Source organism: Rhineura floridana, chromosome 13 (genome assembly GCF_030035675.1).
Source record: "Rhineura floridana isolate rRhiFlo1 chromosome 13, rRhiFlo1.hap2, whole genome shotgun sequence".
Taxonomy (NCBI): Eukaryota; Metazoa; Chordata; class Lepidosauria; order Squamata; family Rhineuridae; genus Rhineura; species Rhineura floridana.
This window is the reverse complement of record NC_084492.1, coordinates 27,474,446-27,596,341: the sequence shown is the minus strand read 5'-3', so window position 1 is coordinate 27,596,341 and position 121,896 is coordinate 27,474,446. Positions and strand designations below refer to the sequence as shown.

General features: G+C 43.2%; 1 protein-coding gene across 1 annotated transcript; it reads left to right on the top strand.

Moving 5' to 3' along the window:
* Positions 1-1,280: 1,280 nt before the first annotated feature.
* On the top strand, positions 1,281-82,971 carry LOC133369397 (ATP-binding cassette sub-family C member 12-like). The gene is made up of 30 exons (XM_061594671.1): positions 1,281-1,367; positions 7,209-7,375; positions 8,617-8,772; positions 10,061-10,208; positions 12,228-12,461; positions 13,496-13,669; positions 14,293-14,440; positions 15,687-15,835; positions 17,137-17,244; positions 19,657-19,929; positions 21,862-21,933; positions 24,258-24,382; positions 28,175-28,247; positions 32,558-32,761; positions 36,468-36,602; positions 38,100-38,202; positions 38,281-38,346; positions 40,214-40,303; positions 41,305-41,408; positions 43,632-43,826; positions 47,680-47,906; positions 49,855-49,992; positions 52,465-52,651; positions 59,810-59,899; positions 63,395-63,584; positions 65,302-65,461; positions 70,954-71,032; positions 73,126-73,239; positions 81,279-81,443; positions 82,879-82,971. Exons 1-30 carry the CDS (start codon positions 1,281-1,283, stop codon positions 82,969-82,971), a joined length of 4,254 nt encoding a protein of 1,417 aa, XP_061450655.1.
* Positions 82,972-121,896: the final 38,925 nt, after the last annotated feature.

The following is a 121,896-nucleotide window of genomic DNA, read 5'->3' as shown; positions in this document are numbered from 1 at the left end:
GACCTGCAGGGGCCTTGGAGTTGCTCAGCACCTGGACAGCACACTGTGCTGGCAGGCACACAGCTCACCTGGTCACAGTCTTCCCCATTAGAGTGAGAATGATTTTTTCCCCTGTTTAAACCAAGTTTAGCCAATATGGCAGCCTTCCAAATGTTGGTGAACTGCAACGTCCATCATCCTTATTGGCCACTCTAGCTAATGGGAGTTGTAGTGCAACAACATTTGGAGGGCACCACAGTGGCTACTCCTGATTTAAATTATAGTAATTATTGCTTAATTTGAACCTGTGTGCATGAATTAGCATATGCAAATTTTATGCAAATCTGCACCAACTTTTGACCTTTTTTGTGATGCAGTCATTGGCTCCCTTAGCATTGATGGATAACACTGAGAGTATCTCTTCTGGCTTTTCATCCATCCCATGAAGGGAATGTTTGGGGTGGTATTTCTTTAGTCAGTGTGGGAAGGAAGAGCATTGGTCTTGGAATGTTCTCTTACAGGCTCAGAGTGACCGTTGAACCAGGCAGTTGGAGAGGGAGAAGCTGACCCGATTGGAATGACAGAGACAAAGCTTCATTCCAAGTGTAAGGGAGCTGATGGAGCAGCCAAGGGGAGAGAGGTGGGGCATCATATTTTTTTAGAGTGTCAAGGGTCACCTGTGGGAGAGATGGCAGAGCAAGGAAAAAGATAAGTGCTGAATCCACTGTATCTAAGGGCCAAGCTAGACATCACAAGGGGGAAAACTGGGTTTCCAATGGGTCTCCCTGCTAATACATGGGCTTGAAGCATTTGTGGGAGGGGTGCTTAACCTTTCTGCTGCCCACCAGCTTCAAGGCCCACCAAGTCATTGTATCACCTTTATACAATTTCCCCTGGATGGACTCATTTTTAATTCAGAGCCCACCTGGAGGGGAAATCATTTCAGAGATGGGAGACATTTACAGGGGAGAATTGACTGCTGATTGCCTCTCTCTCTTTCTTTCTCTCTGTCTCACTCACTCACTCACTCACACGTGCCCCTTCTGCCCCATGATGGAGGCAGTTCACATGTTCAGCTGCAAGGCATCTTTTATTCATTCATTCATTCATTCATTCATTCATTCAATCAATCAATCAATCAATCAATCAATCAATCGGTCTTCTGCCCTTCCTCCCAGAAGGAGCCCAGGGCAGCAATGAACAGATATTAAGGTACAAGCCCTAAGAATATTCAGTTTTTCATTTATCCATACCTATTATTAGTGATACCAGTGGTCACTACAAGCTATGTGCAAGGTGCCATGACTCCAGAGTCCAGCAGCCATCAAGAGTCAGAGTCTGAGGCTTCAGAGTCTCCAGCTAACGAGCTGGACAAGGAGCCAGAGCAGGTTTGGGGCTCCAAGCCTGCTGCTGGAGACTGGGAGACCATGGAGTCTGAAGGTGACTGATAGGAGCCCCTAGAAGAACCTCCCGTACCACTAGGACCTACCTGTAGGGCCAGAGTTAGGACCCTCATGGGCACCTTTCACCTGAGCCTCTGGAACCAAATGCCTCCCATGGTACCTCACTGTTCCAGTGGTGCAGGGAGTGCGCAAGGCTATGGAACAGAAGAGGAGTGCCCATCTTCAGGCCAGAGGATTGTCCCTTTAAGAACCTAAAGTTAACCACAAGGGGGTGGAGCCTGGGGGAGAGAGACAGGCTGCACTCACATTGTACATTTATTCCACTATCATTCCACTTTAAACAGTCATTGCTTTCCCCAAGGAATCCTGGGAAGTGTAGTTTGTGAAGGGCGCTGAGAGTTGTTAGGAGACCCCAATTCCTCTTGTGGACCTGCAGTTCCCAAAGTTCCCTGGAAAGAGGGAGTGATAGTTAAACCACTCAAGGAATTGTAACTATCTGAGGAGAATAGAGGCTTCCAAACAATTGTCAGCACCCTTCACAAACTACACTTCCCAGGATTCTTTGGGGGAAGCCATGACTGTTTAAAGTGGAATAATAGTGGAATAAATGTATGGTGTGAATGTGGCCAGAGTCTGGGGGGGGCAGAGGGTTAAAAGGGCTCAGCCTGCTCTTGACCTTTATCAGAGCAAGCAACTCACTTGGAGCTATCCATAGTCCTGCAGCTCCTGAGCTGCCTTGCTGTGTGACATCAAACCAGAGCACCACGCAAGGCTGGCTCTAGGTTTGCGAGGGCCCACAGCAGAGGCACCCTTCCATGCCCCTCCCCTGCCATGTCAACAAGTCCCCTGTTGCCATGGGCAGCCTCTCCCATATTTCCACCTTCCATCTTATAAACATCCCCTATTGGTGGATGGGAAAGTAGGCGGGGCTTCCCCTGCACACAGCAAGCAGAGAAGGAGCGGAGGAAATAGGAACTCTGACAGAGTGGATGGGGGAACGGGAAGCAGCTTTGTAGCTGGGCAGGGCAGCACTGAGGAGGCATCCAGGGCTGGTCCCAAGACATTATTGCTGCCTGAGGAGAAGGAGAAGATGGCACTCCCTTCTGTCCTGGTTTTGCAGAGGAGCCCACGGGGTGGTGCAGAAGCACAGAGTGAGCAACTAGAGGAGGACTGAGACCTTTGGGCCTCCTCCTCCTCCTCCAGTCTGCCTTTCCTAGGCTTCATCCCCTTTGTGGGAATTACAGCTCTTAAAGGGCCAATGGGCACTCCTGCACTCCCTGGCTTCTCATTTGGTGCACTCCCTGTACTGTTGGACTGGCGAGGTAGGTTAGGAGCAGAGCTTGGAAAAGTTACTTTTTTGAACTACAACTCCCATCAGCCCAATCCAGTGGCCATGCTGGCTGGGGCTGATGGGAGTTGTAGTTCAAAAAAGTAACTTTTCCAAGCTCTGGTTAGGAGACACTCTGTTCCTAGGGGAAGTCACCCATGGGCTTCTTAGCTCTGGCTCTGGAGGGCCTGCGTCTGTAGGATCTGGTCCCTGACTCGGTCTCTTGGTTGCTGCTGGATTCTAGGATCATGAGACCCATCCAGTTCTATGTACAGAGGCCTACTGGGCTAGCAGGTGAATCTTGCTTCAGCACTGGGGATGGGCTATGTGTAAGGCTGTGCATGTCTTCATAAGCAATTTATATAGCCTTTGAATGTCACGATTTGAGTGATTTTGAAAGTACCTGATGCTTCAGAATTAATTTTGTGGGGAAATAACACATAAAGGACAGATTAAGTTTTTTACAAGAGAAAAATCGAAAAACATTGCATTTCAGTTTTTTGTATTCTTGAGCATTGTTATTTTCTCCCATTTTTCTTTTCCTTTTCCTGGTCCTTTCTGTGTAGTCCTGGATTGCATAAGGATGCTAACAGTGGTTTTTGTTTATATTTAAGTATTAATTTTGTTGCCATTGGAACCTCAATAAAAATTAATTAATTAAAAAGAAAACACTGGTGACAGGATGGCATTCTGTCTACCACACCTGAGGCCAGATTAGGGGATCCAGGAGAGACCATGTGGAGGGGAATGGCTGGGGGCTCAGAAGAAATAGACAGGGGCTGCTCCTGCTGCTTCAGAGCATCCACTGCCTGAGTCAGACGCTTCACTGATGGTAGGGCCAGCCCCAGGGCCGGATTATCCATTAGGCTTAGTAGACTGAAGCCTAGGGGCCCGGAGCTCTTGGGGGCCTGTGCATAAGCTAAAAAAAATTATAATATAGAGCTTCCGAACCACCCGCCACCCCCCCGCTTCACTTACCTTTTCTCTGCTGTTTTTTGCGGTTTGCCATCAATCAAGATGGCGGCTGAGGTTTCCCTAAGGGGCTGAAGCCTCTGCTGCCATCTTGATTGATGGCAAACCTGAAAAGCAGGAAGGTAGGTGAAGTGGGGGGGATGGGATGGGATGGCAGGTGGCTCAGAAGCTCCTGTCCTGCAATCCCTCCTGTGGCTGTTTTCGCGGATCATGGAGAGGCCCAGAAGAGAAGGGGGCCCCAAACACCAATCAGCCTAGGGGCCCTCCTCAGCTTAATCCGGCCCTGGCCAGCCCCCTAGATGCTAGCAGCTGCCCAGTCATCTGGCTAGGTGCACTGACACATTACATGTGAAGTCCAGTACAAAGAATGACTTCAAAGGCGTCTGGCAACTCCTCCTTACCAATGAAACTTGTAAAGAGATCCAACTCCCACATCGCTTATAAGAACATAAGAACATAAGAAGAGCCTGCTGGATCAGGCCAGTGGCCCATCTAGTCCAGCATCCTGTTCTCACAGTGGCCAACCAGGTGCCTGGGGGAAGCCCGCAAGCAGGACCCGAGTGCAAGAACACTCTCCCCTCCTGAGGCTTCCAGCAACTGGTTTTCAGAAGCATGCTGCCCCTGACTAGGGTGGCAGAGCACAGCCATCATGGCTAGTAGCCATTGATAGCCCTGTCCTCCATGAATTTGTCTAATCTTCTTTTAAAGCCGTCCAAGCTGGTGCCCATTACTGCATCTTGTGGGAGCAAATTCCATAGTTTAACTATGCGCTGAGTAAAGAAGTACTTCCTTTTGTCTGTCCTGAATCTTCCAACATTCAGCTTCTTTGAATGTCCACGAGTTCTAGTATTATGAGAGAGGGAGAAGAACTTTTCTCTATCCACTTTCTCAATGCCATGCATAATTTTATACACTTCTATCATGTCTCCTCTGACCCGCCTTTTCTCTAAACTAAAAAGCCCCAAATGCTGCAACCTTTCCTCGTAAGGGAGTCGCTCCATCCCCTTGATCCTTCTGGTTGCCCTCTTCTGAACCTTTTCCAACTCTATAATATCCTTTTTGAGATGAGGCGACCAGAACTGTACACAGTATTCCAAATGCGGCCGCACCATAGATTTATACAACAGCATTATGATATCGGCTGTTTTATTTTCAATACCTTTCCTAATTATTGCTAGCATGGAATTTGCCTTTTTCACAGCTGCCGCACACTGGGTCGACATTTTCATCGTGCTGTCCACTACAACCCCGAGGTCTCTCTTCTGGTCGGTCACCGCCAGTTCAGACCCCATGAGTGTATATGTGAAATTAAGATTTTTTGCTCCATAATTTTTTGCTCTATAATCTTTCTTCAAACCCTCCCTCCATGAATCTCTCTCACTAGCCAAATGGATCCTTGACTCTTTGGCACTTCTGTGCTAAAGCTGTTATCGGATGCACTGTTTGTTCTGCTAACACAGCATTTCAAATGGTAGCATTTGAGCTGACTCCCATACTAAGGTCTGGCTGTCTGTGGAACAGGAACAACACGCATCTCACAAACGGAGATAATTGTTGTTGTTGTTGTTGTTATTTATACCCCGCCTTTCGGCTGAAGGCCCTCAAGATGGCTTACAGAAAACACAAATATCAAAATACAATATAAGAATACATCAATAAAACAATAAAGCAATACAATAAAGCAATACAATTTTCAAACACAGTTGACAAGAGTTAAATAACAATGGGAGAGATGGGGAAAACAAGGGCCACCCAAGGGGCCACTGGTGGCCCTGCAGTGCAGCATCCCAAGGAGTGGCTTGCCAGGTGGGATGGAGCTGCATTGCTAGTGGCAGGTGGCTCACTATTGCTTACTAGGAGGGATGAGGCAATGGGGGGTGTCGGTACAGTGCAAATGCAGCAGCTGACCCAATCCTGGGCTCCTGCTAATGTGTTTGCACCATGCTGACCTCCCCACAGCCCCGCCTCTCCAAGTAAGCATTAGTGACCCACTGGCTGGGAAGCTAGCATTTTTTAAAATTGATTGTTTTATTATTATTTACAAATTTAACAATGGGGAGGAGAAAAGAAAAATATTACTGAAATTAATGTAAATAAATAAAAATATTACAAGTATAAAAATAAACTAAAGGAAAAGAAATAATATATGAATACAACTAATAATAACAATAAACAACCATCAGTTCCCATTAACCATCAGTACATGCATCTTGAGTTAAGCATGTAGATTGATATAGGCCAAGAAGCTAGCGCAGTGGATCCGTCCCACCTCGTAAGCGGCCTCTGCCTAGGGATGGAAGGATTTGTCCATTTCTCTCTCTCTCTCTGCTTCTCATTTTTCCATTCTTAAATTCAGCTCTCCATATTTCTGCAGCAATTTGCTTTTTTAAAAAAATCCTCATGGAAATTAATTAGCATTTTCGTGCCAATTTCTCCTAATAAACGCATTTTTGAGTGCACATTGCTTGTACATTGACCAATGTACACACTTGTTTTGCAAGGAATATCCTCCAGCATAATGCATGTTTGAATGTTATGTTTCACCAATATATTAATTTTTAAGCACGCTTTTCCCCACTGTATGCATTTTTGTAAATACTGCTTGAAGAACTGCATTGCAAAATTCAGAAAAGTGTAAATTTCAAAAGATGGTTGTGTTTTGATTCTCATATTGTTTTGGAAAGTGCAAACTTAATTGATCCACCTTTAAATGTGAACTGAATCAAATTGCTCCCCCATCCCCAATTCTGCCAAGAACCTTTGGGCCCCATCCAGTCTATGAACATCAGGGCAATCCCACATCTGCCTTCCACTTCCTTTTGAAGGAAAGGATTGTGGCCTAGCAGTTAGCTGTGCCCTGTTGGCCACATAGGATCCTGCCTTACTTGCTGAAAACCAACTCTTTCTATGACCAACATTAAAATGCCTTCGTATGAATGGGCTATCAGCATTGGTAGTTGGGGACATATTTCACCATGCCCATAGCTGCAGTTTTAATTGTTGCCAAAAGGTTTTTAATTACTTGTTTTTAACTGTTGTTATTGATATTGTAAACTACTTAGATTTATTTTACAATCAGGCAGTATATACATTTTGTTAAATAAATAAATGCATACATAAATACCAGAAACCTGTGTTGTTCCTGCGATAGGAAAACCAAGTTTTTGAAAAATAATATAAAATAAAAAATAAAGTTGGAAACAACCTCAAAGACTATCTAGTCTGAACACTGAAAATGCAGGGAACCCACTACTGTAACATCCCTGAAAGGTGGTCATCCAGCCTTTACTTAATAGTAATGGAGAGTCCACCATCTTCTTTATTGTTGTTGTTATATGCCTTCAAGTCGATTATGACTTATGGTGACCCTATGAATCAGTGACCTCCAGTAGCATCTGTCATAAACCACCCTGTTCAGATCTTATAAGTCACCATCTTCTAAGACAGTCTATTTCACTGTTAAACAGTTTGTACTTTTTTAAAAAAAGTCATTAAAGTAATAGTCTCTCTCTTTCTCTCCTTCCAAGAGAAATCTGGCCAAGAGCAATGAGCCTTGGTGCCTGCAAGCAGACAGGATGTTTACGACAGAGCATTTCCTGCATCCCAACTTCGACCCAAGAGATGGAGAAAAGACCTTCTACCAGAAATATTCCTCAAGCTTAAACACCATGATTCCCATACGCTTAAAAGCAAGGTAAGTTGTGTGAACTTGGAACTGTAATACAAACTGTGCAGCAAAGATTGTCCTGAAAAGCATTTGCGTCTTTCCATGTCAAGTCTGTAGGTCAGCATAAAACTCTGCTCCTTTACCCCTTTTCCTTCCTTGTGAAAGGTGCATCCTTTTGCGAATTGCTGAGCTATAAAAATACTCCAGCCTTTGAAATGTTAAGGCATCTCCTTAATACTAATTGATGAGATGCAGACCCTTTTAAAGGATTCTGCAAACAGCTCTCTCTGCACAAGGCAAAATCCTTAAGAGTTGTCCAGCGTGGGACAGACTGTCTCAGGAGTGGGTGAGCTCTCTCTTGCTGGAGATGTTTAAGCAGAGGTGAAACAAGTCAGGGGAATGCCAGAGTTGCATACTGCATGGCAGATTGTGCATTGAACAGGGCGAGGCTGTAGCTCAGTGCTAGAGCATGCAAAGCAGAGCATGCAAAGAAGGCCCCAGGTTTATAGTATCAAGCATTCATTGATACTTCTCGCACCAAACAATAAGGGCAGGGATGGCCATAGCTCAGTGGTAGAGCATCTACTTTGTATTCAGAAGGTCCCAAGTTCAATCCCTGGCATCTCCAGATAGGGCTGGGAGATACTCCTGTCTGAAACCCTAGAGAGTCACTGCCAGTCAGTGCAGATAATACTGAACTATATGGACCAATGATCTGACTTGGTAGATGTTAGCTTCCTGTGTTGGTTACCTCCTCTGTGCCTTCCAGTTCTGAGATTCTAATACATTCTCTGCATGCAGAAGCTTTTTGGTTCAATTCCGAAACCAGAAAGACCAGAAGCAGGCAAGGGTTTAAAAAATATCTTACCGAGATCCTGAGGTGAGCTCCTCTGCCAGTCAGAATGGGCTGGATGGAACATAATAAGAACATAAGAAGATCCTGCTGGATCAGGCCAGTGGCCCATCTAGTCCAGCATCCTGTTCTCACAGTGACCAATCAGATGCCTCACTTGGGAAGCCCACAAGCAGAACCTGAGTGCAAGAGCGCTCTCCCCTCCTGCAGCTTCTGGCAACTGGTATTCAGAAGCCAAAGCTAGTAGCCTTATCCTCTATTAATCTGTTTAATCCTCTTTTAAATCCATCTTAGTTGGTGGCCATTACTGCCTCTTGTGGGGGTGAATTCCGTGGACAAATAGTCTGACCTGGGGTAAGGCAGCTTTCTACTGTTGTAATGACTTCTTATTTTATTTTATTCCCTTTCCCTGCAGATCTTCTGTGAATCCAATGGATGATGCTGGGCTGCTCTCATTTGCTACGTTTTCTTGGCTGTCATACCTAATGCTCAGGGGATTCAGGCACAACATTGACGTGAACACCTTGCCTCCTCTGTCTTATTATGATAGCTCAGAAACAAATGCCAAAAGGTAGCATTGTTCCAACACAACTGTTTATGTAAGAGCTTTTCTGCATGCAGGAACCTTACGAAATGATACTTTTCATTCCCCCATTTGCACTATACATGCCAAGCATTCTGATGCCACTTTAAATCAGTAACTGCTTCCCCTAAAGAATCCTGGCAACTGTAGTTTGTTAAGGGTGCTGAGAGTTGTTAAGAGACCCCTAATCCTCTCACAGAGTGAGAATTCCCAGGGTTCCTGGGGAGAGAGAACAATTGTTAAACCACCTGGGGAATAATGCTATGATGCTGCTTTAAATGTATAGCCCTTGAGTGTAATAGGCAGTCCTCAGCTAGAAAATAACACTGTAGGTAGCTTCCCACCATGTTACTCCTGCAAGGTGCAGGGAAGCCGAAAGGAAAGCACAGCAAAGGACCATTGTCATTAGTACAATTTTTTTGTTGCACATGCAATGCTTATAATCCTGATTTCATCCAGATTTCCAGTATTTATGGGGAGAAGCTCCTTATTAGTAGGGCTGGTGCCAGCACCTGCAATCCTTGGGCATCCAGGACCCAGCACCCCAACTGGGTCCAGTACCGATTTCCTGGTTCAGAAAGTCTTAATAGAGGAACATAAGAAGAGCCCTTCTGGATCAAGCCAGTACCCCATCTAACCCAGCATCCCGTTCTCACAGTGGCCATCCAGATACTTCTGGGAAGCTCACAAGCAGACCCTGAGTACAGCAGCACTATCCTGACTTGTGATTCCAATCAACTGGTATTCAGAAGCATACTGCCTCTGACAGTGGAGGGAGAACATAACCATCATGGCTAGCAGCCACTGATTGCTTTATGCTCCATGAATCATCCTCTTTTAAAGCCATCTGAGTTGGTGGCCATCACTACACCTTGTGCCTTTGCACCAGAGATTGGAACTCTAATGGAGCATTTGCTTCAGTGGTGATATAAGTCAGAATCAGGGCTTATATGGGAGCTGGAGGCTCTATCTGGGCTCCCAGTTCAGACTCTGATCCTGGCAGATGCTTAAGCATGCCTCCCCCTCCTCCTGAGTAGCATCACTTATGCTTGAAGTTCCTCTCTGGCTTGCCATCTCTTCTGCTCCGGTGGCCAGGGTGGGGTCCAAGAGCCAGCCAGGAACCCTGGCTTATGAGTGGCTCACCACAAGAAACTTCTGTAGAAATGTTAAGGCTATCTGTTCAGCACTGACTTTATAATTTGCCAGCAGAAGTTGGTCTCTTCTAACAAGCTTGTGAATGGAGGATATCTGCAATGTGATAGTTTGCTCTTGACAGATTACAGCACCTTTGGGAAGAAGAGCTGGCCAAAGTTGGACCTGAGGAAGCTTCTTTAGGTAGAGTGGTGTTTAAATTTCAAAGGACCCGAATTTTGGTGGACATGATGGCAAACATCACTTGCGTTATTTTGGGTGGTTTAGGACCGGTAAGTAGCATGGAAAGATATAATATATAAATGCACTTGAAACATCTGTTTTGCAGTGTGTGTGTGGGGTGTGTGTGTGTTGTTGTTCAGTAGCAGAGCAAATGCTTTGCATACACAGAGGCAAAGTTCTGTCTTAGAGACGTCCAATGTTGAACTAGATGAGCCAATGATCTGTTCCTGTCTAAGACAGCCTTTACTTGCAACCTTCAGTTCACATTTTTAAAAACTGATAAGGATAAATCTACAGAGGCCATTCCATCAGCCTAGTCTTTGACAACCTGTTTTGGCTACAGATCCTATTAGCCCCAGCCAGAGCTTGGAAAAGTTACTTTTTTTGAACTACAACTCCCATCAGCCCCAGCCAGCATGGCCACTGGATTGGGCTGATGGGAGCTGTAGTTCAAAAAAGTAACTTTTCCAAGCTCTGGCCCCAGCCAGCATATCTTCTATTAAGCAAACTGAGGCTACTGCCTCAGGTAGCAGGTGCAGGGGAGCAACAAATTTGTGTCCCCCCAGACCCAACACTTGCCTTTGCTGACTGGTCCTGCTGCCACCTGCCCAGCGGCGAGGCCCTCTACTTCCGTCTTCTCCCTGCCTGCCTCACTGTAGGAAGGACCAAGGGTATCATCTGAGCAAGGCATTCTGGACAGGATGGCTCTGAAAGTGCCTGTGCCACTACTGTGGTTTTCTGTAGCAGTAAATAATGCCTAAAATTAAGGAGAGGGGGAGTTCAAAGCAGGGATGTAAGAAGGCATTTGTTTTCCATCCCACCCTGTATTCGTCGCATGCAGCATTTTTTCTGTTCCGCTGCAGTTTGTTTCCCCCAAAGCCTTCTTTATTCAGCTCACTGCCTACTGTGATCAAATTACGTAATTAATTATTTAAATGTTGTAAGTTACGTTGTCATTATTCCACCCCACTCATTTCAATGAAGAAAAATGCAATGCAAATGGGGGTGGAGTTTAGGAAGGTAATCAATTACATATTGTTTGTGGACTGAAAGCAACAGCAGTGGCGAATGCTGATTGTATTTGCTGGCCTGATTTTTGTTCTGGACATGGGACCAAAAGGGAACATCAACAATTTCCACTCATATTTCTGTTTTCATTGGAATTCTCTGGCATCTCTCAATCAAAGTTTAACATGTTGTAAAGCTCTTTGCCGTTTTTAATGAAATAGCCGTATACAAATATTTTCATAAATAAACCTTATAAATAAATAAATCAAGTGAAGTTTAAAGTTAAGATTTGAAGCATCAACAAAGGAAAGAAAAACCCAGAAAAGTAAGCTGTGAGAGGAGGAGGCACCACTGCTGCCTGTCGCCACGAAAAGGTGAAGCATCCAAGGCCAGGGGAGGGGAAGAGGAAGAAATGTGGAGGTGGGGGGGCAACTCAGGTGATGTAGGCTGTTGCACCAACTCTGGGGCTACAGAACTCCTTGTATTCCAGCATCAGGCAGGAATTGGAATAGATGACCTACAAGTAGGGAAGGGACAGATATGTCAGTTTCAGTTCTTCTAGTTTCTTGTTTGTCCAATCTTAAATTCAGCTCCCCACATTTCTGCAGCAATTTGCATTTTTTTAAAAAAAAATTCTAATGAAAATTCTTCAGCATTTTAGTGCGAATTTCTCCTAATAAGCACATTTTTGTAGGCAGTTTTGATTAATGAACACATTTTACAAGCAATTTCTGCAAATATAATGCATTTTTGTATGCTATTTTCAGTCATATTCATTTTTAAGCACATTTCCCCCAATATATGCATTTTTGTAAGCAATTGTTTGATTAGAGAAGTGCATCACAAAATGCGGATAAGTGTGAATTTCGAAGGATGGCTGTTTCAGTTCACATACAGTTTCAGAAAGTGTGAATTTGATAGATTTGGCTTTAGTTCAAATTTCTCACATATCCTTATCTCCAAGTTCATCAAAAAAGTAGTCCAGGTCTCTACTGAATATTGCAAGTTCTAGAGATTTCTTATTTCCTCTCCTAAAAAATAACTAAGAAATTCTTTCGCAGACAGTCATCATCCATAACATTCTGTGGCACAGTGAAAGTGGCTCCAGGGATGTGGTCAAGGGGATTGGCCTCTGTGTGGCCCTTTTCCTCACAGAAGTGTCCAAAGTCCTCTTCTGGTCATTGACGTGGGCTGTCAACTACCGCACTGCTATCAGATTAAAAGTTGCCGTAACAACCATCACTTTTGAGAAACTGCTGTCATTTAAGACTTTGGCACACATCTCTGTTGGTGAGGTCAGTTTACAAAACCACATCCTCTAATTCAGGGGTGGGGAACCTCAGCCTAAGAGCTGAATGTGGCCCTCCACACCTCTCCATCTTGCGGCTCTCCTCAAGCCACACCCCTCATTGACCCTGCTCTATGCCCTCCTGAAGTGCTTTTTCCAGTCTGCAATGTGTGATAATGCCCCTTGATTGCCTGGATGGAGATGTGTATGTATGTACAGTACATAGAAGCCTGAAGATTTTGCGTGGCTGGAATGTAGCTTACTGTCCATTCCATTGCCCTACTTACTTTTGCCTCTGGCCTCACCCACCACTGCCATGTGGTCCTTGAAAGATTGCTCAAGAGTGAATGTGGCCCTTGGGCTGACAATTTCCCCACCCCTACTGTATATAAAAGTGATTAAGCAGTTTCAGTCCCTTGTTTAGGTTCCAGATAGGGCATTAAAGGGGCAATTGCTGGATTCCACATATCTCAATGAGGCCCAATCCATTTGGTATTACAGTTTGTAAAATTTATTTGGTGAAATGTTTTTAAAAGGTCATTCTGATCAATAGATAAGGCTATCAGTGGCTGCTAGACATGATGGCTATATGCTCCCTCCAGGTTCAGAGGCAGTTATGCCCATGAATACCAGTTGATGGGGGACAACAGTGGAAGAGAGCTATTGCCCTCATGTCCTGCTTGTCAGCTTCCCCGAGGCATCTGTTTGGCCATGGTGGACCATAGAATGCCGGACTAGGTATGCCTTTGGCCAGATCCAGCAGAACATCCTGTTATTTTAAACCAGGTGATCCCAGGCTATGGTCTGAAGACACATAAGGCTACCACCTTGCTGAAGATAAGAAGATCTGGGCCTGGTCAGTGCCTGGATGGGTAACTGCCGCCTTGGATTCTATGATGAAAGAAAGGTGGGGTATAAATGTAATTAATTAAGTAATTAAATATAAAGCACCTGAGCCTGGTGTTATAAATTGCTTGATGATTAATTGAAAATCTTTTCAGTACAAGATCACTGCACTCCTGTTTCCTTTGTTTCTTTCAGATGATCAATTTGTTAACCACTGATGGCTATCGAATGTTTGACGCTGCCTTATTTTCTCCCATGCCGCTTGCTGTGCCTCTGCTGATGATTGTGTGCACCATCTACTCTTGTCTTATCCTTGGTCCCACGGCACTCATAGGAATGGTTGTTTATATTATATTCATACCAGTACAGGTAAAAACAATCATATGCTGCATAATTATGGTATATTTTTATTCCAGTACACCTTTTTATTAAAGATATTGCCCCCACCCCAGTGGTTTAAGGGAGTTAAATGATAAGTCTGGCCACATCTGCTCCACATATTTAAAGCAGTATCATACCACTTTAAACATTAATGACTTCCCCCAAAGAATCCTGCAGTTTGTGAAGGATGCTGAGAATTGTTAGGAGACTTCTATTTCCTCTCAGAGCTAGATTTCCCAGAGTTCCCTGGGAAGAGGGATTATTAGAGGATGCCAAATATCAGTTGATGGGGAACAGCTAGAGGAGAGGACTATTGCCCTCAAGTCCTGGTTGTGGGCTCCCCAAGAGTCATTTGGCTGGTCACTGTAGGGAACAGGATGCTGGTGTAGAGAGGCAATTGGTGTGATCTAGCAGGGCATTTTTAATTTTTGCTGTACCTGGAGTTGCCAAGGATTCAGCCTGGGATCTTTTGCATGTGCTTCACCACTGAGCTGCAGCCCTTCCCCCACACTTAACAGACACTAAAAGGGGCTGTTTTCTTACTTGCACATTAGTATTTGTCTCTTCTGTTAACAGTTTGCTTTCCTGACATTTTGCCTTCTTCACTGTAGATGCTCATAGCCAAGTTAACCTCCGTATTCCGAAGAGCTGCCATTTCAAGGACTGATAAGCGTGTGCAAATAATGACTGAGATTTTAAGCTGCATTAAGTTGATCAAAATGTATGCTTGGGAGAAATCCTTTGCGAAAACCATCGGAGGTATTGTGGGTGGGGGCGAAGAGCTCTTTTACATTTCAACAGAGTGCCGTAACTGGATTGTTACTTACAATTTTCTTTGTTTCATTGGTAATTCAAGATGATACTTTGCAAAATTACATCCCGTTGTCTAGAACCGGAGTGGCTAAACTTTTGTTTTTTTTGTCTCAAGGCCTCTGGTGATTCACCCTTGGACAATGCTCTGGGGGGCCCATGTCATTGGTGGATGTGGCCATCCCACACCTTGCACGTGCATACCCATGACACACCCAGACACAAAGCCCTCCTTCTCAGATGGTCTATGCAGATCTGCAGAGGAGGGGTGTTAATGCTCCTCCCTGCTCATCAAATTATCGATCTACCAGTCCCTTTGCTAGCATTACTAGGGATATGGGATGGGCCAAATGAAGATGAATTGGATAAAAAACTGATTCTATATGTATTGCTAACTGCTGCAGTGATTATTGCAAGAAACTGGAAACACTTAGAAGAGTTAACTAAGGATTTATGGGACAGTCAAATATGATCTATAGCAGTTGCTGAGAAATTCACTCAAAATTAAACTATGGTAGCAGACAAACAAACAACTCATCGTCAACTACATGGCAAAAAATTATTCAAATGTCTCTGGTGAAATATGCCAGTATTTGGAATTCTTAGTAATTCTTCAGCTTCAAGTGAGAATATAATAAGACCCCCAAAACAACATCCTGGTACTTATGAACAAAACAAATATTTAAAAAGGACCTGTTACTGCTCTTCACTACCAACAATTGTTTTTCTTCCCAAGAATTGTGAATGCAATGACCCAGATTTGTCCTTTTTTTGTGAAAAAAGTCATTTTCATTCAGTTGTACTTCCCCCTGTTTATTTCCTCATTTCTTAAACATTACTGAATTATGTGTGTTTGATTAAATAAATAAAAAGAAATATATATTTAAAAATTGAATTATCAATCTGATGGCTGGGGAGGGGGCAATCTACTTCCTCATCAGTGTACCTGGGCTTGACAAAAAAGTTTAAAATCCCCACTACCCCAGTTAAGTGTCTACTTTATTTATTTTTCACTCTTCCACTGTTTAAAAATCAGTGAGGTCCTGGTGTGTGTGTGTGTGAGGGGAGAGATATTTGGCTGGGGAGTTGCTCATCTAGCCCTTGGACTGGGAGTTAACCACCCATAGTTTAGAAGGATGTGTGATTTATCCCTTTGCTCACATCATAATAGGTTGATGTCTTTTACCATCCACAGACATCAGGAAAGAGGAAAGGAAAATCCTGGAAAAAGCGGGCTATGTACAGAGTGTGAACTCTGTCCTTACGCCAATTGTGTCCACCCTGGCGATTGTCATGACATTTGCCTTCCACACTCTTTTGAAGCAAGAGCTAACAGCCTCTGTTGTAAGATGTAGCCATTGCAATATATCAATGATCATTTTGCCTGTTTTGTATTTTGACATTGTTTTTTATAGTGCTTTATAGCACCCTAAACCTTAAGGGTGAAACTACATGTTACATTACTCCGGCTTTCTTTATAGCATACTCCCCTGCTCGCCACGGGCAATCAAACATTTTGTGAAGGTGACGGCATAGAGTTCCATGCAGGTGAGCTAGCAGGCTGGTGGAGGAAGAATGATCTCTCCATTCCTCCTCCACCAGTCTGGTTGGTTTCCACGCTAGTCATGGAAGGAGGAGAGTCCCTTCCTCCACAACCAGCACAGAAAAACAAACAGGCTGGTAGAAGTGGGAAAGATCATCCCTCCTCAACTAGATCAAAGTTTGTTTGTTTTTAATGAGCCTTCTAAAAAGCTAGCAGCCAATACTTCTTCTGCAGCCAGCATGGAGATGGGGGATAGGGGAAACTGTGGCTGTCAAGTCTCCATCAGAGAAATTCAAAGCATAGCATCAAAATCCATATTGCAACCTGGCAACTTTAGTCTATACCAGCCTTTTCCAACTAGTGGGCCACCAGATGTTGTTGGACCACAACTCCCATCTTTCCTAACCATTGGCAATGCTGGCTGAGGCTGATGGGAGTTGTGCTCCAACAACATCTGGTGGCCCACTAGTTGGGAAAGGCTGGTCTATACTGACATTATTGAGGTAGCGTAATGGTTGGAGTATTGGGCCAGCACTGGGGAGAGAGAGGTTCACATCCCCAGTCATCCACAAAGCTCACTGCCCTTGGCCGGTGACCAACTCTCAGCCTAACCTACCTCGCATGGTTGTCTTGAGGATAAAATGCGGGAAAGGCTCTGAGAGCCATTATATGCTGCCTTGAAATCATTGGAGGAAATTTATTAGGAAATAAATAAATAAGGCCAAATACATAGGCGGGCACTGTGTGACAGAGACCATGGTCCAGTGGTTCTGGATTGCTGGTGCTGCTTTAAACGTACAGTGCAGATGGGGGTCTTACTTTTGTACAGTAGGTTATATTCCAGCCATGCAAAAGCCACGGCACACATACACACCACACATCCTCCATCACTGTTCCAGGCAAGAAGAGGACACATCCCAGCCAGGCAAAAAGCACTCCAGAAGGGTGTGGCGTGGGGAGAGTTCCAAATACAGGTCTGCCACCCCTGCCATACAGGGTAAAGCTAAATAGTCAACCATTGTTTCGGAGACCCCTCCAAGACGTTACAAGGAAACAAACTTACAAGAGACTAACTGCCTTTCAACTCCTTTCCCTTCTGCAGGCCTTCAGTGTGATTGCTATGTTTAATGCCATGAAGGTTTCAATTGCCATTTTGCCATTCGCCGTAAAAGGGCTGGCGGAAGCCAATGTTTCTCTAAAAAGGCTGAAGGTAAGAAGAGCAACAATGCAGATGTGTTTTGGATTTGTTTAGTAGGCGTATGAACAGCAATAGCCACCCCCTCATTCATGCTGAGGTTCTTGTACTAGATGATGCTTTCGCTCTTGCAATATGCATTGTAACATATATTGTTATACCGGGGGGTTGCTTGCTAAAGGAATTAAAGGATTCTGTTCAAGAAGCCATTCCCCCTTAACTCTGCTGTTACATTGTTTTTTTGGAAGGGGTTGCTGCTTCTTTAGCCGCATCTGCATGATACGTTTAAAGCAGTATCATACCACTTTAAACATTTGTGGTTTCCTGCAGAGAATCCTGGGAACTGTAGTTTGTTAAGAGTGCTGAGAGTTGTCAGGAGACCCGCCCCAGAGCTACAATTCTCAGAGTTCCCTGAGAAGAGGGATGGATTGTTAAACCACTCTGCGAATGGTAACTCCATGCAGATCATGCACTTTACTGGCTGCTCAGCTGTGGCTATGGTCCTCTCTGCTCAGCCTTAAAACTCCCTGTTCACCCATCTATATTGATGTATTCGTGTGATCCACTGATCTGTGGTGCATTTTGTCTTTGTTTTATGAATGTGATTTTATGCTGTTCACTGCCATGGTTCCTCTTAATGTTGGCAAGGTTTATTTTTGCAAGCAAATACAAACAAACAAGCAAACAACAGACAGAGCTCATCACTGGTCCCAAAGTGTTCGACATCATCCATCAATGTATTTATTTATTTATTTCCAACAAAATTTCATAACACAATTGCATGCATAGATTTTAAAAAATAGTACATAAAAATACAATGTGTTTCTATCAGATCACATAATTAATGGATAATTATAGCACTGTTCAATAAAGCTGTTAATTTTCATTGATTTCTGACTTCCCATTACTTAATCTTTTTACATCCATTTAAATAACCAATATTTAAATTATTATTACAAACACCTTTTGATTGTATATTCCTTAGAACCACATCTAACCCATACCAAGCATTAGGTGGAGGAAGATTCTCCTGGCTATATATTATATATATTAAGGTTGCCATGTTTGTACTTTGTTAATTTCTCTTGATCTTATATAATATGCTAATTTCAACATTAAAGCTATTTCCCAGAGTTTATTCACCTAGGCTGATATCCAGCTAGATATATCTGCTCGTGAAAGGACTTTTGATTGTGGAAAGGAATTTTGCCTCTGTCTCCTCTCCCTGCCCCCCTTGCCCCCCCCAGATCTGAGGATTCCTCCAACCTGTTGAAGCAGATTTGGGTAGGTCACAGGGGCGATATGCGGGAAGTAGAGAGGGCGAGGAAGTTCCACTGCACAAACTGAAATCCTTGCACTAGCTGTAATAGATTTAGAGGTAGTCAATAGCTAAACAAGATACCACTGAATCTAGCTTTGGGAGTCTGGTTGATGAGTATAGTAAGAATATTTATTAAGAATATTAATTATCAGGATCACTTCCAAGTCATAAACCAGCAAAGTATAATAATAACAGGAGAGGTTGCTTGAGAGGATACAGCCACTAAAAAACAACAAAGCTAAGATAAACCTGACTAAACATTTAAGAACTTTAACTCAGGTCCCCCAGCAAAATAATAACAGGTTCTTAGTACAGTCAACTACCAGATGGTCAGAGTCAGATGGAAGGGTACCAACATAGGTCTAACGTAGAATCCTCTAGGCCAGCGTTTCCCAACTAGTGGGCCACCAGATGTTGTTGGAACACAATTCCCATCTTTCCTGACCATTGGCAATGCTGGCTGAGGCTGATGGGAGTTGTGGTCCAACGACATCTGTTGGCCCACTAGTTGGGAAAGGCTGCTCTAGGCTCTTAGTAGGGTGTCCCAAAGCTTAGAACCCCCTGAGGCTTAAAACCCCTTTCTCCCAAATCACCCAGCAACCAATCACAGGCCAGGAAGGGCATAACCTTTCAAGGCCCTAGTGGCACAGCTGATTTTATTACTACCTTAAGCACAGATGCATCTGCTTAGGTTAATCAGGTCTGTAAACCCTTCCAATATGCTGACAGGCAAAGTCAAAAGTCAATAACAAAGGCCACATTTTACAATGGATGTCAGCAACAAAATGGATCCCATTCATTCTACTGGTGAATCCATTTGTTGAGGTACTGCCCCCAGTCACTAGACAGGTTGCTTTTTCCATTTATGAGCATACTGCCACATCAATATGAGACAGGTGTAGGGAACATTTTACCCTCCAGATGTTGCTGAACTGCAGCTCCCACCATCGCTGGCCATTGGCCATGTTTGTTGGGGCTGATGGGAGTTGTAGTTCAGCAACATCTGGAGGGCCAAAGGTTCCCCATACCCAGTATAAGGGGATTAATTCTGCATGTCCCTTTGTTGGACATCGTCCTTGACTCTTCTTCTTTCTTTTTCCTTTTAGACAATTCTTCTCACTAAAATTCCTCCTCCATATGTGATGGCGTTGAAGGACCCCCAAAATGCTGTGGTACTGGAAAATGCCACATTGTCATGGGCAAATTCTTCTAGTGAATGCAATAACAAAAGTAATAAGGAGGTTGTCCTGAACGGGAAAAGTGCCTGCAAATACCAGTCAGTGACAGGACCTGTAGTTTCTCACTCTCAGATATCAAGTGCTGGGAAAGAGTGCTCCAACAGCGTTGCCCTGTCCAACATAAGTTTTACGGTACAGAAAGTAGGTATACTGAACAATAATTTCCAGAGGAGTATCCTTATTCTTCTTCTGCAGCAATAACCACAAACAGCCTTGTGGCACCTTAAGGACTGACAGTTGTTTATGGCATAAGTATTTGTGGACTACAGTCCATTTCATCAGATGCACAAAGTGTAATCCTGAGCTACAGATGTTATCCTAAGTTGCAGATATATACACATAGGGATGGGCGAGAATTTCAATTCAGCTTGCATTTAAAGGCAAACCTGCCTAATCCACATTTTCCAAAATAATGAACAAATTGAAACACAGGATCCTTCAAAATGTCGCTTCTCCAGATTTTGCAGGATAGTTCTCCAAGTAATGGGCACAAAAATACAAATACCTGGGCCACATATGCATAAAATGTGAATAAAAACACATATATTGGTGAAAATAATATTAAAATTCATTATATTTGGGAAAACTGCTTTGCAAAATGTGTATACTAGGCAAAATTGCCTATACAAATATGTATTTTAGGAGCAGGGTCAGCAATGGACTCCAGCGGCCCTTGAAGATGTCATTGCGGCAGCACTACTACCACTGCTGGGGGCTCAAATAGGTCTGGCCACATTAGTAATTCAGAGCACGGTATTCCTGATCTCTATGTATGGATGTGAAAGTTGGAGAGCGAAAAAAGAGGATAAGAGAAAAATCAACTCATCTAAAATGTGGTGTTGGAGGAGAGCTCTGCGGATACCATGGACTGCAAAAAAAGACAAATAACTGGGTGTCAGAACAAATTAAACCAGAACTGTCACTAGAAGCTAAAATGATGAAACTGAGGTTATCATACTTTGGACACATCATGAGAAGACATGATTCACTAGAAAAGACAATAACGCTGGGAAAAATAGAAGGGAGTAGAAAAAGAGGAAGACCAAACAAGAGATGGATTGATTCCATAAAGGAAGTCACAGACCTGAACTTACAAGATCTGAACGGGGCGGTTCATGACAGATGCTCTTGGAGGTCACTGATTCATAGGGTCGCCATAAGTCATAATCAACTTGAAGGCACATAACAACAACAACAACAACGAGATCCCTTCTGAGGAGCTAGATGTGGGGCAGGAAACCTCAAGCCTGGCGGCCAAATACTGCCCTCCAAGCTGCTGTATCTGGCCCTTTGAACTCACCCCAGGCCATACCCCCTACTGGCCCTGCTTCACATGCTCCTTCAGGCCACTGATTCATAGGGTTGCCATAAGTTGTAATTGACTTGAAGGCATATAACAACAACCACCATTAGTGTGCTGTGCACACATGCCTACCATCACTCTACATGGTGATGCAGGAAGTGGTGCGGGTAGCCCATGCTGGCAGCAGGGGTGTGTGTGCTGTCTGGGAGGGTGGCTCCCGCTTCACAATCCACACCAGCATTGGGTCTTGGGGTACATGCTCTGCAACCCAACGCTAGCACAGAGCGGAAGCTCCACCCACCCAGCCCCACCCTCAGCGAGTGCCCAACCTGGCTGTCTGCTGGCATCAGGCCTGATCAGGAGAAAGTCGAACTAAAACGCTGATGAATTTTCATGAGGATTAAAAAACAGCCACAAACTGATGTGGAAATACAGAGAACTGAATTTAAGACTGGAAAAATGAGAAACTGAAATTGACAGATTTGCCCATCCTTATACACACGGTTGGTTTGCAGGGTAGGGGATTGTAAAAAGTGACACGAGAGAGAAATTAAATGCAGAAAAGTAGACAGTGATAACTATGTACTTAAGCGGTAATGCACTGTTTTTCTAGTAAGTCTTTTTCTAACATATGATATTTCTTCATATTTCTTCCATGTGCTATGGTTAAGATTTATGAAATTACTCTGTGCATGTTCATGTAGCATACAGTTGGGGAAAACACATTATCACTGTGGATAAACCAGTTTCAAAATCAATTTTCTTGGCAGGGCAAGGTTTTAGGGATTTGCGGACATGTTGGAAGTGGAAAGAGCTCAATCATAACAGCGATTTTGGGACAGGTATGAACCTTTGAAAACTTTTTGCAGAAGGGATGTATGTAAAATAAGAAAATTAAGAAATGCATGCCACTGAATTAAGAGCAAGAGCTCATCATAAGAAAGGAAAGTAGGCAGCTAATCTGTTATTGAAGCTTCTTTCCACTACTGAGTATTATAAAATCTGTGTCATTCACTTAGCAGTCCATTTCAATTAGATGTAATCAGGGCACCTCTCCATGCATTTGACTTTGTGTAATGGAGTGATCAGAAGAATCCTGACTAACTACTAGCAATGCAACAATGTTCTCTGAAGCTGTATTTTTGTTGCTGCTGCTGGGGATGTTGCATGTGCTGTACACATCTAGCTGTTATCACAAGACATTCTTAAATTTACAATCAAATTTGCAAGTGAATGCCATTCAACTCAGTCAGTACTATGCATAAGATAACACTGTAAACTGATGTGTGTGCATATGCACACACACACACACACACACATGCATAATATCCCACACTTGTGTCATGATTTCACATTGACACATTAGTTTTCAAGTTGGAAGAAAAACAGAACCTGGAGGTTATTTCTCCATTGCAAAATTTGTGTGTGTGTGTGTGTGTGTGTATGTGATGGGGAGAAATTTGATTCAGTTTGATTGAATGGCGAACCTCCCTAATTCACAACTTCTGAAACAATGTGCAAACGGAAACACAACGGACTTGCCCTGCTTCTGGGCCCCCTGCTGGAGCGCAACCAGAGCTGTCGCACAGCGCCTCTCTGGACACTGTTCTGTTAGATACATCCCCCACAACCCTCGGAGGGAGAAGAGAGCCAGCCCCTTTGCCCCCCGTGCACCGGTGGCAGAAGAGAGGGATTCAAATAACATTAAGGCGGAGCCAACGGCTTCACGGGAAAACCCAGACTTCTTAAGGGGATGCAGGGGAGGGGTTTCCTTGCTGATTCAATGATGTAGTGTTCCAAAGACATGCTTAGTCAGAGTTAGTCAGGGGAAAATTCCTAGAAAGCATAGTTAGGTTAATGAGGTGAACTGCTTTTGATGTAACTGTAACTTTAATAAAAAGAGAAAAAAATCCCAACCGCATGACTAGATTCAGCCTGACGAACGTGCTGCTGATAATCAACAATCTTTTGAATAGAATCTGAATCATCATTACTTTGAATGAAGAATTTAAAATAAGCATCCCCTGATGAAGGCTATATAAGATTAGCCGAAACGCGTTGGGCTTTTTTTATACAATTTTAATTTACACAAAGGGGATAAAACTGTGACTTTTTACTTACGCTTTTTCATCATTCTGGGTTACCCCCCTCCATTCAACTGTTTCATTGAATGACATCCACTCTCTACCTACCTCAATTATTTTCTTAGGCCAACGTTTTTCCCGGCATAAGTTTTGCCTGGATTGGGACCAGCAGGAGCATTCAAAAAATGAGCTGGATGTGGCCTAAGTCCCCTCACGTCTGCCCCTGTCCCCACATGCCCCTTTTCTGAGCCTTATGCCAGCTTTGCTTACACCAGTCTTGGCTGAGCTGACTCAGTCCGGTGTAAATGTGAGTTGGATTGTGCCCTAAGTAACTAATTAGTCTCATCAGCTAATTATTTAAATTCAAATCTTTAATTTAGATTCGGCTAAAAAGATTAAAGGGAGGAGCATTATCACTGAGGATTTTTTTTAATGCAAAGTTATGTGGAGGTGTGGAGAACTGAACTTAAGAGAATATAAGAAACTGAAATGATCTGATCCAATGTTCAAGTTCACCTAGCTCAGTATTGTCTACAGCACTGCTCTTCAGCCCTGGGTCCCCAGCTGGTGTTTGACTACAATGTCCATAATCCTCAGCCAGTTTAGCCAATGGTCAGGGATGATGGGAGTTGTAGTCCAACATCTGGGGACCGAAAGTTGAGGAACACTGGTCTACAGTACACTGAATGGAAGTAGCTCTCCACATTTTCAGACAGGAGTCCTTCCTTGCCCTGTCTGGAGATGTGGGACCTTCGGCATACAATTTGAGCAATTGAGTGTGGCCTCAGGAGAGTTAAGAGTGGCTGGAGTGAGACTCAATGCCTTTCAGGTAGAAAGGCCTGGAGGGCCACATTCAGGTCCCAGTCCTGAAGTTCCCCACCCCTGATTTAATGTATGAAATTGGTTTCCGTAGTCTGAGATTTTTTAATCATAATTTGAACTATTTTGTTTGAATTTGTTTTTTGTGTTATGTTTTTTAGGATTGTCTGTATGTGTGTAAGCTGCTTTGAGTTTCTTTTGTAAAGAAAGTGAGGGATAAAATTTTAAATTGATAAAGTAAACATTATATTTCCTTGTTCCAGATGTATCTCCATAAGGGGACTGTTGCTGTGAATGGCACTTTGGCTTATGTGTCTCAGCAGGCATGGATATTTCATGGGAATATCAGAGAAAACATCCTTTTTGGAGAAGCATATGATGAGCAAAGGTAAATATTTAATTAAACACATGGAACCTGAGGTTGTAGCTGTTCCACTTCTCTCTACCATTCTGCAAGCTTCTTTTATGTTGCTGCAAATGGTGCCTTTATTTTCTTTCCCCCCTAACTTGTGCACAAAAGCATAACACTGCTCAAACAAAGATTTGTATTTCATCTGTATTGTACCAGTGCAAATACAAATAATTGCACTTCCGGGTTGTTGTTTTAAATGAAACTTACTGGTAGAATAAACTGAGCATGCTCGGTTGCCATGTAAACAGAGGGAGTGGAAATGTTAAATTAGAGGGTATGGTCTTTAAGAGAATACGTTCATAAACATAGGAAGCTCACCTTGTGGTGTAATTCACCACTGATCTGTCTAGTCCAGGGGCAGGCAACCTTTTATTTTCCTTTCAAGGGCCACATTTCTGTCAGGGGAGGTCACATAGTGGGTGTGGAATTTGGACAACACCAACAGTAGCGGGCAGAGCACATCCATCTCTATCTCTTTCTCTCTCTCTCCCATCCCCTTTTCCATCTCTCTCAAGCCATATATGCACCTTACATTTAAAACGCTATCATACTACTTTAAACAGTTGTGGCTTCCCCCAAAGCACCTTGGAAACTTGCAGTGCGTTCAGGTTTGTTAGTAGACACAGAGCTACAATTCCTAGAGTTCCCTGGGAAGAAGGATCGATTGTTAAAACCTCTGTGGGTACTGTTGCTATGTGAAAACAACAAGGGTCTCCTTAACAACTCTCAGCCCCTTAACAAACTACACTTCCCAGGATTCTTTGGGGAAACCATGATGGTTTAAAGTGGTATAATAGTGTTGCACATGGGGCCTCATTCTCTCTCCCCCCCGACACCCCCCCTTCACTGCCTCTTCCTCCCCAGAGACAGGTCACTCTTCCCTGACATTTGAACTGCTCACTTGCAGGGGAATTTTGAAACTAGTCTGAGGGGTGCAAGCCACTTGATGGCCAGAGGTTGCTCATCCCTTGTATATCTCAACATTGTGACTGGTAGGTCTCTCCATAGTCTTGTGGACAGAAAGGGCTACAGAAGTCTTCCTCTTCAGACCGGGTCTTTGTCTAAGTGATGATGGGCTTCCAGGTGTGCGTCTCAGCTCAACCTCCTGGCTTTGTCCCTTGGCACTGTTTCCCTGTGTCAGTCCCCAACAGCGGCCCACATCTCAGCATCGACAGTGTTGCTAAATAATATCCATTCTGTGATATTCCAAAATTGCATTACGACAGCAGAAAGGGGAGCAAATTTGCTTGTGTATAGTATGAAGGGTTTATTTATTCCCCAGCAAGTCTTTTGGATTTAATGAAGCTAAGAAGCAACTATTTCTTATTAGTTCACTAGAGGTTTTATTCACAACAATTTACTTAGCCATGAATGCAAATGGTCGCTAAATATCATGTTTCATCAGATCCTCAAATTATATTATAATAACTATTGTGGCAAAGATCCCATGTTTTCCAGCCTGACTTAGCAAAACAGCAACAAAAAACAAGCCTCCCAACAGCTCCATTTACTGCTTCCTGCAAATGGCACTGGAGAATATTTGTCACGGGTTCTGAGCAGGATGCTGCAGGAAGTCAGTAAGCATAGGAGGAAAAAATATGAAATGGAAGATGAACCTGCAGTCCTAAATATTGCATACAGATTGATAGATATTGGCTTGTGTCCATTGCCCCAACTGCACTATACATTTAAAGCACTGTTTTAAAAAGCCCCAAAGAATCCTGGGAGCTGTAGTCTGTGAGTGGTACTGTGAGTTGTTAGAAAACCCCTGTTCCCCCTCACAGAGCTGCAGTTCCCTGAGTGGTTTAACACTCAATCCCTCTTTCCAGGGAGCTCTCAGAATTGGAGCTCTGTGAGGGGGATCGGGGTCTCATAACAACTCTCAGCACCCCTCACAAATGACATTTCCCAGGATTGTTTGGGGGAAGCCATGATTGTTTTCGGTGATATAATAGTGCTTTAAGTGTATGGTGTGGATGTGGCCTTTGTTGGGGCATATATCTTTCTTCTGGTGTAGTAAAGTAGCATTCCTCAATCTGGTACCCTCCAGAAGTTGTTGGACTCCAGCTTTCATGAGTCACAGCCTGTCCTGTTCCAGTACTTGGAAAGTTAATTTCAAAAAGGAGCTAGTTCCAGCTCACCCCTCCAAAAAGGAATTAGTTCCAGTTCCAGTTCACACGCTCGAAAAAGACATTCGTTCCAGTTCCAGCTTTCCCCCTCCAAAAAGGAATTAGTTCCAATTCTAGTTCATGCTCTCAAAAAAAGCATTAGTTCCAGTTTTCCTCCTCCAAAAAAGAGCTAATTCTATTCCAGTTCAATTCATACTTCAATTCACAATTTGCTTGGATGTTTGTATCTCCCCCCCAGCCTTCAGAATTTTTACAAGCTGCTCTGCTAAATTATATACTTCAGAAGACTAATAAAACATCAACACACACATACACAGAGAGAATAATGTGAACAATTGTTTTATTATTTCCCCCAACAATTATTATTTTTAAGTTTAAACAACAGCATCACTTTCTAGATAAGTAAAAATAATAAGTGCTATGGCCACGTTCAAACACAGAGTTTAGTGCAATAAATATAAATTATTGGATTAAAATTAAAATTGAATTAAATTAAAAAATCGCCTAGAATTTTACCTCACAAAAACCCTAATTGACATTCAGTTCACCTGGAAATTAAAATAATTACTTTCAGGTGTAATTCAGAAGTTTTTGAATTAATTCAGTAAATTAGTTTATTTCAAGCACTGTCTTGTTCTACAAGCTTGAGGCTCACAGGAGAAACCCATCATTGTCCCATCAGGAGTTCATGGTACTCAGAGTACCTGCAGGACCTTGGAGAGCTCCAAGGTTCCTGCTGAGGTAGCTTTGCAAGCCTTTTTCTCAGCAAGTGTCTAACTCCAATTGAAGCATTATACGCATTGGCTGGTCAGTAGTACAATAAACCCAACCTTCTGCTGCAATCCTAACCCCAGTGATCTGTGAATAAGGCCCAGTGAATTCAATGGGACTTACTTCTGATTAGACTGGTTTAGAACTATAGCCCTAATCTATATTACACAATAAAATCAGGAGCAGAATAAACCAATCTAAGCACAAATTACAAGGGAGACAGACTTCAAACCAAGCTAAAAGCTAGATGAAGGAAAGTCTTAACAGCCCATCTAAGCCTTAAGAGAAGTAGCCAGCCAAACATCTCTGGTTCCACAATCCAGGTGCCACAACAGAAAAGGCTCTGTCTCTCATCCTGACCATTTGGGCCTTTGAAAGGGGTAGGACACTTGCCAGGGCTTCTATTTCTGAGGGAAATGGCTGAGCAGAGCTGTTTGAGAGGAAGTGGTCCTTCAGCTATCCTGGTCCCATATCACTGAGAGCATTGCAACAACAAACAAGGGGAAGGGCTCCAGGTCAGTGGTAAAGCATCTGCCTTTTATACAGAAGGTCTCAAGCCTGTTCTGTGTCGTCTCCAGGCAGATCTGGGAATGTCACCTCTCTGAAATTCTGTGTAGACAGTACTGAGATAGGTGGACCTGTGGTCTGATTTTGTATATGGCAGCTTCCTATGTGATGCATGTTCCACTTCGAATTGCACCCAGAAATAAATGGGAAGCCAGTGTGCTATTCACGATTTTTATATATTAGTATATGCTCACTTCATAATGACCTATGCACAAAACGTGCAGAGCCTCTTTTGCTTGGAAGGAAATAATGCCCCATGAGAAGATTTTTCCATTTTTAATTTTAATTCCCCCCCCCAAAGGTACAATTATGCTATCAAAGTCTGCAGCCTGACATCAGATCTGGACCTTCTTCCACACGGAGATATGACTGAAGTAAGTGTCTTAATACAAGCTGCATGTAGCTTAGACTTTCAGCACATGCTGTGGAGCACTGTTTTCTGACAAATGCATCCTGTAAGGGCTTTTAATTCATAGTGAAACAGCAAGTGAATCTCAAGGGATTGTCAGATTAATCTGCCAAGTCCCCATTGATTTCACTGGGGACAAAGTGGAGGGATGAAAGCACATGAAAGTGCATAAGGACAACAGTCAATCTAGCCTCAATGTACCCTTCCAGTATAGATGAATATACAATAAATTAGATGTCCCTTATGGAGGTCACCAATAAGGATGTGCTAGAATTCTGCCCAATTCAGATTTGGTACCAAATTTTCCATTAATTCACTTACCCTCTATCGTTGCAGATTGGATTTTTATGTAGCAATTTTCTGCAGCTATTTTTGAAAACAGATTTTAAAAAACCTGTCTCTAAAATATTGATATTAAGAACAATAATTTTATTGATATTTCCTTTAAAAATTATCAATATTAATATTGTTTGCAAGAAAGAAAAAATGGATCGGTAAAAGCAGAGGTTAGCAGACAAAGAACAAACACGAATTGATACCGGCCTGTCAGGTTGACAGAATGTTTTCGAACCAGCACCGGCCAACGGATCCCATCCCTAGTCACCAATATGACAACCACAGGCATACATGTGCCCACAGAGAACTTCACTCATGCCCATAGGGTACCTCGCACCAATACAATTAGGCTTGAAAGAAGCATTCTCTTGTAGCCAATAGAAGATGTTGTGGGGTGATGATGGTGCCCATGACAGTTTCTCTGGTTGCAAATGTGTCCACAGGACCCCAAAATGTTAGTGCTCTCTGCAACGTGTTAATTAGCCTGTTATATGGCCTTCAGACTTCTTAAATAGTAACCAGAGTGGGAGTTTCCTTTCTTCCACCTTTAAAGGCAGGCTTATGGGTGAAGAAGGGACTCTGATTTGTTTCAGAGCCAAGTGGTGGCTGGTGCCCACTGGGAATGGTAGGGTGGAAGGCAGGGACGCCCGTGACAGGTGGAGCCAGAGCCAATGACAGGTATAGCTAACTGATTCTACTTTTCTCCCTGTCCTCTTCCCTGCTGAGTTCTACCAGGGTAAAACTGAGAGGAAAGAGGAGGAAGCTGGCAAGCAGAGCCTCTGCCCTGGGCTGGCTGTGAATAAGAAGACAGGCAGATGGGGTGGACTGAAGGCAGACCAAGGTTGGTGGGGCAGCGCTAATGGAGTAGCCTGCACCAACCAAGACACACATGGCATATTTTGCCTTGGACAAGTTACTGGGGCAGAAAATGAAAGCCTTGCTTATTTTACTTTCTAAAACTTACATCCCTAATTTTCAAAAGAAACACATAGGCAGCTTAACAGATCTGAACAACTCCCCATTTTATTATCTGAGTCACAATTTGTATTACTCTGTTTCCCTGTTAGTGGCTGAAATAGAAGTAAGTACATATTCTAGGGGCAGGGGGAATACCATAGAAATGGAATTTGGCACCGTGTCCCTCCAGGCCATCTTGTCACTTTAAATTTATAATAAAGGCTCTCTAACTGGAGTATTGTGTGCCATTCAGCTTGGAACTCAATCACGTTTTAAATAGTAAGTTGTATCAGGCTATTGCTGTCGCTGCAGCTATTTGAACAAGAGGCAGGTGCCTCATTGGAATGTAGATCTGTCCAAGCGTCTCCCATGTGACATGTCCCCAGAAGAATATTCTGGGAAAGCGCCTGTGTGCACCCCTTTATAGATATTCCACATGATTGTATCCCTGTTATGTCTCATGGTGAGAGGGAGGGGGAGATTAACCTTTCCCCCATATCAATACTGTGATATAAGTTTTATACCCCATCTCCTCTTCTCCCAGAGTTCCTATTAGCTGCATAAAGTGCAGATGGAAGACTGGCTCTTCCCCCCCCCCCAGGTCTGGCTAATGGTATCTCTAGAGGTGGGTGGAGGATGTGAATTTACAAATCAGCATGGGAAGAAAAGGTTACAACCTCATTTTTTGATTGGGTAACCTCCCTGGTAGATTTTGGGAATGCTGAGGACATAATATATCTCAACTTCAGCAAAGCTTTTGACAAAGTGCCCCATGATATTCTGATTAGCAAGCTAGGTAAATGTGGGCTGGATGGAACAGCAATCGGCTGGATCCACAGTTGGCTACAGAATTGTACTCAAAGAGGGCTTATCAATGGTTTGTTCTCAAACTGGGGGGAGGTAACGAGTGGGGTACAGCAGAGCTTTGTCCTGGGCCCAGTGCTCTTCAACATTTTTATTAATGACTTGGATGAGGAGGTGCAGGGATTGCTTATCAGATTTGCAGATGATACAAAATTGGGAGGGATAGCTAATACCCTGGAAGACAGAAACAAAATTCAAAGGGATCTTGATAGGCTGGAGCATCGGGCTGAAAACAACAAAATGAAATTTAACAGGGATGTGTAAAGTTCTACACCTAGGAAAAAGAAACCAAATGCACAGTTATAAGATGGGGAATACTTAGCTTAGCAATACTACATGTGAGAAGGATCTTGGGATTGTTGTTGATTTCAAGCTGAATATGAGCCAACAGTATGATGTGGCTGCAAAAAAGGCAAACGCTATTTTAGGCTGCTTTAACAGAAGTATTGCGTGAAGTATTAGTTCCCCTCTATTCGGCACTAGTTAGACCTCATCTTGAGTACTGCATCCATTTCTGGATGCCACACTTTAAGAAGGATGCAGACAAACTGGAACAGGTTCAGAGGAGGGTGAGGATGATCAGGGGACTAGAAACAAAGCCCTATGAGGAGAGATTTAAAGAACTGGGCATGTTTAACCTTGGAAAGAGAAGACCGAGGGGAGATTATGATAGCACTTGATAGTTCAGGTACTTTAAAGGAGGGCCAGGATCTCTTCTCGATCATCCCAGAGTGCACAACATGGAATAATGGGCTTAAGTTACAGGATGCCAGATTTCAACTGAACATCAGGAAAAATGTCCTAACTATTAGAGCTGTATGACAATGGAACCAATGTCCTAGGGAGGTGGTGGGCTCTCCAACACTGGAGGTCTTCAAGAGACAGCTGTAGAGCCACCTGTCAGGGATGCTTTAATTTGGATTCCTGCATTGAGCAGAGGGTTGGACTTGATGGCCTTATCGGCCCCTTCCAATTCTACAATTCTATGATTCTAACCCTCTCTGCCCCCGCCAGTGGAGAATGTTCCATTAGGGCGATTGGGCCACTGCCCCACCAATCCTCAGCCTGCCTTCAGCCGACCCCCATCTGCCTGCATTTATTGCTTCCAACCAGTACATGTTGGTGGCCCTGGCTGTCAGCTTCCTCCTCTTTAGTCTCAGGGCTGCCCTTCTAGAACTCAGCAGGGAGGAGGCTGGAGAGAAAACTTGAGTTCTTCTGTGTGGCATCCCTTCAAGTCTACGGAGGGTACTATCATGTCCCCTCTAGGTCTTCCCCTTCTGTAGGATAAACATACCCAGTTTCTTCAACCTTTTGAGCGTTGCAATCACAGAACTTCCATATCACACCTAGACTGAACCTAAGGCTTCAGTTCTTAACTTTCAATGAGGTCATTAAATATTTGGGCAAAGTCTCTCTTGAAAAAATTGGCTAAGTGGATATTTTTTACAGGCATTAGCAAAATTTCACACTTTGGCAAAGAGGTGAAATTTAACCCCGCTGTCACATGAACAGTAAGTATATAAAGCTTCCCCCCCCCCCAAAGAGTTCAGTATACAGAGAATTGTCATCCTTGTCCATAACAGAGTTCCTCAACTTTGGGTCCTCATATGTTGTTGTGCTACAACCAACAGTCCCAGCCAGCTTAGTCAATGGCTAGGGATGATGGTAGTCTCCACAACATCTGGAAACTCAAAGTTGAAGAACACTGGTTTACAGGAACATTCCGTGGTTGGAACTTAATGATGAAATATAGCTCTAACCTACGTTTTAATAAGTGCCTAGAGCTTTAATATATAGTATGGATATATAACATAGGTTGTATCCAACATTCTCTGCCTGCCAGTGCAAGGGCTAGCATTTTAAGAGTTTTAATGTTGCACAACAGAGGAATCCAATGAAACAGTTGGGCTAGCGGAAACTCATTGCGCAACAGATTCCTCAATCTATTGTGCAACACAGTTACCAGCCACCTGCTTATGCATTCTCTTGTGCAACAATGTTCCACTGGTGCAAAACATTACCCATCAGAACAACTAGGCTGTTAAGTGACTTTAGCTTAGTGTTACATTATATACAACAACTGTATATATTTAATATGGCAATTCTTCCCTCTTAAAGATAGGGGAAAGGGGCCTCAATCTTTCTGGAGGCCAGAAGCAGCGAATCAGCTTAGCTCGTGCTGTGTATGCCAATAGAGATATTTACTTACTGGATGATCCTTTATCAGCAGTTGATGCACATGTTGGAAAGTATATTTTTGAAGCATGCATAAAAGAAGCACTACGGGGGAAGACCATACTCCTTGTTACTCATCAGCTGCAGGTAATGGAAATGAAATGAATTTGGTTCCAACAGTTGGGAGTATGCTTTTGTTTTTAAATCCTAAAAAGGACTGCTGTGAAGGCTGGGGTCATGCATAGAGTTGGGCTGTCTGTGCTGGTGTTAATTCAACAATCAGTTTTAAAACATGAGTTCTAAATTTAGAAGTGGGTCCTGCAACAACAATAATAATAAAATTTATAATAATAATAATTTTTATTTTTCAGCCACCTATCTGACCGGGTTAGGGACACTCTAGGCGACGAACAACAAGAATAAAAACAATACATATACATCAACATAATCAAATTTTAAGCTAAAAAACCATTCATTAATTCAATTGTAACATAAGTTAATATGTTCCAATCTTGTAGGCCTGCCTGAACAGCCAGGTCTTCAAGGCTCGGCGATAGCTGGACAGGGAGGGAGCATGTCTGAGATCAAAAGGGAGAGAGTTCCAGAGGGTGGGGGCCACAACAGAGAATGCCCTCTCTCTGGTCCGTACCAGCCTAGCTGTTCTCACCGGTGGGACTGAAAGAAGGTCTTGCAGTGGTTTGCAGTGTAGAGTGCTCCTGTTGAGGGTGTTAGCTGGCCATGGCCCTCATTGAGGATACTCCATTCCACCACTGCCCTGTTTCAAGCCCCTCCCCCATGCTGCTTTGCAGCAGACAGGTCTATATACATGACTTGCAAATGGAAAATGTAATTCTGCCCTACGGCTGCAATCCCATGAACTCTTACCTGGAAGTAATTTGCTTGAGAAAGGACTGTAGCTAAGTGGAAGAGCATCTGCTTTGCATGGTGTAGAGCAGCCTTTCCCAATCTTTCAGTCCCCAGTTGTTGCTGGACTACAGTTCCCATCATTCCTAACCATTGGCCATGCTGGTTGGGGCTGACGGGAGTTTGTAGTCCAACAGAAGTTTGGGAAAGGCTGGTGTTGAAGGACCCAGTTTCAATCCCTGGCATCTCCAGGTAGGGCTGGGAGATAGCTCTGCCTGAAACCCAGGAGAGCCACTAGCAGCCATTGTGGACAGTACTGATCTAGGTGGACCAATGGGTCTGATTCCTTATATGTCAGCTTCCTATGTTCCTGTGTTAAATCTATGGAGAGTGGCAATGAGCCTTTGCTGCTACATGATGATGGGGTGGGGTTGGTGTGGCCTCTGGACAGTAAACCTTGGCTTGAGAATGAAGGTTTTACAAACATTTCATCTGTGAAGTTCTGGAGGGTGTGCAAATTTTCTGTACTCTGGTTTTGCTGCCTGGGATGCATATACTTCATCATGAAAGGAACCCTCAGAAACGTTCTTGCAGCTGATATTTTTTCCTCAATCTAGACCTATTACAGGTGTTTCATTTTTACTCTCCTGCCATTGGCTTGAAAAATGAAATAACAACAATTCACCAGCAGGGGGCACAAAAGCCACAGCTCAAAGCTAAGGCGCTCAGCTTTAAAATATATTTTTTTAAAAAAAAGAAGAGAAGAGAAACAAAGGGATTTGTTCCCAGCAATGCTAAGAACTTTGTGTTGCTTGACATAGATGGAACCATTGTATACACAAAACATGTGCACTGTACAAGCTCTAAACACATCCTTAGACTTTTAAAAAATCTCTACAGTAATATTGTTCCTCTGCTTCAGCTAGGCCTGGGAACAGGGCCGGCCCTATAATTACGCAGAGTGAGGCAGCCACCTCAGGTGGCAGATGCCAGGGAGCAACAGGACTGAAGGGCAGAACTGTGCATGCCACATGTTCCATCCTGCACTTCCTAAATCTTGGGTTCCCAGATGTTGTCAGGAGACAACTCGCAAAATCCCTGTTCATTAGCTAAACAGACGGGATGGTGGAAGTTGTAGTCCAACCATATCTGGGGACCCAAGGTTGAAGAACGCTGTCCAAAACTAGCTTCCTATCTTTAGCTGCAATGGAGGATGTCTCATCTCCAGAGTTGATAGTACGATTCAATTGCCAGGCAGCTGCCAGCTTCAGTATCAACAAACCAATTAACTGCAGGGCAATTCAAGCAGAATGAGAGAATAAGCAAAACAAGTGTCAGATTTTTCCCTGCCCCAGGTCCCAAGAGCCTCAGGCCCCAAGAGTCCCCAGAATCCCAGGTGGTCTCTTATCCTCAGAGCTCGCCCAGGTGGGTCCCTTACTTAAAGAGTTTGGTTACCCTCTTTCATCATAGGACTCCAATCTGTTTCCTTATATATACAGTTCCTTCTTCTGCCTCTTGCCCTCTTCCTAGCTCGCCACTGGGGTTAACAGACCCAGACCCCTCCATCCTATTCCTCTTTCCTTCCACCTTCTTCTATGTCCTCGCTGAGATAATGTGTTTCCTGCACACACCCTTTCCCCTGTACCTCCTTCATCTTCTCCCTTTGCATCTCACTCCTCCATGCCCTCCTGGCTTCCTTATAGTCACTCTACTGCTCTTCTTTCGCTTTACTTTGAAACGAGAGAAGAGGCTGGGTCTAAAGACCCTCCAGTGGCAAGGAGCTCCAAAGGGCAGACCCTGCTATGCTGTAGCCTGCAAGATGTAGCAAGTCTTTGGCTTGAGGGCAGGACCAATCCTACCATTAGGGGGAGTGAGGCGGACTTTCAGGTAGTAGCTACCAAGGGGAGAGGAGCAGCTGCAAGGTGTTGGAGGACAGAGTTGTGTGTAGGGTTGGATGAATCTGTCTATTTTGGTTTCTCATTTTTCCAGTCTTAAGTTTAGTTCTGAACATTTCTGCATCGCTTTCTGGTTTGTTTTTTTTAAGAAAAAAGTTCTCATGAAAACTGTCAGCATTTTAGCATAAATTTCTCCTGATATATACACATTTGCAAGCAATTTTGCCTAATAACACATTTTTTATGTTATGTTCACTAACACATCTGTTTTTATGCACACGCCTTCCCTAATTTATGCATTTTCTGTACACATTTTGTGGTTGCAGTACTGCATTGCAAAATTCAGAGAAGCACAAATTTCAAAGGATAGCTGAGACTTGGTCCGTATGTTGTTTGAGAAAGTGCAAATTTAGGAAGGCTTGCACTAAAGTTCAAGTCAGACCCAAATTTCTCCAAATGTGAGCCATTTAGCCTACACTGCACCTTTGAAGCTAGTCTGTTGCCCTTAGACACGGTGGAGGTGGCTCAGTGGTAAAGTTGACGATTCAACTGCCAGTGTAGTTAGCTTTTCTGCATGGAACAGGGAGAGGAGGGAGGGATCATCTTCTTCTCTGCCCCAGGCAGCAAAATGTCTTGGGCTGCCTCTGCATGCAGGAGGAGGGGCCTTCGCAGCTCCATCCCTGAAAAATGCAGTGATGCCATCCCACTTACCGAGAAGTAGAACCCAGCAACAGCTTGCCATCATCTGGCAATTTGAACTGTGTGCAAAGACCCTTTCTGCCATTATCCTTCCTGAAACATTGCAATAATTACACGTACCTTGCTTAACAGGGAGAGAGAAAGGATAGAGGTTCGCTCTCTTTCTCCATTTGCCTCATGCACAGAATGCGACATTTAGACAATAAGCTATCACTAAGCTCCTCCACCAGAGCGCACAAACATAGAACATTTGATGTTTTCTGAACAGTAAGCTGCAACTTGTTTTTCTTTTAAGAAATGCTAGCTGCCTGCATTCCCGCCTCGGGTCATGTGCCACTTTGCTAATGTTCTTTTCTTTCCTTTTTTTTTTTAAAAAAAACCCTCCACACCGCCAGTATTTAGAATTTTGTGATGAAATCATACTGCTAGAAGATGGAGAAATATGCGAGAGTGGTACCCACGCAGAACTGATGGCAGCAAAGGGGCGCTATGCTCACCTCATTCAAAACCTGCACCTGCAGGAAGCACTGGTGGGTTCTACTCCACACTGACATACTGGGGGCATATAACAAGGCTGTTGCGTGTCAGCTTCTCCAGGGCATCTTGCTGACCTCTGCTGGAAACAGGGTTTGGGGGTTTGATGGATTTTTGGTCTGATCTAGGAAAAGGCTCTTCTTACTTTCTTACTTAACTGTTCCAATAAGGATAGGTGGGGAAGCTTTTTTAGTCCGAGACACACATTCCCATATGGGCGTTCTTCTGAGGGCCGATAATAGTTGTGGGAGGGGCCAGAGGCAAAAAGTGGGAGGAGCAATGGATGTGATCCTTGCTTTTTGTGCAGTAGGCTACATTTCAGCCATCAACATCCCCAGAGGTTTCATTACATGCAAACACACAGAGAGAAGCATATTCCAACCTCTCCACCCTCCATGCAGACAATCCAGAAGCATGATCAAAGTCAAAGCCGCATTCAAGGCAGGAAAAAAAAATATTTGGGATGCGAAGCAGGGCCAGTGAGGGGTGTGGCGTGAGGAGAGGGGATGAGGCTGGGGAGAGCCTGAAAAGGCAGATAGGGCAGCCTGGGGGCCCGCATTTAATATCCAGTCCTGAGCTCCCTGTCCCTGATACAGCCATGTAATCTCTTCCTCCCCAAAGGGAGGCCAGGGCAGCTCACAATAATAAAATCAAACACATACAGTTTGAAACAGCACTATAACATAGAACAGACAACAAAACAAGAAGTGTTAAAATTGCAGAAAGCAATTGTTCAACAGCCTGGAAAGATTAAAAAAAAGTCTTGAAATGTTTCCTGAATGCAGATAAAAAGTGAAGGGGGGGGGAGACTATCTGATTTCCTTTGGGAAGGAGTTCCAATCCCATCTAGTAGCCATGCTAGTTTTTCTCCTTCTCTTAGAACACCAGAACTTGGGGACATCCAATGAAGTGAATGTTGGAAGATTCAGGACAGACAAAAGAAAGGACTTCTTAACACAGCATAGAGTTAAACTATGGAATTTGCAGCGATGGCCACCAACTTGGATAGCTTCAAAAGAGGATTAGGCAAATTCATGGAGGATAAGGCTATGAATGGCTACTAACTGTGACGGCTATGCTCTGGCTCTACTCTTGGAGGAAGTATGCCTCTGAATACCAGTTGTTGCGACTCACAAGCTGGGAGAGTGGTGTCACACGAGATATTGCTAGCATGGCTACTAGATGGGATTGGAACTCCTTCCCAAAGGAAATCAGATAGTCTCTTTTTTCTATGCACTTGCCCCACACCATGTGTAGTATTATACATCTCTATCATGTCATCCCCCTAACTAACTCACACTTTCCCCCTAAACTATAAAGCTCCAAACATTGTAACCTTTTCTCATAGGGGGGATTTGCCTTCATGACCTGTCTATGGAACTGACCGCTATTGGAAACTGAATGCTGGGTTAGATGGAACCTTGGTTTGATCCGGCAGGGCTTGTCTTATGTTCTTAAGCAAAACATTGACTAGATTTATTTGTCTATTGCAGGTTCCACGTCATGCTTTCCTTTATTCAAACGCAGTGACAGGATCTGCAGAGAAACTTCAGGAGAATATTCCTGAGGTCTCTTACAAAGGAACTGAAAACCCTGGTTAGAGAATTTAATATAATGGTCTTTTTTTTTAAATAGCTATGACTGCATGTCTGACAGTTTTCTCATATCCCTCAGCTTTTGATATGGCTGTTGAGATAAACCAGGAACCCAAGGAAGACCACAAAGTAGGAAGAGATGGAGGTAAGTTATAAGATCTCTTGCTGCTTCCTGAATGCATCTGATTTAAACTGATTATCAGTGAAAGGGATAGGAGAGAAATTTGATTCACGTTGCATTTAAATCTACCAAATTCATACTTTCCAAAACAACATGGGAACTGAAACACAGCCATCCTTTGAAATTTTCACTTCCCTGAATTTTGCAATGCACTTCTCCAACAAAAGTTTACAAAAATGCATATATTAGGGGAAAGTGTACATAAGAATGAATATAAGAGTGAAAATAACATACAAAAATGCATTATATTAGCAAAAATTGCTTGCAAAAATGTGTACATTAGTCAAAACTGCAGAAAAATGTATTGATTAGGAAAAAATCACACTAAAAAGTGAAGAATTTTCATGATTTTTTTTAAAAAATGCAAATTGCTGCAGAAATGTGGAGAACTGAATTTCAGATTGGAAAAATGAGAAATTAAAAGAACAGAAAAGGACAGATCTTTCCATTCCTAATTAAAATGGATACTCTTGGTGGTGACTTGAACTCAGAAGTCCTATGCATCTGAAAACTTTCATAGAATCTGGAACAGAGCTTGGAAAAGGTACTTTTTTGAACTACCATCAGCCCAATGCTGGTTGGGACTGATGGGAGTTCTAGTTCAAAAAAGTAACTTTTCCAAGCTCTGATCTGGAACCATTCAGGGTTTCAGACTGCACGGAAGCGTTCATGTCTACAGCTATGCATGTGAAGGTCCCTCCCTATAGATCTTTGTGCTGTACATGGAACAGAAGAAGTTGCTTTATGCTGGCCTCGTTTGCATGTCACAGTAAGCCAAAGTGTGACTTATTGCTGGAGTGGGGAACCTTTGGTCCTCCAGATGTAGCTGAACTACAACTTCCATCAGCCCTAGCAAGCATTTCCAATGCCCAAGAATAATGGGATCTGTAGTTCAGCAACCTCTGGAGGGTGAAAGTTCCCCCACACCTGACTTACCAGGACCATATGAACATGCTGTCTCCTGGAGAGGAACTCACACTCCCTTTACTCCTCTCTGGGTGTTTCAGTTCAATGTAGAATAGAAGTTAAGTGAAGTTTTGGTTTAGTGTCGGGTATTGTGGTTATGGTCTCTCCATCACCATGCGCTACAACCATAGAGCAAACATTGGCCCAGATGCGCAATTCATCTGGCTTGGTACAAGGCAGGTCCTTCTGTTGACTGTTGAGCAAGTGCAGCGTCATTGATCCCTTCCTCCCCCCAAAGCCTTTTACTGCTCTATGAGATTGGAAATATGACTTATCTAAGATACCCATCATATTTCTTCTGTGAAAACATTTTAAAGGAAAGGGCACACCAAAGTTACAAAACCACTGTAAAAACTCCAGAATGGGTGAAAAAATCACCCCCGTTGCTTAAAAAACCCCAACAACAAACAAAAGCGATGTCCCCATTTCAGGTTGTGTTGTGAGCATTTAACAGCTCCGTGCCAAAAACAGTAAAACAGAAGCAGAAACTGGTCACTTTGGTGACTGCATTTTTGGCTTTATATAGGATCAGAAAGGAGAACAAGCACATCGATAGGGTTTTGCATGCAAAGCCTGGGCAATATTGATCACTGTTGTCAAATCAATGCCCTTTACCTTTTAATTCTGGTCACGGAGCCCAGTTCACTCAGCTGCCATTAGGAAAGCAGAGGGAGCATTGACCATATGGTTTCATCCAGGGGAGCCTGGCGGTGGGAGTGCATTTCGCAGAGGCTCCTGTGAAGCCTCAAATGTTTATTTTAGTGGATAGACTCGAGCGATGTCCAATTTTGCTTAAAATGCATGAGATTTGTCAGTGCTGGATAACATTTTGGCGTGAATAAATGCTTGATGGTTTCTGCGACAGCTCCTGCAAACCAACTCGTTCAAGAAGAGGAGAAGCAGGAAGGCTCCGTTACATGGAAAACCTACCATGCTTATATTAAAGCATCTGGAGGTATATCTTGCAAGAAGCTGGCTTTTTCCCCAAGCAAACCTACATTTTGCCACTGTAGATTTCTGCTAAAACAGTACTTTTTAAAATACATAAATAAGCAATAGGATAACCACTCAGGAATCAATCCTGCTCAGAAAATCCACTCTTAATTTTATATATGTTGGGAGTGGCTCTCCAGCTACTCAGTTATGAGGGCAATGTACTCAGCACATGCTCAGAGGCTGAGTATATCTACTGTACTCATTGATACTGACTTTTATGCTGGCCCTCCAAGAATCCTGCGAATTATAGTTGGCAAGAGCGCTAAGAATGATCAGTTAATGAACTATAGCTCCCCTTCCTCCTCTCTCAGAGAACTACAGTTCCCAGGATTCCCTGGAAGACAGAATTACTATGAGAAGACAATTAGGCCAGTGGACACATGAAGTAAGGTCCTATTAATGGTGGTTCCACAACTGTGAAATTTAGTTCAAAGTGAGATCAGGCAAGCCCCATCCTTCCCTACATGGGCCTTAACTATCCATCTTTTTTTTTTACTGTGGCTTTTGGTGACTAATTGCCCCTTGTAGACCTCATCAGGTAAGAGGGTAGGGACAAAACTAGCATTTGTTCTCTAGCTCTTCCTGTCATTGGTTCAGGCTCCATCTACCTTGGGCCTTTCTGCCTTCCGTCCTACCAGTCTCAATGGGCACCAGCCACTATTGGGTTTTTTTGTTTTAGGAAATGCAAAGCACAATCCTAGGCATGTTTATTCAGAAGCAAGTCCTCCTGACTTTAGTGGGACTTTGTTCCCAAGGAAATGTCTGTCGCTACTATAGTGGGTGGTATTCAACACTAGTCCTACTCAGGGTAGACCTGCTGAAATTGATGAACCTAAGTGAGTCATATCCATTAAGTTCAATGGGTCTACTCTGAGCAGGACTTGTGTTGATTTCTACCCAGTGTGTTTAATCATTCTTTATGCCAGCAGTTTGTTAATCTGGCCTGTTGTCCCATTTTAGGCTTCATACTGTGGTTCTTCATTGTGTTTCTCTTCGTTCTGATGATTAGCTGTTCGGCCTTCAGCAATTGGTGGTTGAGTTTCTGGTTGGAGCAGGGGTCAGGGGTAAGTGCACCATTCAGCATTATAATATCTAGCTGTTCGCTTCCTTCGTTTGCCTTTGATGCAGAGCATGGCTTGACAAAAATAACGTGAGGCTTATCAAACATTCCCTTTCCAAAAACAACCTTTCCAAGAACTTCCTCTTACTTTCCCTTCCCCCCCCCATCTCTGGCTCCTGCTTCAAAGAGCCAGAGCCAGGACTTTACAGGGAAGAAGGTGCCTTCTTGCCTATACAAAAAGTACAGTCAGAGCTTGGGAAAGTTCCTTTTTTGAACTACAGCTCCCATCAGCCCAATCCAGTGGCCATGCTGGCTGGGGCTGATGGGAGTTGTAGTTCAAAAAAGTAACTTTTCCATGCTCTGAGTACAATTATACAGGTACGTAGGAAACTATCTTATGCCAAGTCAGACCAGTGGTCCATCTAGCTTGATTGGCGGTAGCTTTCCAGCGTTTCAGACCATGAGCTTTTCCTAGCACTGTCTGGAGGTGCCGGGGATTGAACCTGGGGCCTTCTGCATGTGAAGCAGATGCTGTGCCACTGAGCTATGGCCCTTGCCCGAAAGTACTCAAGAGACAATATCATCGTACAGAGCATTGAATGACCAGAAGGTACTTTCCAAACTGCTGCTGTAAATGGCTTTTTTATTGTTATATTAGGGCAAATTCGCTGCCATTTTTTGGATTTGGATTGGGAAAACGAGTGTGCTGGCACAGTGAGAAATTGAACAAGGAAGAGGTTGCAGAGCCAGGGTTTGCCTAACTGCTGTACAACAACCCCACAACAGACAAAACCTATCCATGTTAGGGTGAAGACAGATGGGAAATCTGTCAAGCAGAAAGGCCAATTTAGGTGATTAAATGCAAAAGAGGACAGAACTCCTGCACCTTTAGAAATTGTGTAAAAGTGGAAATTTCATGCAAGCTACCCCTGTTGAAATTTCCTCTTCCAAACAACTATTAAAGGTGCAGGAGCTCTGTCCTCATTTGCACTTGGCCAACACATTTGGAAGCTACCTTGTTGAGCCCAGTTCACATGTAATTTTTCCTCCATTGAGGAAAAAGTATGGCTATGCAACTTTGGAGCAAAAGTTGGCTGGGGACATCAGCAATTGGCTAGCATCTGTGACACCTTCAGAATGCTTTTCTGTAAACTCAAAGGAGGCTTACAAGTGTTTGTAATTTTTTTCCTGTTTTTTAAAAAAGGCATAAGATGAATGCATAGATGAACAGACATACATGTGGTGCTTAATTATTATTGTTACTTTTAAAAATGGCCAGCACTTTGAAACAAGAGTGAGAATGGCAAAGCTGATAGCTGCATTCATTTTCTGTTATGCAAATATCAGAGCCAGATTCTCATCACAAGTGAAGAACCCACTGTGATTTCTCTTTAATTGTGACTGGTTTTACCCTTCTGTACATTTGGGACATTCTCTTGAGTCAGTTCTGCTGCTTCATTGCAACCACTGTTTCTAAAATTGATAGCTAGCAACCTAGGGTCCTACTGTACAAATTCATGCAATCTTGCAGTGGGTCTGAAACTGCCATTGACAAAATCTCTACGGCATAACTTACAAAGCAACGTGGTCCATACCTGAGGATGAACCACAGCTAGGATGAGCTACAGCAAGCCTTGGGCTTGCATGCTCTCTCCTACTCTTTTCTCTGCAACCACGAGGAGAAGATTGGAAGCTTCTGCTTCCATTTTAAATTCACTGCAGTTCAGTCTTATGTCCAAACCCTAACTATGGTTTGTTAAAACAAACCAGCTTCTTAAACTATGGCTTGAACTTGTTTTGTTTTAACAGATCATAGCTATGGTTCACCACTGTTTGTTGGGTTCAAACAATATGAGCAAGCCATCGTTAGTTTAAAACAGAAGTGGAACCTTTCAAACTGGCTGTGCTGGAACAGGAGAGGAAGAAACAGGAATAGGAATAGACATGTTAATGAAAGTGTAGCCTGAAATCAGGTGAATAATACAAAGAGGGTGATAGCAATCAGCAGAGTTCCTATTCTGCAGTATGTTTTGAATATTTACTGCAGGGCTGTTTGGTTTCTTTCTGCATAGTGAAATCATGCATTTTCCCCATGGACAAAGCATCTTGTTAGATAATACAAAGAATTATCCAGAGTTCTTGTGTCTCAGTTTGTCATTATTTTATCAAGAAAAAGTAATCTGACCTCAAGTTGTTTGTTTCTTTTGTAAAACACCATTCTTTAAAGGCAAACTGCAGCTTTGCTCAGAACACAACCTGTAATGTGGGCAGCATCACTGCCAACCCTCAGCTCCACTTCTACCAGCTTGTCTATGGAATGAGCCTCATTTCCATGACAGTCCTAAGCTTCATCAAAGGCTTTGTTTTTACTAAGACAACATTGCGAGCATCATCTACTCTACATGACACCATGTTTCACAAGGTATCACAAATCTTGTAACCAGGGGCTCTTGTTATTACATATTTAACCGGGAGTGTGAAGTAGCTTGATCTCATCATACTATTTAATGGCGTCGGAAAGTCACTGGGCTGATATTTCTATGGTCACATCTACATCATACCTTTAAAGCACATTTAGCACACATTTAAAGCACATGGCTTCCTCCAAAGAATTCTGGGAACTGTGGTTGCTTAAGGGTGTTGTGGAAAGCAGCTGTGTGAGACATAAATGATAGTTCTCAGGATTCTTTAGGGGAAAACCATATGCCTCAAATGTGCATTAAAGGTCTTTAAATGTATGATGTGGATGTGACCTACCTAGCAAGTATGAAAGACACTTTCAGAGAGGTGTTGCATTCTATTGTGCAATTCAGCGGTGGAGCAAAAGTTACAAATACATGGTAAATAGGAGATCTGGATTTTGGCAGAATTTAGGATCAGCTTAAAGCCGCAAATTTTCACAGAGTTTCGGGACTAACTCAACAGGATATGTATATGTGTTTGTGTGTTGAAGAACCCTTTAGTTATTACTCAGCACAAGTACTCTGGTACTTGTGTCATGTACTGAAGAGTCCTTGCATGCACACACACACCCTAAAGTGTCCTACTTTATATATGACAGCCCTCTATTTGAAGGGCAATCAAAGGAACAGTCTTCTGTTTGACCGAATCCTCTGTCTAAATAGCTGTCAGAGGACAGTCCTCTTGTTGAAGGAGCCCTGTCCAGTCTAAGAATGGTTTAAAGACAGGGGACCCCAAGAGATGAAAGCAGGAGGGGTCTTGAAGCTGCCCATCCACAATTAGCCCCTAGATAGGAGACTGAGCAGGTTTCCTGGTCACAGTCTTCCCTACTGTGAGTTGTATTTGATTCCATTTATACTATAGCAATTATTTCTAAATGTGCATCTATCCAATAAAAAAGGATGTGCAGTTTTTATGTAGAACGGCATTTTTGGTAATGCATTACTTCTTTTTTTCCCTAAGTGTCATTGCTCACAGGGGGAGAGAGGGAAATTCTTTACAGGACTGGGCTTTCTTTAGCAGACAGGTTAGGCCAAAGCATCTCAAAGTGGGGTAAGACCAGTGGTGGCTGGTGTCCATTTGGACTGGTAGGGCAGAAGATAGAGAGGACAACAGTAGCTGAAGCTAGAGATATGAAAGCCAGGAAAAAAAACAGAAAAATTCAGGGGGAAACCCCATTTTCCCCCCCACCTTTGTTTTTGGTATATATATATTTTAAAAAGCGAATTACATTTGTAATTATTGTATGAATAAACTATACTTTCAATATGTCAAACATGATAATTTAACATGATACTTTGGATCTGAAAAAGGTGCTGAAAAACCCCAAATATTGAATATTTTTCGATTTCCCCCTAATTTTTGTGTTTTTTTTCTGGGAGGGAAAAAAAACAAGAAACGCTCCCAACCCATGGCTTCAAAATTTCTGGAAATTGTACTTCTTTAGTTGGAGCCAGAGCCAATGACAGGTGGAGCCAACTAAATCTAGTTTTGTCCCCATCTTCCTCCACCCTGCTGAGTTCTACAAAGGCAACCCTGAGACTAAAGAGGAGGAAGCTGATATGCAGTGCCATTCCCTGGACATGTTGTAAGTAACAAGGCAGGGAGGTGGTGGAGCAGTGCCCCACTTGCCCTAATGGACCAGCCTCCACTGGGCAAGGCAATTGCAAGTTCAAGAGGCAAGTGGTGGTCAGTTCTGAACACACAGTCCGGGGGTATAACTGATGATTGGATGGCCAGAGCTGAAGAAGCATGAGTGGGAAATCCATAGAGGTCCTTGGTGTGGTAGTGGATGTGTCAACCCCCCAACCAGTGCCAACAACTCTGGATGCATCTGCATGGAATGTGTCCTTGAATTGGGACAATGCCTCTTGCACGTCTAGATGGAAGACAGGGCAATGTCTGTGATGGCTCCTTGCCATTACCAGGAAATCTAGCGTAGGGATGGAAAGATCTGTTAATTTCGGGTCTCTCCGTTTCTCATTTTTCCAATCTCAAATTCAGTTATCCACATTTCTGCAGCAATTTGTGGATTTTTTTTTTTTTAGAAAAACCTCATGGAAATTCTCCAGCATTTTAGTGCAAAATTCTCCTAAGAAACACATTTTTGTCGGCAGTTTTAACTGATGTGCACATTTTTGCAAGCCATTTCTCATCATATAAGGCATTTTTGTATGTTATTTGCACTCATACATTCATTTTATGCAATTTCCCCTAATATAGGCATTTTTGTAAACATCGGTTGGTTGGCGAACTGCGTCACAAAATCTGAGTAAGTGTGAATTTTGAAGGATGGCTGTATTTTGGTTCTCATATTGTTTTTGGAAAGTGTGAATTTGATAGATTCGGCTTGAAATGTGAACTGATTCAAAATTCTCACCCACCCCTAGTCTAGAGAGAGGGACAGTGGGCATCATAAATGGTGAAATCTTGGTCGCATGCTTTTAACATGTGTTCACTGCTAAAAAAAAAGTTGGCATCCAGATGCTCTGATGAGCTCTCTGTAGACCCCGTCAACCGCCTGACCATAACAACGGTTAATGCTGGGCCTAGACAAAGACCCACTGAAGTTACTTGGGCCAAGGTAGCCAATGACTTTCCAATGCACTGGAGTGGTTTAAGGCACAAAACTTGAGCTAGAGAATTAGTGTTCCCATGGAAGGTCTGTGATTTGAATCTATTGGTGGCTGATAAATGTGGACAATTTGACATTTGGAATTAGTTTTTTTTTTCCCTCTCAGGTCAAGTAAACTGAAAAACCTCTGCCTTCCAGTGGAGTGTCTGGCTTAAACGCTGTTGGTCAAGTCAGGTGGTGCTGTGTACGCTTGCTCTCCTTTGCAGTCTGGGTTGTGTAGATCAGGAGTGGGGGACCTTTTACAGCCTGAGGGCCACATTCTCTCATGAGGAACCTTCTGGGGGGGCACATGTCTGAGGTGGGTGGAGCTGGAGACAAAAAAGTGGATTGATGGATAGATGTGACTCTTTCTTTTGTACAATGGTCTCCATTCCAGCCACATACAACCCCCCCCAGATGTTTCTACATTCACACCCAGCTCTCTTTAGCCTCCCTCCAGGCATGCAGGAGGCATTATTCCAGTTCAAGGATGCATTCCAACCAAGCAAAAGCACTCAAGAAGGGTGTGGAGCAGGGCTAGTGAGGTGTGTGACCTGGGAGGGGAGAGTCCTGAGGGCCTGACAGAGAGTCCCAGAGGGACACATCTGGCCCCTGGGCTTGAGGTTTTCCACCCTTGGTGTAGATCACTGTTCTTCAACCTTGAGTCCCCAGATGTTGATGGACTACATCATCCGTGGTCATTGGCTAAACTGGCTCAGGTTGATGGGAGCTGCATTCTGACATCTGGGGACCCAAGGTCGAAGAGCAGTGATATAGATTGTTAAAGGGGTGGGAAGGATGCTCACGGCTGGTCGGGCCTCTGAACCAAATTGTTGTTCCATCATTTTTCTGCTTTGCCAAAGTAGGGATGTACCTTTTTGAAACCCTTCCCCTTTAAAGCAGAATTCGTTATTCCCATTATTGTAATTCCAGTGCTGTCATTCTCATGTGCATGGATGCTTTTTTTCTAAAATTATGGCTACAATGAGAAATCAAACTAAAATCCATGCTTATTCTTCTTGAAAGACCCCCCTCTGTTCCCCGCACAAAAAACAACAGCTCATTGTTGTAGTTCTGCCACAGCTCAGATTAAGCCAGTATACTGTCTGACATCCCAGTCACTGAGAGCTGCAAAAGACACGTCTGCCATGGCAATTTTGTTGTTGTTAGCATTTCCTCCCCCCCCCCACTTTATCTACAGATCTTACAGAGCCCAATGCGTTTCTTTGATACGACTCCCACTGGCAGAGTAATGAACCGCTTTTCTAAAGATATGGATGAATTGGATGTGCGGCTTCCGTTTCACGCTGAGAATTTTCTGCAGCAGTTTTTCATGGTGCTCTCAATCATTTTCATCATCGCCATTGTGTTTCCTTACCTCCTAATTGGAGTGGCTCTCCTAATGATTATTTTCATTCTACTCTTCCAGTAAGTTGGAGGTTCTGTTTCTATAAAACATTTGCTTCTTTTTCCAAACTTTTTTTTAAAAAACAACAACCCCGCAGTGTTTATTCAATCTGGGTGCAACTATCCATGCATGACTCTATATGTGCCTGATGTGCATAATCCAGCCTCTCAGCAGTTCACATGCCAGTGTAAATTCACAAGCCGATAACTGATGCATACCGGCTGGGAATCTCTTGAGGCCCTGCTCTGTGCAGTCCGATGTGAGGTGGACAGCTACATAATACAGGGCCTTCTCTGTGGTGGCTCCTCAACTCTGGAGAGGTAGGGCTATAGCTCAGTGGTAGAGCAGAGGGTCGCAGTTTCAGTCCCTGGCATCTCCAAGTAGGACTGGGAGAGTCTAGGGAGCAGCTGCCAGTCAGTGTAGATGATGCTGGGCAAGAGGGACCAATGGTCTGACTCAGTATAAGGCAGCTTGCTATGTGCCTATGTTCCTATGGATGCCTCTTCTATTTGCCTGGCCTCCCTTTTAATGGGGTTTAGACTGCAGGGGAAAATTTTGATTATTTCAATGGGCAGCATTAGGGCTGGTGAATAATGGTTGTTCTCATGCTCTCATGGGCTGATTGACTGGATGAAATTGTTTTGATACTGCCTTTCCATTTTGTTTCCAAAATACCCTAAGTGTCTCAAATCAAAAACATATGAAATGATAATATTAAAACAACGGCGATGAGACCATAACAGCAGATCCACATGCCTAAGGTGGGTGGAACTAGAGGCAAAGTGGGTGGGCAATGGATGTGATTCTTACCATTGTACAACAGGCTGCACTCCAGCTATACAGTCTGGTGCCTACACGCACATGCCTCTCCATCCTGGCAAACAAGAGAAATTATCACATCATTGGAAGCAAGAGACACATCTCAGATTGGCAAAAGCATTCAGGGAACGTACACAGCAAGGCTGGCAATAGAGAGATAAAGAAGCCTGGACGACTACATCACAAAATGTCCCCTAAAGCACCACCACTCTCAGTTTGACTTTAGAAGCCAAGAAGCCCAAAGACTGCAGGAGAGGGTACCTGTTCTACTTCAGCAAAAAGGACCCTTTGAAGGTGTCTAATCCTACCCTTCCCTCTCCCCCAGTCCTAGAGCTGTGACTTTGTAGCCCCTGTTTTCATGCACACAAGCTCTTTAGGACACACATTTCATGTTGGGCTGCTCTAATTTCTGAAATACCGCTTCCATCTCCACAGCCTCCCTCAAGTGTTAAACTTGGCAAAGGGGGCTCTCTTGATAGTTTCACCATCTTCAGAAATGTGAAAATGGCGGTCCGGGACAGGGCTTTCTCTGTGGTGTCCCTTAAATTGTGGTACTTCTTCCCCAAAAAGATATGTCTAGCATCTTTGTTGTATAGCTTCTGCCTTATTACCCTGGCCTTCATTCATTCATTTGTTCATTCGTTCATTCATTTATATATATATACAAGCCCTAGTCCTAGTCCAACACTCTCACCACTACACAACTCTGGATGTAGTCTACACACACTCTCTTTGACAGATAACGTATGTTTGGGGACCCACTTTTTTTTGTTTTATTTGGCCTACGCTGTGCTGATTTTGTTTGGAACTTTTTACTTGGTTTTTAGAATTGTATGATTATATTATTGTAACCCACCTTGAGAACTTATGGGGAAGGGCAGGTAAGACATAGGAAATTAAATAAAACTGGCCAAAGGCTGGATCCTATACTTACTTTACTAGGAGTAAGCCCCATTAAATTCAGTGGGACTTCCTTTTGAGTTGACATGCGTGGATTGCACTGTAAAACACCTCTTCGAGATAGGGGGATAACTTATTTCAAGTTTTTAAATCCAGAAAACTCATTAAGGACTGAGGGGGAAGGGATTCAAAGTCCACTTCCAAAGCCAAGATCTAACTACATGCCATCTGACCTGTGTTTCATTGCAGGGTTTTCCAGAGCACCATCCGAGAGCTAAAACGCTTTGAAAACCTCAGCAAGTCTCCATGGTATTCTATGATTGTGTCTACTATCCCAGGCCTCAGTACCATCCATGCCTACAATAAGAAAGAAACCTATATCAATCAGTAAGTTGCCTGGTCCGTGAGTCACAATTTTTCTCTCTCGGTCACTCAGACTGGGTGGATAAAGCTGTGTGTTGTTATTCTTCCCTTGACCACCGATCCTGCAGGTTTGGCACCTGCCGGGCCATTGATGAAGCCACAGCATTATTGTGCTTCATAAGCAATGGAGACCCCGCGGCTTTTCATTTGCAGAAAATGACAAGCCGTGGGGAAGCTCCTGGATTGCGCCACCAGTTCTTAGAATTGTCTCAAAGAGATCATTATGTGTGCAGCCGAATGGTATCCCCGCTGGAGCCCTTTATATTCCAAAGCATTAAGCTATAGTTAGGACTTGGTTTTATAATGGCAAGAATTCAACACGTCCATGAGATTTCTATCGGTTCCTTTGTAATCTGGAGTCTAGCTGGGGAAACAGGGTACCAAGCAAACTGCTTCCAAATCCTTTCTTTCCTGCGCTGGTGGAATTTACTGAATGGGTCCACAGAGAACAGAGGGTTCAGAGAGGATTCAGCTCTTATCTACTGAAGTGGGCTGGCAAAATCCTCATACTCAGGGGCTGGAGTAAGGTGGGGGCAGGGATAGAAGGACCTGTCAATTTCACTTCTCTCAGTTTCTCATTTTTCCAATCTTAAATTCATTTCCCCACATTTCTGCAGCAATTTTCTATTTCTTTAAAAAAAAATCCTCATGAAAATTCTTCAGCATTCTAGTGTGCATTTCTCCTAATATACATATTTTTGTCTGCAATTTTGACTAATGCACACATTTTTGCATACCATTTCTCCTAAAATAATGCATTTCTGTATGTTATTTTCACCGGTATATTCATTTTTGTGCACACTTTCCCCTAGTACATACTTTTTTGTAAATATTGCTTGGTTAGAAAAATGCATCACAAAATTCAGATAAGTGCAAATTTGGAAGGATAGTTGTGTTTTGGTTCTAATATTGTTTCAGAAACTGTGAATTTGATAAATTTGGCTTTAAATGCGAACTAAATCAAATTTCTCCCCCATCCCTAGGTGGGGGTTGGAGGGGTCTCAATTGATGGCTATGTTCTATGGCCACTGTTGGAGGCACTTTGGGAATCACAAGTGGGAAGAGTACTGTTCCACTTAGATCCCACTTGTGGACATCTGGTTGGCCACGGTTACACAGGATACTGGACTAGGTGGGCCTTTGGGGCTGAACCAGCAACTCATGGAGGATAAGACTACCAGTGGCTACTAGTCCCAGTGGCTGTATACTTCCTTCAGTAGCAGAGGCAATGTGTTTCTGAATACCAATTGCTGGGGATCATGAGTGGAAGAGTACTCTTGTGCTTGGGTCCTGCTTGCAGGCTTGCCATGGGCATCTGGTTGGACACTGCGAGAACAGGATGCTTGACAAGATGGGCCTTTGACTTGATCCAGCAGGACTCTTCTATGTGTTGTGGAAAACCACAACACAGTGGTTCTCCAGTGGGCACTAGGACACCCCCAAGCGGTTAGTGTGTTCCATCAGACAGGAAAGAGTCAACACTCTGAAAGAAGCTCTCCTATGCCCCTCCCCCGGAGTTCATGAGACAAATGTACCAGAAGTAAATCTTACTGTCTGGATCTTCTCCATTCAACCAGGGATGGAGCTGAACTAGAGAGAGGAAGGTAAAACATATGACCTACCCCCCCGATGTTCAGTGAGTGCCAGCTCTAGATTCTTTGGAAGACTCATAAGCAAGATGCCCTTAGTGGACACCTCCCCTTGCCACCATGCTAGACCTAATCCCCAACCAGGGCTGGTCCAAGAATTTTTGCCCTCTGAGGCAAAGGACACTATGGTCCCCACCACACATTCTCTTGCATTCCCTGTAGAAAAGCTGGCTGGGCCGGCAAATGAATCTTACTTCAACACCTCTACCATACCTGAGGGCAGTAGGCTAGCTTAGGAAGTGCAGGGCAGGTTGCATGCAGGCTCAGTACCAGCAGCCAGCCAGGCCAGGCAGTGGCCAAGGGCCCAGGGATCAGAATGGCCCCTTATAGGACCACCCTGCCATGCATTCACTTACCCCCTGGCCCAGGTGGGGTTGTGCAGAAACCAAATTTGACTCCTATTCAGAGCTGCAACCAAGCCACCTACTTTCATCTTCCTGCCTGGTGCCTTCCCTGGGCTCCGAGAAAGGGTTGCTTTATGCCAGTTCCTTCCCCAGCCCTGTCATTCACCCCCCATCTTTCTGGGCAAAGAAGAAGAACTTATCAAATGGTCTCCTTTTGCAACATATATGTATCCATAACCTCTGTTTCGCCCTCCTCCACATTTTACACAATGCCCTCAAAAGAAAGTCATCAAACGAAACATTTGAATGGACTGAAATCCTGCCATGCAAGCTTTGATCAAGACAAACACAGTTTAATTTTAGCCAGAGAGTGTGCCTGGGGTTGTGCCCTCAAACTGCCTTGAGGTGACTACTATAAAGTCCATCTTTGTTTTTCGTTTCAGTTTTAAAATGTTGAATGATGAAAGCTCCAGCCATTTCGTCCTGTTTAACTATGCACTGCGGTGGTTTGCAGTGAGGACAGACATCCTCACGAACACCATGACGTTGATTGTGGCTCTCTTTGTTGTCCTCAGCCCTTCTTCCATCAGTGCTGCAGAAAAAGGCTTGGCTTTATCTTACACTATCCAGGTAAAAGATCTGAAGCCCAAATCCCTGAATAAATCATGCTTCATTTTCACACACTCCAGATTGGAGCTAAAGTGGCCCATCACTCAAGCAGGGATGGGCGAATCTGTCCATTCGGGTTTCTGATTCTCATTTTTCCAATCTCAAGTTCAGTTCTCTACCTTTCCACATCAGTTTGCATTAAAAAAAAGTCCTCATGAAAATTCATCAGCATTTTCGTTGAATTTCTCCTAATATACACAGTTTTGTATGCAGTTTTGCCTAATGTACACATTTTGGCAAAGCAACTCCCCCTAATATAATGCACTTTTGTTTATTATTTCCAATAATGTATATGCATTTTATGCCTGCTTTATCCTAGTATATGCATTTTTGTAAACTTTAATTGTCTTGAGAACTGCATTGCAAAATTCGGAGAAGTGCAAATTTCAAAGGGTGGCTGCATTTCAGTTTGCATATTGTTTTTGGAAAGTGCAAATTAGGTAGGTTCATCTTTAAATGAAAATTGAATTGGATTTGTTGTTGTTGTTGTTAGCCATATGAATAGAGGCCCAAGCGGTGGCCCTTGGTGAAAGTATCCACCCTCCATCTGTATCTCTTTCACAGACATGGAACATATTGCCTCCCTCTATTTGTTTACCAGCTGCTGTGTTCCTAATTGGTAAAGTGCATCCTTCAAATATATCTGGTCGAGTGCTTGGCAATCTAACCACTTTTGCTAATAGCAAGTGAAGCTTGAAAGAAATGCTGTCAGTTATGGGGAGCTAGTTTGTCGCTCTTCCAAAATGTACAGATTTATGGTATCCTCTTGTCACTGTTCATCAGGCAATTGTGCTTCCATGTACTTTCTGGAGTCTTCAGCAACCATTAAAAGTGTGAAATGGAGGCATCTGTTAGTAAGCACACAGTGGATCCATGCTCAGGGAGATGTAGGCAACTGGGGATTGTTACACGTGTATGCTCACTGCTTGTCCTTCTGTGCTTTGAAATGGGCCATCATTTCACATTCTGTGGTGTCCGTTGCTGGAAAAACACTGGTCTATACACAGCTTGGCAATTGTGAATTGGACCTGAGTCAGTGTATCAGAAGATACATATCTGGAGACAGTGGAGGCTGGTCCATTAGGACAAATGGGGTAGTGCCCCACCAACCTCAGTGTACTCTCAGCCTGCTTCATCTGCCTGCCTTCTTACAAACAGTTCAGGGTACAGCTGTCAATTTCCTCCTCCTTACTCTCAGTGTTGCTTTTCCAGAAGTCAGAGGAAGTTGGGGACAAAACTAGAATAAGTTGGTTTTGCTTGTCATTGGCTCTGATTTCACCTATTGTTGGTCACCCTCCCTTCCGTCTTACCATCCTCAATGGGCATCAGCTACTGGGCATCAGCCACCAAGTCAGACCAAGTCAGACTAGATGGTTCATCTATCCCAGTGTTGCTTACTCTGACTGTGACTCAATCAGAGTTCCTCAGGGACCTAGACAGAGGTCTTTCACATCATCTGCTATCTGATTCTTTGTGAACTGAAGATGCCAGGATTTGAACCTTGAACCTACTACATGCAAAGGATGTGCTCTGTCACTGAGGGATATGGCACCTTATCTTTTCCTAATTCAATTATTTGGAAGAATCAGCAAAAATTACTGAGTCTCAATTTGGGTTAGAAACAGGAAAATGTGTGTTTATTTACAGAATCAACATGGCAGGCAGCATGTAAAAATGGCTTTGCAGCCTGAAGCATCAACTGCAATTTTTTTACAGAAGAGTAAAAAGGTTTTATCCGGACCACTTGGGGCTATGATAGGTATAGAAATAGGCAGATTTGGGGAGACCTGTGGTGACCATATAAGGAGCAGGGAGTGATGCTAGTGGGGATCTGGTGGGCTGATCTGGAGGCCTTAATGCACCAATGCAAAAGATACAAGTTTGGACCATGTGAAGGGAGAAGGTTAGAGAGGAAATGGAGGAAATATAGAGAAAAGGAAGCGGTGAAATGCCATTAATCACCTGTCCTAAGGAGAGGTGAGAAAAGGTTCAAGCTTCCTAAAGTTTTACCATGATTCAAGGATACAGGGTCAAGGCTATGTAGCAGGGCTTTCTAAGCACAGGTCTTGTGAATGCCCAAGTCTAAATGTCTGCAGGCTGTGTCTAGCTATTGTGCTTTCTTCAGGATTTCACTGATACAAGTATCCTGATGAATAATCAGGACCTTCAAAAACAGAGAAACTTTCCATATACGAAAACGCTGGCCTTGTGCCCCTTATGTTTCCTGACTAACCCAAGGAAAATTAACAAACATGGAAAAGAGGTGAGGAAATGAGATGGAAGAGGTGAGGGAAGGGGAGCTTGTTAAAGTGGTGCTGTCTGCTCTTGTCAAGGCTACATGAAATCAAGCAGACTTCAGAAAAAATGTAGAGCCACCTGAGTGAGGAGGGGACTGCGTAAGACAGATTTGTGGAACAGCCTTCACAGAAAAGACAGAACAAAATTGTGCTTTGGGAATATACTGTTAAAGACCTGACTTTCTGAGGGCAGGGGACATCTGAGACACACAGTTTATTATTTATTTATTTATTTGATTTGATTTCTATACTGCCCTTTCTGCCAGTAGGAGCCCAGGGCGTCAAACAAAAGCACAAAAAATGCTTTAAAACATCATAAAAACAGGCTTTAAAATATATTACAAGCAACCTTAAAAACATATTAAAACAAAACAGCTTTAAAAACATACAGTATTTTTTTCTTTAAAAAAAAAGCATTTAAAGCATCTTTTTTTAAAAAAAGCTTTAGAAGCATATTAAAAAGTAACTCCGACACAGCTACAGGCAGTTGGCTATGAATAGTCAGGTTGGTGTGGAAGAGGGGATGCTCTGAAACAACAGACACATTTGTTGAGTGCCTTCAGGTACCACAATACAACTCTACCGCTTCAGACTGATTATGTCTGAAGGGGCAAAGGTGAGGGGCAAGAGCCAATCAGGACAATGTGTCCGAAGTCCTTACCATAGTTGGACTTGAGTGACAAATGTATCCTGCATGGGAAACTCAGCTGAAGGTGTTTAACCTTCAGAAATGCAAATGGCTATTAAACTACTAGTGAGGCAGTGCCAGTCAGAAGGAGGCTTTTGTTGTTGCCAGGGCTAATGAAGTCCAAATAGAAGCTTCTGCTTTTGTTGGCGGTTGGCAAATGATCAGTTACATAATTAGGTGTTAGCATAAATCCAGAGTTCTTACACCTCTCAATCCCATGAGTACAAATAATCTCCTTTCAATGAAATCAGCCAAGGTTTGCTGCCTCTGTGCACTTGCAGTGAGGCTGCATTCATTGCACATTCATATGTCGAGCAAAACAAAAGGAATCACATCATTCCAGGGCATGTAGAGAGTAGGTATGGAGGAGAATTTGATTCAATTCACATTCAAAGCCAAATCTATCAGCTTCATACTTTCCAAAACAATATGAGAACCAAAGCACGACCATCCTTTGAAATTCACACTTATCCGAATTTTGCAATCCTGATCTCCAACCAACCAATGTTTACAAAAATCCATATATAAAGGTAAAGTAACATATTAGGGGAAAGTAACATACCAAAATAGTAGAAGAGATTGCTTGCAAAAATATATACCCTAGTCAAAATTGCATACAAAAATGTGTTTAGTTGGAGAAATTCACACGAAAATGCTTACGGATTTTCTTGAGGATTTTTTTTTAAAAAATGACAATTTGCTGCAGAAATGTAGATAACTGAATTTAAGACTGCAAAACTGATCTTTCTGTCCTTAGTAGAGATTGGCACCTAAACTGAGCACCTTGGAAACAATGTATCTCCTCCCACACACACATATATATACACACACACTTTTCAGCAGTATCTGTGCATTTGGATTGATTCTGTATGTAAATGATGGTTAAATGTTTATAACCACTGTAGAAACCATCATAATGGTTGGATGAGTGTGTGCTTATTTCCTGGAGCAAGCGACACTGGTGTGAGAGGTGGCCATGTTAATCTTCTCCAAGTTACTGCTTTTTACAGAATAATCTGAGTAGTCTAGCCATGGAGGGGCATCTTTCACACCCTTCAGGAACCTGGATGAATTGACTCTCAAGAAAGGAGGGCTGAACGTAACATAACATAAGAACATAAGAGCCCTGCTGGGTCAGGTCAATGGTCCATCTAGTCCAACATCCTGTTCTCACAGTGGCCAGCCACATGCCTATGGGAAGCCCACAAGGAGGAGCTGAACGCAACAGCATTCAGAGACATACTCTGAAACACAGAGCCATGTAAAACACAAGTAAAACACAGCGATGATGGCTTATGGCAGGGGAGAGCTTCGAGGACAATACAGAGAGGCCTGGAGGGTCTCATTTGGCCCCCGAGCCACAGGTTCCCCACCCCTGATGTAAAATGAGATTCTGCAAAGATGCAATTGGCACACAGACCAACTAGCTTAGGCTGCAATCCAAACTACTCGGAAGTAAACTCCATTGGGCTCAATGGGGCGTACTCTCGGGTAAGTGTGTATTGGATTGCAGCCTTAATTTGTAAGCTCATGAGCACAACTTTGTTAATTTTAGCCCCTTCCTCTTGATGAAACGGAAACAACCAGCCATTACAAGCGGTCCACGGAGAAACATTTTTGGGAAGCACTGCTATGCGCATTACGTGCAGTGTATAGCAGGGGGAAGTCCCACTGAAGCAAGTTTATTTCTGAGTAGATATAAGAACATAAAAAGAGACCTTCTGAATCAGGCCAGTAGTCCATCTAGTCCAGCATCCTGTTCTCACAGTGGCCAACCAGTTACCCATGGGGAATCTGCAAGCAGGACCTGAGGACAAGAGCACTCCCCCCTCCTGCAACTGGTTTCCAGCAACTGGTATTTGGAAGCCTGTTGTCTCCCCCTATGGAGGCAGGGCATAGTCATCATGGCTAGTAGTCAGTGATAGCCTTTTCAGTCATACATTTGTCTGACCCTCTTTTAAAGCCGTCCAAGTTGGCAGCTACTGCTGCCTCTTGAGGGAGCCAATTGCATAGTTTAACTACATGCTGTGTGAAGCCTTTCTTTTATCTGTCCTGAATCTTCCAACATTCAGCGCCGTTGGATGCCCACGAGTTAGTGTCATGAGAGAGAGAGAGAAAAGCTTTTCTCTATCCACTTTCTCCATGCCATGCATAAATTTTATACACTGAAGACAGGGGTTCATTGGAAGGCCTGCAATCGGTGACCTTCCGTTTCTTTTCTTTTTTAAAGTCTTTCAAGTTCTACAAGACCTACCTTGAGGCAAGGGAATGCAACGGAATATTTCTGCTGCCATTTTAACCGTGCATGGAGATCAATACGTTGTTTTCTTAAGTCATGCGAAGCATCTGTATTTGAAACACTCATGGAAATGGTTTCCCCCCTCTCTCCCCATCCTTAACCTTTACACTCTCACACAAGCGATGGAAATACATTTCCATTGGTAATGGATCTCTCAGAGGCAACAAATGGTTGCATGTATTTGTTGGCTTAGCCTTTTCCTTGCCCTGTCACAGAATCGCCATTCTTGACATTTAAGCTTCTGTATATTGTGAACACACGGAGCCATCTGTTATCATCACAGGATTAATGATGTGTCACTCAAGTATATACTTTATAAACATTAATACAGAGGGGGGGAGGCAGATCTAGCTTAAAGCAGTACTATTTCCCTTTAAGTGCGAAGAATTTTTATTTTTATTTTGGTCATGGTTAATTACAAGTCCCTTTTATTTAACTGGTTTTCCGAAAGGACGGCTCTTTCCTAGGAGTCAGCAGAGATACTAGCAAAGGCCCCTCAAGTCAAATTGTGATAGGTATAGGTATAGGTATTTTCTAGGCCTAGAGTCTGAAATTGCCTCAGGAGTTTATCATTCGGGAGTGTAGCTCTTGGGTATGTGAGTCATTTTCTTCTCCTTAATCCATCTGCCCTCCACTCTTTTTGTTTTGAATATTTCCTTCACTTTGCTTTGCAGGTGTGTTGCTGTTGTTATAAATAATAATATTTATTAGTAGCTTTTTTAAAAAAATGAACTTAAAGTGACTTACAGACATTAAAAACAGAGATAAAAACAAAAGCAAAGCAACCCAAAATACCCACAAAATGCATCAAAAGCAAAATCCCTTGTCTCTCAGCCTAACCTACCTCACAGGATTATTGTGAGGATAAAATCAGGAGGGGGGACTATGTTTGCATGCCATTTTGAGCTCTTTGGAGGAAAGGTGGAATATAAATGTAATAATAAATGAATAAAATAAATCCCTATCTGACTATAAATATGCAGAGGATTAAGCTCTCAAGGTCTGAGTGTATAAACATGTTTTTTACCTAGTGGCTAAAAACAGATAGTGATGGCACCAGGCGGACCTCCCTGGGGAAAGCATTCCACAAATTGGGGGGGGCACCACTAAGAAGCCCCATTCTCATGTCATCACCTCCCTCAGAGAAGGGCCTCAGGGGGAGAGGCAGTCCTTGAGGTATTGGGAATCTGAGCCACAAAATGTGTTATAGGTCAAAAATAGCACTTTGAATTTGGCCTGGAAACTAGTTGGTTGCCATATATGAAAGTAAATGAAGAGAGGCTTCTAGGGAGCCAACGTCAGATAAGCAGTGCGTTGTGTGATTATGAGTAAATGCACACATGTGGGAATGACACACAAGGTCCTGTCCTTTGTATACCGCCCTGAGATCCTTAAGGATGAAGAGGCAGGATGAAAATATTTTAACAAAATCAGTCATAAGCCTACTTTACCTGTAAAGCATAAGATCAAATTAATCCACACTCTTTACTTGGAGGCATTTAGATGATGCAGCTACAGAATGCTGTGTTATCAATATTTTATTCATTCATAAGATTTCTACCCTGCCTTTCTGAGGTTTACATAAACAGAAGCATGTGAGCTGGGAATGTCTCTTGTCTGAAACCTTGGAGAGCTGCTGCCAGTCAGTGTAGACACTACTGAGCTAGATGGACCGCTGGTCTTACTTGGTATAAGGCAGATTCCTCTGTGTGTGAGAGGGTTAAAACATCAGTATATCCTCCAGCAATTGTAATGAACAGAGCTGAATTCTTTCCGCTGTCCTATTTTGTAAAACTTCCTAATCTTCTTCCCTCTTTCCCCCCCCCTTCTCATAGCTAAGTGGACTTCTTCAAGTGTGTGTGAGAACAGGATCCGAGACAGAAGCCAGGTTTACTAATGTTGAGCAGATTCTGGAATATATCACGGTAAGAAACAGCCCTGACAAGAGAGTTTCAAGTGATTTTTTGGCGTTCTAATGTGATGGAACTTGAGAAGACCAAGCACCTGTCCTTTGAAAGACCACCCCAAGATATTTAACAGATAGCATTTGCTCCAGTTTATTCCCATCAAGTGATGAGTTATGAACTTGCTTGAATCTGCAAAATACTATTATTTTTGTTTTGTCGTGATTCATAGACAGCTGCTCATTTCTGCATAATAAACTAAACTCCAGTGTGGTATAGTGGTTAAGATGTTGGAGTATAACCTGGGAGACCAGGGTTTGAATCCCCACATAGCCATGAAGCTCACTGGGTGATCTTGGGCCAGTCACTGCCTCTCAGCCTCATGAAAACCCTATTCATAGGGTCGCCATAAGTCGGAATCGACTTGAAGGCAGTACATTTACATTTATCAATCTGCATAAGCCTGCCTGGGTATTAGAAATCAAAATTGCATCTTCTACATAAAGGAGGATTGACAGCTTCCGGTTCTAATATGATGGAGATCCCCACATTTCTCTTATCCACCCATGCTGCAGTGCTGTCAATGCAGCATTATGAGGGTTGCTGAGGGTGAAGTCAGAACAAAGTACCGTTTTTAACATTAATTACAGCACCTGAGATTGTGGATCCAGTTTCCCGACACATATTGACTTTGTCTTAGTCTACACATACAACAAAATGAGAAGGTTGGATTCTAAGATGGTCGGAACGGTCTGGCCCACTTCAGACTGCAAGTGGGAGGTGCCATTTTTGAATGCTCCTCTGTACTAATAACTCCCTGCAAATAGAAAACCAGCAAAGCAGACAAAGGGATGGGCTAGAACTTTGCTCCCCAATATATTAGGGTTTTTTTTATGTACTGGGAGATTCTACATGTGGGAACATTGAAAAATGGCACCTACAGTCTGAAGTGGCACAGTCCACTCTGCTGAGTTGAGTTTCCTGGGCTGCCCCACCAAACTCAGACTGCCTTCAGCCATCCCCCACCTGTCTGCCTTCTTACTTTCAACCAGTCCAGGTGGTGGAACAGCCTGTCATTGACTCTGGCTCCATTTACTGCTGGTCTCCCTGGCTGACCGCCGTACCAGTCCCATTGGGTACCCGCCACCACTGGACTCTACTAGCTCATGATTCTACCACATCATGCTGCTGCATGTGTAGCCCAGGCCTTAAACCAGGGGTGGGAAACCTCAGGCCCAGGGGCCAAATGCAGCTCTCCAATCCTCTCTCTCTGGCCATTGGGACTCTCCTCAGGCCACCCCCTCCCAAGCCACACCCACCACTTGGTCTGCTTTGCACCCTCCTTGAGTGCTTTTGTCTGGCTGGACTGTGTCCTTGAACTCTCGCTTGTCTGGATGGAGGATGGGGAGTGTAGCCTGCTGTACAAAGGTAAAATTTACATTCATTGCTTTGCCTACTTTTGCCTCTGGCCCCGCTCACCACTGTCGTCAGTGGCCCCTGGAAGGTTGCCAAGAAGGGAATGTGGCCCTCAAGCTGAAAAAGGCTCCCCAATCCTGCTTTAAACACACACATTCATGTGAGATAAATGCTGGGTCAAATGGTACTGCCATGCACCTCCAGTGGTGCGTCAGGTGGGCCACTTGCTTTAAAACATAAATTGAAACAGCGTATATCACATATAATAATAGCGATCTCCATTTTATCAGGACTGGTCCTTATGTAGTCAAAACAGTACCCCGCCCAGAAAAGAGAGGTGCTGTCAGCAGACTCAGACGGACCCTGAAGGTTGGAAAAGTACACACACAAAAAGTTAGGAAACCCTCCTCCAAGACAGCATCCCTCTCCCCACAAAATCTGGCCCCATAAGGACTGAGCATGCTCAGCAGCCAAGGAACACTAACTATATTGAAGGGGGCGAGGAAGAAACAGAAAACTGAAGGGGAGGAAGACTGAAAGGTGGCTGGAAGGCTGAGTGGTAGTGCTTCACACTCCAAAATTGCTTTGTTTGTTTTGCAAAGCTCTGTTGTGTTTATACAGAGACGCATTTATCTGCATTTATGGTGCAGTTTTATGTGTTCATCCTTCATTTTAAGCCCACTCAAAAGTGACAGATATTTCAAAAACAGTGCTCTGGGGATGGAAGAGGGGTTTGTGAGTGATGTCACAGGCAGTGGACTAGACAGCTGAGGGCATCCTTTGCCAGCTTTCCCCAAGACCCTCTGGAGCTTTGCAGAACTTGCCCCAGGACATGAACATGTACATGTGCATTTAGGCTAAGCAGCAAAGGCTCTTTCAAGCAATGTTCTTTACATTTAAAAGGCTATGCCTGTCTTCACTGTGCATCCAGCATAAGAACTATAAGGCATTGTCTAAGCTGGGGGGGGGGCTTTTTCAACCTAAGGGCTACATTCCCTTGTGGACAATCTTCTGGGGTCGCATTCCAGGTGTGGGTTGGGCCAAGAAGCAAAAGTGGGCCAGGTCAGAGGGAAAAGATGGGTGGAGCAATGGATCTGGACTCTTACCCTTGGACCACAGGCTGCATTGGAGCCACATCCAATAGAGGTTTCTCCACACACACTAGGGGTGGGATCCATTGGCTGGTGCCGGCTCGAAAGCATTCTGTTGACCTAACAGGCCGGTATTCATTTGAGTTCATTCTTTGTCCAAAGGCTGTTGCTTTTACCGATCCTTCCCCCCCCCCGCAAATAAATAAATAAATAAATGTTTTCAAAGGAAGTATTGATAAATCAAAGGAAATATCAATAAAATGATCAATATCAATATTTTTAGTTGCCGTTTATATATCTATATCTATATCTATCTATCTATATAGGTGCAGAAAATCGCTACATAAAAATCTGATATGCAGCAATAGAGAATAAACTAATTATTGGAAAATTCGGTACCAAATCTGAATTGGGTGGAATTCTAGCACATCCCTCTCTCTCTCTCTCTCTCTCTCTCTCTCTCTCTCTCTCTCCATCTAGGCAAGCATCACAGGTCAATGACACATTTCCGCCAGCCAAAATCAGTTGAGGAGGATGCACATCAGATCTGGGGAGGAGTGTGCGTCCTGGGAAGAAGTTGTTGCCTGGGTGGGGCAGTCTAGGGCAGCCTTCCCCAACCAGTGTGCCTCCAGATGTTGTTGGACCACAACTCCCATCAGCCTCAGCCAGCATTGCCAATGGTCAGGAAAGATGGGAATTGTGGTCCAACAACATCTGGAGGCACACTGGTTGGGAAAGGCTGGTCTAGGGGATGGATAGAGAGGGCTGCATTTACCCCCTGGGCCTGCAGTTTTCTATCCCAGCTCTAAGCAGTGCCATAACTGCCACCCTGGACTCCTTCTGGGAGGAAGGGCAGGAAATAAATAAATAAATAACCAACCGATACTGTGCTTGCTATGATGGTCAGTTATGGATATCTTTGGACCTCTTAAAAGAAACACCTCAGTGCATGATTAAAGTTATTGTGACAGAAGATGAATACCATCTCTCCTGGCCTTCTTTCTTCTAGAAATGTGTCCCCGAAGCAACAGAGGGTGCAACCGTTGTCAGCCCTCCCCCCAACTGGCCTGATAAGGGTGAAATTACATTTAAGAACTATCAGATGAAATACCAAGAAAACAGCCCTGTGGTGCTCCATGACATAAATATGAATTTTCACGGCAAAGAAAAAATTGGGATCGTTGGCAGGACAGGCTCTGGTAATGCTCCTTTGTTTCAATTCTGCTGATTTCTTTATTTCGTGGCTAGAGAAATGCCCGTCATTGTGATTGGCAGGGAATGTGGGCAGAAGGAGGGCTTCTGTATTGCTGAGGCCCTGGGTGAGTATATACCAGCACATTGTTCACCATTGGATCCTGGTCAATGTCGGCCAAGCTGTCTCCTATCAGCGATGCAGGGCAGAAGTTTTGCCCCGGTGCAATGTTGTCTGTAAGTACTTCTTTTGCAAGTAAATGGGTGCATTCCAATACAACATTTGCAATGGAGCTAAACCTGTCTTCTCTGCCCCCTCCCTTGATGGGTCAAATTCATTCATTCATCATTTTATTTGTATGCCGCCTTTCCATAAAAATTGTGCTCAGAGCAGCTTACAACAAGGGGAACATAAATACATCTCAAAAACAACAATTGCAAAAACAATTTACTTAGTTACAAAAAAAAATAAAACAGTAAGAGAACAGCAAATCTAACAGCAAACAAAAACAACTTTTCAATATTTTGAACATAGCAAGATTACATCTGTGTTGAGTGGATTTCACCCCTTTTAGGCATGTCCCGGATTGCAAGCCATTGACTCTGTCCTGTAGAATCCAATGGGAGTCACTTAGAAGATGTCTCTATTTGCATAGCCCCACCTCTTCATTTATATAGCTCAACCCTGAGTTCCATTTCTGGAATCTTTGGGACACACGTTTGATAAAATATTTGGCTTTTAAGAGGCTGAGCAAGAGACAGGCTCTTTGAAATAGCTTATTATATATTATGTGGTATGAAACTGAATCTATCAGACACCCAACCAACCATTTCCTATAAGGTGGCTATTTAGTTATATATGCCATTAGGGGCTGGGAAGAAATTAATTTGGTTCACATTTTAATGTGAATTTACTAAATTTGCACTTCCCAAGCCAATATGCAAACTGAAACACAGCTCTCCTTTTGAAACGGGCACTTCTCCAAATTTTGTGATTTAGTCTTCCAACGAAGAATGTGTTTAAAAAAGTGCATATTAGTGAAATGTCAATCTGAAAATGTGTATATTAGTGAAAATAACTTACAAAAATGCATTCCTTGCAAATTACAACCACTAGGCAAAATTATGTACAAAAAATGCCTATCAGGAGAAATGTGCATTAGAAAATGCATACGGATTCTCATGCAGACTTTTTTTAAAAAAATATGCAAATGTGCAGAAATGAGGTGCACAGAACATAAAATCTGAAAAATGAGAAATAGAGAGAAACTGAAATTGGCAGACTCATCCATATCTACATACCATATGACCCTGCCTAAAATCTAAAATTTAGATCTAAGGTCATGCTCCTGAGCACACAAGTGAAATTGGTTAGGGAGAGGGGCCTTTTCGGTGGTGACCCTGCAATTGTGGTACTTTATTCAAGTCAAAATTTGCTTGGCACCTTCAGTCTTGGCATTAAAAAAACTTTAAAACTTTTATTTATTATTCTTGCCTTTCCTTAAGAGAATCTTGGTGATCTAATTCAGCATCTCTCATGAATCTATTCATCTATATTGACTCAGTGCTTCATACTCTACCTGAGATTCTATTGTTCTTATTCAGCTATATGCACCACTTTGTCAGGGTGTAGCCCCGGATATCATCACCCTCAACATTTGACTTGGGAACCTTCCCAGTAGAATCAAAACTCACTTGTTACAAAATGTGCCGTTCTTCTTGCAGGAAAATCTTCCTTAGGTGTTGCCCTCTTCAGACTAGTGGAACCAACTGCTGGCACCATCCTCATTGACAATGTCGATATCTGCACAATTAGTTTGGAATCTCTAAGGATGAAGCTGTCGGTCATTCCTCAAGATCCTGTTCTGTTTGTAGGTACAGTAAGGTATCTGTTGTCACAATTATCCGTTAACCTTTTCCTGCAAAAGTGAAATCTAACCACTAATACTAGATTCAAAATTGTTCTGTAAGGGAAGGGGGAGCGTCACCTTTGCTTGCCCTTATTGCAGATGGCTCAGGTGACAACCCAGAACAGTTCACCCACAGGCCAACAATGGCAGGTGGATGGGGCAATCCACCTGTCAATCACATGACATCACAATGATACCATGTGATTGGCATGTGGGTTGCCTTGCCCACCTGTCAGAATCCCAACATCGGAGGTTGAAAGGGGGAGTGCGGGGCAGGCTTTGCGATCCTCCCCGTGCTTCACCTTTGCACCCCCAATGTCAGAGGTGAAGCCCTTTACGTTCCTCCTTCTCCTTTGCACCCCCAGTTTTGGAGGAGAAGGGGGCAGGATTACCAAAGGGGTTTCAAAGCCTCCCCATATGCCTCCTTTCTGCCTCCTATGTGGCCGGATGAAAGGAGCAACATGGAGTGGCTTTAAAGGGTAGAGCTCCTTGAGCAAGATTGCCAGGAATGTGCCTTGCACAATCAGAAGCCCACCTGAAGCGCCGGATTGTTCCTTTGAAACCAGCCTTTATTCACCCCCCCATATATATCATGCATGACATCAAGTGTAGGGTGGGCGGGCGTGGCTTCCCCAAAATGGTCTCATGGGCTTAAATGGGGGAGGCCAGGTGGGCTACATTTGACCTGTCGGCCAGAGGTTCTCCACCCCCTGCCACAGAGGTAGAAAAAGAGGAGAGTGACACAGAGCCTGAACTTCTGCTATAGAAATCAAAAGCCCACCATTAGCCATAGTTCTCTATTGGCCCTACTGTGGCTGTTGCAGCATCTCCATAGTGAAAACACCACCTACTTTGCACTGAGCTAGAATGGAAAACCACTTCACTTTCATAAATATCTGAATGCTTACGTTTGTATTTTCTTGCCCATAAGTCACAACAAAAAGAAAAATACACACATACACATACACACACAAACAACATTGTGCAAAGTCAAACAAATATGCTTTTATAAGAAGCAACCCGCCCACCCCTACAAAAAAAATCCTTTCAGGCATCGGGACACATAACCGGCAAACACAATTCAACGATGCTCCAGTGAAGAGCAGGTCCTGCCCAAGTACTTTTATTTAGAAGAAAGATCCACAGAGCTCATTTCCTAGTGAATGGGTTTCAGACTACAGTATCGTGATGGACTCAGGCGGATAACTTCTGAGTCAATGTGCATAGGATGGCAGTATAAGTTTCTCTTTTGCCAAGGCAAAGAAAGCTACGTGCTCCATTTTGGAACTGTCAACATTTCCATGTAAATAGTTTAATGGGTGGTATTCAATGCTAGCCCTGCTCAGAGTAGACCCACTGAACTTATTGGACAACACTAATCTTAGGTTCTTTAATTTCAATGGGTCTACTCTGAGTATAACTTAGTTGGCTACCTCCCAATGTGTTGTTGAGTTAATCAAGAGTTAAAAGCATGGATGGAAGAGGGGAGAGAGAGATAGTAAGGCTGGCCTCCTGGCAAATGAGGAGATCTTCCACAGTGGCCACTCCACATGTATAATGAGCTGGATTGGACATTATAGTTACTCCATATGATGTGATGGGGTGAGCAAGAGCATACCTTCCCTCTCTAGCCAGCCAGCAAGTCTTGTCTTGTTTCCGGCATCTCAGAGATCCATTCATGGTTATAATATGTAACAGCACATACATCCAGAATAGCCAGTGTGGTAACCTTAGGTTCTGAGCCATGGCTGAGTGGTAGATAAGGATGGGTGAGAATTCTGCTGAATTCAGATTTAGCACCAAATTTTTCAATTCTCCGCATATTTTCCATCTTTGCAGAGCAATCCTGTTTGCTTCAAACTTCAGTAGCTTTCTCCCAACACCAGATTTTTCCCCTTGAATATTCCCTCAAATATATCGTTCTTTTACTCACAGCACAGCAGTTCAGCTCTCTCTCTCTGTCTGCCACCCTCTTCAATCGAATTATCCAAGCTTCAAGCAAGGAGGAAGCAAGCCAACCCTATAATAGCCTATAATAGTGAAGGAGGAAGAGGCAAATACACTTTCCTTTCAATAATTCCTTTAAAACTACTGATAGTTTTTTTCAAAATTATAATTTCTTTCAAAATATTGATGTTGTTGTTATGTGCCTTCAAGTCAATTATGACTTATGGCGACCCTATGAATCAGTGACCTCCAAGAGCATCTGTCGTGAACCGCCCTATTCAGATCTTGTAAGTTCAGGTCTGTGGCTTCCTTTATGGAATCAATCCATCTCTTGCTTGGCCTTCCTCTTTTTCTACTCCCTTCTGTTTTCCCCAACATTATTGTCTTTTCTAGTGAACCGTGTCTTCACACGATGTGTCCAAAGTATGATAACCTCAGTTTCATCATTTTAGCTTCTAGTGACAGTTCTGGTTTAATTTGTTCTAATTTGTTTATTTGTATCAGATTTGTATCAATATTAATATTGATATTTTCGGGGAGGGGAAAAATCAGACCAGTAAAAGCAATGGATAGAAAAGAACAAACTTGAATTGATACTGTCTATTGGGTTGATGGAATGCTTTTGAAGTGGCACTGGCCAACAGATCCTATCCCTACTAGTAGAGCACCTGCTTTGCATGCAGAAGGTTCCAGGTTCACTCCCTGGCATCTCCAGGTCAGGCTAGGAGAGAACCCTGCCTGAAACCCTGGATAGCCGCTGCCAGTCAGTGTAGACAATATTGAGCTAGATGGTCTGAGCTGGTATAAGGTGACTTCCTATGTGCCTATGATCCTTAAAGAAACCCATTTAAAAATGTGCATGGGGGGTTGGGAAAAAAGTGGAGTCGGAAACAACAAGGAATTGCATGGCACTATTTGCTTAGTTTTGGGAAAGCCAGAGCTCAGTGGTGGAACATCTGCTTTGCATGCAGAAGGTCCCAGGCTCAATCTTCAGCACTTCTAGGTAGGGCTGGGATTGTACCCTGAGTCTGAAACCTTGTAGAGGTGATGGCAGTCAATGGGTGATGTTCAATGCTAGGCCTACTCAGAATTAATGGGCATGGCCAACTTAGGTTTATTAATTTCAGTGGGTCTACTCTGTGTAGGACTTCATGGAATACACCCCAGTGTCAACAATATTGAGCTAGAAGGACCAATGGTCTGACTTGGTATCAGACAGCTTCCTTTATTACTGTGTTCCTAGATGTTGTTGATCTGCAGTTCTCATTGTTCCTAGCCATTGGCTGTGCTGACTAAGGCCAGTGGGAATTGTAGTCCTACAACAGCTGAAGGACACCATATTGTTTATCCCTGGCACGCATACATAGGACCAGACTGCATTGTCAATTCTCCAATTTTATCTGTGATTTTGGTGGCAGAATTAAATCCTAGGCATAATGGATTTCATCCATGCATGCCATACTTAAATGGTGCACAATACAACATTGTGCTGGGAGGGGCGGGATATAAATAATAAACAAATAAATAAATAAATAAAATAATGCTTCAGGCATCAGCGGACAGGTGGGCCAGATGGGCCAAGAGGGAAGGCTTTTGGTCTTGCTGTTGGAAGTGGGGCAGAAGCAACTCCTGTTTGGGTTCTTTTGTTTGTATATTCCAGAAGGAAGATAGAGGTAGGGTCCTCTAGATGGCTAGACTTGCCTACCTTTACCTGTGCTGTTCTCAACCTGACTTCCTTCAGATGTATATTGATATGCTCAGGGAAGCTTATCTGCCCCTCCTTCCTTTGTCTTCTTCTTTGTCCAAAGACAGAGGAGACATCTTTGTCTTTGTTCTCTCTCCTGAGCCATGAGGGCAATACCCAAGTCTGGGCATTGCACCTCCAACTTAGTTAGAACTAGGTATGCCTTTCCTATCTACTATGTATTTCTATAAATAAAGTAGCTTTTCTTATTTTATTGAGTCTTAAGTCTCAGTGATCTAAATGAAGGGTAAAAGCCTGCTACTTAGGTAAATACACATACTGGCACACACACAGCTCAGGCCGCTGAGGATCTCTGCATATATACATATTTCCATAACACTGTGCACCAGATGATCTGGTAGATACATCATCTGACTGATCCAGTGCCTAGGTTCATAAGGCCTGTTCCTAAACCAGCCATCCAATGTGAAGTACTAATGCATATCATATTAACAATGCTATTGCAGTGCTTATATAGGTTCCCACAGCAATCTACACCTCCCCACAAACGTGCAAGCCTTCCAAAGATCTGGTGACACCTTCCCACTCTTTAAAGCTATGACACAAACCTGCACTAATATTAAATCATGTTTGCTGATGTGAATGGTTAGAAGATCAAGACCTATGGGAAAAAATTCCCTCCTAAAAGCCTTTGTGGCTTAATTTCAGTGGTGAAGGGAAGATACAAGGCATTCGTTGGTAAACATAATTAGCTTTTTATATTGCACTATAAATGTGCATAATCCTTTACAAAAGGGAATGAAATAGATCTTTCCTGAAATTATATACACACAAGAAAGTTTAAAATTCTCCGCTTCCTGTTATTTCCCCCCGTGCCTTCTAGAAATTGCAAGTACAATTGCCCATAAATGGTTTCCAAGTAAACCCCACTGAAGCTAATGAGGAATGTGAAAAAAGCAGGATTGTCCTTAGGGTTGTTAGTGAAGACGTTTCCCTACAAACAAGTCTCTGGTGTCTTTGTGTGGGCCAGTTTAACATCAACATAAACAGCCTATGGGATTTTCTCTGCTATCTAGTTTGATTGCCAATAGTCTGGGCACTGGTTTGGAAACCTGTGCTGAAACCTGATGCAGACGGAGGTCTGACTGTGACCAAGAACCCTGTATAACTTGATGTGTTTTAGCTGGCTCCAAGCAACTTCATGGATCAAAAGCATCAAAGAGTCTTATGGCACCTTAAAGACAGACAAATGTATTGTGGCATAAGCTTTTGTAGACTACAGTCCCCTTCATCAAATGCATTAAGTATTATCCTGAGTAGCAGGTGTGTGTGTGAGAGAGAGAGGGAAAGAGGATTGTAAACTGTGAGGTCAGAAGAAAATGAAATGTAGAAGTGCACAGTCAGTGATAATTACCTTATTAACAGTACCTATTCACACACACATACAAACCACCCCAAAATGATTGATCTCACAGATATTGGTTAGCCAATTAACACATGGAGTATAATAAAAACACATCGTGCCCATCCAGTCCCCAAGTGATGTCACTGAGCCTCTTGATGTTTTGCAATTCAGTGGTTTTACACTGTTGTTTTTTGCTGCAAGAGCCTAACGTATCTACCCCTCTGGAAACTGCTTGTATCAGGGTGCTCCCTGGGTTCAAAAGGGCTGCATTTCTAAGTGCCATCTCATTTTAAAGGTTCAAAATGCCTTTTTCATTTAGCGTTAAGGGCCATAACCCAGTAAAACACAGTAGTCAACATTTTCTTTTATGTGGACTCTGTGCTTCTTTCACTCTAACTCCTGCCTTACAGGTACAACTTAGATCCTTTTAATGACCACACAGATGATCAAATCTGGCAAGCTCTGCACAGAACATTTATGAAAGGCACAGTATGTTGTTTATATATATTTATATATATATGTTTCAGATTTTTTATCACCCTCTATAATTTGCTGATGAAAAATAACAGGGTGTGGATCATTTTGATTCTTTGTTCACCATATATCATTAATCACAAGAGAATGAACCAGTAATGGGAATAATACAGCTAATATTCAGTCCCATTTAAAATTTGAACAATTATTGTGTGCTAATTGCATTCTTAATTTCCCTTTCCTCTTAGATTTTTTTTTGAAAGGCAGAAATAATTGATGGTTGTAATTTGCCATTTTTCAGTGTTTAATAAAGTGCACCAGATCAATACACGTTTGTGTGTGTGTGTGGGTGTATGTGTGTGTATGTTGGGGTACAGTCTTTGATTGTAAAAATTCTTATCCTCTCCTGCAGAAAGTCAGCCCAGTGATTGGCCAGAGAGTAATTATAGTGGGAGAAGGTCCCCTAGTAGAGCACATGATCTGCATAAAGAAGGCCCAGGTTTATTCCTTGGCATCTCCACGGAGGGCTAGGAAAGTCCCCTGCCTGAATCCCTGGAGAGTATTAAGACAGTATTAAGCTGGATGGGCCAGTGGCCTGACTCAGTGTAAGGCAGGTTCCTTTGGGAGGGCTGTAGCTTAGTGGTAGATGCTTTTCATGCAGAAGGTTTCAGGTCCAATCCCTGGTGTCTCCAGGTAGGGCTGGAAATGTTCCCTGCTTGAAACCCTGCTGCTAGTCAGTACAGGTAATATGGAGCTAGATGGACCAATGGCCTGACTTGGCATAAGGCAGCTTCCACACCAACACTATTAAGTGAAGCGACATTGTTGTGAAGCAGTCCAGGCATGGCCTGGATTACTGTCTGCTTGCGATGCCACCAGGGTCTCCAGGTCAGCTGCTTCCAGCTTTGGAAGAAAGAAGAGCGGGATATAAGCATTATTAAGCGTGAAAATTTATATCCCACTGTATCTGCACGGCTGTTAGACCACAAAGCCAATAGGCACCTTGGGGCAGGCAACCAGCGGGCAGAAAGGGGAGGCAAATTGTTCTGGAAATTTAGCAGATTTAGGAGCATTATATCCAAATGGAATAGGATTGAATCTCTGGTGCAGGGATGGTGAGCCTCAGGCCTGGGGATCAAATGTGGCCCTCAGGCCTCTCTGTCTGGCCCTTGGGAGCCTTCCCAGGCCACACCCCTCACCAGCCCTGCTTTGCAACCTCCTTGAGTACTTTTGCTTGGCTAGAATGTGTCTTTGAACTCTGACAATGCTCCTTGATTGCCTAGATGGAAAATAGAGAGGGATGTGTGAGTGAATTAGCAGTTGGTGCTCGATACACTTTTCTTCCTGCCCGCCCCACTGTGATGTGGCCCCCAGAAAGTTGCCTAGAAGGTAATGTGGCCCTCAGACTGAAGAAGGTTCCCCACCCCTGCTCATCTTGAGTCAACTGGTTCCTGGGCCAGGAGGATTTGGAGTTCTTGTCTAAGTATCCCAGTTTTGTCTGCAGTTTCTCCTCCTGGTGCAGAGAACTAGTTGGAGTTCAGTAGCTCCTGTCAAAGTCTCAGAGCAGCTCAAAGAAGTGCTGATTGGCTAGAGAAGCATGTGACAACAGAGAGCCAATCACATGCCCCATAGCTTTTCTTTTAATCCTCCAAAGAAAAAAGTAAGATTTCTCTATATTCTCTTTTTAGCTCTACCATTATGTAGTAGCTGTTTATTGAAGGAGAGAGGATTGTATCCAGCTACTCAAGAGTAGACCCACTTAAATTATGGGACCTAAGTCGGTCATTAACTTCAATGAGTATACTCTGAGTAGGACTAGCATTTGAGCGCCACCCAGGATCTGGCCACCACCCTAAGATGTCTCCATGGCAGATAATTACTCACATTGCATCTTTATTATCCTGTCTGTCCTCCAGTCTTCCCACTGCCCTCTCACCCTTGCCTGCCATCAAACATTCAAATACCTTTTAACTCTCCCCTCTTACACACGCATCACCTTCCTTGACAGTGATCACTGAAGTTGTGTCAAAGATGGTTGCCTGCGCGTTGCATTGTGTGCAACCAATAACAGAATGTATGACGACAGTGGCGTTTCCCTTCTATCCTAGGTTTCCAAACTGCCAGGAAAGTTAGAGGCAGCAGTTGTCGAAAATGGAGAAAATTTCTCCGTGGGGGAACGACAGCTACTCTGTATGGCGAGAGCACTCCTTCGAAATTCAAAAGTGAGTCCTGGAGCAGCCTGCTGTGTCTTGACGCTCTGGAACACAAAAGGGGTCCTTGGTCCTGAAAAATGCAATTCTTTCTGCATTTCTCCTTAGTTTTACCATTGCTGTGGGAGAGGCATACATGTGTTACTGCAGAGGACCTCATAGGCTGCCTTTCGGAAACAAACTTTGTAATCTCCAGCATTTATGTGATTATGCATGAAACGGATCTCTTAGAAAAGGTGTAAGAGACTGTGTGGATTTAAAGGCATCTGCTCTGCATGCAGCGCGTCCTAGGTTTAGTCCCTGGCATCTCTGTAGGTAGGGCTGGAATGTCCCCTGTCTGAAACCCTGGAAAGCCACTGCCAGTCAGTGTAGACAGTACTGAGCTAGATGGACCGATGGTCTGCTATGTTCTTGTGCAGGGTAAATAACTGGTGAACTGAAGCAAGATCCAAACTATTGGGAATCACTTGTTGAGAGGGTATAGCTCAGTGGCAAGCACAAGCTTTTCACATAGAAGTTTCCAGGTTCAAACCTTGGCATCTCCACGGATGGCTGGGGAATACCTCTGTCTGTAACCCTAGAGAGCTGCTGCCACTCAGTGTCGTGAGTGTACAGTACTGAGCTAGATAAACCCATGGGTGACTTAGTTATAAGGCAGCTCCCCATATTTCCAAACAACATGAACAGCAACAGATTGTCCAGATCTCTGGTGCTGTTCATGGTTGACTCTGCCCAGTTCTCTTTTTCTACAGAAGGTGATGGGATGTGCTTTGGAGTGGCAAACATAGGGAGGCACTGAACAACTCCCCCCGCCCACTGTCTTTCTTCTGTAGCCTCTCTTTCCAGGCACCGATCTGCTAGCCAAGTACAATTCTGGAGTCAAAACCTTGTTGGGGAAAACAGACCTCAGAAGATAGACTACGAGGGTAAAGGTGATGGACGGAAGGAAGGCTCAGCATCCCATGCTATTGGCAGATGAGGTTGCAGCCCTGTCCTCTCTTTTAGATGTAATTGAGTTTTGATCCAAACAGTGGACCACATCCAGGCAATGTACAGCCCGCAGGCTGCATGCTGATCTCAAGTGATCTCCCCTGTGCCCCCACCTCATGTCTCCTGCTGCCAAATTTTCTGTGACCTCCCCTGCAGCCCTGCAATCAGCCTTCTGGGCATGGCTGCCAGAGCATCTGCTAGAAGTGGCCTCTGGAGTTGGCTTGCACAGAGCGCTGCAGAAAGGCGAAGGGCTGCAGCTCAGCGGGAGAGTATCTGCTTTGCGTGCAGAAGGTCTCTAGTTCAGTTCCCAACGTCTCCAAGTAAAGCTGGGAAAGACGTCCTGTCTGAAAGCCTAGAGAACTGCTGCCAGTCAGTGTAATCAATACTGAGCTAGATGGGGCAGTGGTATGAATCAGTATGAGAGAGCTTCCACTGTTCCTGTGGCTGACATCTGAGCACAGTTGCCAGAGTCTCAGAGGGTCTACCTCAAAGGGTGCCAGATAGAGTATTTACCCAGCCACTTTTGACCTTGGCCCCACCCACTACCAGTATGCAGCCCCTAACCACTTTCCCCAGAGAGAATGTGGCCCTCCATCCCCAGAAGGTTATCTACCTTGGGCTGAGAGACACCACTGGTTTTTGGAACAGTCCACTGCTGGATGTGCTGTGGGTGGTGGTCAATAGCTTAGGTGGCTTTAAAAAAGGATTAGACAAATTCATGGAGAATAGCCAGAAGCTGCTCTTGGACATGCCTGACATTCCATGTTCAGAGGCACTGTACCAGTGAATGCCAGTTAGGGACATAAGAAGAGCCCTGATGGATCAGGGCAAAGGCCCACCTAGTCCAGCATCCTCTTCTCACAGTGGCCAACTTGATGCCTCTGGGAAGCCTACAAGCAGGACCTGAGTGCAACAATGCTCTCTCCTCTGGACCTCCCCAGCAAATTGTACTCAGAGGCATACTGCTTCTGACAGTGGAGTTACTTGTAGGGATGAATGAGAGGGAGTTGCTACCTTGAAATATTCCTGGTGGGCTTCCAAGAAAGATCTGTGTGAAACAGGATGCTACAGCAGATGGACCTCTGGCCTGACCCATTCTGTTCTGTGCAATTCTGGAAATTACAGGAGCCCCCAAAGCCTATTTCCTTTATCGGACTTAATTCAAATGTTTTTCTCAGTCATTTCTCTTCCTCTACATTGATGCTTCCACCCCGCTTTATTAGTCTGCTTTATATTTGTCCTTACACTGATTTATGCCACCTCATTAATATGACAGATTGCTTAAATTATAGCGCAGTTCAAGTGCTACAAGTAATACATTTGTGGCTCATTTTACGTTCATTGTGATGGTACACCGCATTCCTGCAACGTCAAGCAACTGCAACTATTTGTGGATCTTTCAAAGGTCCATGGGGTCCTACTTGTTTTCCAGTTGATGCTGTTGCCTGAACAATCATTCTTGTCCAAAGAGGAAGGTGGTGCTCTTGTCCAGATGACCAGCACACACTGTTGTCTGCCCCTCTCCTTGGAAAGATGTTGGCTTTATCCATGCCAGCTAATAACGGATCCAAATATTTGTTTGTTAGACACAAAGGGATAATGAGTCTGGGCTCTAGTGCTGCTTGCAATCACCGTTTATTCTACAAGCCCTCCTGAACACTGAAATGCTTTCCACGTCCTTCCCTGTTCAACATAGAAATTTGTTTGAAATCTGTAAACCATGTTATTAACCGGCACAATTTTGACCACATTATGCTTGTGCCTTACCACCTGTGTAAGCTCTCAGTCTGTTTCCAGGCCCATTACTGATGTCTTTGACACAGATTGGAACCTCAGAAGCTGTCTTACACTGAGTCAGGCCATTGGTCTATCTAGCCCAGTGTTGTCAACACTGATTGGTAGCCACTCTCCAGGGTTTCAGACAAGGGTCTCTCCCAGTCCTACCTGGAGATGCCGGGGATTGAACGTGGGGTCTTCTGCATGTAAAGCAGATGGTCTATCACTGAGTTATGGCCCTCCCCCAAACACAGGCATCATCTCTTTCATTCTGTTACAGAATGAAGTTGCAGAATGACCAGAAGGAAATAGCTGCTGGTGGGGGCAGTTCTGGGGCAAAACCAAGGGGCAGCTGGACTCGGCCCGGGCTGAGGGTGTAGGCTTCACTGTTTCACTTCTCCCTCTGATGCACCCAAGTTGAATGGCTGTTGATGGAGGCAGTTCTGGAACGGGAGGAGCCAAGTGACAGCTGGCCCCACCTGAGCCAATGGATGGAGCCTCATTGTTTCTCCCGTTTTCTGCTGCAGCCAGACGGAACAGACATTGATCGGGCCTATTCATGAAGAGGAGGAGTCAAGCGGCAGTTGCTCCCTCCCAGCCAGGCCAATGGGGGTGGGTGGGCTGCTGTCTCACCTCTCCCTCTGGTGCAGCTAGTAACAATCATAGGCACGCACACACACATTGCAAAATAATAGGACTCTTTTATGCCTGCAGAGGAACGAATTTAACTTTAAATACATATAATAAATGTGTGCCACGGAGAATTTCTGTTTTAGCAAGTTCAGTTTCTCATACAAGGGAGAGGAAAGGTGCACCTACTGCGATTTCATCTATGCATACCTTCGAGTGTGAAGTTGCTAGGTAGGATGCTGAAAGCCAGGACCTCCAAGGTGGCTTTCTCTGAAATGCTACCGGTTCCACGCGCAGGACCAGCCAGACAGGACTAGCTTCGCAGTCTCAATGCGTGGATGAGACGATGGTGTCGGGTGGAAGGGTTTGGATTTGTTAGGCACTGGGGAACATTTTGGGACAAGCCGGGCCTGTACAAAAGGGACGGGCTCCACTTGAACCAGAATGGAACCAGACTGCTGGCACTTAAAATTAAAAAGGTGGCAGAGCAGCTTTTAAACTGACTGAGGGGGGAAACCCGACAGGAGCTGAGAAAGGTCTGGTTCGGAATAAACCTCCCCCCTGGGATAAAAACCAAAGAAATGATGAAATTTTAAAAGGGGTAGGCCTAGAAGTAGGCATTGTGAGAGCAGGGGCACAGGATATAAATTCAGAAGAGCAAAATTACCACAGGCCTAACCACAAGTGCCAAAGACACTTGAAGAGAGACACTGCTTACAAGTGCCTGTACGCTAATGCTAGGAGCCTGCAAACCAAGATGGGAGAACTGGAGTGCTTGGTCTTAGAGGAGAGCATTGATATAGTGAGCATAACGGAGACCTGGTGGAATGGAGAAAACCAGTGGGATACGGTTATCCCTGGATATAAACTATATCGGAAGGACAGGGAAGGATGTATTGGTGGCGGAGTCGCTCTATACGTGAAAGAAGGCATTGAATCCAGCAAGCTCGAAACCCCAAAAGAGGCAGACTCCTCCACAGAATCGTTGTGGGTGGTGATACCATGCCCCAGGAGGGACTTAATACTGGGAACGATCTATCGTCCCCCTGATCAAAATGCTCAGGGAGACCTTGAGATGAGATATGAAATTGAGGAAGCATCCAAACTAGGAAATGTGGTAGTAATGGGTGACTTCAACTACCCGGACATAGACTGGCTGCATATGTGTTCCAGTCATGACAAAGAAGCAAAGTTTCTAGATATTCTAAATGACTATTCCCTAGACCAGTTGGTCATGGAACCGACCAGAGGGACGGCAACCCTGGACTTAATCCTCAGTGGGGACCGGGACCTGGTGCGAGATGTAAGTGTTGTTGAACCGATTGGGAGCAGTGACCACAGTGCTATTAAATTAAACATACATGTAAATGGCCAATTGCCAAGAAAATCCAACACGGTCACATTTGACTTCAAAAGAGGAAACTTCACAAAAATGAGGGGATTGGTAAAAAGAAAGCTGAAAAACAAAGTCCAGAGGGTCACATCACTCGAAAATGCTTGGAAGTTGTTTAAAAACACTATATTAGAAGCTCAACTGGAGTGCATACCGCAGATCAGAAAAGGTACCGCCAGGGCCAAGAAGATGCCAGCATGGTTAACGAGCAAAGTCAAGGAAGCTCTTAGAGGCAAAAAGTCTTCCTTCAAAAAATGGAAGTCTTGTCCAAATGAAGAAAATAAACAAGAACACAAACTCTGGCAAAAGAAATGCAAGAAGACAATAAGGGATGCTAAAAAAGAATTTGAGGAGCACATTGCTAAGAACATAAAAACCAACAACAAAAAATTCTATAAATACATTCAAAGCAGGAGACCATCTAGGGAGACAATTGGACCCTTGGATGATAAGGGAATCAAAGGTGTACTAAAGAACGATAAGGAGATTGCAGAGAAGCTAAATGAATTCTTTGCATCTGTCTTCACTGTGGAAGATATAGGGCAGATCCCTGAACCTGAACTAACATTTGCAGGAAGGGATTCTGAGGAACTGAGACAAATAGTGGTAACGAGAGAGGAAGTTCTAAGCTTAATGGACAATATAAAAACTGACAAATCACCGGGCCCGGATGGCATCCACCCGAGAGTTCTCAAAGAACTCAAAGGTGAAATTGCTGATCTGCTAACTAAAATATGTAACTTGTCCCTTGGGTCCTCCTCCGTGCCTGAGGACTGGAAAGTGGCAAATGTAACGCCAATCTTCAAAAAGGGATCCAGAGGGGATCCCGGAAATTACAGGCCAGTTAGCTTAACTTCTGTCCCTGGAAAACTGGTAGAAAGTATTATTAAAGCTAGATTAACTAAGCACATAGAAGAACAAGCCTTGCTGAAGCAGAGCCAGCATGGCTTCTGCACGGGAAAGTCCTGTCTCAGTAACCTATTAGAATTCTTTGAGAGTGTCAACAAGCATATAGATAGAGGTGATCCAGTGGACATAGTGTACTTAGACTTTCAAAAAGCGTTTGACAAGGTACCTCACCAAAGGCTTCTGAGGAAGCTTAGCAGTCATGGAATAAGAGGAGAGGTCCTCTTGTGGATAAGAAATTGGTTAAGAAGCAGAAAGCAGAGAGTAGGAATAAATGGACAGTTCTCCCAATGGAGGGCTGTAGAAAGTGGAGTCCCTCAAGGATCGGTATTGGGACCTGTACTTTTCAACTTGTTCATTAATGACCTAGAATTAGGAGTGAGCAGTGAAGTGGCCAAGTTTGCTGATGACACTAAATTGTTCAGGGTTGTTAAAACAAAAAGGTATTGCGAAGAGCTCCAAAAAGACCTCTCCAAACTGAGTGAATGGGCAGAAAAATGGCAAATGCAATTCAATATAAACAAGTGTAAAATTATGCATATTGGAGCAAAAAATCTTAATTTCACATATACGCTCATGGGGTCTGAACTGGCGGTGACCGACCAGGAGAGAGACTTCGGGGTTGTAGTGGACAGCACGATGAAAATGTCGACCCAGTGTGCGGCAGCTGTGAAAAAGGCAAATTCCATGCTAGCAATAATTAGGAAAGGTATTGAAAATAAAACAGCCGATATCATAATGCCGTTGTATAAATCTATGGTGCGGCCGCATTTGAAATACTGTGTACAGTTCTGGTCGCCTCATCTCAAAAAGGATATTATAGAGTTGGAAAAGGTTCAGAAGAGGGCAACCAGAATGATCAAGGGGATGGAGCGACTCCCTTACGAGGAAAGGTTGCAGCATTTGGGGCTTTTTAGTTTAGAGAAAAGGCAGGTCAGAGGAGACATGATAGAAGTGTATAAAATTATGCATGGCATTGAGAAAGTGGATAGAGAAAAGTTCTTCTCCCTCTCTCATAATACTAGAACTCATGGACATTCAAAGAAGCTGAATGTTGGAAGATTCAGGACAGACAAAAGGAAGTACTTCTTTACTCAGCGCATAGTTAAACTATGGAATTTGCTCCCACAAGATGCAGTAATGGGCACCAGCTTGGACGGCTTTAAAAGAAGATTAGACAAATTCATGGAGGACAGGGCTATCAATGGCTACTAGCCATGATGGCTGTGCTCTGCCACCCTAGTCAGAGGCAGCATGCTTCTGAAAACCAGTTGCCGGAAGCCTCAGGAGGGGAGAGTGTTCTTGCAGTCGGGTCCTGCTTGTGGGCTTCCCCCAGGCACCTGGTTGGCCACTGTGAGAACAGGATGCTGGACTAGATGGGACACTGGCCTGATCCAGCAGGCTCTTCTTATGTTCTTATGTTCTTATGTTCTTATGTTCATGCAGCTCTTTCACCTTGTGGATTCATGCTAGGGAGCCATAATTGGTTGCTGGTTTCCAGAAGGTGCCTGTCAGTCCCCATGAAGTCTGGAATGTTGATGTGGAAAGATTTCTAATAGCTGGTTACACCTGCCCTGCATAAGTGGCAGAGCAATCCAAATCCCTGATCCACCATGCTGGAGGAGGTTTGGATGAGGCAGAAGTGCCCCATTGCCCAGCTCTGCCTTAGAGTTTCCAGCTGCACCAGCCTAAACCATTGGTGGGTGAAATCGACCACCATTGGTATCCCTGCTGGCACTAGCCAAATATGATCCTGAAACAGGGCATTTCGGGGGGAGGGCAGGGAGGGGTTGCAGTAGTTGCCACAATGGGCCTGATCTAGGCCTCTCTGCTACCCCAGCCTAAAGTTAGGGCAGCAAAAATAGTAAAATTTCCTGCGCTTCCCACTTGCCACCTTATTTATGAATTTAGTTATCAAATTGGTTAGTCACTTTTCTTCACAAAAGTGAACCCAAAGTGACTTACAATCAGTAAAACAGTTAAAACCAGTATAAAAACTTAAACAAAACAAAAAGTTAAAAACACATAAAATATAACAATGGTGGAGCCCATCAAGAGTCATCCAAAAGCCATGGCTAATTCCAGAAGCAAGGATCCGGATGTAGTGGTTGCACTACTCTGTTAAGCCCCGCAACTGCCTAGCAAGGGTTTGGATTGCACCCTAAATAAATAAACATACACATTTAGAGACACCCCTGTAGGGGAAAAAAATCATGTCTGAATTTGGCCCTTGACTTTTTGTGCGCAGAAATCCACATAATCTTGCCTTAGTTTGTTTTTCCTTACCAGTATTCTGAAATGCACGCGTGCGTGTGTGTCTTCTAAATTGTTTACATGGGTATTATTTCTTCTGCAGATTATACTTCTCGATGAAGCAACTGCATCCATCGACTCTGAGACAGATGTGCAAATTCAGCAGACCATCCAAGAAGCTTTTGCAGACTGCACCGTCTTGACCATTGCTCATCGTATGAACACCATCCACGAGTGTGACCGTGTTTTGGTGATGGATAATGGGAAGGTAAATTGAAAAAGCTTGTACAATCTTCATAGCTACTTCTGAGGACCAAAACTAGACATCATTTGGGACTTTCACGATTGGAACTCTCCATGTCTTTGTCTTTTTCATGGCGGGTGGTGGTGGAGGAGGAGCTGCTCTGGCTGAAAGTTGTGACCCAGGTAGGGATGGAGAAATCTGTCAATTTCAGGTCTCACAATTTCTCATTTTTCCAATCTTAAATGCAATTTACAAATTTGTAGCAATTTGTGATTTTTTTTCTTTTAAAACATCCTCATGAAAATTCTTCAGCGTTTCAGTGCGAATTTCTCCTAAATACATGTTTATGTGGGTTTGACTAATGTGTGCATTTTTGCAAGCCATTTCTCCTAAGATAATGCATTTTTGTATGTTATTTTCAGTAATATATCCATTCTTATGCACGTTTCCCTCTAATATATGGTTTGCTTGTGAGTGTCACTTGGGTGGAGAACAGCACTGCAAAATTTGGATAAGTGCAAATTTCAAAGGATGGTTATGTTTCAGTTCTTGTATTGTTTCGGAAAGTGTGAATTTGATAGATTTGGCTTTAAATGCAGACTGAATTGAATTACCCATGATCCCCAGGCACAGAAGAAGGGAGGGGCTGAATCATACCGCCCTGAGAGCTATTTGCTATGGGCGGTATATAAATCGAAATAAATAAATAAATAAATAAATATCCCCCTGCACCATAGCTCCAATCCAGGTCGTTTCCCCAAGGGTGTTTTGAGCAGGTAGTTAACTCTTCCTTCAACACTGGCAATGGGACAGCATCCTCTAGCTAACATGATGACAGAGGCTAGCTTTGTCCTACAGTACCTCACTGGCTCTCCCCTCCTCCCAGCATTTACTACCTGTTGCCTTCCTTTGTTCAATGGTAGGCAAACATACAGATCTAGTATATAAAAAATGTAGATACATAAGACAAATAATGCGATTTTCAGAAATGGTGTCTTTGTGTTTTCTTTGGAATCAGAGTTGAAGTACTGAAAGGCTGAACATTTCAATTTTTTTCCTGTGCAAAAATGGAATGAACTATTAATTACATTTTTAAAAAATATCAGTGAGCAAGTATGCATTGGGAATGTACAGTGGGAGAAGATGAACAGAAGGATCTAAAGGAAGTGAAAGCTGTGGCAAACTGCACACTCCAGAATTAATTTAAGAAATTCTCCTACAGATGAATGAAAACTAGGACAGAGCAAACCCACAATAAAGGAACAGAGCAGGGCAGATCCTTTCTTCCCTATTACCACTTCTGTTTTTTTCATTGCTATTCTCCTTCCCCAAGGCAATTTTTACACAATAGGAAACTCACACGAACACACACAAAAAATCTCCACTGTATTCTTGCTTCATACTTGACATTTACTAATACATCTGACATTTGTTCAATCTCTTTCCTAATGACTTTCAGGTAGTCGAGTTTGGCAAACCAGATGAACTCATTCAGAATCCCGAGTCTGCGTTTGCATCGCTCTTAGCCGCTACAAGCAAAGTCACATCTTAGGACATGAAAATATTTATTGGTGCTTCTCTGTGGACTTTGGAAATGAAGCTTTAATATGGAAAAGCAGAACAGAGCTGATATCGAAATTGTCAAGTTCTGCCAACAAAGCAATATTGTAATCTTTACTGAAGGTCACATTTACTGGGAAACTCTGAAGTTTGAAATAGTGGGGGAAATTAAAACTAAGAACTAAATGAGGAAAACAGGAAGGACCATGCCAAGACAAATGACAATGGCCTGCTAATTTCAGAACTTGTTCCATGTTTGCAGAAAAAATATATCCTCTGCATGCACAAGGAAGCCTGTTTAACATGGTATGTTTGATCAGTTAACTTGTCAGAGGGTACTCACCTATATAGCAAACTCTTAGCATCCCATAATAGTTAAATATTGTATGTTCCATGCAACATTTACAGGCAAGTGATGTAAACCTGATCACATAGTTGTAATGGCTCCAATCCAGCTAAAATTAGACATGACTAAGAAGTTAGTTGCACAAGTCCCAGTAATTTCACTGGAACTTTGTGAAGATCCGTCCTTGTTGAATCAGGGCAACTATATATAATTTGATTGTCATTAAAAATACTGGCTGATTTTTAAAGGAACTATTCATCTATTTGGCAGCAATCTTGTAGGTAGGTAGACTGCTTGAACCCCATTGACTTTGATTGGATTCAAGCAGCCTAGCTGGGTTCCAAATTGCAGCTTTTCCCCCTTTCCTTTTTCTTTTTTGTCTTTAGCCTGGTACATGCATTGAAAATAGACTGCAGCATTTTGGTAACAAGCACAGGTTCAATCCAGCTGGCTCACCTACCTTGAAAGTCCCATGGATTTCAACCAGAGCAATTTAAGCACATGCTTAACTCGCCAATTGGAATCAGCTGTTAAAAAAACTATTTACCTTTTGCTGGATCATGCCTGATCGTTCTGTGTGTGTCACTGTGTGTGTTTTCCTCTGCACATCAGAAAAAGAGAAAAGGGAAAAAAATACATAAACTCCAGTGGAGAAAGCACTCTAGTAGTTTGCCATGTGTGCAGTAAAGAATATTGTCCAGTATAGCTTCACTTGTTTTTCTTCCAGTCATAGGTTTCAGTGTTATCCCCTACTGATTTCTTGTTTTCATACAACATATTTCACATTAGGACATGCCTGCTGTTGTACAATATGCTTTTGCTCCCTCTACGGTGAGGCAAGCAAATGAAATTATTCATTATCAAGAGACTTCCGGGGTAGTTAAGTGAAACATGTTCCCACATCCTCAGCAATTCCCCTTGCATTCCTTGGGGTTGTTTTCAACTAAGTCCTACTCAGAACAGACTCACTGAAATTAATGGACCTAAGTCAGTCAAGTGCATTAACTTCAATGGGTCTACTCTAGGGATGGACGAGTAATTCAATTCAGTTTACACTTCAAGCCAACTCTGTCAAATTCGCACTTTCCACAACAATATGAGAACCAGAACGCAGCCATCCTTTGAAATTCATACTTCTTTGAATTTTGCAAAGCAGTTCGCCAAACAATCACTGTTTACAAAAATGCATATGTCAGGGGAAAGAGTACATAAAAGTGAATAAAAAGGAATATCTGAGTGAAAATAGCATACAAAAATGTATTACACGGCAAGAAATTCTGTAGTCTAATTAAGTGGGAGGGAGTGTCATTTTTTGTTGCAATTGACAAACATGGAAATGGACGGCCTTCAAGTCGATTCCAATTTACAGCGACCCTATGAATAGGGTGTTCATGGTAAGCGGTATTCAGAGGAGGTTCACCCTTGCCTCCCTCTGAGGCTAGTCCCCAGCTGGGTAGGGCCTGCTCAGCTTGCCACAGCTGCATAAGCCAGCCCCTTCCTTGTCCGCAACTGCCAGCTGGGGGGCAACTGGGCTCCTTGGGACTATGCAGCTTGCCCACGGCTGCACAGGTGGCAGGGCACATAACCCCTGAGCCACTCCCTGTGGGGATGATCTTTAGCTGGCCCTTGACACCCAGGAGACACAAGTGAGGATTTGACCTCGCAGACTCTGGACTCCCAGCCAGGGTCTCATCCCCAGTCTGTTATACTAACAATTGGGAGTCTGAAATCCTTGCTGATCTACTGCAAATCAGTCAAAGATTGGGGCAGCTGGTGCTTTAGCACTTCGGACAGCTCCTTGAAATTTTGGATTAAAACCCAGAGCATATTCCACTGACATGAAGCCACCAGCTGCCACTGACCAGTAGGCCCCAATCTACCTTCTCCCCCCCCCATTTATTGCAGACTGCAAGTGACTGGGGCAGAAAACACCAGCATTCATCAAAACCTATGTTCTGTTCTTGCAAAAGAATGCTCATGTCTGTCTATTGAGTGTGAACATGCAAGAGAAATTGCCTTTAGTAATGTCACTTGTAATTTCTCATTGGAAAGGACCAGAAAAGGAAAGCTGTAGAGCAATTATTGACATCATTTCGGAAATGAAACAGAAACTGCATTTCATGACCCATGAGATTGTATATATATGATTGTCAGAGTGGTGGTATTGTATTGGACCTCAGAGGAATGATGTTTGAACCCTGCCAATGTCCTCCATCAGCTACCAAGCTATGCCACAATCTACGAAAGGGATAGCCAATGTGGTGCCCTTCAAGTGTGGAATACAATTCCCATCATCCCTAATCAGCATGGCCAGTGGTTAGGGATGATGGAACTTGTAGTCCTTTAACATCTGGAAGGCACTTTTTTGGCTGCTGTTGTGAAAGAGTTATCTTTCCATTTTGTTGAACAACATTACCAATGGGGGAAATGTGAATCCTTCACTAGTAAGGCCAGTCTCAATGGTTCTTGCAGATTTTAAAGGCCAGCAACACTGCAAATGCATACCTATCCCAGATTAAATGGGATAATAAATAGTCTTGTTGGGAAGTACATTAATTTAGTTAATATTGTTTGTTTCCATGGTTTTAAAGCTCCCAGTTTGCCAACTCTGTGTATATCTTTATTACACAAATTGGCTCAAGTACTACATTAATTTCTGGCTTTGGATTACCTTGGGTATCCTTTCATTTTTAAAAATCATTTCACAAAGCAATTCTTTTGTTTCTTGCTAGTACTAAGGAGAATGAAAAGAGCAAAAGCTGCTTCTGAGCAGCCATAAGCAGAGCTCCTAGTGTGAATCTAAAATGCTCCTAATGGATACCGAAGCAGTACATCATATGCCTAAGGGATAGCGCATGATCATTACAATTACAAGAGTGCCTTCAGAAGCTACAGCATCAAACACCGAAGGGAGGAAACCAAATCCTCCTCTGCTAAACTGATAGCAGCTGCGTGTCTCATCCACAGGGCTGGAAGCTCCAAGCTAGAGCAGTCCACCAGCCAGGGAAAAATGATAGTTCATCATAGGATGCAGCTAAAGATGGTGGCTGACAATTTGTTTGTTAGGATAAAAAGCCAAGGTGGTTGGCTGATGTTTCTTCAATGGGACTAATGGCAGGAGATATGCCTTGAGTATTTGGAAGGGTATCATCTACAACGCATTCCCTTGGATGAGGAGGTTCAGGGAATGCTTATCAAATCTGCAGATGATACAAAATTGGGAGGGATGGCTAATACCTTGGAAGACAGAAACAAAATTCAAAGGGATCTTGATAGGCTGGAGCACTGGGCTGAAAACAACAGAATTAAACTTAACGGATAAGTTTTAGGCCGCATTAACAGAAGTATAGTTTCCAAATTGCATGAGGTGCTAATTCGCTTCTATTCGCACCAGTTAGGCCTCATCTTGAATATTGTGTCCAGTTCCGGATGCCGCACTTTAAGAAGGATACAGACAAACTGGAACAGGTTCAGAGGAGGGCAACAAGGATGATCAGGGGACTGGAAATAAAGCCCTATGTGGAGAGACTGAAAGAACTGGGCATGTTTAACCTTGAGAAGAGAAGACTGAGGGGAGATATAATAGCACTCTTCAAGTACTTGAAAGGTTGCCACAGAGAGGATCTCTTCCTGATTACCCCAGGGTGCCAGACATGGAATAATGGGCTCAAGTTACAGATTTCGGCTGAACATCAGGAAAAGCTTCCTCACTGTTAGAGCGGTACAACAATGGAACCAGTTATCTAGGGAGGTGGTGGGGTCTCCAACACTGGAGGCATTTAAAAGGCAGCTGGACAGCCACCATTGGGTATGGTTTAATTTGGATTCTTGCATTGAGCAAGAATGTCCTTATAGGCTCAATGGCCTTATAGGCCCCTTCCAACTCCACTATTCCAAGATTGTATGAAAGCAGTGTATTACCACATTAAACAGCCATGGCTTCCACCTAAGAAGCCTGGGAACTGTAGTTTGTAAGGATGCTGAGAGACTTTGGAGACCCCTATCCCCCCGCAAGTTATAATTCCCAGAGTGGTTTAACAATCAAGCCTTCGTCCCAAATGTATTGGCAACACATGCAAGACAATTGTTATCTTGAGGAGTTAGGGTGGTGCCCAGCAATTTTCTCTTTAACGCCAAGGTATGGGCCTGAATCTTCCCTATAGCCAGTCATGCTTCTGCATGCAGCTTTGCCTGTCTAAATGTGCACCCTTTTAGGGCCTAGCCCTCTACAGAGTTAATGCTATTTCCACTAGCCAGCATTATTTTATCATAGTTAGCAGGAAATTGTAGCTCTTTATCTCTTAAAGATAAGCTTAAGCAGAGTCCCATGGTAAACCATTTTGTATGAGATTAGTGGCTGCTTGCCAAGTTTTTAGACTGGCATGGGAGGGCATGGATGGCCCCCTAGTTATCTCCTCTGGCCGTTTCCCACCTACTAGGGTAATCCACCACCCCTGGCCTTGAATGAATAGATAAATATTGTCAAGGCCATGGAAATGTAACCTCCAAATAACAGGTGATTAAATTTGCTTGGTCAGTATAATAGACTGGGGGGGGGGGACACCATAGTTCTGTTCTTTAGAATCCCATCGCAGGCACTTGAAACAGAGCAAGTGCTGCATATTTGGCTGTCTGGAGTGAGATCCCAGGGCCTTGGAAAGGGTTTTCCTGGCAAATAGAGATGGACTTAAGTGTATCTGCCTTTGCTGTGCTCTGTGCTTTATTTGCTCATCCTATGAATAAAATCTTTTTTGAGGAACAAACTTGGTGTTCTTTATTGCCTGCCTGAAGCCAGAAAGAGCCATTGTCCCTTTGGCAACACACCAGGGAACTCTGAGAACTATAGATCTGTGAGGGGAACAGGGGTCATGGCACACTTCACAAACTAGAGTTCCAAGGTTTTTTGCGGGGAGAAGAAGCCATGACAGTTTAATAATACTGCTTTAAATGTATAGTGGAGATGGGTCCAAGGTGACAACTCTGATGCAAAAGCCCCCACCATTCTTCTGAGTCCCTGGAGGCAGAAGCCTGTCCTGTGTCCCCTATAAAATAGCCTGCTGCCACCAGGTGGTGTGCCTCTGAATACCAGTTGCTGGAAATCACAGTTGCGGAGAGTACTGTTGCACTCTGGTACTTCTTGCAGAATTCCCATAGGCATCTGGTTGGCCACAGTGAGATGGGCCTTTGGACCAATCCAGTAGGACTCTTCTTATATTGGTTGCCCATTTGCTACTGGGCCAAGTTCAAGGTTCTAGTTTTGGTGTACAAAGCCCTATACAGCTTGGGACCAGGGTACCTGAAAGACCGTCTTATCCCTTATATACCCAGTCAATCACTGCGCTCTGCAGGTGAGGGCCTCCTGCAGATACCATCTTATTAGGAGGTTAGTTCTGCACAACATAGGAAATGGACCTTTAGTGTGGTGGCACCTACCCTGTGGAATTCCCTCCCTTTGAATATTAGACAGGCGCTGTCTCTGTTATCTTTTCAGTGCCTATTGAAGACCTTCCTCTTTCAACAAGCCTTTTAAGTTGAGACCTTATCCCAGTCTGCCTCTGTGTTGGAATTGCTTTTTAATATGCTTTTAAACCTTTTTTTAAAATGTTTTTAACCTTTTTTTAAGATGCCTTGAACGCTTTTTAAAAAAATGTTTTTAAAGATGTTTTGTTTTAAAGTCTGTTTTCATGATGTTTTAAAGTGTTTTTAGTGCTTTTGTTTGCCACCCTGGGCTCCTGCTGGGAGGAAGGGCGGGATATAAATCAAATAATAAATAAATAAATAATATTCTTATGTGTGGGGTAGGATAATAACCCACTATTAGTGTTGAAGTAAGATTCAGCTGCCAGTCCAGCTGGATTCAATACATGGAATGGGAGGGCACCATCCTGTCCTTCTCTTCAGGCAGCAAAAAGTCATGGGCCAGCCCTGTCCCCATAGTCTTTGTTTCACTAATTAGCAACACCTCCCACAGTGACTGATATAATTTGCTAAATGGAATGGCTGGTGGCTGGAGCATGGAAATAAGTGTGCGTGAGATAAAGGGAAATCACAGGAACATAGGAGCTGCATTATATTGAGTCAGACCAATGGTCCATCTAGCTCAGTAATGTCTACACAGACTGGCAGCAGCCCTGGCCTATTACCATGTTGTGGTCACCAGGAGTTTCACCTTGTGAACTACCACATAAGAAGAGCCTGCTGGGTCAGGCCAGCAACCCATCTAATCCAGCATCTGGTTTTCACAGTGGCCAACCAGATGCCTATGGGAAGCATGCATGCAGGACCTGAGTGCAAAAGCTGCAGTTCCCAGCAACTGGTATTCAAAAGCATGCTGCCTCTCACAGTCGAGGTTCTCCTTGTGTTGATAAAATCAGTGGCTAAGGAACTGGATGGACTAGCACTCAAAGATACATGTGGCACTAACAACATTATTAGCAATCCTACTGTTACTGTTTCTAAAATTAAATACTAGGCATTGGGGAGAAGGGATAGTCATCGACACCAGAGCATGCAGTGCAGGGAGGTTTACACTTTCCCTCCCCAGACACAATCTTAGTAAAATCTGCATGAGGGAGGGGGGACTCCCATTGGCACCAACAGAAGTCCCTTCCTCAATCCTAATTGTGGCATGTGGCATGTCGATGTAGAAGGGGGCATGGGACTGTGACTGCAATTCCATTCCCAATGCACGAGGGTGTTCATTTGAACAGCCCCTCTCATCGCCATTACCTAACTTCTTCCCAAAAATCAGTGGAGCAGTACTTTGACCGTGACACAGATGAAATTATATGTAGCCACTGCTAGACATCTGGATGGGCTCCATTCAATCTGACGTGGAACATATATTCTCCACATCAACCCAGTTCATCAGTTCAGTGCAATATAGCAACTGAGATCCCTTTAATGCATTCATTGGCAACGGTCTGCCGGCTTGAACAATGGCTGTCAATACATGGACTAATCTTCCATCATGCTTTGAAATACCAGCCAAAACAACAACAATAAAACAAAACAAAACCCCGTGCTGCTGTAAAATGAACTCTCTCAAGGTTCAAAGAGCAAACCTGTGATGATCTCAGCTATCTCCAACTTCACATGTTCCTGATCCTTTACACGTCTGCATAAAGTCATGCAATCCTAGGAATGCTTGCTCACCAAGTCCCATGGACCCTGGTGGAACATATCTCTGATCAGTTCTGGTTCCAGGACTTTTTTGGGGGGGGTTCACAGGTAAAGCACCATCAGTGAGTGCCCCTCAAAGAAGTGGAGTATGAAAACTGAGAATGCATAATGCTTGTGTACTTCCCCTCCCCCATTCTGCAGGTGGTATGCCTCTGAACACCACTTGCTAGGGAACATGAGGAAACACGTTGCACCTGGTTGGCTACTATGAGACCATTACACTGGACTACATGGGCCTATGGTCCAATCCAGCAGGGCTCTTCTGATGTTCTTATGTTGTGATGCTGCTTCTGGCCTTTTCGGGTGCTCCTTGCAAGCTGGGGGTATTCGCGTCAGGGCGAGCATCAAGGGTCAGCATTACTGAGCACCTGCTAAGGCCCACATCTCTCCAAGGAGCTCACTGGCTCACCTGCTGATGCTCTTTGCTGTTGCTAGCAGTTCATGCATCCTCTCTAAGGGACTGAAGAGGGTAAGCAGCAACCTCTGCACACTTTGCCCCTATGAAAGGGCAGTGGCAAGAGTGGCAAGGGGAAGGAGAGTCCATTCAAAGTGCGGGGAGGGCACTAAAAGTATCTTGGCCAAGAGTAAACATACACACACACAATCTTTCCCACTGATTGTGGCCTTTGGATCATCTCCATGTGCTGTTCTTTTAGTCTCTAACACTGCTTGGGGCTCCCAATGCTTTGAGTAGAACAGGTTCAAAATATTGTGATTGTAATTCCAAGAAACGTAAATCCTAAACAATGGATTTTCAACAGCCCTTAATATATATATCTGAAACAGTTGGAGATAAGCACTGTAGCAATTATATCTTCCAGATAATTACAGTTCCTACCTAAAAGAAACTGATCTAGTTACCACCTAAGTGAAATTAATCGAGGTTCATATAAACAGACAACACCCATCTGCCTTTTTGTTAACCTGTGCATACAACTGGGAACTGCCACAAAATGATACCACATAGAAGGTTCCTATTCACTGCTGGTCCAGCCAGCCAGCCAACCAGCCAGCTGTTAGAAATGGAAGGGATCTGCCCATTTTGGTTTCTCTGTTTCTATTTTCCTCATCTTAAATGCAGTTCTCCACATTTCAGCAGCATATATTATGGAAAAGTGTATATAAAAATTAATATATTAGTGACAACAACGTATCGAAATGAATTACCTTCAGAACAATTGCTTGCAAAAATGTGTACATTAGTCAAAACTGCATACAAAAATGTGTTTATTAGGATACATTTGCACCACAACGCTGACAGATTTTCACGAGGATTAAAAAAAATTGCAAAGTGCTGCAGAAATTTGAACTGAAGAATGGAAAAAATGAGAAGCTGAGAATACCTGATCCTTTGATCCCTAATAAGCAAACAAGTTCATTGCTACCTCAATGAAATATTCTCAAGATAAGTGCTGAATTCTGGTATTGCAACAGATTAATTTCTTGATTCATCGTTTGAAGACAAGATGGTCACTAGGCTAAACAACCTGCGGCTGGTAAGAGATAGCCCTGCCAGAGGACAAATGAATGCCCAGCATAAAAGTCACCCATGGAACAGACACAGGAAGCAAGGCCCAGCCTGAGAAGCAACAGTATGAAGAAGGCAGATGAAGACCCATAACTGCAGGTTAATTGTTTGATGCCTGGTTGACATTGACACAAGGGAAGCTGTGCTATCAGATGACAGTGATGTATAGCAACGATTCCCAAGGCCTGGAAATATGAAGTGAAGATAAAGGATAATAGACAAAATAAAATATAGTGAGAATGAAAACAGGAAACTGAGTGCAAGCAGGGATTGCCAGCTGACTTTTTAAAATAAATAAATAAATGCATGGTTGCAAGTCAGTGATGTTTGCCCGGAGCAGATGCCTGATGCTGAAGAAATTCTGGTCCTTGATCAGAATGAAAAACAGCTTCAACGAGAAGGTGGTGTGGGTGGTAGGAGGGAGGGGAGGCAGTTGATTGATGTGACAGCAACAATAATTGCACTATTGCAGAGAGCAAATTCCCAATAAGGTCCATCAAGAAGCCTAGCATTTCAGTCATGAATTTAGTGTCTGTGCTACCTGCCCTAGACTAGAGATGATGGCTGCCACCTTTGCAGTGCAGTGGGGCGATTGGAAGTTCTGGACAAAGGTGCTTTGTAGCACGAGTTAGGAGGCTTTTTGCAAACATATATTGGTTTGGTAGGCAGAGTGACAGCTCTGACCCAACAAAACACGATTCAAGCATTGCACCATCACTCCACATCAGGATTCAGCAAGCTGTGGACCTCCACACTAGGTTTCTCTAAATCATTTGGACCAGAGGGCACATTTCAAATTTTAAGATTGGGGGGGGGACCCCAGTCACAAAAATGGCTGGCATGGGGGTGTGGCATGAAACAAAATAGCTGCCATGTGGAGTGTGGCATGACACAAAATTAGAGAGTAGTCACAGTGAAGATTTCCCCATAACTGTATTTCCTCACTAGAAAAGGCTTGACCTCTTGATTTTCTGCTTGCCATGCAGCTGTTAAGGGCACAAGAACACTGTTTTCCCCCAGTGCTAACCCTAAACCAAAGCCCAGGCTGCCATCCTGTACCCACTTACCTGGAAGTAAGCCCCATTAAGCACGAAGAGACTCACTTCAGAGTAGAAATGTGCCCCACTGTACTGCACGTAAACTATGCAGTGAATTTTTGATGAGTCCCTGGTCTTTTGTTCCTGCAAAGCAGGAGACATGCCTATGCCTCTCTGCAAAGTTTTCACATTTGCCTTTTGTGGGGAGGGTGATTTTTAACATTCACCCATACTTGTTGCATAATGGTATTTGCAGAAAATAACTTCTAGACACTAGCTGGTCTCAGGAGGATCCAGCACAGTGAAGGTGCATCCTGGTTGCTAGGGGAAAAAGAAGGGTAAACTGTGGAGATCCCAAGGACTAGAACAAAAAGACAGCAGCAGGAAAGTGCAGTAAAAGGGAGTGTAAAACAGCAGCTCTTTAGGATTCCTGTTGCCTGGTGTCCAAACAACTCACTTATCAATCATAGCTCTGACTTCACTCATTGCCAGTAGTGTAGTGGCAAATTCAGAAGTGCAGAGTCTCTTCATGACAGTCACGCCACGGCCCCTCACAGCCACGGCCCCTTTCCCACTTTCCCTTGTCTCCCTTGCTCTCCCTGTTATCTCATCAGTCCAGTCTCCACAACAACAGACACCCCTAGGAGCCATCAGCATGAAAGGGAGATGGTGTGTTAGCTACTGAGAAGAGCCTTCTTAGAGGCTGACTCACCTCCTTTCACTCTGATTGGCTCCAATCAGTACAAAAGGACAAGAACTCTTCTCAGTGGTTAACATGCTTCATTTTCATACTGATTGGCTCATACATAGAGACCTGGTTGAGACCCTGATCCCCAAAAAGTAATGGGCCCGTGACCCCCTGTGACCCTGGATGACTACACCCCTGCTCATTGGCTAATAACACTGATAGGCAGGATCACCCTGGCTGGTTCATTTCACATACATCACTTAGAAGGGTACCTGCAGCTTTTGTTTCGTAACTTTCTTTCTAGGAGGGCTAGAGACTTACTTCTTAAAAAAATGAAAGCTCAAATTCTGGGCTGCCTGCTGGGTCACCAATAAAGGCCTTTATGGGCACCATGGGTGACCCCAGATGTTGCTAGACTACAACTCCCATCATCCCTGAGCATTGGCCATTCTGGGTGGGGCTCATAGGAGCCAGAGTCCAACAACATCTGGAGGGCTGCATCCTCCCTAGCCCTGCTCTACATGGAACTTTATTTATTTATTTATGGCATTTATATAGCACTCAATAATTAACATTTCTAAATAGGGTGCATAAAAATAAACCACGCAGAGAATAAAACAAACAAGTCATCATAAATCTGAACACTACCGGACTTCCAGGAAGGATTGCTTAGCTTGTGCCTGCCTCTGAGACGAGCTCTCGTCTCAGAGGAAGCTTTTTCAGTTTTAAAACCAGCCAAAAGGTTTTTTTTTACTGGTAAAAACTTTCTCCCAGGCAAGGGAGAAACGAAGAGATTATCCACAAGCTTCGTTGTGTTTGTTGGGGGACTTGAATTCATTAGGAACGAAGGACCTGCCAGCAATGTCAGACGGAGCCAGGGAATTTCAAGCAAGCTCAAACTGATTAAGCAAGACTTTTTTTTTCTTTAAAGAAAAATGTATTCTAACAGGCAAGCATTCTTCTATCTACTCTTATCATTTTGTTATTGTTACAGTAAAAGAGATTTGTTAAAGGATCAGCAACAAAGAATCCCTGGGTGAGTTATAACTTTCTCTCATATACACGGAATTAAGGAGGAAGAATATCGAAATAGCCTATCTTTGTTTTTTATTGCAAAAAGCTGGCATGGAATTGAGCATTTTAAAGATATAAACGGATGAGGCGCAACTAATCTAAAGAGGAAATCTGATTTTATGACATTTGAGTATTATCTGTCAGGGACTATTTTTTCTGGTCTATTTTTTTTGACGAATCTGCTTACTTTTTATGCCACTAATTTTTTGGATGCTGTGAACTAAATTTGTTTTGCACTTTTGGACACATAAGAGATAAGGCGGTTTGTGCTGTCTAGAGGGTGATGTCAGCAGGCTTGGAGGATTAACTCCTTTGTGACTGGAAAAAGAAATAAACTGTTCTTTGCTTGGGAATAGTTAAGAATGACAATCAAGAAGGTGGCTGAGACCCTGGATGTACAGGAAGGGGTTCTCTATCTAGATATGTTTCAGAAAATAATGAATGAGATTAAGCTGGTGAGACAGGAGCTGAGACAGAGCAGACAAGAGATGAAAAGTGAATTTGGCAAAATGAGACAGGAGCTGAAGGAAATTCAGGATTCTGTGAGAGGGGAGGTGGATGAGACCAAAGATATGGCTGGACAAATAAAAGAAGATGAAAGAAAAATTAAAGGAAAGGTTCAAGCACTGGAGATTGGAATAGATATATCAAATATGGACTTGGAAAAAGATTTGGATTTTATGGCTGTGATGGATCCTGGAGACAAATATCACTGTTTGGAATTCAGCGCTGTCCTTGAAGGAATTGGTGAAGAGATTAGAGATAAAGATATCAACGGTTCAAAAAATTCCTGGTTTGGAAGGATTTGATGGAACTTGAAATGGAGAAAGTTTACAGAATTAATTCCAGATGTGTGACAATGGAAAAACTCTCAGGAGATGTGATGGTGCATTCTGTGGAAAGGAGGAGCAGAGATGCAGCTTTACAACAACATTTCAGTGGTACATTCAGATTGATGGCAAGGAAATATTTGTGATGAAAGAAATTCCTATCAGACTTTTATTATATGACTATGACAGCAAGATTATTATGGGTGCAAGGATGGAGATGGAAGATGGAATTAACACTGAGAATGGCTATTGAAACTACTGGACCTAGCAGACTTGATGAGATGGATTAATTGACATGTTTATTTGGAGAAAAATTGATGGATATATTTCTCAAGGAGTGGAAGCCTCTCTTTGACTTTTTGCGGAAAGAATAAAGTAATGTTAATGAGATTTGATGATTAATTAAGATAACTACTGGAGGAAAGTGATTTTGTAATATATTAAGAGACAGGTTTGTTATATATTATAGACCTATAACTGATCTGCGACAAATTGGAAGTCAACATTTTATTTTATTGTATTAGTTATTAATTTGTTTTTTTGTTTTGTTTTGTTTTGTTTTGTTCTGTTTTGTTTTGTTTTGTTTTTTGAAACATTGAATAAAAATTAATGATAAAAAAAAAAATCTGAACACTACCTTAAATACCTGCTGGAATAAGAAAGTCTGCATCATGCACCCGAAGTTCAGCAAGGAGGATGCCTGTCTAATCTCAACTGGAAGGGAGTTCCACAGGTTGGCCACAATACTGAATGCATGGTTTCTCGTTGTTATGAGATGTGCATCTGAGCCATGGGGGCCATAAAAGGAGACTCCTCCAAAGATCTTAGTGATCTCGCATGGATATAATTGCTTTTTAATATGTTTTAAAAGCCGTTTTTTAAAGATGTTTTTAAGATGTTTTGTTTTAATATGTTTTAAAAGATGTTTTGTTCTAATATATTTTAAAGTCGTTTGCTTTAAAGATGTTTTAAAGTGCTTTTAGTGTCTTTGTTTGCCGCCCTGGGCTCCTTCTGGAAGGAAGGGTGGGATATAAATTTTATTGTTGTTATTGTTGTTATATACATATACAAACAGAAAAAGGGGATAGGACTCTGCTGCAAGGAGCTTACAATAAAAATATGGACAGCAGTGGAAGGCTACATGGGAAGGAAGGGAAGGGCGAAGAAGTGATAAAGGGAAAAAAGAGATGGTGCCTGCTTAAAACCCATCTGTTCTGCCTTGCGTTCCCTGAAGTGCAATCGAGCTACGTTGATGTATTAAGCTGATCTATTGATTTGTAATGTAGTTTGCACTTGCTTTATGAATTATACAGCCACAGGAGTGGCTGTATACTATAGTCAGCATGGATTTTTCGCATTCCTCAATGTTAAATTGAAAATACCCCCATGCCATTCTGATGCTTCCCATAAGCTCATTTCAAAACAAAACCTTACAAAACTTATAGTCCTGAACTCAGAAATGCTTGCTTAACAACCCTCTAAATTTTCATGGCATCACAAAACAGGGAGGATCAAGAGTTCAAAGTGTAAACAGAGAGAGAGAGAAACCAGAGCCCTTTTGGATTTTTTTGTCAGAGTTCTCATAATTTGTTGAAATTAATTAAAAATCAGCCATGTTCACAGAGTACCTGGAATCCTATCACTGACCTTGCCCCATATTATGACCTTCATCTTTTGCAGTTTAAAAGTAAAAAAAAAATGCCTGGCTGATTTTTAATTAATTTAAGAAATTTTGCATTGAACTCAATGATAATGTCGGGCATGCTCAGTAACAACCAACTGTCAGTGTTCTAAAAGCCAGATTCACAGCAGCTGGGCTTGCCTAATCAGGGGGCCACACCCACACCAGACCTTTATTTCACTGGTAATCCTGGGAGGTGTAGTTTGTGAAGGGTGCTGAGAGGAGACTCCTATTCCCCTGACAGAGCTCCAGTGGCCAGAGTGGTTTAATAGTCAGCCACTCTGACTGAAGCTCTGTGAGGGAAACATGGCATCTCCTAGCAACTCTCAACACCCTTCACTAATTACACTTCCCAGAATTCTTTGGGGGAAGCCATGACTGTCTAAAGTGAAATAATATGCATTTTGTATGCAGCTTTTATGTAAAACACATATTTTTGTGTGTACTTTTTGCAGAATGAGACTGCATTGCGAAATCTGGAGAAGTGCACAGTCTGACCGGGAGCTGCATTCCGATCCACAAGCAAGTTCAAGAATGTCAGATCAGGGTGGTCCACTGTGAAAAGGAGACAAAGGAAATTCTTCCCCATACACTGAAAAAATGGAAATGGACTGCCTTCAAGTCGATCCCAACTTATGACGACTCTATGAATAGGGTTTTCATGGTAAGTGGTGTTCAGAGGGGGTTTACCATTGCCTCCCTCTGAGGCTAGTCCTCCCCAGCTGGCTAGGGCCTGCTCAGCTTGCCACAGCTGCACAAGCCAGCCCCGTCCTTGTCCGCAACTGCCAGATGGGGGGCAACTGGGCTCCTTGGGACTATGCAGCTTGCCCAAGGCTGCACAGGGGGCAGGGCACGTAACCCCTGAGCCACTCCCTGTGGGGGTGATCTTTAGCTGGCCCTTGACACCCACGAGACACGAGCGGGGATTTGAACTGACAGACTCTGGACTCCCAGCCAGGCTCTCCTCCCCACCATGCTATATCAGCTATGAACACCAATTACAAAAAGATATATATCAGGGGGAGAAAGAAAATAGAGCTATTTAAATAAGCTATTTGTTCACTAGCTACAAAAACTATGAGATTTTAATAATATATAATTTTGATTTCAGCCTTGAGTTTTGTGCTTGGCATAATCTTGACCCACATTTATTCCTATAACTATAATCATGTCCGCACTATATACAGAACTGGCGTTTTCATTCTGGATGGTCACTTTTGAACTATTTATTCTTGAGCAACCCCATAGATACAAGAACTTCAGCTGCATTTGCCCCTAAATTCTTGCAGCAACTACTGCTTTATCTCCTTGCTTTTGTCTCACTGATCTAAAAGTTTCAGCTTTGTAGGCTGTGCCATACACAACCCCCATCTTCCACTCCAACATCTCCTTGACCAAATTGTCTCAATGGTTAAACACAGCCTTTCATTAGCTAACCTCACTTGAGAAGACTAATTGGCAACAAAATTATACATCTCAATCTTTAGCTCGCTTTGAATAAACGTGAACGTTTCTCCATGTCAATTAAGTGCAGATCAAGAATTACAGTTCTGCTACTCAAAATGTAAATGTCCCTTCAAGTGGAATTCTAAACAAGAAGATCCAGTTTGCAAGGAACAGAAAAATAATATAGAAATCCAGCAGAATCAAAGGGCTAGGGATGCAAATTGCTTAGGAAAAATAAACTGAAACTACCAAAAGAAGAAACAAATATAGTATGCAAATTATTTCCCCCTCCCCAGATTAAGGTAAGTGGTTATAAAATACCTAGGGAGGGAGGAAGGAAGGAAGGATGCCTATCTTCCTGTCCACTATCATTCTCCAGACCCAACAAAAGATCTACACCAAGGGTCAGAAATGCCCCGTTATAGAACTTGCATCAATGGTTGACATGGTCGGCCATCTACTTGAGGGTCCACACCCCAGACTCTAACAAAAATCTCCTGGACCACATTCACATCATACATTTATTCCATTATTATGCAACTTTAAACATTCATGTCTTCCTCCAAAGAATCCTGGGAAGTGTAGTTTGTGAAGGGTGCTGAGAGTTGTTAGGAGACTCCTGTTCTGGTAGAGCTACAATTCACAGAGTGATTTAACAACAAAGCCCTCTTCTCAGGGAACTCTGGGAATTGCAGGTCTGTGAGGGGAATAGAGGTCTCCTAATAACTCTCAGCAACTTTAATAAACTACACTTCCCAGGATTCTTTGGGGGAAGTCATGACTGTTTAGCGCAGAATAATAATGGAATAAATGTATGATGTAATGTGACCTTGGACCTGCTGCAGTGAGGAGACAGTCACTGGGGGAAGGAGTGCCCCTGAAGAGTGTCTCACCCATGGACCCTCGAAAACATGGAGCTGACTATGTCCCATTACGTGACCACAGAGTCCAGAGTTCAGATTCCCCTTCTCATAGAACTCAAAAAGGGACAGAAAAGAGGAACGAAAATGGTCAGGTGAAACGTATACTGAGCTCTGAGTGGCTTTCAGGAAGGGTAGGATTTTATATATATATATGTAGTAAACAAATGGCACAATGACAAAATACCTATTAAAACAACAAGAAATACTTGCAGCTCAGAGTCAAAACTGCATGTGACACTAAATGCATCGTTGAATCAATTGTTCTCTTTTTTGAAAACTCACAGCAGCCACAGGAAAGACGTATGAGTGTGAGAGCTAGATCTGGACTGTGACTGTTTTCTTGCTGAAAATCACTCCCAAATAAGCCCCTGGACTGCAAATCGCAACTGGTCTTGGGAAAGATATCAAACAATTCCAAATGCTTCAGAATAAAATACTTCTACTATTCTATATTCCATGGGTGGGCAACCTTTTGGGCAGGGGAGCAAGGACTGCATTTCCTTTTCAGTTCTGATGAGCTTCTATGGGTTGCTCAACACTGCCGCTTAGATTGTCTTGGATTTCTTATCTCCTGCAATTAACCTTGAATAGACAGCTGTCCACTGTAGTGTATCCACTGTATTGCTTCTGAATACACAGATTCCATTCAAGCCTTTCTATATATTAGGCAGGTCTAAACTGCCCAGACCTAGACCACTGACATCAGAGATGGACTGGATTTCATGACTGGGCCCCACAATAATCTGTTTTAGGAAGGAGACTGGTTTTTGTTGGTCTCAGATTCCCATAAATACATGAGACTTTACCCTCAGTCTTGGTCATCCTGCGATCATCTGACAAGGACTCAGATGCTCTCTATCAGAATGCCTTTTCTCCAGGGAACTCTGCACATGCTCTGGCACCCACAACTCTGCTCAAGCAGATAGCGTGCAACTATTTAAGTTGGACTGAGTTTATTTGTAAGTCGTTGTGTGTTGCTTTCTCCATTCCTACCTCCCCCCCTAATCAAATCCTTTCTATTTTAACCTTTGGCTGTATTGGTTTTAAAAGGCAGTTCTCTGAAATGTCTCGCTGGAATCTTCTCCATGTGATGTGATTACAGCCGTCAAAGCTGCCCTTGCGTTATAAAAGCATTTCATGTTTTGTTCTGTGTCCAGTCCACTGGGTTGTGGGAGCATAAATCCAAACTCCCTCTCTTTGCTTATGTTTCCCCCCTAGAGCTGAGATGAAGGGAAGGGTCCTCGGCTACAGGGTTCAGAAACTGCAAGCAGCTGAACAGACAATGGCTTCTTTATCAGGCTCTCAGGTTTCTCCCCAGGCTATGCCTCTCTCCAGCCCTGCTCTGTGGCCTCTTCAAGTTCTTTTGGAAAGGGTTGTGTGTGTAGAAACCTCCGATTTTTGCATACCTGGAGTATAGCCTGCTATGCAAAGGGAAAAGTCGCTTCCATTGCTAAACTCACTGTTTGCTTTTGACCTTGCCCACCATTGGCAAGGTCCCACCATATATATATCCCTCCCTGCCTCCCGGAAGGAGCCCAAGATGGCAAACAAAACACTAAAGACACTCTAAAACATCATAAAAACAGACTATAAAATGTATTAAAACATCTTTAAAAACATCTTTTTTAAAAAAAAAAAAGCTTTAATTTTTTATTTTATTTTTTAAAGAAGGTTTAAAAATGTATTAAAAAGCAATTCCAGCACAGATGCAGACTGGGATAAGGTCTCTACTTAAAATGCTTGTTGAAAGAGGAAAGTCTTTGGTAGGTGCCAAAAAGGTAACAGAGATTATGCCTGTCTAATATTTAAGGGGAGGGAATTCCAAAGTTTTGGTGCCACTACACTAAAGCTCCACTTCTTATGTTGTGCGAAATGGACCCCCTGATAAGATGGTATCTGCAGGAGCCCCTCACCTGCAGAGGTCAGTGATCAAGTGGGTATATAAGGGAATCCGCTCCAGGTTTTAGTCTGACATTTCAAGGAGCTGTCTAAGGTTCTGAAACCCATTCCCACAGTAAGTTCAGCACCTTGTACAGCTTGAAAGTTTAGACGAAAACCCAGAGTGGATTCCACTGCCCCATCGACAAGGAACCAAGAGCCACCACTGTGAAGAAGAATTAGAATTCTGAGGCAGTGCTTCTGTTCCTGTAATGGTTCAGAGGAATTTCAAGTGCTTAAGAAAGACTCTAGTTAGCATTTTTCCTGAAACTTCCAAGATACTTTTTTTAAATTCAAGGGCTATAAATGTCTGAGCAAAACGTTTGCAGTCAATGTGCTTTTAAGATGCTTCAGGAGAAAATGTATATGCAAATGATGGCGGCTCTTTGCTCTTCCATGCTGATTTCACTGGGTTAATCGCTATGGAATGATTCCACACATGATCGGAAGCTGTCACAAAAGACTGCAGATCAGTGGTTCATCTCAGCTTTGGATGTTTTTCATCCACCACGTGTGCTGCTCTAGGTACAGAGAGCTGCAGAAGAACATCCAGAGATATTGAGGAGAAAAGAAAAAAGGCAGTGCTTACTTTTTGATGGGAACAACTGCTCCTTGGATGGAAGAAGGTACACCTGGGCTCCTTGACTGAAGAGTAGTGGGGTTGCCTCCCCAAGTATAGCACTTAAAACTTGTCCCTGGCAAGGGCAGGAGTCTTTGGCACAAGCCAAAGGGCTCTTGTCCTGTGGTTGTCAGCCAAGGGCCATCAGCTGGAGCAGAAGACAGAGAGGACATTAATGGTGTGTCAGTTCAGGCAGGATGAGTATGGAGACGGAGGAGAAGAAGAACTAGAAGGCTCCAGTATAGTAGTGGTGCCTCAAGTTTGGTATCCTGCCTTCTGAAAGCATGGATGGCCATGTTTTCTCTGTCTCTTGGTGATTATGGTTAGATTGTTTTGGAGGTTTGTTTTTGTAGATTTAGTATTGATATTGCTGATGTTTTATGGCTTGATATTGTGGTTTTATTGATATTGATGTTTGCTGATATCTAATTATGTTGATTGTAATTTGATTTGTAATTTGTTTTGTAATTTGCAATGGCTTATTTATTTGTATGTAAATCACTTTGAGGTCACTCCTGAAAAAAGGAGTATATAAGCTCAAATCAATACAAAGAAATAAGATGCAATGTTCTTGTTTCAGAGTCCTACAGGCATGTACTTCAGGTGATTTATTGTTGCATCATTATCCAGCACCATAGCTGAATGTGTGAATTTTTGATTCCACTGAAAAGCATGGCACGGCATTTGAGCTGATGTGGAAGGTCTGCTTATAGCAGGGATGGGGAACCTGTGGCCCTCCAGACCTTGTTGGACTATAACTTTGATCAACCCCAGCCCCTACGGTCAATGGTCAGGGATTGAGCTATAGTTCAAAAACATTTGGAAGGCACTACATTGGATATCCCTGCAGCAGACCAAGCAGTTTACAGAGAGTTTGACATTTAAGCAACTCCACAACCACATTTGTGAAATTGCTAAGAACCTGCTCTCCTAAGTGAGCTCTGAAATGAATGGATGCTGTTCTCCCAAAGGAGCATAGGAAACTGCTTAATCTCAGGTTACTCTCTTCAACTCAGTAGAGTTTCCCTTATCTGGAAACAGCCCTCCTGGGGTCTCAGGCAAGGGTCTTTCACATCATCTGCTTCACATTTCACCTCGCCATCAGGGAAGGGATGTAGCTCAGTGGTAGAGCATCTGCTTTGCATACGGAAGATCCTAGGTTCAGTCCCCAGCATCACCATGTACGGTTGGGATACCCTGGAGAGCTGCTGCCAGTCTGTGGGCTCATTCACATGGGAACATATTCTGAGATCGGTGCTACTCGCATGCCTGTTAAATTCGCTGAGTTTACATGATGTTTCAGCCCATAGGAAAGCAAGTCGCTGCGTTCTCCCTTAAATCTGAAGCAATTCAATCTCCCGATATGAACCTACCCGTACACTACGTTCAACATCAAAGGTTCTCCTTCGGGGACCCACCCAGAGAGAAGCCCGGAAGGTGACAACAAGGAAACGGGCTTTCTCTGTGGTGGCCCCCGAATTATGGAATTCTCTCCCTGATGAGGTACGCCTGGCGCCAACATTGTTATCCTTTCGGCACCAGGTAAAAACCTTCTTGTTCTCCCAGGCATTTTAACATTTTAGTATCTACTTTTAACACCTACATCTATCACTCACAATCTTAATTTTAGTAATTTTAACATTAACATCTTAAACAGCTTAATATTTTAACTGATTTAATACGTTTTTATACTTAACATTTTAGGATTGTGTCTGTCGTTGTCCATGTGTTTAACTATGTTTAGTTATTTTGTTATATTGTTTCAATGTGTTTGATATATGTTTTTAATTGTATACTGGATGTTCTTATGCTGTAAACCGCCCAGAGAGCTTTGACTATTGGGCGGTATAGAAATATAATAAATAAATAAATAAATACATTTTCATCTGAAAAGGGGAGGAAAAACCATCTATGGTTCACATCTCTAGGGGCTTGTAGACACTTAGTTCTAACGCTTGGGTGAGTCCACGCCCACTCCCTCCTCCTCCTTTGTTTTTTTTACTCTGGAACAAACTGAGCATGCTGGGTTGCCAAGGTAATGACAGGAAGAGATACTTTGACCTTAAGAGGGCGTGGTCATTAGGAAGCTGTGAGATTAACTCTTCCCCTTCTCCAAAACAGTGGGTTGAGGGCTCATATAAGGTAAGAAGTGTGAACCTTTAAACTCCATCACAATGAGAAAAGCTTCGCCTTTAAAACGGAGTCCAGCTCCAGTGTGAACCAGCCCTGTGTAGAAAATGCTTAGCTAGATGGATCAGTGGTCTGATTCAGTATAAGGCATTTTCCTGTGTTCCTGTTAACTGGACAGGGATTAAACCTGAGGTCTTCTGTGTGCCAGGGAGTTATGCTACCGCTGAGCTATGATCCCTTCCAAGGAATCAAGCAGTGCCTTCATTTCAGACTCCAGTTGTAGCTGCCACTGCTGCTGTCCCTCTCCCCTTGTCGTTTGGCTCCTTACCACCACTTTAACATCACCCACTGCTGAATCCATCATGTACTCTGAAAATAAATGAACAACGTGTTCTGATTCCATTGTGGCTGAAAAGAGGAAGCACAGCTTAGAGTTACAGCTCCTGTCATAGGGTGTGCGTCTTCATTTATACAACTGGAGCAAAGATGGAGGGTTGTGCCTAGAAGACGGATGCCAGGGCTGAATTGCAAATGATGGCTGCCAAGTCTCCCCTCCAGCATCGTAAAAATGAAAGCATGGGAATATGAGGCTGTGGGATTTAAGGTAGTGGTTCCAAACAACAGTTGCATGAAGCTGGCCAGCATCGTCTACAACAGGCTGTCCTTGAAGATGGTCCAGACTTTACAGCTGATGAAGCAGGGGTAACCAACGCTGTGCCCTCCGGAACTTGTGGACCACAACTCCCATCACCCCTGACCATTGATTATGCTAGTTGAGGCTGATGGATGTTGCAGTCCAAGACATCTGAAGGGCATCACATTGGCTTCTCCCCGTAATTAACACTGCAATCACGCACTTCCCAGTTGGGACAGGAAGTTGATGATCTGTTACTGATAGAATTTATTATCCAGGGAATGGGCCATAGTTCAGTGGTCAAGCATCTACTTTGCATGCAGGAGGACCCAGGTTCCATCCCCAGCATCAACAGGTAGAGCTGGGAGAGAGTCTTGCTTGAAATGCTGGAGAGCTGCTGCCAGTCAGTGTAGACAACACTGAGCAAGATGGACCATTGGTCTGAGTTAATGTCTACTCTGGCATCAATTTCCTCCAGAGGCAAGGAGAGGGTCTTCACCTTAAAGGGCTACTACATAGCCTTAAAGAAACTAACATCTTTCTAGTGACAGTAACTATCAGGAAATAAAGGTAAATGCTTCCTTCAAAAGACTTTGTGTACCCTTTTCCTTCACAAGGAAAATAGATTGGGTGAGAGTCAAGGTGTCCTTCCTCCCTGAATTCATGACAATAAAATACTAGGACGCTTTAAATGACACCTCCCCCCACACACACACACACATTGAAATTGACTCAATGGCCTTATAGGCCCCTTCCAACTCTATGACTCTATGTAATAATGTGTAGGGAAAATCACAAGCCACATAGACTAGTGCTGTCTGCTGCCGCCAATGCATCAAGCAATCATACCCCACCATCACAACCACCTTGCATGTTCAGCCGGAATGTTGAGGTATGTGGGTAGAGCTCCTCCATGTTAGCAGGATGTAGGAGCTGTGACTCAAGCTGCCTCCTGTGACATTCTTCTCCCAGCTCACTCCAATGAAAACCCAGACTGGCTACATAAAAGGTGCAGAAGTGTTGGGAGAGAGGTCCCAGGAAACGTATCAAGTGAAAGGGAACAGGTGCTGGAAGAGGACAAAAGAACAAGATAGTGATGGTCAGAGGAAAAACTGGGCAGGCTGCAAGTTGAGCCAGAGAGGAAAGAGAACATTGCAGAATAGCATAGGCAGCTGAAGGGAACCACCATGCTATGGAAAATTGGACATGGTCGTAGGTGTGAAGGCACTATACCTTGGAAATAAAAATAGAAAAGGGTCCTATGATAAAAAAGGGATTTCTAAGCCTAGTAGTAAAAGGGTCCCACCAGATGGTCTCTGAGGCGGAGGCCACCTAGGGTTCTCAGGATCCTGGGGACCCAAAGGAGGAGATATCTACAAATGATCAGCTCTCTGTAGAAAATTCTGAAATAAAAACCATGGAGCAATGGACGATTCCTAGTGCACTCTTCCTCTTGAGAAACAAGACTGGCTAATTCAAAATCCTAGAATCCAGGGTCACATTTTTGATGAGACTTTTGGAAGCACCCCTAAGTGTTTTGACTTACTGGTTTGCTGTCATGCCTCCAAATGCAAATTTGCCTTCATAATCCACTTCTGCAGTCTTGATCAATGAGAGAGCACTGCAGTCCTGACATCTTGAAATGGATCCAAGTCAGCAGTCACTGGACTGAATTTAGAGACATTAATGCTCTGGGGGGAGCTGAATATAAACAATTCTTGGGTCCTGTGTCAAGCTGAAACAGTGACAGCAGGAAGCGCCATAAAGTATAGTTCTTCACCAGCCATTCCTGTTGATGCTTCTCTAAAGATGCATAATTAAATGCACCTATGATTGATTTATAGTCTTTGCACACATGCCATAAATCCCTTCTCAGATGCATCATGTTCATACTGACCCACCTTCTATTACTTGGCAAAACGCAGGAAGCTTACGTATATCAATTCAGATCATTTGTTCACCTAGCCCAGTATTGGCAGTGACTTTCCTTCTGATAAAATGGTAACCTCAGGAGGCCCTCTCCTGAAGAGTGTAATGATCGATTGGGTATATAAGGGATAAGACAATCTTTCAGGTATCCTGGTGCCAAGCTGTATAGCGTTTTTGTTTGCCTTTCCTTGTCAGCCCAATCCATACCATCTCCCAGAGGGCAAGGAGAAGGTGTGCTAGAACTGTTGGCACTGAACCACCTATGTTTGCTATTAGAAGTACTGATGTATATATGAGGTAAGCATAAAAGTTCAGCAATGTTGGGCAAAATATCTGCTGGAGTGTTCGCCCCCTTCCCCACACCCCCTTTCTGGAACTACTTATGATTTAGATCAGGAGTGGGAAACCTGTGATCTTCCAGATGTTGCTGGACTCCAGCTCCCATCAGCCTCAGCCAGCATAGCCAATGGTCAGGGATGATGGGAATCGTGGTCTAACCACTTCTGGAGGGTCGATGTTGATACGAAGAGAGGCAGAAGAGCAGCGGCACTTCTCAGGACCATGGGAAATATTTGGACAATGGTTTTTAATGCATTCTCTGGAATCGCTTCCTTGTCATGCAGGTAGCTGGTACTACTTGAGCTTTCCTGCTCTCTTGGTTCCAGCCTCCCTGCAGCGGTCCCTATACCCAGAAGCAAAGACACCCCACAGACTGCTGGCAGGTTGGTCAGCAGCTGCTGTTTAAAGCTCCTTGGCTGTGCCTAGGAATGGAAAGATCTATCCATTTTTGTTTTAATACTTTCTCATTTTTCCAGTCTTAAATTCAGTTCTCCACATTTCTGCAAGAATTTACTTTTTTTAAAAAAAACTCATAAAAATTCATAGGCATTTTAGTGCAATTTTGTTCCGATAAACACATTATAGTGACTGATGTACCAATTTTTGCAAGCAGTTTCACTAATATATTCTTTTTCATGCACATTTCTCCCTTATATATGATTTTTTTGTAAACATTGGCTGGTTAAAGGACTGCATCACAAAATTCAGATAAGCGACAATTTCAAAGTATGGCTTTTTTTTCTTCTCATGTGGTTTCGGAAAGCATGGATTTGATAGATTAGGCTATCAATGCAAACTGAATCAAGTTTCTCATCCATCTCTAGCTGTGCCTCATTTTGAACCTGCTTCTTCTTTTGCTTTATCCTACCCTGAATCTGCACGTAACCTGTATCCTGCCTGCCGTGATTAACCTGTTCTCTGCCGATCATATCTAGGGATGGGTGAATCTGTCCATTTCAGGTTCTCTCACTTTCTTGTTTTTCCAATCTGAAGTTCAGTTCCCCACATTTCCACATCAGTTTATGATTTTTTTAAACAAAAACTATCAGCATTTTAGTGAGAATTATATGCAATTTTTCCATATATACACATTTTTTGCTTAACAATATCCCCCAATATATACATTGCCTCGTATATGTATTTTAGTGCACATGGCTGAAGAACTGCATTGCAAAAATCGCAGAAGTGTTTCAGCTGGCATATTGTTTTGTAAAGTGTGAGTTAGGTAAGGTCACCTTTAAATGCAAACTGAATCGCATTTCTCACCCATCCCTCATCCGCCCTTTGCTTTTTTTATTCTTCTTCTGCTCCTCGTTCTCAGCATGCCAGTGGTGGGGAACCTCAGAGCTGGGATCTGAATGCAACCCTCTAGGCCAGCCTTTCCTAACCTTTGAGTCCCCAGATGTTGCTGGACTACAGTTCCCATCATTCCTGACCATTGGCCATGCTGGCTGGGGCTGACGGGAGTTGTAGTCCAGCAACATCTGGGCAACCAAAGGTTGGGAAATGCTGCTATAGGCCTCTCTGTCTCCCCAGGCCACACAGTGCCCCAGCTTTGCACCCTGAGTGTTTTTGCCTGGCTGGAATGCATCCTTGAACTCTGATCATCCCTCTTGCTTGTCTGGATGGAGGACAGAGAGCGGTGCATGAGAGCGTGTGTGTAGGAGCTAGCCTACTGTGCAAAGGTAAAATTTACATTTGTTGCTCCACCCACCGTTTCTTCTAGTCCAACCCACCACTGGCATGTGGGGCCAGCAACCTGTGCTGCAAGCATTTGCCTTCTGCATTGGAAGCCAACAGCATGAATTGGCCGGGTGAAGTTCAAGAACAAAACTGTATGACAACAGCCATCACTAGCTTGGCTTTTCTTTCCACCCCCTTTCCACATAGCGCAGAGAGCCACAAACAGATTCTTTCAGAGCCCATGCTAATTCTGATTAATTGGATGTCCATGAAATACGACTGGGTTTTAACGAGACAATTGATCAAAAGCTGCAAAGTGCTGACTGCATCACAGGTGGCCAATACAGATCAGATAGAACATTTGAATCTGTAGCTGAACTGCAGGGATCGTGATAAATGCCTGCAGAAAGCAGATCCCCATGATGGGGCTGTCGTAACTCCTCAGACTTTGGGATACCAAATAGACAATCAAAGGAACACAGAACACAAGAAGCTGCCTTCTACTGAGTCAGATCATTCGTCCGTCTAGCTCAGCACAGTCCACTCTGACTGGCAGCAGCTGTCCAGATTTTCAGACAGGGTCCTTTCTCAGCGCTGCTGGGATTTGCTAGGGATTGAATTTGGGGCTTTTTGCATGCAAAGCTGATGCTCCACCACTGAGCAACGACCAGGGATGGAAAGATCTGTCTGTTTCAGTTCTCTCAGTTTCCCAATGTTAAATTCAGTTCGCTACATTTCTACAGTGATCTGCAAATTTTTAAAAAGAAAATCCTCATGAAAATTCTCCACCATTGTAGTACACATTTCTCCAAATAAACACGTTTGTAGGCAGTTTTGACAAAGGTACACATTTTTGCAAGCCATTTCTCATAATTTCATGCCTTTTTGCCTGTTATTTTCACTCGTATCCATTTTTATGCACACTTTCCCCTAATATATGCATTTTTGTAAATGTTGTTTAGCTGGCGAACTGCATCCCAAAATTCTAATAAATGCAAATTTCAAAGGATGGCTGCATTTCGGTTCTCCTATTGTTTCGGAAATTGCAAATCTGATAAATTCTGTTTGAAATGTGAACTGAATCGAAATTCTCACCCATCCCTAGCTACGACCCATCCCCAGTCAAGCAAAGAGCACTGTAGAGTAGTTCAGGGCTAAGGCCCCATTTGAGTCTCAGTTAAATTAAAATGGGGTGGGCTATGATTACTCAGTACAGAGAGAAATGCATTCCACACATGCTTAGAGAGTGGCTTTTTGTACTAACTAAAGCTTGGCTGGAGATGTCTGCCTCCAAGCTATACCCCCAGACCTCCCTGCTGAGCCAATTAGGCCACAGATCACTGACAGAGCTTATGCTTTGAACAAAGAAGGTCCTGGGTTCACTCCACAGCATCTTTGCTTAAAAGAATCTCTGGTGGCAGAGTAAAGAAAGACCCTCTGCCTGAGACCCTAGACAACTGCTGCCAGTCAGAGAAGGCAGTCCTGGGCAAGATGGACCATGGTCTGACTCAGTAGAAGGCAGCTTCATATTGCTATGAGATGTGGAGCTGACTACTTGAGCTCAAGATCCCTTCCAGCTCTATGATTCTATGACTGTAGGACTGGAGAGGGGGCAAAAGGAGGACTGCTAAAGTGGCAAGTTGGCCAGGTCTGATCTGGCACATTGCTTTTGTCAGGGAAGACTAAGGCAGTATGTTGCCATGGACTACTTTTTGGACCAACGACCTGAATGACCAGGTTGGTGGAGCAGTGCTTCATTTGCTCTGTGGACCAGGCTCCACTGGAACAATGTCATCAAGCTATCTGAGTGAAGAGAGACTGTAGTTGGAGTAAGGCTTGGAGCAGACACATGGATAGGAGTTTTGGGATCTGAAGCACCTTAGGGTGCCGGCTACCTCCCTAAAGATCTTACATGGGCACAATAAGTTTCAGGTGTCTGTTAAGATATTTAAGGCAACCTTTTTGCCCCTGGGAACCACATGCAATGGTTGGTTTGTGGTAGAGATGGATAGATCTGTCAATTTCAGTTCTCTCCATTTTCTCATTTTTCCAGTCTTAAATTCAGTTCTTCACCTTTCTGTAGTAATTGGTAATTTAAAAAAAAATCCTCATGAAAATTCTCCATCATTTTAGTTCCAATTTCTCCTGTTAAACACATTTTTGTAGACTATTTTGACGAATGTGTACATTTTTGCCAGCAATTTCTCGTCATATAATGCATTTTTGTATGTTATTTTCAATCATTTATTTTCATTCATATATTCGTTTTTATGCATGCCTTCACTTAACATAATGCATTTCTGTAAACATGGAGTGGCACACTGTATTGAAATATTTGAATCAGTACGCATTTTGAAGGATGGCTATGTTTTGGTTCTCATAATGTTCGAGAAAGTGTGAATTTGATAGATTTGGCTTGAAATGCGAACTGAATTGAACTTCTCACTAGCTGGTGGGTAGCTCTTGACCACATGCCAGTGAGCAAGCTAGGAACAGTGTTGGAGCAATGCGGAGAGAGGTTCACTCTCCTGCCATGCCCTTTTCTCACACTAAACCACATTAATCCCCACACTTGCTCATGGGAAGGACACACATGGGAAGAAGAGGACTGATCTCAGTCTGCCATGTAGCTGTTTGGCCATCTGGGGAGGCATGGATTTACATAGGCAGGATAGCAGGCAATGCTCAAATGCTTTGATTTGGATTCCTGCATTGAGCAGGGGGTTGGACTTGATGGCCTTATAGGCTCCTTCCAATTCTACTATTCTATGATTCTATGATGTCCCTCCATGCTGCCCTCCCCATCACAACCATGCCACTAAATTTGGCAGTGGCAAAATTAGCAGCAGGGACAGGGGACTGGGAGGGGGGTGCTACAGATGAGTCCTACAAGGGACACATGCAGCCTGTATAAGCCATTAGCTGCTTTCGTGTCACTTAAGGTTTAAACTGTACCTCTTCCATCGATGCTCAACCTATATATTTGTAAAGGCCCCAAATATTACAAAACACCAGTATAAAATTGCAGTGACCTCCTTCCAAAGAGGGCCAAACCCAGTTAAGGATTGTGCTCCTGAATTTTCTCACTGCTTGGAGAACTACGGTGCATGTAATAATATGTTCATCTTTGATCTCTGAGATAAAGCCATCCTGAACTCCCAAAAGCCAGTCCTGATAAAACACCAAATAAGCTCTGAATCCTTACAACATTCAGTGGTTTATTACTTGGGATGGGACGCTGTTCATTTTCTGGCAGAATGATATTATTTCCACTTCGGCAATTGGCATGCAAAGTCAAAAAGGAAATAAGCAAATGTGAAGGGAGAGGGAACTCTGTGTAACACAGACAGCGAGATTGCAGTTACCATTGATTTATCACAGCAATCGTAAATTAGATCTGTCTGAGCGATGTACAACATTATCGTAATATTGTCAAATTTGTAGCTAAATTACAGTCTTAACTCATGCAGTAATTTCATTTAGATCTTACTGGTACAGTGCTGTTGGACAGCGCAGAATTCTGCAATCAGATATTCATTTGAAATAAATATAAATGTGGCTTTTTTAAGCTCTGAGAGAAAAGCCCAGGCTGTATAAACATGACAGTTCTTCTATTAAATTAAATTAGATGCCCTTCTTAAATTAAGAAAAAATGCCTTCCATCAAGAGATAGAGAACCAAAGAGGTTCAGAACGTATATAAGAAAGAGTATCACTGAGCTCGGCTTTAAGAGCAGTCATTCCACAAAAGTGACATTTCCAATTTTCTTCTTAGGAGCTGAGCGAGCTTAGAATTTGGAAACACATGTTAACTTACTGCACAAATGCTCAGCCAGTTCGTAAGAGGCTGGATTTATAAATGCTTACAAGTTGACTGTCTCAGTTGAGTCTGGAGTTTCAAAGTGGTGCTACAGAGGCCCTGGGGATAATGTCACTCTGACCTGGAAGAGAACATCAGACCTTGCAGGAAGTGGGCAGGGGGGCAAACAGGAAATCAAGCACAGGGACTCTACACCATGGTGGGAATGACAACAATGACAGGAAGGAAACTCAAGTGTGACAATGTAGGAACATGGAAATATATGAAGAGCCCTGCTGGATCAGGCCAAAGGCCCATCTAGTCCAGTATCTTGTTCTCTCATTCGTCAACCAGATGCCTATGGGAAGCCTGCAAGGAAGACCTGAGTGCAATGGTACTTTCCCATTTGTGATTCTCAGCAACTGGTATTCAGAGACATACAGCCTATGACAGTGAAGGGAGAACACAGCCTTAGTGGCTAGTAGCCGTTGATAGCCTTCTCCTACATGACTTTGTTTAATCCTCTTTTAAAGCCATCCAAGTTGGTGGCCATCACCACCTCTTGTGGGTGCAAAATGCATTGTGTGAAGCACTTTCTTTTTGTCTGTCCTGAATATTCCAGCTTCATCAGATTGTGAGAGAGGGATAAAACTCCCAATCCATCTTTTCCACATCAAGAATAATTTTATACACCTCCATCACATCCCTCCTTCCTTACCTTTTATTTCTACACTAAAAAGCCCCAAATGTTGCAACCTTTCTGGATGTGGGAGTCACTCCCATCTCTTTGATTGTTTCAGTTGCTCAAGGCTAATGGAGAGAAGTGACCCTTGCTTACAGGTATCTTCTAAAAAGCATACATAGGAAGAGAGGGAAATGATAGCTATGAAATCCCAATTTCAAATTCACTTCTCCACATCTCTGCTGCAATTTATGATTTTTTAAAAAAAAAATCTTGAGGAATTCTCCAGCATTTAATGCAATTTTCTCTTAATAAACTCTTTTTCGTAGGCAGTTTCGACTAATGTATACATTCTTTGCAAGCCATTTCTCATCATATAATGGATTTTTGTATATTTTCACTCATACATTCATTTTTATGCACACTTTCCCCTAATATATGTATTTTTGTGAACATTGGTTGGCTGGCGAACTGCATTGCAAAATTCTAATAAGTGAGAATTTCGAAGGATGGCTGCGTCTCGGTTCTCATATTGTTTTGGAAAGTGCAAATTTGGAGATTTGGCTTGAAATGCAAACCAAATCAAATTTCTCGCCCATCCCTAACCTCCTGTCTGCTGGATCCTGAGGACACACTGCTGCCGCCAGACTCTGATGATTGAACCACCAGTGTTTAACTGGCCAGATGCAGCACTCATTGGGAGGGGGCTTCCATCTTGACTGTGATTCAGCTCTTAGGTCATAAGCCCTACTTTAAAAAAATATTGTTATTCATTTGATGAAAAACATACAATTTAATAACATATAAGAAATAAGGAAATAGAGAGAGAGAAATATATAATTGAATAAAAATGAAAACTAAACATGGAAAGAAAAAAGAGACTACAAATTGCATTCACTGCATTGACAGTCCCTTGGAAGAATAAGTGCTGGTATTGGAGGCCAGGGGTCAGGTCTGGCTCCCACAGTGGGCCAGGTAGGGCTCTGGCCAGGGGCCCAGGAGCTCAGAGTGGCCCCTCACTGGCTCCAGCCCAACTCTGCTAGCAAATCCAGCTTATGGATGTTGCTATAATATCAAACATTACTTATTCCTTGTGGAACGCCTCTCCCGCTATGAACCTACCCGTTCACTTCGTTCAATATCCAAGGCCCTCCTCCGGGTACCAACTCATCAGGATGCCCGGAGGATTGTTATTAGATCTAGGGCCTTTTCTGTAGTGGCCCCCGAACTGTGGAACAGCCTACCTGTGGAGATATGCCTGGCGCCTTCGGTACTTTCTTTTAGGCGCCAGGTTAAGACCTGGCTATACTCCCAGGCATTTTAATGTTCAATGTGTTTCATTTAATTTTTTTTTTCGTTTAACTTGTTGCTGATTTTATTGTAATTTTATTGTAATATTGTATTTTAATCTTGTTTTGTTCACCGCCCAGAGAGCTATTCGCTATGGGCGGTTTAAAAATGAAATAAATAAATAAATAAATAAATAAATTCATGTACTTTGTAGAAAAATGTTGCCTGTACAAAAAAGAAAGAAAGTGTGAAATGATATTATAGTAGTGAGACCCAAGGATTAATTTTAGACATGTGGGACTGGTATATCCATTCAGTAAGGAAGGAATGGCACTCATCCTTTCAAAATATCAAAATGCTGTATTACTTTTCTTTGACAATAAAGCACTGCCATATCGCTCAAGTTTTTTTTTTTTTAACTTGACTTCCCAGGAGGATCCCTACGCCTGTGCAGCCTCTGAGACTGGGCTCCCGTCTTGGATGAAACTTTTTCAGTTCTAAATCCAGTCAGAAGGGTCTTTTTTGACTGGGGATAATTTCTTCCGGATAAGGAAGAAACGTGAGATTTCCCACACAGCTTTGTTGTGATTGTTGGAGACTGGAATTCTTTTCTGTGAAAAGAAGGTCTTCCAGCAGCTCGGACGGAGCGAGGATTTCTAGCCAAGCTCAGCTGAAAAAAGTGATTCTTTTTTTTTCTTTAAAGAAAAACGACCTAACAGGCAAGCATTCTTCTGTCTTACGCTTATTATTTTCTTATCTATACAGCTACAGAGATTTGTCAAAGATCCAGCAATTAAGAAAACCTGGGTGAGCCAAAACTTTCCTTTTTTTTTTATTCACGGAACTAAGGGGGAAGAAAATAAAAATAGCCTATCTTTTTTTTTATTGCAGAAAGCTGACATGGAAAATAGCATTATAAAGATTACAACGGATGAGGGTTTTCTTTTTGATTTATAAGACTTTTGGGTAACATATGTCCGGGACTATTTTTTCTGATCTATTTTTTTTTGTCGAATCTGCTAATTCTTTCTGTTATTAGCTATTTGGACGCTGAGAACTAAGGTTGTTTTTGTACTTCTGGGCATATAAGAGATAAGGGCTGTCTAGAGTGTGACGCTAGCTGGTTTGAAAGATTAACTCCTTTGTAACTGGATAAAGAAATAAACTGTTCTTTGCTTCGGACATTGAAGGAGTTTTGTTCCTTTGGCTTTGGGAATGACAATTAAGAAGATCATGGATGTACAAGAAGGGACTTTATCTATAGACATGTTTCAGAAAATAATGAATGGGATTAATTCAATAAAACAAGAACTGAGAAATAATAGTCAAGCGTTGAGAATTGAACTTGACGAAATGAGACAGGAGCTGAAAGAAATTCAGGATTCTATGAGAAAGGAGAATAAAGATAGATCTGGAAAACCAAAAAAGGATGAAAGAGAAATTAAAGGCAAGGTTCAAACTATGGAGATTGGATTAAATATGGACATGGAAAAAGATTTGGATTTTCTGGCGGTGATGGATCCTGGAGACAAATATTACGGTTTGGAACTCAGCGCTGTCCCTGAAGGAATTGAAGAGATTGGAGATAAAGATATTATCGGTTCAAAAAAATTCCTGGACTGGAAGGTCTTGATGGAACTTGAAATGGAGAAAGCTAACAGAATTAATCCCTGTTTTGTGTCAATGGAAAAATCTTTAAGAGATGTGCTCCCACAAGATGCAGTAATGGCCACCAGCTTGGATGGCTTTAAAAGAAGATTAGACAAATTCATGGAGGACAGGGCTATCAATGGCTACTAGCCATGATGGCTGTGCTCTGCCACCCTAGTCAGAGGCAGCATGCTTCTGAAAACCAGTTGCCGGAAGCCTCAGGAGGGGAGAGTGTTCTTGCACTCGGGTCCTGCTTGCGGGCTTCCCCCAGGCACCTGGTTGGCCACTGTGAGAACAGGATGCTGGACTAGATGGGCCACTGGCCTGATCCAGCAGGCTCTTCTTATGTTCTTATGTTAGTGTATCATGTAAAAAAGAGGAACAGAGATGCGGCTTTGCAACAATATTTCAGTGATACGTTTGGAACTGATGGCAAGAAAATATCTGTGAAAAAGGAAATTCCTATCAGACTCTTATTATATGACTATGACAGCAAGACTATTGGGCGCGTAAAGATGGAAGATGGAAGATGGAACCAATACGGATAATGGAAGAAGAGCGATTTGAAATTACTGTATCTAGTAGACTTGATGAGTTGGACTAATTGACATGTTTATCTAGAAAAAAAAATTGATGGACATATATCTCAAGGATTGGAAACTTCTCTTTGACTTTTTGTGGAAGAATAAAATGATATGATGTTAATGAGATTTGTAACCAATTAAGATAATTGCTGGAGGAAGGTGATTTTATAAGCTATTAAGATACAGGCTTGTTATATATTATAGACTTATAGTTGAACTATGACAAATTGGTAGTCAATTTTTTATATATATATATATTTCTTTTTATTGTATTAGTTATGGATTTGTGTTTTTTCTTTTTGTATTGTTTTGGTTTTGAAAATTTGAATATGGATAAATTGACATGTTTACTTAGAGAAAAATTGATAGACACATTTCTTAAGGAATGGAAGCTTCTTTAAGATTTTTGGTTGAAAGATCAAAATAAAATGATGATATTGGGATTTGACAATTAATTAAGATAGCCTATGGAGAAAAGTGATCCTGTATGTATATATTAAGGGACAGTTTTGATATATATTATATACTTATAGCTGATCTGCGACAAATCGGAAGTCAACTATTTTACTTTATTTTTTTCTTTCTTTGTTGTTGTATTTTGTTTTGTTTGTTTTTTTGAAAAATTTGAATAAAAATTATTTAAAAAAGGTTTTTTTTAACTTTAAAGAGGTGGGGTCAAGAAGGAGGAAGATTGTGGCTTGAGGAGGAAAGCAAGGGGGCAAGCAGCCCATGAATAGGCTGTGCCCAAGGCCCCAGAAACCTGGAGCTTGTTGTTGGGTAATAACATGTCTTCCCACCCTTCTTCTTTTATTTGAAAGCATCATGGTATAGTCCTCAGTGTCTGGTGACATCCCAGTGGAGGCAGGTCCATAACGGGAAATGGGACATCTCTAATCTTTGTATAGTAAGATATATTCCAGCCATGTAAATGTCAGAGGCTTCTATGCCTCCCCAGCTTGCCATCCTTCATCCAGACAAGCAAGGACAAGCTCTAGCCAGGGAAAAGCACTTGAGAATGTTAATTAGGACTGGCGAAGGGTCTGGCTTGGAGAGGGGGCATGACCTAGGTAGAGTCCCAAGGCCCAAACAGAGAGGCCAGGTGGGATGCCTTCAGCTCCTGGGCCTGAGGTTCTCCCCTCCTGCCCTTACCCCTATCCATATTATTGTTTCCACTCACCTTCATTAGATGGAAAGTGGGGGTGGAGAGAGAAGAAAAACGGAAATGGATTGAATGGCCAAACACTATCCTTCCCAAAGAAAAAGAGCAGAGGATCCACATATATCGGGGCATACTCTTGACCTTATTTTTGTTACTGGACATGGGGATAGTGATCTGGACGTGGGGAGTTTTACATCTTTCCCTTTGTCATGGACAGATCACTGCTTGCTGAAGTTTAGACTTTCAGTGACCTTTTCCCTCCGCAAGGGTGGGGGACCTATTAAATTGGTCCACCCCCGGAGACTAATGAATCCTGAAGGTTTTCAAAGGGCTCTGGGGGATTTTCCAGCTGATAGGACTGGCGCTCCTGTCGAAGCCCTGGCTAACCTGTGGAATGCGGAGATGGCCCGGGCTGTCGACATGATCGCTCCTGCGTGCCCTCTCCTTTGCAGAGCTCATTCAGCTCCTTGGTATACTCCAGAGTTGAGAGCGATGAAGCAAGATAGGAGGCGGCTTGAGCGGAGATGGAGACGAACTCCCAACGAATGCAACTATACGCTGGTTTGTGCTTCCACCAAGCAGTATGTAGGAGCGGTGAGGGCGGCGAAAAAACAACACTTTGCCGCCACTATTAAGGCATCTCTCTCCCGCCCAGCGGAGCTTTTTAGAGTTGTCCGAGGGCTACTCCATCTAGGCCTGCAGGACACTGCAGATACATCGGTGGCCCACTGCAATGAGTTCGCTGAGCACTTCCAGCATAAGATCTCACGCATTCGTTGGGACCTAGACTCTCATTTTATAGCAGTTAACCCTGGTGAGGTGTCTGGAGCACAGTCTTATCATGTTTTGTTGGATGAGTTTCAGTCGGTTCAGTTCGAGGACGTGGACAAGGTGCTTGGACAGGTACGTGCAACCACTTCGGTACTAGATCCTTGCCCCTCTTGGCTAATAAAAACTAGCAAGGAGGGAACAGTTGGCTGGCCAGGGAAGTGATAAATGCCTCCTTGCGAGAGGGAGTGGTCCCTGGCTGTCTGAAAGAGGCAGCAGTGAGACCACTCCTGAAAAAGCCTTCCCTGGACCCAGAGGATTTCAGCAGCTACAGACCAGTGGCGAACGTTCCATTCCTGGGCAAGATCTTGGAACGAGTGCTTGCTGGCCAGCTCCAGGCGCTATTGGATGAAACCGATTACCTAGATCCATTTCAATCAGGTTTCAGGCCTGGTTTTGGCGCTGAGACGGCCTTGGTCACCCTGTTTGATGACCTTTGCCGGGAGAGAGACAGAGGGAGTGTAACTCTGTTGATTCTCCTTGATCTCTCAGCGGCTTTTGATACCATCGACCATGGTATCCTTCTGGAGAGGCTTGCGGAATTGGGAGTTGGAGGCACTGCTTGGCAGTGGTTCCGCTCCTACTTGGCGGGCCGTCTCCAGAAGATAGTGCTGGGGGAACATTGCTCGACACCGTGGGCACTCCAATGTGGGGTCCCGCAGGGTTCGGTTTTGTCTCCCATGCTTTTTAACATCTATATGAAGCCGTTGGGTGCGGTCATCAGGAGTTTTGGAGTGCGTTATCACCAGTACGCTGATGACACGCAGCTCTACTTCTCCTTTTCATCTTCTTCAGGTGAAGCGGTCAATGTGCTGAACCGTTGCCTGGACGCGACAATGGACTGGATGAGAACTAACAAACTGAGACTCAATCCTGATAAGACTGAGATGCTGTTGGTGGATGGTTTCTCCAATCAGATGGTGGATACATATCCTGTCCTGGATGGGGTTACACTCATCCTAAAGGAACAGGTTCGTAGTCTGGGAGTCGTTCTAGACTCTTCCCTGTCACTTGAGGCTCATGTAGCCTCGGTGGCACAGAATGCGTTCTACCAACTTCGGCTGGTAGCCCAGCTACGTCCCTACCTGAGTAAGGAGGATCTTACATCAGTAGTACATGCTCTGGTAACCTCACGTTTGGATTACTGTAATGCGCTCTACGTAGGGCTACCTCTGAAGACGGTTCGGAAGCTACAGCTGGTGCAAAATGCGGCGGCCAGACTGCTAACAAGAACGAAGCGATCTGACCATATAACACCTGTTCTGGCCCACTTGCACTGGCTTCCAATATGCTTCCGGGCCAGATTCAAAGTGTTGGTACTAACCTACAAAGCCTTATACGGCGCGGGACCACGATATCTGTCAGAACGCCTCTCCCGTTATGAACCGGCTCATACACTACGGTGTGCTACGAAGGCCCTCCTCCGGGTCCCGACTCATAGGGAGGCCCGGAGGGCGGTGACAAGATCAAGGGCCTTCTCAGTAGTGGCCCCCGAACTATGGAATAGTCTCCCTGAGGAGGTGTGCTTGGCGCCGACACTATCATCCTTTCGGCGCCAAGTTAAAACCTTTCTCTTCTCCGAGGCATTTTAATTCTTTGTTAATGATTGTAATGTTTGCAATTTGATCTTAGCTTATCCAGTTTTTTAGATTGTGAAATTTGAATTTAGATTGTGATGTTTTTGTATTTTATTGTATTTTATTGTATTTATGTTCACCGCCCAGAGAGCTATTGCTAGTCAGGGGGTATATAAGTTTTAAAAATAAACAATAATAAAATAATAATCAAATCTTGTGGAGAACAAATGAATGGGTGGCCTAATCCCACCGGCATGATGCAGATGGCAACAGCATGATGTCCTTGATCAAAGACAAGGAATGACATCATTGCACAGGGGGGCTAGGAGGTCATTATTTTGAGAAGCTCTGCCTCGCTAATTTCACCTTGATCTGGATCTTCATAGTTCATCCGTGTGCTACTGGAATTGTCAAAATACTGCAAAGAACTCCAGACTTATTCCCTTCCTTTCCTCCTTCTCCGTGTAGCACCATTTCTCACCACAAAAAGGTGAGAATAGGAGAGGATGCAAAGCTTTGATGTGGATAAACTTAATGGTTCTTTCTCCTGCCCTGTGCTTCTGTGGGTTCACTTTTCCTTCTTCATCACTCCAGCTCGCTTTCAAGCTCAAAAGACAATTCAAAGGCAAAATAAATCTTCTGGGTAAGTTTTATCTAAATTTGGGTCTATAGAATGGGGCAAGATATAAATTGCTTGGCCTCTACTCTGCGAACACATATATATGCCCAGCCTCTGAAACAAAGACTCATTCATTGTAATTCAATACAAGTAAGAAGCTCTAACTCCCACAGGATTCTTTGAAAATCTCTGCCAGTATTAACAATATCCAGAAGCTATTTCCTAACCTCTCCCTGTTTAATAGAATTCCATCACTATAAAGCAATAGAGCTATGGTGAGTGAACTTCTGCACCGAATGAATTCATCTTTTGGGGAAACTGAAATGGATTTTCCTGACAGTGGCATGTAAAAATCCATCATAGATGCCCCCTTGATCCATCATGCATTTTCTTTGTCCAATGGCATCAACAAAATATGAAGCAGGAGCAGTAATTTTTACATTCCCAAGAGTTGGGTTGTTGTTATGTGCCTCCAAATCGACTACGACTTATGGCAACCCTATGAATCAGTGACCTCCAAGAGCATCTGTCATGAACCACCATAACAAAGTGAGCATCTGCACTTTAGTAGGAATATACCTGGTTGTGGAGAACAAAGAGGATTACTGGGGAAACTTGTCTGTTTTATAAAGTGAAAGTTGGAAGGAATAAAAATTTATTCTGCTCTGGAGGTGTTTATTCAATTCTGGTTGAGATCAGGTTACAGAACAGTTGAAAAATGAT

Bases quoted from the DNA above. Each gene is read 5' to 3' on its own strand.
- LOC133369397 (XM_061594671.1), top strand. From the start codon at position 1,281: ATGACTCCAGAGTCCAGCAGCCATCAAGAGTCAGAGTCTGAGGCTTCA. The intron at 36,603-38,099 runs GTGGGTTCTACT...TGTCTATTGCAG, and splicing joins TGCACCTGCAGGAAGCACTG to GTTCCACGTCATGCTTTCCT. The intron at 41,409-43,631 runs GTAAGTGCACCA...CATTCTTTAAAG, and splicing joins GGTTGGAGCAGGGGTCAGGG to GCAAACTGCAGCTTTGCTCA.